The sequence below is a fragment of the Saccopteryx bilineata genome, chromosome 3 (genome assembly GCF_036850765.1).
Source record: "Saccopteryx bilineata isolate mSacBil1 chromosome 3, mSacBil1_pri_phased_curated, whole genome shotgun sequence".
Taxonomy (NCBI): domain Eukaryota; kingdom Metazoa; phylum Chordata; class Mammalia; order Chiroptera; family Emballonuridae; genus Saccopteryx; species Saccopteryx bilineata.
The window spans coordinates 245,614,661-245,741,745 of NC_089492.1; the positions used below are offsets into that span (position 1 = coordinate 245,614,661).

General features: G+C 43.3%; 1 protein-coding gene across 1 annotated transcript; it reads left to right on the forward strand.

Moving 5' to 3' along the window:
• The first annotated feature begins 20,555 nt into the window (after positions 1 to 20,555).
• On the forward strand, positions 20,556 to 105,363 carry PLPP3 (phospholipid phosphatase 3). Its single transcript, XM_066269087.1, has 6 exons — positions 20,556 to 21,262; positions 63,138 to 63,295; positions 80,899 to 81,179; positions 81,595 to 81,652; positions 90,010 to 90,186; positions 103,436 to 105,363. Exons 1-6 carry the CDS (start codon positions 21,124 to 21,126, stop codon positions 103,556 to 103,558), a joined length of 936 nt encoding a protein of 311 aa, XP_066125184.1. The 5' UTR covers positions 20,556 to 21,123; the 3' UTR covers positions 103,559 to 105,363.
• Positions 105,364 to 127,085: the final 21,722 nt, after the last annotated feature.

Sequence of the window (127,085 nt, forward strand, 5' to 3'; positions counted from 1 at the left end):
GCAAAGGATCATATGAGGCTTTTCTCCTACCCCCTTGTTCCTTCTCTGAGGGGGTCTACCACAGGACTAGTGATATGAAAGATCAGAGGGTCTAAACCACATGACCAGTGACATGACAGGGGAGGAGAAATTACCCTGGCGGCAAGGTCCCACCCTACAATTGGCCATTGCTAGGCACCCCGGGACTTTCTGCCCTGGTGACCTTTGGTACCTTGGCTATCATTCCTATTCTGCTCATGCCTAACTGCCTACTGCAATATGACTGTAAAGGCTCTTTCCCCTAATTCTTTGATGAAACATAATCCTTCACATAATGACCCTTCCTGGTTAGCTCAGTTCGTTAAGAGCATAGTCCTGAAACAACAGGGTTGCTGGTTCAATCCCTGGTCGAAGCAACCAATGAATGTACAACTAAGTGGAACAACAAATTAAGCAAGCTCTGGCCAGATAGCTCAGTTGATTGGAGCATTATCCCTCCCTTAGCACGGAGATTTGATTCCCTGGTCAGGGCACATAGAGGAGCAGCTCCATATTCCTGTCTCTCTCTCCCTGCCTCTCCTCCCATGCCCCCAAAAGAAACAATACAATACGGTGTTGTAGAAAGTGATAGGGTGAGGGCCAGAAGATTTGGGATCTTGTTATTATTATTTTTTTCTGTTTTAAGCAAGCCCCTTAGTCTAAGATAATTTTTAGGATAAAATGAGGTCCAATCTATAATTGAGTCCTTTTGGCTCTAAGGGTTAAAGATTTTAATGTATTCAAATAATAATTCTGCTGAGGTGGCTTCTTTCCGTAGCAAAGATGGACACAGACCAGTTTAGCAACTTGTAAATTACAGAGTGCAGGGGTTTAGATTCTATCACCATTCTTCTCATGTAGATATAAGCAAGTAATCTAAAGGTCAGGTAACAAAGTTTAGGCATAATGCAAAGAGCCTCCTAAGCTTTTTCAGATGAAGACTTGTATTGGCCGGCCTGAGAGTGAGCTCTCAGCCTTGTGTTTTGTTTTGTTTTGTTTTTTGTTTTTGTATTTTTCTGAAGTTAGAAACGGGGAGGCAGTCAGACAGACTCCCGCATGTGCCTGACCGGGATCCACCCGGCATGCCCACCAGGGGGCGATGCTCTGCCCATCCGGGGCGTTGCTCTGTTGTGACCAGACCCATTGTAGCCCCTGAGGCAGAGGCCATAGAGCCATCCTCAGCACCAGCGACAACTTTGCTCCAATGGAGCCTTGCCTGCGGGAGGGGAAGAGACAGACAGAGAGGAAGGAGAGGGGGAGGGGTGGAGAAGCAGATAGATGCTTCTCCTGTGTGCCCTGGCTGGGAATCGAACCCAGGACCCCTGCACGCCAGGCCGACGCTCTACCACTGAGCCAACCGGCCAGGGCCTCAGCCTTGTCTTTTTGTCTTTAGCTGTTTCTGTTTGGATGCATCTCTTTGTCTGAAATAGAATACTAACTTTACTTTCTCATTTGTTTATACATTTTAGAAATTTGTGCATTTTAATTAGTTACCAAAGCTGACGCGTTAATCTTTAATAAAACAATGTATTTTCCAAGTAGTCCCATTATGTGACTGAATTATAAAACATTACCATGAATCGAGCATTTTATTTAACACTTCATGTACATTCTTTTTTTTTTCTTTTTTGCAAAAGAGACAGACAGACAGGAAGGGAGAGAGATGAGAAGTATCAACTCAGTTGTAGCACTCTAGTTGTTCATTGATTGCTTCCCAGATATATCTTGACTAGGGGGTGGTGGTGGGTCTCCAGCTGAGCCTGTGAACTTGGGGTCATGTCTATGATCCCATGCTCAAGCCGGCGACTCTGCGCTCAAGCTGGTGAGCCCACACTCAAGCTGGCAGCCTCGGGGTTTCAAGCCTGGGTCCTCAGGGTCCCAGGTCAATGCTCCATCCACTGCGCCACCGCCTGGTCAGGCATGTAAATTCTTTGCTTAGTCTGCACAGGAGCCCTGTAATGCAGGTGCAGCTTATTTTCTGTATCAGAAAACTCGAGAAATAGCTTGCCCATGGCCACACATGCTCGTTAGTAGTACAGCCTATCTGACTGCACACTATCACGATATCAAGATTAAACAACTGGCCTGACTAGGGTGATGCAGTGGATAGAGAGCATCGACCCAGAACGGTGAGGTAGTCGGTTGAAAACCCAAGGTTGCCAACTTGAGTGTGAGATCATTGACAGGATCCCAAAGTCACTGGCTTGAGCACAAGGTTGTTGGCTTGAGCCCAGAGTTGCCAGCTTGAGCAAGGGGTCCCTGGCTCGACTTGAATCTTGGATGAAGGTTTCTTTCTGGTGCTACTGCTGGGCCAGGTGTCCCCTGCTGCTTTGGCACTCTTGGGGCTCATTTGCACGCCGCTCTTTCTGCCCTGACTGGTAGAATTGTCATGCCTGGGAATGGAAGAAGTTTTTTCTCTTCCAGCATTTGCATTTGGCTCACAAAGAGCTTTATAAATTATTCCCTGTTGGCTGGGATGACACATTTGCTAGTGACTCACTGTTCTACTTGACACAATTTTTCTGTCAAAAGATCAGCTTGAGCTCCAAGCTGACTAACTTCTTTCCTACCAGGGTGATTTTACCCCATGGTAATTAGGGATGATCTTTATCTCCCTCACGCCCCCCTTTTTTTGTGTGAGGCTTAACCTCATGCTGGGTTCCACACAAATCACAGCTTAAGTATACTGTATGGTTTTTCAGGAGCCCTAGGACCCACAATGCATATCTGTGAACATCTTGAAGACAATTATTTGTTCTAGGACTTAACAAGAATCAGTGTTCAATTATATTTATTAAATAAATGGATAAATTGATGAAACATAGCTAAGTAAGCATACAGTTATATTGCATAAGAAAACTTGTACATAGCCTGACTGGTGGTGGCACAGTGGCTTGAGTGTCAGCCCAGGATGCTGAGGGTCCTGGTTCGAAACCCTGAGGTTACTGGCTGGAGCACAGGCCCATCAGTTTGAGCAGTCTCACTAGCTTGAGCGCAGGGTTGCAATTTGAGCGCAGCCCAAAGTCCCTGACTTGAGCCCAAAAGTTGCTGGCTTGAAGTCCAAACTTGCAGCCTTAAACCCAACACTGTTGGCTTGAGCAAGAGGTCACTGGCTTGGCTTGAGCTCCCCCTCCCCAGTTAAGGCACATATGAGAAGCAATCAATAAAAAACTAAAGTGAAGCAACTACGAGTTGATTTCTCTCTCTCTTTCTCTTTCCTCACTCTCTCTCCTTTCCTGTCTCTCTCTCTAAAAAAATAAATAAAGGAAGAATGGAAAAATGTTATACTGTAACATTCATGTATTTAAATATACCTATATAATATGTTTTTATGTATTTTTTAGACATTATGATTTATTTATAAGGCTATATAATTTTTCAGAAAGTATGACTGTACCTTTGTATGGAAACACTTCTTATTAAAGAATGATTTCCAGCCTGACCTGTGGTGGCGCAAAAGCGTCAACCTGGAAGTGCTGAGGTCGCCGGTTCGAAACCCTGGGCTTGCCTGGTCAAGGCACATGTGGGGGTTGATGCTTCTGGCTCCTCCCCCCTCCTATCTATCTGTCTCTCTCTCTCCTCTCTAAAAATGAATAAATAAAATTAAAAAAAAAAAAAAATAAAGAATGATTTCCAGACTACATTAGTAACATAATGGGAAGCACTTAGGACAAAGATGAATTTATACCTATATCTCTATCTAGTTAGCTATACCATTTCACCTCACTTTTAATATTTGTCTCAATACTTTTTCTTCATGTTTTTAGTACTAGTAGTAATAAAGCAGTTTTGAGAATTCATTATAAATATGTCTCCTAAAACACAGAATTTATTAGGTGTTTATACTAAGTCTTTCCACTCTTTGCTAACTAAATGGCTGACTATGAGGACCCCTCTACTGTGCAAAGTGGGGGGCTTCCTGGACGTCTATGTGACTGGAAATCCCAGAACCACATGTGGTGGCTCTAGCTTACATAAATTTCCAAAATTTTTATAAACAGAATTCTGTCCATAAATAACATATAATCATATATAATGTATATAAACATATCAATGTTTATATGAATGGTAAATATGATCTGAAATTAAAGAGCATGCCTCAGAAGTCAAATCACTGCCAAATCTTAGCATTAAACTAGGAATTTACTAAACTATCCCACTGAAGAATTTTGATCATTTTAATGGTAAAAATATGTAATAATGGTATATCTTCTCAGAAATTTTTTTTAATTTATTCATTTTAGAAAGGAGAGAGAGAGAGAAGAAGCAGGAAGTATCAACTCCCATACGTGCCTTGACCAGGCAAGCCCAGTGTTTCGAACTGGCGACCTCAGTGTTCCAGGGCAACACCCCATCTACTGCACCACCACAGGTCAGGCAGAAATTATTTTTTAAATAACTCTTGAATACAGTCATTTTTGTCTACCAAGGATTTCCACATTCATTATCTCATAGTATTCTTATGTCAGTCCAGTATATAAGGTCTGTTTCTCATTATCAAGTTGGGAGCTGAGGTTTAGGAAGCAATAGCAACTTGCTTGAAGTCACACAGCTACTTAGTGACAGATTTGGGATTCAAATTGCTAATTTTATTTGCAGTAATATTTCACTGTGCCACTTTTTAAAAAAATCAGAAATATCTTGCATGTGCCAGACAGAATTCCATGACCTCATAGGTGGATATAAAATCAAAGAAGGTATAATGATATTACCAAAAAGTTCAAAAAGAGCGGAAAAACCACCCACAGACATTAGAAGGGATCCTTCTGGACATTTTTATTTTATTGTGTATTAGAGTTTTCTAAATATATTTTATTATACATGGTTTATTGACTCACTTATTAATTCAGTATACATTTTGGGGGTTATTTGTTATTGACAAGGCACTGAGCTGAACACTATGAGAACTGTAAAAACGAGTACAATACAGTGACAGGTCTCATGACACGTGTAATCTCCAAGCACACACATAACTATAATAGCAGGCAGAATGTTATAAACGCCACACCAGATGTGTGAGTGCAGCATTACGAGAAATTAGTATAGAAAAGGGGGAGAACATAACTTTTATTTTTATATATTGATATGGTATTACTCTTGTAATGATAATATAAAAAGGGTTCATTTGTTTGTTTATTTTTTAAAGAATAGAGATTGTCAGGTTCATGGAAGAGAAGCAGAGGTATGAAAGTGGCCATGGAAAGTCAGGAGAATACAGGCTGACTTCTTTTCCTCTGCCCGGTGAATCAACAGGAGAAGGAAAAGTATCTGGCTTCCCCAGCAAAGTTCCAAGGAAATTATGTTACCTGGGAAAGCTAGGTTTCAATTACGATATGCAAGTGGAAGAATTTTTAGGGCTATGGAGGGGGGTCAGTGATTCTGGCTATCATCTTGTACAACCCCCCCATTTTAAAGTGGAAGAAACTGAAGCACATATCACTGGAGATAGTTGCCCAAGATCACAAAATCAATTTGGAATAGAAACAACTCATATTCATGTTTCCTGACTCCACACTGTGCTGATTATTGGCAACATGTAGAATACTGTCTGAGTCATAACCAGAGTTAGATTATCTTTATGGGATATCTACAGTTACACCTTATACATAATAGGTATTCACAATTCTTTACCAGGTGAATAAAAAATTAAATTGGTATACAAGTTATTTGATGTTATAAGGACAAATAAAATTATATCTATATTATATAGCTATCTGTCTCCTGGACACCCTGAATAACTCATAGACATTTCAAATTTTACATGTCCAAACCTGAATTCCTCTCTTCCCTCCCCAGACCTCCTTTGCTCTCAGTCTTTCTCATCTTCTATGGAAGGCAACGCCATTCTTCTAATCACTCGGGTTAAAAATCTGAGAGTTATGTTTGATGTCTCTCTTTTTCTTCTACCACTTTTCCATTTTGTCAACAAATTCTGTTAGTTCTACCTTTAAAATATCTTCAGAATCTGAACTCTCTCTCCACCTTCTCGGCTACTACCACCTTAAATCCATCCACAACATCTCTCACCTGGATTTCTACAGTAGTCTCTAAACTAAACTCCCTGCTTCTACATTTGCCTACCCTCAGTCTATTCTCAAAACAGCCAGAGTCAGTCTTTTAACACTTAAGTCATCACTCCTCTGACCCCAGCTCTAAAATAGAATTTTATTTCACTCTGAATAAAAGCTAAATTCCCTTCAAGGGCGCAAATGTTTATAGCAGCATTATTCATAACAGCCAAGAGGTAGAAACAACCCAAATGTCACCAAATGGATAAACAAAAAGGTAATATAGCCATACAATGGAATAATACTTCGGAAAAAAAAAAAAAGTTAAATACTAATATATGTTACAACTTGAATTAACATTGAAAATATTATCCTAGGCCCTGGCCGGTTGGCTCAGTGATAGAGTGTCGGCCTGGCGTGCGCAAGTCCTGGGTTCGATTCCCGGCCAGGGCACACAGGAGAAGCACCCATCTGCTTCTCCACCCCTCCTCCTCTCCTTCCTCTCTGTCTTTCTCTTCCCCTCCCTCAGCCGAGGCTCCATTGGAGCAAAGATGGCCCGGGCACTGGGGATGGCTCCTTGGCCTCTGCCCCAGGCACTAGAGTGGCTCTGGTCGCAACAGAGTGACGCCCCGGAGGGGCAGAGCATCGCCCCCTGGTGGGCATGCCGGGTGGATCCCGGTCGGGTGCATGCGGGAGTCTGTCTGTCTCTCCTCGTTTCCAGCTTCAGAAAAATACAAAAAAAAAAAAAAAAAAGAAAGAAAGAAAATATTATCCTAAATGAAAGAAACCAATCACAAAAAAATAATATAGTGCATGACTCCATTTATATGAAATGTCAAGAATAAGTGAATCCATAGAGACAGAAAATAGATTAGTGACTACCTAGAGCTGGAGGAATTGAAGGAAATAGGTAGTGATTGAAAATGGGTCAAGTTTTATTTTGGAAGTGATAAAAATGTTCTAAAATTGATTTTGGATTTGATTGCACATCTTGGTGGATATATTTAAACCACTTTAAATGCATTTTATGGCATGTGAATTACATCTCTATAAAGCTGTTTTATAAAATTGAAGGTAATACAAGGGAGGGAAAGAACATAACAAAAGGGAAAATATATGTAAAGACCACATATTGGGAAGGAATTTAATGTCTATAAAGAACAGAGGGAAAGCCAGTGTCCCTAGAGTGTATGGTCAAGATGAGAAATTAGCTGGAGAGTTAGATAATGACCACAGTATGAATGATTTTTAATTTTATAGTAAGCCTTAAAGAAATTTTCTAAAGGAATTAATCAGGTACCTATAGCCAAAGCAAATTTCCATTTAAAAAATCATCCTGGGTGGTCTGTAGAGAATTAGAAGCGAACAAATGTAGAACTAGAGATATCAAATAAAAAGTTATTACAGTAGATGAGGAAAAAAGAACGGTTAGATTGAACACAGAGATAGATGGATTAGAGGGTATACTTTGGAGGAAGAATCAATGAAAATTAGTGACTGGATGTAGGGCATGAAGAATGGAGTAGATGAGTAGATGGAGATTCCATTTACTTAGATGGGGACACCATGGGGAAGAGTAGTTTTTTGTGATGTAGTTGTAGATATGCTAAATTTGAGATGCATTTGACAATAACCAAGTAGACATACATAGGTAGTATGATAAATAATTTAGATTGGGTTCAGATATTGGTTCTGCCATTTACTACCTATGTGACATTGAGAAAAGTTATTTTTTTTCCTGATTCCCTTATTTCTTAATGAAGCTAATAATAACTTTTAATAGGCAAATAATAGCCTATTGGGTTATTACAGCTTGTTGGTTAAGAGCATAGATTTTGGACCCCTACTGACTCATATGGATCCTGGCTCTACCATGACTACAATTGTGTGACTTTGAGAAAGTTACTTAATCTCTTTGAATCTCATTTGCTTAACTCCCAAATGGGGATAATAGTAGCACCTAGGTCATTTGGTTGTTAAATAGTATATGCATTAAATAATACATGCTAAGTGCTTTGGGCTTGGCATAGAGTAAGTTCAACATAAGCAGTTAGCTATTACTATTACCTCACAGGGTTAACACGAAGAGATGATATAATGCATATGAACAAAAGCAGTGTTTAGTAGACTCAAAAATTCTTACTGAAGTTTCCTTTCTTATTTCTTCACCTGAATTCTGTACTAATGGAACTTTTAAGTTTTATCCAAGTTAGATGAATCTGAGACACTCTCTCAACATAGGGAACGCCACTAAATTGCTCAACAGTTTAAGGTGGGAGATAAAGGCCAGTTAATATTGCCAGATGAGAAGAAAATGGAGACAGGATTGTCTAAGAGGAGAGGGACAAGCCAGACTGGGGGGAGGGGATAGAATGCAATCAGCAAATATGAAATTCAACTTAGACAGTAAAATACCTGAGAAAAGTGAATTTGGTGTGGGACTTTGGCCGCTAAGGGACGAAACCCCAGAGCTGTGTCTTTTACCTAATGAATAATAACAAAGTAGTCTTCCTCAAGTGAGAACTGATTCAACAGTATTTAAAATTATCATTACCTCTCCCTGAGGCCTTGGTCTCTGCCTTCCCAGCTAGTCGTTCACTCTCTCACTCTCTCATTCATTCACTCATTTACTCAAGAAATATCTGCTAAGTGCCAAGCATTTGGAAGGCTAATGGGCAAAAAAGACAAAAGTTCTTATTCTACTGGAGTTTGAAGTCTGGTGAGGAAGACGGGAAAGAAACAAACAAGCCAGGGCACCGGGAGAGATGTGGCCATGGTGAAAAAAAACAAAGGCCTAAAGAACATTCCAGCAGAAGGAACATTTAGTGCACAGGTCTGTGTCTTCCTGTCCCTGCCTGGCTGTATCACATTTCCCCATCCTCTAACACAGGGGTCCCCAAACTACGGCCCCGTGGGCCACATGCGGCCCCCTGAGGCCATTTATCCGGCCCCCGCCGCACTTCCGGAAGGGGCACCTCTTTCATTGGTGGTCAGTGAGAGGAGCACATTGACCATCCCATTAGCCAAAAGCAGGCCCATAGTTCCCATTGAAATACTAGTCAGTTTCTTGATTTAAATTTACTTGTTTTTTATTTTAAATATTGTATTTGTTCCCATTTTGTTTTTTTACTTTAAAATAAGATATGTGCAGTGTGCATAGGGATTTGTTCATAGTTTTTTTTTATAGTCTGGCCCTCCAACGGTCTGAGGGACAGTGAACTGGCCCCCTGTGTAAAAAGTTTGGGGACCCCTGCTCTAACATTTAAAGAAAGAAAAGGTTTCTGTGGAACTGAAGAAAATAATGCACTCAGGAACTCAATGTATTAGTTTCTTAGGGCTGCTTTAACAGATTAGTACAAACTGAGTGTCTTCATACAATAAAAATTTGTTCTCTCACAGTTCTGGAGGCTGAAGTTCCAAAGTCCAAACTCTGGCAGGAGCACTCTGCCCCCAGGGCTGTAAGAGAGAGCCCATTCCTCCCCTCTTCGGCCTTCCGCCTTCCGCCTTCCGTACACCCCAGCATTTCTGGGCCCATCACTGCAATCTCCACCTCCATCTTCACATGGTCTTCTCTTGTGTTTGCACGACTTTCCTTCTGTCTCTTACCAGGACATTTTAAAATTAAATTTAGGTCCCACCTTGGAAATTCAAGATGATATCATCTCAAGATCCTTAACAATTATATATGCAAAGATCTTTGTTCAAAATGAGGTTATATTTAATTTTTGGTGCTTAGGACATAAACATATCTTATTTGGAGGGGGGGAGAGTTACTATTCAGTCCACTACATTCAGTAAAGGTGTTTTAGTTCTCCATTGCTTTGACATAGAATTCCTCACATTCCCCATCTTTTCTTTTCCAAGATAAAATGTTGTCTTTTAGAAGTGTTTTTTTTTTTTTGGGGGGGGGGGTTAGGGTACAGGAGGATGGCATTGTCTATGCAGAGGTAAGGTAGATAACTAAGAATTATCTGAGGTATGCCTGACCAGGTGGTAGCGCAGTGGATAGAGCATTGGCTTGGGATGCTGAGGACTCAGGTTCAAAACTCTGAATTGACTAGCTTGAGCACAGGGTTGCCAGCTTGAGCATGGGATCATAGACATGACCCCGTGATCACTGGTTTGATCCCAAAGGTCGCTGGCTTGGAGCCCAAGGTCACTGGCTTGAGCAAGGGGTCACTGGCTCAGCTGAATCCCCCCAGTCAAGGCACATATGAGAAATCAATCAATGAGCAACTAAAGTGCCACAACTATGAGTTGATAGTTCTTATCTCTCTCCCTTCCTGTCTGTCCCTATCTGTCTCTCTCTCTTTTTCACACACACACATACAAAAAAATATCTGAGTTAGAGATGTTTGTATGACCATAGCCATTAATGTGATCCAACAACAAGATTGGGCTGGTATTTGTTTCAGAGTTGGGACAACAAAGTGTGTTAAATTTCCAGAATGATTATTATTTTTAAATTATTTTTTACTTATTAATTTTTTTTGAGAGAGAGAGAAACATTGATCTGTTGTTCCACTTTATTTATGTATTCATTGGTTGATTCTTTTATTTGTTGTGCCTGGGAATTGAACCTGCAACCTTGGCGTATTGGGATGATGCTCTAACCAACCATGCTACCCAGCCAGGACTACAGAATAATTACTAACTCTGTTGACTAACATCAAATAGATAATTTAATCAATGTTAACAATCTGGAAAATTGAAAAAATTCACTCATTTTTCTCTTTTCCCATTCATACCATACATAACTATTTTCTTTCTCATTCATACTTTTGCTACCTTATTATGGCTTAAGTCTATATAAAATACATGCAGTAAAGTGCAAAACCTTTATGTTCACATATTAATTTCACACAATTACACTTTACATAAGTATGATATATACCCATGTAAGCACCATTCAAATCAAGCACTCAGAAGGCTTCCTCTTGCCTATGCCCAGTTAATAACCCCCTCCCCATAGGTGACCACTATTCTGAATTCTATCACTATTGACTATTTATTTTTCAATTTCTTAAAAAGTAATATAGTATGCACTCTAGTGTTAACTTCTTTATTTAAAATTATGTCTACAATTATGTCATCCATGTTCTTCTGTGTAAGTATAGTGCATTCTTTTTCATTGTTGCATAGCATTCCACTATATGAGCTATCATAATGTATTTAACCATTCTCCTTTTGAATGGTTAAACTTGTGTTGCTTCCATTTGTGAGCTACCATGAATAAAGTCACTATAAAGCTTCTTGTACTTGTCTTTTTGTTGAACATATGTCTTCATCTTTGTTGGGCATAGCCCTAAGAGTAGAATGGTTAGGACTTGGATATGAATGTGTTTAGTTTTAGTAGATATTGCCAAATAATTTTTTAAAGTAGCTATACCAATTTTCATTCCAGTTGGTCCATATCTTTACCAACACTTGATAATGTCAAGATTTTTAATTGTAGCCATCTTGATAGGTCTATAGTAGGATTTTATTGTGGTTTTAATTTATATTTTTCTAATGACTATAATTTTGAGCACCATGTCCTATGTTTATTGGCCATTTGTATATCCTAACTTGTAAAGTACTTATTCAAGTTTCTCTCTTTTAAAGTTTTGGAGGATTGTTTATATTTTTATAATTGATTTGTACTTCTTTATATATTCTAAATATAAGTCCTCTTTGTGGATATATGTATTTTTCTAATCTGAACTAACTGCCTTTTCACTTACTTGTGAATTTTAGCAGTAAGAAAACTTCTGTAAATATTTTAGAGTTTGTAGGCCATGTGATCTCTGTTGTAACTACTCAACTCTGCCATTGTAAGTACACAAGCAGCTGCAGACAGACATATGTTAAATGAATAAACATGGCTGTGTTCCAGTAAAAATTTATCTATGGACAATAAAAATTTGAATTTCATATACATTTCACACATCACAAAATATTCTTCTTTTGATTTTTTTTCAACCATGTTAAAATGTAAAAACCATTTTGAGCCCACAGGCTGTACAAAGACAAGTACTGGGCTGAACTTAGACAACAGGCCAGAGTTTGTTACCTTGAATGTGTTTATAAATATAAGTTTTTTGTTTCTTTTCATTTTGTTTTGTTTTGTTTTAGAGAGAGAGAAAAAAAAGGAGAGAAAGAAAGGGAAAGACTGATTTGCTCTTTCTCCTATTTATGTGTTTATTGGTGATTCTTATATGTACCCTGAACAGGGATCGAACCTGCCACCTTGGCATATTGGGTTGATACTCTAAGCAAATGAGCTATCCAACCAGGGCTAAATATAACTTCTTAATTTTAATGAATTCCAATTTACATCTCTTTTTTGTCATTAATATTTTCTATTCCTGTATAAGAAATCTTTGTCTACCCAAAGGTCATAACTGTGTTCTCCTGTTTTCATTCTAAAAGCTATATTTTATCATTCACATTTATGTCAATAATCTATATGGGATTAAGTTTTGTGTACAGTGTGAAGTAGAGGTTTTACACTTTTGTTTGTATGTATTCAAGTTATTATACTATATACCTGTTTCAACTATATTATGCAGCTATGACTTAACTGCTCTGTAAATCTTTCCCTGATGGCCCTATGTGGAACTTATAACTCTCTGTTCATCATTCATTTAACAATTACTTTTGGAAGACTTATTACATACCATGCTAGGCACAAAGGTTTCTCTTTTGTTTGAAGGACATAGTCTTTTGAAGAAAACAAGTTTTTACAGTAAAATGTAATACGTGCCACAAAAACATGGCAAGTGATTTGTTTACACTTTTTTCCTAAAAATGAGTCATTTGAAGAAAGGAATCATAAGCTTTAATTTGATTATCTCTCGCAGCTAGCATGAATTCTAGTATGGACTAGGTGTTCATGAAAATTTGATGAATGGTTAAATGAGTGAATAAACACACACACATATTCAGTGAATAAACACACATAGTGAATATTTATACAGAGAGGTATATATAAAGGAGTTATGTGTGAATAACACACATAAATGTATATATATGCATGTATGCACACACATGTGTACGCATGCGTGCGCTCGCGCACACACACACACACACACACACAGTCACCTTTTAGCCTTCCTCCCAGACACGCACAGCTAAAGTACCACTTGGGGAAACCACTAATCTTTCCCTTGTGTCAGAGGACAAAGTTTATTCAGTCTAGATCAGTGATTTTCAACCTTTTCCATTGTATAGCACACATAAACTAATTACCGAAATTCTGCTGCACACCAAAATATATATATATTTGCAAATATATCATAGGTATAATTTTGATTCATTCAAATCAGATGACTATTGTTGTGTTGACTATTGTCATTCTTTTTATTTGACAATCTAAGTGAAAAGAGGTCATTGCCCCTGACTAAATAGTCAGTTATTGAATGTTTTAAAAATTCTTGCAGCGGCCCTGGCCAGTTGGCTCAGCGGTAGAGCGTCGGCCTGGCGTGCTGGGGACCCGGGTTCGATTCCCGGCCAGGGCACATAGGAGAAGTGCCCATTTGCTTCTCCACCCCCCCTCCTTCCTCTCTGTCTCTCTCATCCCCTCCCGCAGCCAAGGCTCCATTGGAGCAGAGATGGCCCGGGCGCTGGGGATGGCTCCTTGGCCTCTGCCCCAGGCGCTAGAGTGGCTCTGGTCATGGCAGAGCGATGCCCAGGAGGGGCAGAGCATCACTCCCTGGTGGGCAGAGCGTCACCCCTGGTGGGCGTGCCGGGTGGATCCCGGTCGGGCGCATGCGGGAGTCTGTCTGACTGTCTCTCCCCGTTTCCAGCTTCAGAAAAATAAAAAAAAAAAAAAAAAAAAAAAAATCTTGCAGCACACCTGGGTGCCATGGCACACCAGTTGAAAATTGCTGGTCTAGACAAATGATTAAAGTCTTGGTGGTTCTTATATCACATTCAAAAAAGGCTCTATCATTAAGAAGCCACATAATCTTAGACTGGTTACTTAACCAAAAGTTGTCCCAGTAACCTCATTTATAAAATAGGAAAGCCTTCCTCATAGAGTTGTTTAGAATATTAAATGAATTCACACACATATAGTAATTAGAGCCCTAAATGCTCAATGAGGACAGCGTTTTTGTCTGCTTTGTTCATTGCCATATTCCTAGTTTTTAGAAGAGTGCTTGGTACATAGTAGGTGCTCAGTAAATATCTGTTGCAAGGATGAAAAATACATGGATCAGGAAATTTTCAATAACTGTTGTATTATTATTTCATATATGATATAAAAGTTGTGAATTCTTATCCCAACTATTCTGCATACTCAAATTATGACTTTTCACTTTGGGAGTCATTTTTTTTACAAGGACACAAGGTGGCAGCATCCGTCTCCTTTTGAATTATCAGCCCCGCTCTTGTTTGACCCATTCTAGAGACAAACTGCAACATCTCTATTTGCAAATTCATCTATTCCAGATTCTGTTTTTTATTTAAACGAACCACATTCATTGTTTGAATTCTTATAAGGTTATTCTTAACTACCCTAATTTCTAACGAAAGAAATGATTACCGGCTTGCAGAAAAGTAAAAACATTCACATGAATGGAGGCTGTTCTACACTAACACTACTTTTTTTGTGTTCTTCAAGCTCCCTTTTGGTAAAAAATAAAGGCTTGGCAAATAATGAACTCAAAATTTCTGTTTCAGTGACACAAGATGTTGTTTCTTTCCAAGTCTACAGACAAGATAAAACAAAATAAAACTTATCCTCTGTCTTTTAAATAGACTTGAGGCTAATTCTGTAGTCCCTCTAAATTACTCTGAAACTACTGTTGAGAAGCTGAAATTTCTGAGCACCTTTGAGGGTGAGACCAACCTTGTGGTGTACAGAAAAGAATTTGGGTTTAGAAATTGAGAGACTTGTATTCTACTGGTGCTTCAGGAATCTCTACAAACTTCTCTTCTTCACAGCATTCTGTATATTTATTTCTAAAACATGGATGAACAACACAGAAACTGTAAAGGGCTCTAGTTTATACCGAGTGACTAAGGTTAGAATCATTTCCATTTTATCTATGGGGAAAACCAGTTCTAGCCAGTACCATGGGCTTACCTCAGTTTTCTCATCTATAAAACAGGCTAATGATAGCAACCCCACCTACTTCAGTGAGGTGTAAGGATAAAATAAGATAATAGGAATGAAATGCCTTTAAAATGAAAGTGCTCTCACTTGCATAAGGTTATTAGTTTAAGTAAATGGCTATTCTTGAGTTTCACAAACAATCCTGAAGAAAACAGTATGTAACTAAATTGTCTAAAAAACAAAGCACGTTTGATGTACTACCTTCAGAAATCTCAAGAAATTGCACATTTAAAAGAAGATAGGAATAAAGATACTAAAAGTGTTATTGCATTTGGTGAAGAATGAATAAAATTAAATGATGAGCATTATGTGGAGTATGTAGTCAGTAATTGATAAATGCTTTTTGTAGGTTTGTATTTAAATTAGGGGTTCTGTGTTCTTCTGCAGCACATATATGAAATTTGGTCTACTGAGAGACAAAGTGTTCAGTCAAATATAGTAACATTCAGCTAACATTTGTTAACTGCTCTGTTATGTACCAGCCATTTTCAAATGTATTATTTCATTTTCAATATTATAGTTCCCTGCACCAGAGAAAAACAGCCCCATTTAAAAGATAAGGAAACTGAGGTTCAGAGAAGTTGCTCAGCTTGCTTCAGGTCAAATAGCAGATCTGAGGTAGACCTCACACCCTCTGCTCTTTCCTGTCTTTTATCGAGAGTATGACTGTGGAGGCCTCTATTCAGTCCTCTGAGAGCCCTCATGATGGATTCCAACAACAGCAGCAAGCCAGCAATTTTTGTCTAGTAAAAAACAGAGGTGGAATGTAAATGTAAAACCAGAGGTTTTAAAGAACATGGATAAATGAGTAATTAGTAGCTCAAACTCATTTGTCTTCTTAGAATTTCAGTGGCTTGGGAAACTAGGGCTTTGACCTTTGGACTATACAACTTTATGTACAGAGAACTCAGTTATATCTCCCTTAAGTAGTTTCAGAGCCAATTCATGCCTTTCAAAATTAAAAAAAAAAATTAGTTATTGAATGATAGTGGTCAAAAAGAAAGAAATAAAATTATGAGGAAACAAAAGAGCTCTGACATAAAGGCCATTTACCTGACCTGTGGTGGCATAGTGAATAAAGCATTGACTTAGAATGCTGAAGTCGCCAGTTCAAAACCCTGGGCTTGCCTGGTCAAGGCACATATGGGAATTGGTGCTTCTTGCTTCTCCCCTCTTCTCTCTCTCTCTCTCCTCCCCCCTCTCTAAAATGAATAAATAAAACATTTTAAAAAATGAAAAGGAAATAAAGGCCATTTATATCTGATGGGAGGTGTTAGTATTTAAGAATGATGGCTGTTGCTACCACAGAACAATATTTTTAATTTAATTTTTAATATTAAGGCATTTAAATGCCTTAATATGAAAAAGGTATTTATCCCCACTGATGCTATAGTTTTTATACAGACTAGTTTAATGATCTGGATGCCATTTTAGTTGTAAATTTTGGTAGGCTCTGTTTACTGGGAGGAATTTTAATTAGTAAATTACTTTGAAATGACACCATTCTAAAATATCAAGTCTGTTCTGTGGCATTTTACTTGCTCGTTTGATTGTTCAATTTTAGGTTTTATAGCAGAGAAGCCTTCATATTTATGTATCTGGTAGGCTATTTTATTTCCTGTTATTGAAAGAATGGTATTGACACTATATTTATGGCTTGTTCAAGTCAGTTTCAATGAGTCTTTGCAGTGTTCTCTTCCCTCAAAGAGTTATCCAAATATACGCGTTTGCATACAACTCTGTGCACCAATTAACACTATGATCTTTTTGTTATGAAAAAAAAAATAATGACCCATACATAGACCCTTTTAAATGGAAATATAACTCTCTTTTAAACAGCCAATAATTTTCTCTTTCATTTGCTCATGGAATAGCAGGTTTTTATCCTTCTTAATAATTAGCTGAGTTTAATTTAGAGCACCTTAAAGCAAAATGAGTTCCCAATGTGGTAAGCAGTTAGAGACACATGAGCAGAGCAAGGACAATGGGCTAGATACATGCGGTCACAAGGACAGAAAGCCCCAGGTGCTTAGCTTAGCAATGGGCAAAAACTGGAAGACAGGCACCTCATCCCTAGGGTGACCTTTCCTCCCCCAGCATATCGCTGGTCATGTGGTTTAAATCCCCTGACCTTTCATATCGCTATCTTAGATCCCCTCAGTGGAGAAACAAGGGGCCGGAAAAATAGCCTCGTATGACTCCCATACAAGCCCTTGCAAGATTATTCCCTTAAGCATTGGAACCTCAGGACAATGAAGCTCTGACCCGCATCAAATAACCTTAGGAACAAAGGCTCTGGTCTGTTGACCCTGGAGACAGAGTTTGGTCAAACTAGAGATGACATTTAGGCTACAGTTGTGTTTCAGCTCCAGGCCCAGAAAAGCAGCAAAACCAGACAAAGTGACACCATGGCAGACATCAGGACCAGATTGGATAACTAACAGCCCCCTGCCCAATCAGTGGAGACCACAACTCTGAAAGGACACACCTGAAGAGTTGATGGATATTCTATTGAGATCCTTCCCTGGGACCTCCCCTAAATTCCTCGCCTTAAAAACACTGAGAACCAGGGACCCAGAACAGCTTTCTCTATGGTACACAATCGCACCTTTCCCACCACCTTCCTAGGAATGTTTTCCTTGCCTCACTCTTTCTCCTAAGCTCCAAGGGCTCTTCTTTTGCCTTTGTAGCTTATTTCTTGAGCCATTTCTTCTACAGCTCACTTCTTTTACATCTGTGACTTTGTAAATAAGTTTTTCCTTATATTTGAGTCTTGGCTCTGAATTCTTTCTTAGCCAGAACTCAGGTACCGAGGTTGCTGAACTGAGGTCCGATCTGACTTCGTTGGTCTAACATCTGGTGCCATTTTGCTATCAGCATAGTATTCAATCCAGTGCCAGCTAAGTTAACAATCTTGCCCTGTAACTTGAAAGAAACCAACAAGGATTGCTGAGTTATAATACATTTAACGATAGTAAAAGTCTGGCTTTTAGTTTTAAATTAATAAATGTCATTTTACAGATAATGAAAAGAGAGGTAACTATAAAATTCAAATAATAGAACAGAGTTGTGCCCTGGCTGGTTGACTCAGTGATAGAGCATCAGCCTGGTGTGTGGAAGCCCGGGATTCAATTTCCGGTCAGGGCACATAAGAGAAGTGACTATCTGCTTCTCCACCCCTCCCTCTCCCCTTCTCTGTCTCTCTGTCTCTCTCTTTCCCTCCCGGAGCCATGGCTCAACTGGCTGGAGTGAGTTAGCTTCCGGTGCTGAGGATGGCTCCCTCAGGCACTAAAAAAATATATGGCTCTGTTGCCAAGCAATGAAGCACTGATCCCAGATGGGCAGAGCATTGTTCCCTAGTGGGCTTGCTGGGTGGATCCTGGTAAAGGCACATGCAGGAGTCTGTCTCTGCCTCCCTCCTCTCACTAAAAAAAAAAAAAAAAAAAAAAAAAAAAAAAGAAGAATGGAGTTGTACACAGTAGAATATAAGTGGCCTTCCGAGTAGTACAGATGCCATAAGGACTTTTCGGGCTCTAAGAAGGCATAGAGCAGAGTGGGGTGTAGTTTCAGGGAGGCCATCACTTTTAGATGGAAATTCCCAAGGTATGGTTTGATAACTTAGAACTTGAAGAATGATTATAATCGCAAAGAAAGTTAGACAGGCAAGGGAGAGACACTGGAGTCCCTAAATTCTTTTTAACAATGTCGATAATGGTAAAAAATCAGCCTTGTATTTTTTCTGTTACTTCAATATTTCAAGAGAAGGAATTTCTCACTGAAAAGCTATCTAAGGAATCTGTTCCGTCCGTTACCCTGGCTTTTACTTGCTGCTATTTTTCTTTCTTTCTTATGTGCAGTGTCCCAGCTTTAGCACTGTCTTGGAGAGTCACTTACTCTAACTCCCAGAGGACAGCACTTTGGCCTTTCTTTATCAGCCCCACTTATTGTTATTCAGTCTGGACTTGAGTTTAATCCAGCAGCCACTAAGCCGCGTGCCAGGTAGGGGGATATGCTGTGAAACTGATAATTTATAGAGTGGACTAGTCTTTACTAACTACAACACCAATCAGACTGTGATAAGCGTTACCAGAGTGCTATAAACAAAGTGTCGAAGATGAAGTTAAATTCTGTCCAGGGGTCAAGAAAGGGCTGAGAGAGGAGGTGGCATTTCCGAGGACCGTAAAGCAAGAGCACTATTTGGGGAGCAAGAGAAGGGATGGACGTGCTTTAGAGGCAGAGGGAGTAGGAAGGCAAGGGTGTGGAATATAAAAAGACTGTTTGAAAATGGGCAAGTGGCTGATGGTGTCTGGATATAAGGTTATGGAACCCCATAACAAGTCAGTGTAAATGTATTATGAAGCTACAGGATGCATTAAAAGAGACATCTGGAAGAAATGTTCATTTATTGTCCACTGTGTGCTTAGCTCTCTTCTAGGCACTATAGAAAATATAAAGGAAGGTCCTTGCCCTTGCCTGGGGAATGTTTTACCTGGAAAAAATATTAAGTGATTATGTCACACAAAATAATTTAAAAATAAAATGACAATCTAAGGTAAAGCTTAGACTGCCCCAAAACTCAAGTTAAACCTGATACCTCCTGCTCCACTCCCCCCTCCCCCCCCACTGTACAGGTGGCACTGAGGCCTGCTGAACTAGCACAGGGGCTTGAGGGCTCCGGCCTCCTTCAGTCCAGAAGCAGGAGTAAAGCTCAGGGAACCCATACATGGCACCTCCTGTGTACCCGGCACTGTTCTAGGGCTTACATGGATTAACTAACTAAATCTACACAATTACTCTATTTGGGAGAGTTATCATCTCCAGTTTACATGTGGGGAAACTGAGGCACAGCCAGGAATAAAATCTATGAAGTCCAGCTCCTGAGTTCTGCAGTCTTTTTCATATTACTGTCCCCAGAATCTGGAACAGTGTATAGTGCTGGGTGTTAAGATCTTCAAGAAACCAAAGACAGTTTTTCCCTGAATATTTTCAGGATAATGCAATTCAAATAGAAATAAAGACTTGGGGGTGCGGGGTGAGGGGAGGCCCAAAATCTTCAAATTTGTGAGGAGAAGTACATTTCAGCTGTGAAGACTTAACTTTTGCCTGACCCCAGGCCAGCGAGAAAATGTTCCATATATATGAAAACGTGAATATATTCCCCCCCTCCCCTTTTGTGACAATCTGATGTTTCTGAACGCTAGGGGCTCCCTGATTCTCTGGTTTGAAAGTAACTTTTCCTTTTAGTTTTTTTTTTTTTTTTTTTTTGGAAGGGGGTGGGGGAAATGTGGCCTTAATTATCCTACGTCTTAGGCAGTTTAAGGAAGGGGCTGTGCTTTCTGAATCCCTTCAGAGCCAAGTGAGGAGGTACCTCTCGTTCTCTCTCTCTCTCTTTTTAAAGGACCTCGTGAAATAAAAGTGCAGAAAACAAACCCAAGGCGATCACAACAGCAGCCGCGGCGGCGGCGGCAGCAGCAGCAGCAGCAGCAACAGCAGCGGCAGCAGGAGGAGGAGGAGGAGGAGGAGGAGGAGGAGAAGGAGGAGGAGGAAAAGTTGGAGTTGGGGCAGGCGCTCCGGAGTGGCTGGGCTGCGCGCAGCTCCCATTCATTAAGTCACCAGCTGCGGAGGAAGGTGGCCCAGTGCCCGCGCTCCCCACTCGCTCTCTTGCGCTCGCAGACACACGCCACCCCGGCTCGTCCCGAGCAGGGCAGCTCTGCAAAAGTTTCTGCTCTGGATTTGGCTCCCTTCCCCTTGGACTTTCGAACAATTTGGGGCTGATAGAGCAAAGAAGGCAGAGGCACCCAGAAGGGAGCAGAAAACACCACCGTCTGTGTTGGAAGCAGGCAGCGAAGCCGCACTCGCGCTGTGGCTTCCCAAACCTGGGCCGACCCGCCACTCTCCCGAGCAGCCTCGGCCAGTTAGCGACCCCGGCGTCCGGGTGTTTGGCTGCTATTGCGGGGCGTCTTCGCGGGGCGGGAGGCTCGCGCCGCAGCCAGCGCCATGCAAAACTACAAGTACGACAAGGCGATCGTCCCGGAGAGCAAGAACGGCGGCAGCCCGGCGCTCAACAACAACCCAAGGAAGGGCGGCAGCAAGCGGGTGCTGCTCATCTGCCTCGACCTCTTTTGCCTCTTTTTGGGTGAGCCCAGCCCCGCTGTCCCCCGGCCCCTGACCCCTCCTCGCTCGGCGCGGGTCCCAGCCCGGAGGGGTGCCTGCGCGCGGGGCTCCGCACTTCCTCGCTGGCGCGGGGCCGCCAGCTCGCTGCGTCTCCGGGCACCGCCGCGCTGTCAGCCCCGGGAGGCCCCCACAGCCTTCTCAGGGGAGATTTCGCTTCCCTCTGGCCCCCTGGCCCGAGCCCTCCCCGATCCCATCGACTTCCCGGCCTGCACGTGAATATTTGGGCGTGCTTAGGCTTTCGCGGGCAACTGTAAACCAGCTCTTTAAAAGCCGTCTCCACTTGGAAGCCCAGGTGGAATCCCACGGAAGATGTGGGTTCATCCTCTTAGAATAGGGGAAGCTGGCTGAACCATGCTTTAGACCCAGCACGTTGCTTGTTGCTCTCCATCCAAATAAAATGGATGTGCTTGGAGCGCCGGCTCCTGCCTGGAGCCGAGCTGCCTTCCCCTGACTGTATGTAAACAACCAACCCCTTCCGCCGTTGCTGCCCCGGCCGGGCTGGACTTGCAGGCTGGCCTTTCCACTCGCTCCTCTCCTCAACGCCTCCTAGGGGTTTGGAAGGTGCTCTAGGGGCTTGATGCAGGTACCCATTCTATAGTCATTGTTTAGGCGCCTGCTGTGTGCCAGGTGGTCGTTTAAAGTAGCCCTTTTCTTGACTCCTGCAGCTCGCGTGAGTAGCCCCATCACACCGGTGAGGACTCTGAGACAGTGAGAAAGAGCAAACCGCCGTCAAGTTTTGGGACCACAATTAATGCACCCCAGAAGGTTGAGGCCATAGTCCACTTCTGTTTATCAAAGTAGTTGGAGGATCTGTGGGAGTGAAAGGAATTGGAGTGGGAGAGGATTTATGAACTCGGTGCAGGGAGGGAAAACGCTACTGACACGAACCTACAGGAGTTCCAAGGTTGAAGTCAGCCTAGAATTTTTTTTTTTTTAAACGAATCATGGTGTAATGGAAAGCGCACAGGACTTGTCATCAGAACACTGCCCCTCTGCCAGTTGTTGGGTGTGCCACCCAACTGCCTCATTGGCCTCAGTTTCCTCATCAATTGAGGGAGTGGGTTGCACTAGATGCTCTCCAAGGCCCCTTCCTGCATTAAGAACTCGGATTTGGTCCAGAGCTGCTCTGCCAACTCCGCTAAACTGAGAAACATCTGTGTTCCCTATTCAGCTCCCTTAAAATAGAACTCCTGCACAGAGACTTAAGCCCCCTTTGAAATGGATTTGTCCAGACCCATTGTGCACACCAGAGACTTCTTGGGCTGGACTTACGCTACCTCTGCTCCTGACTTGCTGTAGCTGGGTCCTTGCTGAAATCCATTCCTCCTTGGCTTTCCTGTCCATAGTAAATTTTGAGAGTCAAGAAATAGATGGGTCTCTTAGAGTTTAAAAATTAGAATGACCCCCTTTAGATATGGGGAGATAGTTTAGGGTAAAATTGTGCTCTGCAAAAGAAGAAAAGTAACTGCAAATCCCTCTTCATGGAAATTCAACATTAAGATGCTATGTAAAGGAATTGTCACTGGAGGGCCTACCTTCCTGAACGCAGCTGGTTTATTATCATGCACAGTGGGAATATTAATACTTTCTTTGCCAAGCTATTGAATTTTTAAAAGACCCTCCCGGGTGCTGGAGGAGAATCAGGAAACGCTAAACACATTGAAGCTGTTTGCTATAAACTCGCCTGGAGCTTCCAGTGGTTTACTGGTGTGTTTGGTTGGTGGTAGGGAGATCTCTTTCTTGCCACCTGGTCCAGTGTACCCTTTTACCTCCTACTTGGTGACTAGGAAGCCCAGCTAGAACATGCTTGACAGCCTTTGTACAGCATCATTGCTCTCCTTCTCCAGTCCCAAGAAATGGTGTATTATTATTAAAAGAGAAACAGGTGTGAAAGAATTTGCAAAAAAGACACACCTATCAGCTGTTTTGTAGGCAGGGACACAAAAACCCCAAGCTGCTCCGTTGTGCATGAAAAGTATAAGGAAGGTGTATGTTTCACCTGCCTCAACTCTCCCAGTACCCCCACCCCAATCTAATGTTCTAAACCGGGTTGTTTATTACGTTTACTCACTACTGATCTGTTTGAATAAGTGATTTTGTTTACCTTGAAAACTAATGATAATAGCACCTTGTATTTTATTATAAGATGCACATTGCTATCCGTCTAAAGTATGTGCCTTGCCATTAAAGCCATATCAACTAAGTCATTTTCAAAGTGACCTATTATCAGTGTCTCCCCTAAGCATGGGGCTAATTACAATACCACTAATATAGTGCTTTAAACAACTTTAATGGGAAAAACTGTAAGGTAAATATTTACTTGAGAAATTTATGCAGGAGAACTCTTATTAGGCTTCCAAAAGAAAATTAATAACACAGCATGTGATTTTAATATTCCACACACCACAGTCCTAAAAAAACTGTTTTTACTTATTTTACTTTTTGCCTAAGACTGTCAGTATGGTTTAATTTTTTATATAGTTTATTGATTATATGGTTCAGATTACAGGGCACTAATATATTAAAAAGAGAGACAGAGTTTTCTGTTTATTCTATTGCAGGAATATATACCAAACTTCATCTCCTTTATCTGGGGTGGAAAAAAAAGCTCCTGTGCTATAGAAGTGTTATGTAAGTGGAAATATGCAAGCAGTGTAACTTGTTCCACATAGCTTTTAGAATGTTAACCTCTTCATGAAAAAACACAAGTCTGCTCTTGTTTGATGGTCAAAAAATCCTGTGTTGAGAGCACCAGGGAGAGTTTACCTTCCATGGGACAGCTATCTTCACCTTTTCAGTTGTGAATCTTGGCATGGTAGTTTTTCTGAAATTGATTTTGTTTTCCTTGCCATTAAGTAATATATATATCTCCCTGTTTTCTGTGCATTGGTTCTGGTGTATGAGGTTACTTACATGAGAGCAGTAGAGAATATTCTCAGGCAAGAAGGGAGGGGTGCCTCTATTATCGCTAGCCTCTTTTTGATATCAATTACCTTATGTACTCTTCACTGAAACCCTCATGAAAAGATTATCCCCATTTTATAGATGAGAAAACCAAGTGTCTGAGAGGGGAAGGGCAGATTTATATTGAAGTTGATCCCTAACTCTCAGTGAACGTGACTGGAGTCCATCCCCCTCTCCTGTCATATCTGAAGAATCCTGAAACTCAGATTCTCATCGGAAAAATCCTGCCTCTCCACATTTCCCAGTTACCCATTTGCTCCTAAGCAGATGGATAAGGCAGTTCAATAAGTGATGTGGCCTTGTTGCTTCATGACATTGTTTTGATTGGGAGCTAGTTCTAGTAATAAGTAATTCCCAGATTTTGAGGGCACTTTTTACCCCATGAGACAGTAGTTCCAAAGAAAGAACACGAAGCAGTACGTGGTTGTAGCACAGTGCAAAGACGTGATAAATCCATGTTGAGCTGCCGTTTATGTGCCAGGCCTTTCCTCTTCCCTGTGTCCCTCTCTAGATCCGAATGGAGTGCCACCTTCCAACCCATGCACTTTCCTGGGTAGGCAGTTTTAGACAGGTCCCGCTTTCTGGCCTGTGGGCCTGTTCAGGGCCCTTCATCCTCTTAGTTCAGCTAGCACATCTGCAAAATGGTGATCAGAACGACCACTAACCACGTTGCTGTGAGGATCAGAAGACATACTGGATGTCAAACTTATTTTGTCATCTCTTAGGACTTGGACAAATGCAAGGGATTTGTAATCTGGAGCTCTGGATGAAGGTTTTGTGATTATTTTTATATATTATGTCCCATTGGTAGATGAGACCATGAAATAAATACTCAGTAATGATGTCATAGTGAAGACCATAAACCATTCCCTTCAAAGAAAAGAACGGAACATTTGCCCAATACGTTGAGGACAGATGATTTCCATTCATTGTTGATCTAAACTTTAGCAGCATTCTTGAGCCCTAGATTATCATCTCATCCTCTTTAGAGAATGTGTTTTTGTTCAGAAAGACTGCTCTTCATGTGGTATTTGATACTAGGAGGTAGGTTAACTGAGGTTATGGAAGAGACAGGAGATGTTTAAGGAAGCAGGTGGTGGTCTGGATGGTCTGAAGGTCCTGACTCCTGTTCCATTCTCCAACAGAAAACAAAGTCAATGGATGGGGTGCCATGAGGCAGAAAGAGAGGTTCAAACAGGTAGAAATGTTGAATTTGGATAGTCAGCAACCCTGCTAGATAATTTATTGGTTCCAGGATGTTTTTGGATGTTTTCAATTTGCAATTAAATGGTTAAATATAATTCTAGCACTGTTTTCCTATATGGGATACATAAAATCATCATGTATCATTAAACTATTCATTTTTGATAGTGAGAGGGAGACAGTGTTGTGTAGTGAAGAGAATGGGTGATTTGAAACCAGAGACTTCGGATTCCAGGCCATCTAATGGCACCATCTGGGTGTGTGGTTGTGGCTTTCTCTCGATCTCAGTTTTTATTTTGTTTTGTTTTGTTTCCATTGGTAGAATGGCTGGTTGGGTGAGATTATGTCTGATGCCCAAGGCTGCCATACAACATTCTGTGACCAATTTTAAGAAGAGAGGAATGACACTCACATGTGCTGACTGCCTACTTCTTGCATGCTGTCTGTTTAGCTCTTCATCATACATTACCACATTGAGTCCTCACAGCAATGAGTAGTCTAGAAAAATAAGTTCTGGCCTTGTACTGCCACTACATGACTATATGACTGGGAAAATTCAGTTGACTTTTCTGGGGCTTTGTTTCTTTATAATTGCAACAAAGGGAAGAGACTGGATAATCTCTGACCTTTTCTAATTCTAACAATATTATTTGTCTGGTAGGTCTTGTGATGTAGAAACCCAGTAATAACTTTTCTTGTGACAAGTTGTTACATTTTTTTTTACCCAAGAACTGCTGCTGACAATTTGCTTACATTGTGTTCATTCTGGAGAAATGGTAAGCACTTTCACTGAAGTTCATCCAATCTGCTGAGATACTGGCTAAGATTTCTCTTGGCTGGACGTTTTACCTGCCTCTTGAAATTTATAGTCATCACAAGTAAACAAGATGACTTGCCTTCTTTCTGTTGTTCAGTTACTGTGGTCACGGAGTATGTGTCTTTAATAACTCGATAGGTTTTGCTAACTTAATCTACCATGTGAACCACAGAATATAGAAACAGGTTTTCTTTAATCAACTGGTGAACTATCTAGCTGAGCATCCTGCAATGACTTCAATAAATAAGGGAACCTCCATTTAGTAGGTAATCCCAGCTGATTTTCCTAGGATGGTTGAAAACCTCTATTTTCTCATTGTCCAGAATGGCTAGTCTTGTTTTTTTTTTTTTTTTTTTTAATTTGCTTCTTCTTCCCTAATGTTCTAATATACTTAAGAGATATACCATGAGGGTGTAGTTGCCTTTGGGGAAGATGGCTAAAGTCAGTCTGTGGCCTTCTCTACTTTTAGCCCAATGAATTTCCTGTTAATTTTGACTCTTTCTTCCCCCCTTCCTGTGCAGCTGTTTGGGCTGGCAAGCCCAGTTGGTCATAGCATGATACTAACGGGACCATCCTCAAGGACTTCTTCCCTGTGTAGGCAGTCAGATTGAGAAACCCTACCCTGTGTGTCAGTTCAGTTCAGTCACATTATTTGAGGAGTAATAATCTATTTTGGGGATGCCTACTAAGTCAATATTACCCATATTCACCTAATAAGGAGACCCATCTGGTGTGAAATACATGTTCTCAGACCCATTCCTCGGAGAGTCAAAATCAGTAGTAGGCTTTCGGCTAGTGCTTGGGATTCTGTATTTTATCAAAGCTTCTGGTGGTTCTGATTAGGCCAATTTGAGAATCACTATGCTGTTTAACAACTGATGTCTTAAGGGCAATTAACATATGTGGAGGGCTTTTGTCCCTGCACTGAATGTTCTGGCACTTTACACATTGTTAGCTTGTCTGTACTTTTTTTTCCATTGTGGCCAGTGCACCTGTCATTCTCAGTAAAGACAAACAAGCTTGTTACAGTTCTTTCAAAAGGAAAAATTACCTCTGCGTGCCACCCTCAGGTCTGCTGTGATCTTTAGTGCAAGGACTTGGTGGGGTCTCCTAATTGCTGAGAGGCTGAGATTTGTTTTTACTTCTGGGTTCTAAACTGAGTTCTAGATAGTTCAAGTTGCCAGCTAACTGATCACTTTGGATAAATGATGTGTTAACTAAGTATTTTCTTTTGAGATACTGAAGTTTGTAAATGAGTAAAAAGTGAATGGAATAAATTAGACTCCCCAACAGAGCCTTTAATAGATCAAAGTTAGCAAAGTTATGTAGAAATAATACAAGCTTTGGATTCACGCACAGATGAGTTTGAATCTTGACATAAAACTAAGATCGGTGTGACAGAGGCAAAAATTATTTACCCTGTCCAGGCTTCAGTTTCCTGACCTGTAAAAGAAATAAGCAAACCCAGTGAACCTACCTGCGATAACACTCAGATGAGACCATGGATCTGAAAGCACTTTGAAAAGTTAAAAAACACTATCATTGCCTGACCAGGCAGTGGCGCAGTGGATAGAGCGTCAGACTGGGATGCCGAGGACCCAGGTTCGAGACCCCGAGGTCTCCAGCTTGAGCACGGGCTCATCTGGTTTGAGCAAAAGCTCACCAGCTTGAACCCAAGGTCGCTGGCTCCAGCAAGGGGTTACTCGGTCTGCTGAAGGCCGGCGGTCAAGGCACATATGAGAAAGCAATCGATGAACAACTAAGGTGTCGCAACTAAAAAACTAATGATTGATGCTTCTCATCTCTCCGTTCCTGCCTGTCTGTCCCTGTCTATCCCTCTCTCTGACTCTCTCTCTGTTAAAAAAAAAACAAACCCAAACAAACAAACAAAAAAACCCACTGTATCATCATCAGGTATTATGTTGCTAATATTATTCATAGTCATAATAGTAACTTCCTTTTCTTCCCCCAGCCCTCACTCCTCAGTGGTTCTAAGGAATCCTTTCATTGTTTGGCAATAGAGTTGCCTGAAATACCTGAGGAGAAAAAAATTGTAAGGAGACTCCTAAGCTAGAACCGGGCAGAAGAAATACAAATGTTTCCCATTAGCTGAAGAAGAGCAGTGGCAGGTTTTCTGGTCGGAGAGAGTTACGGTGTAGGAACTTCAATAGCCTTTGGGGGCTGCCTCCTCCTTCTTTGAAAGAAAGATGCCATACCATCTTAAGAGAACCACAAATACACCTTAGAAGGGTGGGAAGAGGTTTGTACAAATGGTCTGTTTTAGCATCAGTTCTTCTCTGTATCTTTTGACAGCCTAGAAAAAAACCTAATTAAATAAAACATCTGTGATTGAAAATGATCAAAAAGCTTGTTCTCCAGGGCACTCCACATATTTGTTGATAAAGGGAATAACTGTTCTGGTTATCATATTTATTATTCATGCTAACCATGTGGTATAGATATTAGATCCCTTTTATAGATGAGGCAGCCGCAGCTCAGAGAAGTTAGTAAGCTTGCACAAGGGCATCGGCTTCACTAGATAGACACCAGTGTTCTGGCTGCCCACTTTTCAATGCAGTTAATGCCAAGAAGACCCACTCTTTTCTCTTTCATCTCATTTTATTTATTTTAATTTGATTGAGTCTGAATATGTACAGTATGTTCTGTAGGGCTCAGTAGAGGACACAGATATGAGTCTTAACTTGAAGATCACTTCAGGCAGTGGAGAAGACAGAGCTTCACCTAAATAAATGAACCTGTCTGTGGACGTAATCAAGAAAGTGCCATCGGAGCAGTTTTTCATTGCCTAAATTCATGGAATTTGAAAGTCCCTCGGAGACATCATTATCAACAATACCAAGGTCATTTTGTTTATCTCAGTCAAAAAAACAGGCCTCTTTGAACAGGGGAAGGTTGGGAGGTCTGAGGGGTAAAGCACTGGTTTTGGAGTCAGACACATGGGAGTTTACTTACTATTATTAGCTATATATATAAGCTTCGGCAATTACCGAATGTCTCCCAAGCCTCAATTTTCTCATTTGTAAAATGGAATAATGTCTGCGTGTGAGGTTGTGAGGATCTGTGTGGCAGAGAGCAGTGCACACACTCAGCAGGGGGTAGCTGCTGTCATCACTGTTGTGGGGTCCTACTCACTCCCGGGATTCACAATTCCAGGCCTGGAAAGGTCCAGTGACCCTGGAATTGTCCAGTGACAGTGAAAGAGCAAGGCCTAGAACCAAGGTCTTGGCATTCTACATTTTGCTGTTCAGGTGTTTACTTGTCAGTTTGAAATTTGATACCATCTCTGCGGCAGAGCTCTCCAGAGAGCTCTGGAGGCTACTCTTTCTCTTGCTGGTGTCTATTAAAAGAGGAACAAGACAACAGGTTTAACTTTTAATCCAGATCAGTGGGGGGGGGGGGGGAGTTGAGAGAGGTCAGAGATACATGAGACGAATTTGAAGGACTAGGCCATCTGTGATATGGAACTTTTCAAACTGACGCACGTTTTAGAAAGTGCTTCTTAACCAAAGATAGCCGCTGACTGATTTGAGCTCAGGCAGGCACCATCTTTTTCAAATGATGTATTGAAGGAGAGAAAAAAGAGAGCCCATGTTTTCGGAGTTTTTGCTCTTTAAAAGCTATTCCACCACCTCTTGAGATAGAAATTACTCTAATTTGACAGAGGAGGAAACTCAGCCTCAGATTAAATAATTTTCTCAAGGTCATGCCTCAATTGGCAGCCATCCAAAGAAGTCTTGGTAGGTTCTGGAACATCACTGTGAAACTATTCTCCTGTTAGGTCCAGATTAAATTATAAATTATGATTTGCTTTAAAATTTCCAAATTAAAAACAAACCGAACAAAATAACACACATAAGACCCAGTTGGAAACTTTTGAAAGGAACTTGGTGATTTCTGTGCGCTTTGAAAGTATATATTGCAATCAGTATTGGTGGTAAGTGTGTTTTTGAGGTTTGTCACAAATTAACAAAATTATATGCCTAGAGAGCTATGTAGAGAAATGCAAATGAGTATAAGCGCCTTGTTATAATAAGCAGTATGCTTTGGTTCCTGTTTATGTATCTCTAAAACACATAATACACATGATTATATTGACATGAAGGAAGCCATTCTCATTGATGGTTTCTTTACATCTGGCCCCTAAATTAGTTTGCAGCAACAAGCATATAATTTCTAGAGAGTCGATTTAAATCTGTGTTTGTATCTGTCTTTTCAAGTATACATTTTTTGCAGATGTTCCTTGAGCACCTACTATATGCTATCCTGGAGGTTCCTTGCTCTGTAAGAATTCCCAGGCTGGCCTTGGCCTGGTAGCTCTGTTGGTTGGAGTGTCACCACAGTGTGCAAGGATTGTGGGTTTGATGCCCGGTTGGACAGGTGAGGGGGTCAACCAATGAATGCATGGACGGATGGAGCAACAAATCAATGGTTCTCTCTTTCTCTCTCTCCCTGTCTCTAAGATTAATAAATTAAAAAAAAAATCAGCAAAAAAGAATTCCCAGGTTGGTGAATGGGGGAGAGTTTTGCATAATTACACACACACACACACACACACACTCCATACTTTGTAGTGGTAAGGAAGGGGTTTGGCAGCTTTGTCAAGAGTGATGCAGTTTGCTTATGGGTATGGACCTGGGTCTTGCAAGAGAAACAATAACTCATAAGCTATGAAAAGGGATTGGGTATTTGTAGCCAAGGGAAAACAGGTGCTGAGACATGGAAACATACTTGGGAAGGGTGAGTTTTTGGAATGTGAGTACGGTTTGTTTGCATCGAGTATCGAGTCGGGCAAGGAGGATCTGGGAGGCTAGGCTGGAGAAATCGGTTGGAGCCATTATCATAAAGACAGGCTGGATGGCGGCTTCTAAGGAACTTGGAACTTTTTTTTGGAGGACCAACACAGCAAATAAAGCTTTATTTTTGTTTTTGCTTTCCTTTTTCTTTTATTGTAGAAATTTTAATATAGAAAACAAACACAAAATATAGTGATGCATGGAATTATTGGGTGTAGGATTAACTTGATGTTTAGCTTTCTGAGGAACTGCCAAACTTTTTCCATTGTGGCTGCACCACACCATTTTAGAAGTAACTTAAGGTTAGTTAAAATGTGTAAGAACAAAATATAAACGTCTTACAGACAACGTTTAGATGAACATATTCGTGAAGAAAAATTTAAAATGAGATTAGTCTAAGCTGATTCATGTTGCGATTGCTAGGCTTGAGGGGAGGGAAATTGGAGGTGGAGAGGGGAGACCATTTGGGAGCTGGTGAGAGCTAAGCCTAAGGCACTAGGGGGCAGGGAGGACGGGCAAGAAGGAGGTTATAGGTAGTTCCTGATCTCCTGGTTGGGAACTTCAACTATGGTGAAGCCACTCCCTCCAAAAACGCTTCAAATGCAATGTTTATAGAAGACTTACAAAATTCATATTATAGGGTTAGTAAATGCTTTTTCATGTTCGTAGTCTTATTAGAAAGATGACGCTGAAGTTAACTTGCTTTTTTTTTTTGCTTTGGAATTTTTAAATTTCTCAAATGCCCCTTACAATACATGGATCATTAGAAATCTTCTTGGTTTACAGAGATGGTTTTTCGTGGGTAGTAATGGTATTTTAAAAACAATTTTATTGAGATATAATTCATCATACCATAAGTTTATCCAATTAACATGTACAGTTTACTGACTTTTAGTGGATTCACAGAGTTGGGCACCCATCACCACTATCAATTTTAGAATATTGTTATCAATACAGTAAGAAACTTGTACTCACATTACTCACTTTCTGACCTACTCTCCTCATCCCTCTGTCCCATGGAAGCCACCAATCAACTTTCTGTTCCTATCGATTTGCCTATTCTGAACATTGCATGTATAAGTGGAATTATATATTGTGATCTATTGTGACTGGCGTAATGTTCAGCATGTATCAGCACTACATTTACTTTTATTGCCAAGTTATATTTCATTGTATAGACATACCACATTTAGTTTATATATTTATCAGTTTATGTGTTTATCAGGCTTCTGGGTTATTTCCATTTGGGGGCTATAATGAATAGTGCTGCTAGGACCATTCATGTACAGATGTTTGTGTGGATATGTGTTTTTAATTCTCTTGGGTGTATATTCTCAGGAGTAGAGTTGCTGGATCGTATGGTAACTCTATGTTTAACTTTTTGAGGAACTGCCAAAGGGCAGCACCATCTTAGAAACATATTAGGACTAATCAAAATGGGTAAGAAAAAAATGCAAAAGTTTTACCAAAGACCTTTGGAATTCACATATTCATGAAGCCACTATGGGGGCATTTGTTCTTAGGAGCAGTAGTCACACAAAGAAACAACATTTTTAATCAACTTAGTAATATCATTGGATTTAAGATGAGTGAGCAGAGAACAATAAGGCTGACTGGGGACAGGTGCTGGGTGGTCAGCCAGACCCGCTCACCCACTGAGTAACATTCTTCCACAAACCAGGCTGTGACAGCAGATTCCTACCTCAGCAAATGAAAAAAGCCTTGGAGCTTCAGAGTTCTTGAAAACAGTTAAAAGTACAAATATTAATATTAAAACCTATGTATTCCTAGTATCTGATTTATAAGATTTTTAAGCCATGAACTAGAACTATAGTTCCTGATAAGGTCTATTATTCACACATTCCCTCTTGTATATGTAATTATCATCTCAGAAATTAAATTACCATGTATTTTTTAGACTCATGTGTTGGATGTTTGGAGATATTAAAGAATACAAGTACATGCCTGACCAGGCGGTGGCACAGTGGATAGAGCATCGGACTGGGATGCAGAGGACCCAGGTTCGAGACCCTGAGGTCGCCAGCTTGAGTGGGCTCATCTGGTTTGAGCAAAAGCCCACCAACTTGAACCCAAGGTCGCTGGCTCAGCAAGGGGTTACTCGGTCTGCTGAAGGCCCGCGGTCAAGGCACGTATGAGAGGGCAATCAATGAACAACTAAGGTGTTGCAATGCGCAATGAAAAACTAATGATTGATGCTTCTCATCTCTGTCTGTTCCTGTCTGTCTGTCCCTGTCTATCCCTCTCTCTGACTCACACTCTGTCTCTGTAAAAAAAAAAAAAATAATAATAATAATAATAATAAAAATTTTAAAAAAAGAATACAAGTACAAATGTTTAGGGATTAGTTGGAGCATCAAGTTGTAAATTTCACTTACAAGTGTATGAAAAATTAAACTACAACTGTTACAAGAGGTGAGGAAAAGGCACTTTTATTATTAGGAGCTTTAAATGATGTTTCACTTTATCTTTTCAATACCAGAAGAAGGAAGATGTCAATAACCTGGTTTTGCAACTCGGAAAGGTAAATGATTTGCCCAGGTTCACACAGCTCATGTGTGTTGGGGCTGGTGTTTGGTTGGACTCAAGGCTGACTAAATAATGACAATCGCTAACATTTACCTAGTGCTAGCTTTGCACCTCTCACTGGCTTAACCAGTGTGCGTGCATTCTCTTGTTTAATCCTCCTGTGAAGTCCTTATCACTGCCTGTCTTCATTTTACAGAACTGAAAAGTTCAGAGAGGTTAAAAATAGCTTACCAAAGGCAATGGGCGAGTGAGGCAGAGAGTCGGGGCCAGATCTAAGAAGCCTGTCTTGTGAGGCCAATCCTAACCACTGGGACCTATACTTACTCTGCTTATGTTCTTCAGGTGTCTCTGAAGGCCACTTTGCCACAACTCTGGTGGCTTTAACATCGGCAACACTTCATGCGTTGTCCAAAATGGGGGAGACCTGCGATTCTGACCCTGGGTTCTTTGGACCTAGAGAAAGATCAATTAGGGCAATCAGGAGGTATCTTACACTCTTTTCAGTACTTCAAAAGTACCTCCTGTGTATCGTGGGTTTCTCTACGAGTAACTTGCTCTGACTACCTCAGAGCATGAGCCTCTGTCTAGACTCGTCAAAGCATCTGCATTCTGCTTTTCATTTGAATTTAGAATGATACCTGTCAGCTCTCGCTGGGCTTGCTAGTCATTTTCCTGAACTAGGAGATGGGATTGGCACTTCATGTACTTTGATTAACAAAAGGGGAGAAACGATTTTAAGCAGTTTATTGGTAGATAAAGATGTCTTCCAGAAATCACAGAGGCTCGAGATGGGAGCTGCAGGGGGTCTTTGGTGGTGAAAAGTTGGGATATCCTAGAATGGACAAGCAGCTCTGTGAACATAGAAGAGAGAAAGACCACTGGATCCTTGGGATGTTTCCCTAAAGCGAGAAGGATCCTGAACTAGGCCTTTGTCCCTCATATCGGGCAGTGGTAATGGGTCGTCATAGGCTCAATCTGCTGTCCTTGTGGTTTGGTTTAACCTTTGGGTCACACTGAGAAATTTTGAACTTCTCTGGTAAAGAGCTGCGGATGCTGCACCTTCATTAAATGCAGTAAATAGACCTTCCACCAGTAGCCTCTTCCCCACAAATGACCCACATTGTTAAAAAGTTAGCAACCACGGACAGGAAGTGGCAGAAATGCTCAGCCACGGGGTGGATTTCATTAGACACTTGCCCATAGAGCTGTCTCAGTCAATTCAGCCTGTGTTGGTTTCTAGGGACGGATGGCCTAGGATACCATTTCTCATCATTGCATTTGTCTTGCTGTCATCTTGGCCTTAAAGATATTTGGACCAAGTGTATAGTTTCTTTTGATGCAGCTGCACGCGCCGTGATCATAGGGAGGAACTCTTGGCAGGCCGAGGTTTTAGACATATTTTTGAGGTGTTACCAGTTTACTTGAGGCTTTGGTTTAGTGGGCTTCTCCCCTGAACTCTGGAAAGTGGGGTCCCAATGATATGGCAGGAGGGAGGATGGGCTTTACTCGTCCTTGTAAACCATTGCTGAGGATCGGTACCTTGGGCATTATGTAGAATTCCGAGGGGCTGGCTGGAAAATTAAAAGATACTAATCAGGTCAAAACATTCATAATGCAGGGGGAAATAAGCCATCCTTTCCTAAAGCCATTGGCATGGTTGAAGAATGTATAATTATAATTTTGCCTTAAACTGGTTATTTATGGTTGTGCTGGCCTCAGCTGAAAATTCAACCATTTTTATTATCATTAATTAATCATCTCTTTCACTGAACAGCTCTACCAAACAATAATGGCTGCAGCTGAGATTTGAATGTAAATATCCTTTCTTGCCTCATCTGATTTTTCTCATTCTAGATCTCCAGCTCTCCAGCCCCGAAAAGCCAGCAAAACAAAAACGTCAGCACCACCACACCCAGCATATCATTATTTCCAAATGTCCACTGGGAAAAGAACATTTTTGGACTTTTATAGTTAGGCATATTTGTGCGTCTCATAACATTGTACCGTCCTGAAGGGGCGACACTGCTCTAATTGATTTTGCAGATGAAGCAGTTGCCTGTAGGAGCAGCTGAGGGGTTTGCTGGGGATCCTGAAGGGAAAACGGTAGCGCGTCTGGGGCGAGAACCACCCAGCACCTATGCTCTTTCTTCCAACAGTGAAGACTCGCATTGGAATTTGCACTGGCTACTATTTTCAATAATAAGCATGTAAAGAAAGAAAGCTTTAAAATGAAATTATCTGGTCTAGTTACATGTTCAGCTGTGATGTGGGGTTTCCAGCCATTTGCTCATTTGAGTGTTGCCTGTTTCATTGTCAGTTTCTAGAGGATAAAGATTAGACTCAAAATCAATCTATAGACTGGGCAGGGGAAGGGCATGAACTTTACTCAATACTTCTCTGGCAAGCAGCAGTGTGAAGGGCTTCACATGCATTATTAATCTACTTGAATTTCACAACAACTTTAGGGAGGATGTTGGAGGGCGTTTCAGTTTTCCATAACCGGGTCAGCAATGCCCATCTCAGCTCTTCTGGGTGGCTAGCTGGTGACACACTGTATTAATAATTCTACTAGTTAATCACTAGCAGAGATGGTTTACTAAGATTCCCGGGGAAGTGCTTTGCCAGAACCTGCTTTGAGCTAGTCACTCAGACCATGAATCCACTTTTATTGAAAGTTATGTCAAAGTCAATTTTGGCTCCATTCTGCAGAGCCTTAGAAGGCAAGGGTAGAAGTCATGGCTGGAGAATACTTTGCCAATTTCATACAGAAACGTAATGACTTTTTTGCAGAGTGATAGAACTGCAATTGCGTTCATTCTTTTTATGAGTCTCTCCAAAGGAGTTAAAAAGCCAGAGAAATGCAACAGTTTGAGTGAAGTAGCCTACACTTTGGTTAAAGGCTCTGTGTATTTCCCAGGCTATTGTAAGGGCTTCTATTCAGCTGGGATTTGAATGGTGGCGGCGTGATTAGCATGAGAGCAAGGGTATGAAGTAGGTCCTTTTTTCCCTTTCCTAAAAGAAGTTTTGTGGCATTTCTTTTTCTGACAGAGTTGGCATGAGCTTTGACAAACACGGACCCTCCACATTTAGAATGTGGAGCAGCAGAGCAGCTGGCAAGAGACACCTCAGATCGGAGGAGTCGTAGCAAGGCCTGTTCCTCCACTTGGACCAGTGCTGAATGGGAAATATAAGACCAATGGGAAAGTGGACCCTTGGCTCTTGACTAGTAGTCTCTGTTGTAGGAAAAGTATAGAGAACATTCCTAGGATGCAGTTGTCTGTCTTATCTGCCCCTCGGTTATTTATTGAGATAAATACAAAGCCCCAAGGCGGGGACAAGAAATAGAAGAGGTGGATCCCACCCTCAAGGGGCAGGTGAGAGGATGAGAAGATAAGCACACCAACAACACGCAGATGATGAAAACTTGGCCATTGCTGATCATTAAATGACATTTTTAAAAATTAAAAAAAAAAAAATCTAGCTGAGCGCTGAGCTGGGCCCTGTTTTCAGTTTTGTTCCATCAGCTGGATGACCCCTGACAAATTCCTGCCACGTTAGGCATGATAAAATGAGGGTGGTGGTTTACTCCTTGCCTGCCTCATATAGCTGTTGAGGCCAAAGGGTAGGGGATCAGGGACGTACATAGGAAAATGCTTTGAAGCTTATGAGTGTAAAGTCATATTTGTACAATGAATATCATTTTCTCTTGTCTTCTGAATCCCGCGATTCTGGTCAGGTAGGTCCTTCTCTTCAGAACAGGACTTTTGTGACCCCTCATTAACTGCAGAATAAGCTTCTTAGCATATTTGAGACCCTTCAGAATCTGACCCCCAACAGTCCTTTCTACTCCATTTATTCCCTTGTTTTCCATCCCTTCATATCCCTTGTCCCAGACAGCTCTGGCCTGTGACTAGCCCAGACACTTTCCTGCTCTGTCTGTCATTCTTTTCTGCTTGGTATATGCCACTCACCTCTTGATACTCAATTCAAGTTCCACCTCCTCTGGGAAGCCTTTCCTGACTTCTTCCAGGCAGAATTAAGTCTTCTTTGGGCTTCCATAGCACTGACCTTCTGATACAAAAATTTTTAGTTTGTTGCAAAATTTTGTAAGGTTCCATTTTAGTACATTATAACTTTCTTGTATGTAATAGATTAAAAAATTTTTTTTTAATTAAAGAAAAATGCTAATATAAAGTTACTTTAAAAAACAGATAAGCAAAAAGAAAAAATTGTGTTGCCGATACTACCTTAAGGTAGTCACTGGCATAGTATCTCTTTCTATAAATAGCAGAATTATTATTAAGTATAATTATAAAGCTAAACACGGGGTGCTTAATACATACCTCCTGCAAGTCCATGTGATGAAATGGAAAAGCCTTCACTTGCTAGAATTTGTAACAGCCCCTAATGAAGTATTAACTAACCTGGGAGAATTGGGAGTATGAACTTAAGAGCAACTAGGTATTTTAAGTTCAATTTTGCATTCACAGTGTTTTGAACTTGGTCAACAGACTGAATTTGTACTAACCACGATGGCTTCTGTTTTATAAAAAGTCCTAAAACTTTTTTTAAAAGCCAGGGCTGTAGTTAGAATGCATGATTTTTTCTTATCCTTGTCTTGCCTTAAGGAGGCCTTTGAATGGGAGAGTAGACACGTCCTCCTACAGAGCAAAAAACTGCCCAAGCTGGGAGTCAAGAAATCTGGGTTACATCCTGCCTTTGTTGCTAACTTACTGGGTCTCATTGGCCAACCAACCTTCCCTCTCTGTGACTCTGTTGACTCACGTGTGACAGGGGACAATGAAATCTTCCAGCATGAAAGATTCTCTAATTCTTCTGCTGAACTGGGTACTTACTTCCTCTGAAGTCTCTATTTCTTAAAGTAAGATGAGGTTCTCACTTCGAAGAAGGAAGGTAAACGATTTTCTTCCATAACCTTTTCCTGTTGGATCATATTGCCATACTTGTTCTTCTAGCATTTCAAAAGTGTTTTTGGATCTTTGCTTTTACTTATGGAAAAACCTTTTAGAACCACCCCCTGCGTGTTTGTTTGTTTGCCTTGTTAGATATTTATTTGGGGGTTTCTCACTTCTCCATTCTGAGAGGGCTGAGATTGAAATACCACAGTGTCTGGTTCAGAAGAGAAAGGAACTGAGAGTAGAGAGCACCTACTGTGTTCCTGATGTTTCACGTGCTTTATTTAGTCCCTGCAATATCCTCGTTTAATGAGTATATCAGTCCAGTGTCACAGATGATAAAACTGAGGTACAGAGACAATAGGTATTAGGAATTAGCCCCATAGCTGTGTATCTTATTTCAAAACTCAGCCTTCAAGACTGTTGAACCAATCTTCCCACTGTCACCCTCATCCGTGGATTAACCCCTCTAAATCACCTATTAGGCCTCAGCTTAATACTTGTGGGGATGGCAAGTTTGTTCCTTGGAAGCACTTCTAATGGTTCAAAAGGTTATATTAATATACAATCTACCTTCCTATAATTTTAGCCCAGCATCAAGTATGCTTGGTTCCATGTTGATAAGTAATTATTAGCATTAATAATAATATTAATTAGTTTTATAATTAAAAGCCACTGAATAAATGGTAGTGGTGTGTCTTTTCAACAAACATTCATTGGGCACCTTTAATGTACTCCATACCTAATGATGGATCAGTGTGGTTCCTGCCCACTCTCATTTTATAGATGGAAAAATGGGCTCAGAGAAGTTAGAAAATGGATTGTAAAATCCAGAGGAAACAAAACTCTTACCTTGTGCAGATTCAAGTTTAAATCTAGTAAATACCGTATTTTAAAGCAACCCTTTATACTCTGGACTTGGTTATTTTGTGAAATCAGATATTGGCCCTGGTGTCAGTAATCGACAAGCCTTTTAAACTTTTAACATAACCTCACAAAGCACAGTAATACAGGGCTGGAGGTTTTCAGTTGTTCGTGTGGAAAATAACACAATAATACAATAATTAATAATAATATAAGAATAAACTCTGTTTCGTGTACTCGGAACTGAAAGCCTACTTTTGCCCACTCTGTCTATTCTTATTGTAAAAATATTCCAGAAATATGATTACTGTAAAAAGGAGTAACCCTCTCATCATTCTTCCAAGTTCCTGCCAGCCTGGTTTTGAGTGCAGGGGTATTCTCCTTGACATCGACCTTCACCCATATTGGTCTCGTTTCATAGACTCACCCCACAGGGGTCTGCCTTCTGGTCTTTTGAGCATGTCTTTTCCCTTCAAAGAAATCTCCCCTTTTTCTCTGCCTATGGGGAAGAGTGTCTATTTTTTAAAAATATATATTTTATTTATTGGTTTGAGAGAGAGAGAGAGAGAAGGGTGGGGGAGAGAAGCGGAAAGCATCAACTCATAGAAATTGCTTCTTGTATGTGCCTTTACCAGGTAAGTCCCCTGGGGCTTTGAACGGCCAAGCTCAGCACTCCAGATCAACATTTCATCCACTGCAACACCATGGGTCAGGCAAGAGTGTTCATTCTTAAAGCTGGATTCTGCTCACCCTACTTCCTCAACCAATCCAACTTTGGAGAACTTCCACCGCATTTCAAGTCATTTCCAGCTCTGGTACTAGTTAGTGACCTTAAACAAATGACACTCTGCTCATCTAACTATCCTTACTTAAATAATAAGGCAGATAGGATGGTCTTTAAGATCTGCTGAGGTCATCAAATAAAGAAGGACTCTGCACCTAGGACAGTGGGAGGTCTTGACCCTGTTGAATTGTTGAATCCTGCCACATGGTTGCAAATTAAGGGAAGATATGAAGAGATTCACCGTCACGAGGTTTCACAGTTTTAGCTTAGCGTCATCAAGTTTTGAACTCATTTAAGAGGCAGCGTGGCACAAGAGAAAAAGGATTTTGTCATGGGGTCAGACAGTTCCTGGGCTCAAATCTTGGCCCCACTATTTACTAGTTTATCGCTTGAGGCAAAGGTTATAACCTCCCTGAACCTCAGTTTTCTTATTTGTAAAATAGGGACAAGATTCCTGTCCTACTGGTTGTTCTAAGACTAGAGTATGTCTGATAGGGATCCAGTTCTTCAACATTCATCTACCCTGCATCCCAGAAACCTTTGGTTTGGAAACTTGTATCTGTCATAGCAAGCTTCAGAACCAATGAGCAGATAAGAGCGTGCTACCTGGATTTGTGGCACGTGTGATATACAAAGTGTGGATTAGGTGCAATTTATCTGATCTTTGTAAAGTAGCACTGGAGCCCTTCCAGAGACTCACGGCACCTGCAGGAGGGAGCTACTTTTGCATCTGCACTTGCTTCAGGGAGGTGTTTTCTAATTGGGAGAGAACGTGTTGAATATTTGTCTTTAATGAATTCCAGTGTTCTGAGGCAAAACTTGCCAGAGATTGAGCAGAACATATTAACCAATATCATTTAAAGTTGATTAAAACTATCATCTTAATTAAATACAAGAGAACAAGAAGTTCTCAGTCTTCTGGTAGCAATTAACGACTAAAGAGTCAATTTGAAGTTGTTTTTGCAACTCTTAAAATAATACTCCTTCTCCCCCTCCCATGAAAAGAGTTTCTTAGCTAGAGACATGCCCTCACATTGAGGTTTTTGAAAGCTGTTAGGACCACAAACCTTCTGGCAAAGCCTTCTGCTGCCAAAGCATCAGAGTTCCCAAAAGCAAGAGGGTTCAAGCTCAGGATACGCTGATTTGGAGAGAGAGCCCAAACAAAGGGCCTTTTGAGGCAGGAAACTGGGCTTTGGCTTCAGCACAGAGCAATGTGGGATTGGAAAAGCGCCCTGGGACTGGCTGGGTTGAAGAGGGACTATGAGATCGATCGATGGAGGAAATATAAAGTTTCTCCATACAGCGCGAGTTTATTTCTAGACCCTCGAAAGTTGGTGTTAGACGCGTTATCTTACTACCCCTGTCAGCTTAATCAACATGCCTATACAGTGTGGACTTAACAACATTATATGTTTTTGTGCACAAAAGGAAAATGCTCAAGGTACACATAGACGTTACCATTCCAGCAAGGATGTCTGACCTGAAGACCAGTGTTTTTCTTTGAAGACCCAAAGCCACTTCACTCGTGAATTCATTCATTTGCCCACTTTTTTTTTTTTAGTAATATATTTTTTTCTTTATTAATTTTTAGAGAGGAGAGAGAGTGAGAGAGAGAGAGAGAGAGAGAGAGAGAGAGAAGGGGGAGGGAGGAGCAGGAAGCATCAACTCCCATATGTGCCTTGACCAGGCAAGCCCAGGATTTTGAACCGGCGACCTCAGCATTCCAGGTCGACGCTTTATCCACTGCGCCACCACAGGTCAGGCTCATTCGCCCACTTTAATCATGCAATATTTATTCATCACTTGCATGTACTGGATTGATTGATGTAGCTATGAAGTTAAAAAGATACAGTTCCTATTCAAGGAGCTCAAAAGCTAGTTGACCAAAACTTGAAGATTTGAAGTAAAGGAGACAGTCTTTCCCAATAAATATGTTTTAGCTGTGTTCACATACATACAACCCTCTTCCCCCACCACCCAAACAGGTATTTTAAATTTGACTTTCCCTGAAGTGAAACTGCTAGTACTCCTCTTCAGAGATGTTCTAAATAGCAGCAAACTGACCAACAGAAGGAGCCCAGCAGGGACAGTTTAGTTAGACAGGAGTTATAAAGATGGGAGAAGACCCAATAATGTAACTCAAGGGAGAGAAAACTATTTAAATTCCAGTGGATTCTGTTCCTCATGCCCCACCCACTTTTTTTTTTTTTTTTTTTTTTTTGTCCCTCGAAACTTTATTGGTTAAGCAAAAAATGTACATGACTAGAAAAGACCCGCTTTCTGTCAACTGCTTGGTAAGATTGAAGGGGGGGATAAAGAACAATAGGAACAACAGAAGGAAATGAACCATTGACCAGAGAACTGAACTTTCGCTGTGAGGACCTGGGTTGACTGAGCCCTGTCACCACAGGGATGAGCGGTGACTTTGGCTCACATATTTGGAAGACTGATTCTTCTGCAAACAGATAAGGCTCAGAGATGCGAGATAAGAAAGGACATCTCATGAATCTGATATTAAATGTTTACTTTATGTCCCAAATGCGCATCAGTTGTGTAGCCTGAGGTGTGTGTCTTCCAAGTGTCAAGACTCTAAGTGTATTCAGCCTCTGTCTTGTAGTGTCCTTTACGTGGCCCTTAACGATATGGTTCCTATATATATAGTAGTTGTACAGAGATAAGCTGGGTCAGCAAATGAATTCACAGGTGCCAGGGTCTTGAATCAGCAAATAGCTACCTTAACATAAGTCAGATTTCATCATGAGATGTAAGGATGGCTCTTCCCTCGCTTTGGATTTGCACTGCTAATGCAGTCTTTGATAGCTGGGCCTAATCAGAGAAATTACAGTGGTTGATTGATCTGTTGAATAAGAACATTGAGAAGAAAAGTTTCTGATGTGTTTATAGATACTTAGGCCACACACACAACTTTTCTCTCCCTCTTTGGATTAATGTATTTGTATGGTAGATTAAAAATTCACAGAAAATACTATGTTTCTTTGCATATTTGGAGAGGTAAGAGATAATAAGCATGAGTTTATGAATAACCGACAATGAAGTCTGAGGCAGGGACCTCATCTTACTACTTTTGCGTTCCTAGTGCCTTATTTGGAGCCTGGTACATACAAGTTCAGTGAACACCGAACAGAACAGAAACACCCAAGTCGTTTCTGACGCGAGCGTAACATGCTGAGTCTTTTTTCTAAAAGGTAAATTTGCTTTTTATTATTGCTCTCTTAAACGGCATCCCTGCAAATTTGAGAAAAGGGGGAAAGCAGCCATAATCCACTGCTTAACACAAACACCATTTGGGCCGATTTCCTTTTAGTCATTTTTATTTTATTTCCTGTTGGTTATTTAGGTACATCTGCATATGATTTTCTCTGTTGCTAACAGTTATTTTATCTTTATTTGGCCACATGGCCCCTGACTGTCGTTCAGAAGTCAGCATCACTTACTCTTTTTGCTTTCCTTGGCCGCACCCCCCCAGCTCAGAGCCCTCTGGGGGCGGCACGGTTGCCCCCTGGTACTTGGGCTGCTGTAACAAAGCACCACACGCTTGGTGGCTTCAACAGCAGAATTGTCTCCGGGCTCTGGGGGACCTGCGCCAGGCCTCTCTCCTTGGCTTGTGGATGGCTGTCTTCATGTCCGCATGGCACTCTCCTGTCTGCACGTCTCTGTCCCGATGCCTCCTTTTCATTGGGTCACCCGTCACAGTGGATAGGGACCCACCTGAATGACATCCATGTCACCTGATTACCTCTGTAAAGGCCCTATCTCCAAATAAGGTCACATTCTGAGGTCCTAAGGTTTGAACTTCAACATAAGAATTGCTTTTGGAGAGGGGGACACAATTAGACCCACAACTGCTGTCTCCCCCCTCCCCATGTATACGTGAGGAAAACGAGGACTAAGCCAAATTGTTTGAGATCTTGAATTTAGGCCCACATGGCTCTGAAATGGTGTACTTTCATCATATCCTGTTTTCTACGTTGACTTAAAAATACCCAAAACAAAGAAGTTTTCCTTGATCTGAATTTGATTAGTGTGAGACAATGTCTGATGGTTGTTAACTGCTAAATTTAACTGAGTTTGACCAATTGAAACCTTATAATCATGTTAGGTAAAAATGAGGTTAAGTACAGCACACTGTGCTTAGTTAAAGTTTTTAATTGTTCTAGAGCATTTGCTAAGGCTGTTGCATAGATTGTTTTTGTTCTTATTTGGCGTCAAAGCCTGTGCTTTTTTCCTGATCATTTGTATTGTCAGTCACCCACAAAGTCAAAAGGTGGTGACTGTCACAATGCATATTTAGTCACTCTATGTGAAGTAAACAATGAATTTCTTTAGGACCAAAATCACCCTGACCTGCTTATAGGAGATGCACCAATCCATATTCATAAGGTAACATTTTTGAGCATCATGGTGCTCCGGGCATTATATGATGCATCTTTGCACACAATATTATTCCTCTCACATGACTGAGAGGTGAACTGCAGTCAGGACCCAGGGGTCTCTGCCCTAACATCCACGTGCTTAGAGCTACACCACACTACTCTTTGCCATTGTTCTCCAGTTTCCCACAAATGATTGCCCTCATTACCCCTTTTGTTCTTATCTGCACTTAAGTGTGTTCCTAAATAGTGCTATGTGTTAAGATAACCTGAGCAAGTCTAAAGAGGGAGACTCCAGCTATCAATTTCAGTGAGGCCTTGGAAGCAAAGAGGGAGCAGCTCCAGACGCTCTTGGGGAGAAGACAGGGTTTAGTTGAGTTGTATTGCCCAGGCCCTGGCATGGCCTCCTGGTTGAGGAAGGTGGTTGGTCACACTTCAGATAGCAGGGAGCTTTAGTTATAAAGGTCCCATGCTCTAGTCCAGGGGTCCCCAAACTACGGCCCATGGGCCGCATGTGGCCCCCTGAGGCCATTTATCCGGCCCCCGCTGCACTTCCAGAAGGGGCATCTCTATCATTGGTGGTCAGTGAGAGGAGCATAGTTCCCATTGAAATACTGGTCAGTTTGTTGATTTACATTTACTTGTTCTTGATTTTAAATATTGTATTTGTTCCCGTTTTGTTTTTTTACTTTAAAATAAGGTATGTGCAATGTGCATAGGGGTTTGTTCATAGTTTTTTTTATAGTCCGGCCCTCCAACAGTCTGAGGGACAGTGAACTGGCCCCCTGTGTAAAAGGTTTGGGGACCCCTGCTCTAGTCCCTCTTCTATGTGTCACCACAGTGATCTTTCTAAAACACAGCCTGGCAAGCCACTGTCTACTTCACATGTATTTCTTTGAGTCTCTGTTGTGTATCTAGCTGTAAAGGATAAATAGAAAATATTGCCCCTGCTGGCTAGAAAAATCAGTCCTGTTTGGAGATCATACTCACAAAACGTACTTTTAGAGCTCGTAGGACATCTAAAGGTTACCGTTTAGGCTCCATTTTCTTAGGGCATATTCTGGACAGCTCTGGTTCTTAGGTTATACATCACCCTGTTGAAGCTCAACAGTGAGTGAACTTGGATGAAGGTTCCAGGAAGAAACATGCACTCCAGATATGCTTTGGTATATGACCAAGTGATCCCAACCTCCTTTCTTTAGATAGGGAGGCTCGGCGAGGAAACGGGACTTAAATCACAAGAATCTAATTTGGGGCTCAAGACCCAGCCCAGGGCTGTTTCCGCTCCAGAGGGGTTTCGGCATTTTTTACGCCCCACTCCATTTCTGTCTTCTAGCTAAGGCACCTTTTTTTCGTCCTATATCTTGAAACCATATGCTTCTCAAGCTTTTTCTCCCCATCTAAGGCTGGCTTCTGCTGTTTGGTGGTGGCCACAATCATCCTGTTTCTTTTCCGAGACAGCCTGATGAAGCTGTTAGAAAAGCTCGGTTCACAGGGAGGCAGGGAAGAGGTGGGAGGAGAATTTCATGTTTGAGTTCTTACCAGATCTAGGAGGCCAGACAGGTCTCTCAATTAAGGTATTCCTGGTCCCCTGGCCACAGAGCTTTTTGAGGGCAGAAACCCTGTCTACTCATCTCAATATTTCTCATCCCTAGCAAACAGTAGGTAAACATTTGACACTCTGTGGTTTAAAATTGTGTTTATGTGGTGTATGCATATATAATTTACATTTTCTGTGTATTATACATTGTTGTTGTTTTTTAAGTCCTAAAATGCAGAAATGAAATTGTTTTCCTTTTTTGAGCAGTGACTACCAAATCATCTTGGGATAGAATCATCTCAAAATCTTGTTAACAATGAGGATTCTCAGGCCCTTGCCCCAGAAGTTCTGATCGAATAATTGAGTAGGGCTGGGCAGTGCCTGGCTGTGTTTTGTAGTCAGTGACCCTGATGGTTGTGATGATTGGCCAAACCTGAGAATCACTGTCTAGGTTGTTTAATTGTTCAAATTGTGTTCAATCCCCAATTTTACCCTTAAAGACAGATGGGAAAGTAGTCACTAGGCTTCAGGACTAGAACCTTCAAAGAAACGAACAAACAAACACACGTGTGCATGGGAATACAGACAGGATCTGTGTGGAACAAATGGCCAGTGTGCCTAGAGTGAGCGGGCGATGGAGAGAAATGATTTGCAAGCCTAATTAGACCTGCTCCCGATTCTCAAACCTGCAGCTCTAAGCCTCCTGCTAATTGGCAGTCCCTTAATAGATTAGGACTTGGCATTGGGTTTGCATGTTATTATAAACCACACACAGAAAAACCCAGTGGCTGAGGAACTCCTGCCAAACCCAGGCCTGGGTTTTTGTGAGGCTTTTGAAGTGCACTGGTCTTTCAGTATTTTCTATAGTCAGTGTGCTGAAAGGCATCAAACCATTCCCTTGGAGGGGATTTGTGAAGGGAGAGCCTGTTGAATAATTAATTCCCCCAAACTCATTCTGTCAGCTTGACCGACACGCAGGAGCCCACACGGCAGTTGCGCTCTCTGCGGTACTTGGAGCGCGTTAGGAGAGATTATTTCTCACAGATCCTGTCGGATTTGGGGGAATCCGGCCCCCTTCCGTTTGTGTGTTTGGGGGTGGGCAGCAGGGTGAGAGAGCTCCGCTAAGTGCGGGTCGTGTGACACACCCACCTCCGGAAACCCTTGTAGCAGCCCTTGCACAGTGCATGCCCTGCTTTGCCGGTGAGGACGCTGAGGTCCTGAGAACTCACTAGTCCAGGGTCACGCTGCCACAACCTGGCAGAGAGGGAGGGACTCGTCCCTAGGTCTACTGGTTACAAACTGTCACCAAACCAAACTCAGAAAACCCTTCTTTATTTTTCCGGCTGCTTGGTGAATTAATACGGGCGGTGGAACAGTGTTCTGCCATTTCCACCACGCACAAGCATTCCGGTTTGCATTGTGTGTGACGGGTGCTGTAAATGCGCCCTCCCTCCTCACACCATGGAATAGGGTCCCTGCTCTGAGGTGAGGCTCCCCGTTACAGAGAGCCACCTCGTGCAGAAGAATGAACCGGACTGGAGAAAGTGGCTTTGCAAAGGGGCACAAGGGCCTGCTGCCTGCTCCAACAGGGCAGCAGTGTTCCTTAGGTGTTTGAGCAGGTAGGTCCAGGGGCCCTGCTCTCCACTGTTGTCCACCCAGTTAGGTTTCAGTTGGGGATCCTTCCATTTCTTTGCAAATCCATTTCCACAAAGGGAGAGCTGTACTGGAGGCCGCGATTTCCTTAATAACCTTCCATTTTTCAGGCAAACATACCAGGCAGTTCTCGTGGCGATACCATGGTGAAGGGGAATAATGTTATTTGGCATTTTGCCCTTTAAAAAAGTGCACGTGGGTGGGGGATAGGTGGGTGGGTAGGAGGATGGGCAGAGCAACAGTGGGGGCTTTGTAATTTACTGCAATAGAGAGGTCAGGTGGGCAGGGTCATGAGGGTTGGGCCTCCAGACCCTCCTTTCCCCCTCGGCCTGATTCACACATCTTGGGCCTTTGTAAAGGGGTAGTTGGGGAGTTTTTCTGTTTTTATTTGGAGGAAGGACTCTAGACATTCTGTCCCTGTGAGAAAAGCTGGCTCCTAGCTGCTTTGCAAGGATTAAGGGCCTGGCTTCCAGAACCATTGAAGAAACATCCCAGGAACTACCCTTTTCTCTCAACAGCTGAAAAATGCATCACAGAGCAGTGGCTTCCTGGAGAGTTTTGGCAAAAGAGCTTCCCCCTGGAACAATAGAGTTCCTATAGCCAACCACCTAGGAGTTCTTACTGCAGCCGATTCTCCCACGAGGATCTGGATGCCCGTGTTGTCCCCATTCTGACATGAGGGGGGGGGGGCGGGGGGAAGGGCGGGGCTGCCAAAGCAACTGAGGGTGGCCCCTGAGCGCAGGGATTTCTGTCTGCAGAGGGCTGGCCCATTTGAAATGCATCCCTTCTCCAGACAGGTGATGTGATGGCTGCACAGAGCTGTGGGGAGCCAGCCTGACCCAGCGAGTGCCTGCTGGGCTGCTCTGAGACCCCGTTTCTGATCATCAGTCTGGCCTGTCCAAGATCGAACTGCTAATTTGCCTACCTAGAAAGGATTACTGATGTGGGGAATAAATGAGGCCCGGCTATAAAGCACCTACAGTAGAATCCGGTTCGCAGCTGTATATAGCGAATGCTAATTCCCACCGCCTCCAACCCACACCACATTATTATTAGTATTATTATTATTATTATTATTATTTTCTGATACCTACTTCTTTGACCAAGCCAAGAACTGCCAGTCATTAATTTAGTTTGTATCTGAAGATTTGCAGGTTTGGGAAATGTTTTCTGGAGTTGTTCTTTATAAATGAGCATCCTTGAACTCCGGAGGGCTCTGCTTGGCCAGTGGAGCTTTACAAACTTCAAGTAGCGTGCTCCTCAGTTATGCCAGCCAGGATATAGTGGGCAGGGTAATGCGCATCTGCTCTGTATAGATGCCATGGAAACAAAGCCTTCAGTTTGTTTATAAAGTGCCATGCACTCCTTGGATAAAGGTGGGACCTCCTAAACTTAAAAAGGTCCACAAGATGCCTGGTAACACAACCCCTTGCCCTTGTACGTGAAGAAACAGAGCCTGAGAGAGCAGCATTGTGGTTATACAGTTAGCCCTGGCCAAAGAAACGTAATACTCCCACCCTCACCTGTATTATCTTACTGATATCAGGCATGTCTTCACTGAACCAAAAACTGGTTTTGAAATGGTTTTCCTGTCCAGGCTACTGGCTGAGCTGACCCAGCTCAGGACCTGAGACTGTTACTTAGGTGAGAGGCTGGCTAATTTGCTAGAACAGCCACACAAAGTAGAATGATCCCAATATATTTATTTGGCATCAGCTTACTTCAATTTATAGCAATCCTAGTCATGATTAAACTAGAAATCCTTTCCCCCAATTAAAAAAATGACTTTTGGATTGAATATTATTTTTAAGTAACAGTTTTTTTCTTTTTTGCGTGTTTTCAGCATCTATGTTTTGGTCAAATAAGTTTGTAAAATAATGATTTTTATATTTGCTCGCTTATAGTTTGCATTGCAGGCTGGGCAGCACCAGGTATATGTGGTTTGTGAAATTGCAAATTACCTTCCTGCTTGGGAAGGGCCATTGTTTTGCTAATGTTTGCTGGAGGAGAGGTTTTCATGCCAGAAAGTTTTGAAAAGAGAGAGAAGAAGAGAAAGAAGCCATGTTTTGCAGAGAGAATGCAGAATGCTGAAGAAGCCATGTTGGCAAGGAAAGAGAAGGTGTGCAGATGGGGAACCAGAGGTGAGGGGCTTTGTGAGCTCCACTGAGACTGGTGAGGCCTTTGATTCTAAGAGAAACCAGAGAAGATTCTCCTGGTTGTGGAACTGGAGAATGCGTCAGTGGCTATGGGAGCCCTGTGTGTTTGCTCATCGGCCGGTGCGAGACTTTAATAAAGGAATGGCCCACCATTTTTTGGCTCCACTGTTTCTTTACCATTTGCCGGAATCCCATGAGAACCTGCATGTGAAGGGCCACGATGCTGGCAGCCTCTGGCCATATAGAACCACATGGACTTCCTCAGACTACGTTTCTCCTTTTTCGTTGGGGTTAAAAGTTGGGCAGGGAATGAGGGTGGAACACAGAAGTTATGTTAAGTTTTTGCGAGGGGGAAACTTTCCAATTCTGGATTTTGATTTTCTCTGAGCATAGCTTTAAACACATTATTGCCATTCAAAGATAGCAAGGAATGTTTGAAATGTGTTTACTGGGCTAGTCAATAAATTGGTATTGCATCCCTGCTGGCTGCCAGGTCATGTGCTAAGGGTGTCCTCTGGATCCTTGAACATTTCAGAAATGCTTCCCTGGGAGTTCCTGTCATGTTGCATCATGGGTACTTATCCCCTGAGTATGCATTCTTCGAGGGCGGGACCACATCTTATTAGTTTCTGTAGCCCATAATTCTCTCAGGGAGGAGTTTCTTCATTCAAAGCAGCCTTTTTCTCCTTCACTTTCTTGCCACCCAGGGCACAGTGTAAAACTCAGTGGGGCACAGACCCAGCCTCAGATGTCTGGAAAGGAGTTTGAGTTGTACTTTAATCAGGTGTTTTGTAATACCATTCACTCCCTGGACACTTCTAAAGTGAAAATGGAGCTTATAAGGACAGCACAGAGAGAGGAAATCAACTACAAATTAAAAAGTGATTAGTGAGTGTTTAAGCAGAAGGTCAAAGGGATTATTTTGGACTTTAAACTTTTCAGCTTTCAGGGCTTGTATTCAGTTACAAAATTACATCCCTGAATTATTTGTGCAGGTGGCAGCTGTCATGGTTGAAGAAAGTTTCAGTGTTTTACAAAAGGAACATTGACAGGGCTGGGAATGGGGAGTTTGCTCCTGGGGTGACGCTTGTCTTATCCACCGCCCACTGGAATGGCTCCAGTCTTGCTCAACTTGAGTGACAGTCCTTGTGCGAGCTGACACAGCCCTGTCCAGGTTAGTTCAGCCACCTTCTTGAAGAAACCAGTCCAGCTGGTTGATTGGCATCCTGTAAACAGCAGGATGATAGATTTTCAGGACTGAGAGAGCAGAGAACTCAGCCTTAAATACCTACCATGTGATAGATCATCCTCACAGCTCTTCAGGGTGGCTGTTGGCATCTTCTCTTTACAACTGGGGTTCAGAGAAGTTAAGCAGCCTGTTGAAGATTGCATAGATTATAAGTGGCAAAACTGGTTTTCAAACCCAGATCTGAGCTGCTTTGTTGAGATTCGTGTGTGCTCTTTTATTTAGTGCTTCTTCAGGGCAGAGAGTCCCAGATGGGTTAGGAGTAGTCTAACACCGATCCCTTTGCCCCTGGGCAGCTGGGCAAGGTGGGCTGTGATTGCTGAATCACTGACCAGTGGCCTCTTCCACTTACATCTGCCCCAGAAACTGATAATTCAGGTTATCCAGCTCAACCACCCATCTGAGACTTGAAGCTGGTGAGGCTCCCCATAAATTATTTCTTATGGAAATGTCAGCTGTTCATGAGAATATGTGGTATTGTGTTGCTTTGGGGGATTGTGTTAGAAAGACAGGGTTTGGGGTATGATAGAGATTAGCCAGGGAGTTCAGGATTCAGAAGGCAGAAAAAGAATCCACAGGCCATAGAGTGTATTAGAGGTGTAGTCAGATATTCAGAATTTTAGTTTGTTTCCTATACTTTTATTCAATACATATTTGTTGAACACCCACTAGGTGCCAGGTATTATTCTCTGTGCTGCTGGGATACTGATATAAATAAAATATATATATGGACCCTTTTCTGAAGGACTCTCCACTCATGAAGGATACTTACAGGAAAAGAATAATTAGATTGCAAGAGTGTGGTGGGTCTCAGTCTTCTCATCTATTACATGGAGTCAATGGCATGAGAGCTCTTATAGTTCTAAAACTTTATCAGCATTCTACTGCAATGTGCCTAAATCTGCTTAGACTAAGATTTGTCATATCAACAAATATCTGATGGGTTTTAATTAAGTCGCTTCTCATTTTGCTTTTACTCTTTAGAATTCATGAGCTTCTATCAAAAGGAGGCTGTTTTGTTTTTATTTTAAATATCTGTTACCTTAAAAACTAGAACTCTGTGATAACCCCACCCACTGGCAGCCACATGGAGTAAACTTGCTAAGGTATGGGCTTGGTAGTTTCACAAGCCTTGGCATGTAATCTTCATTCTTTTTACTAACTGTGTGACCTTTGGCAAGTCACTTAACTTCTGCACTCAGTTTCCCCATATCTAAAATGCAAATATTATTAACTGCCTTGAGATGGTGACCTGCCACAGACCTTGGATTTAGAAGACTGAGCATAGATAGGAGGCTCAGTCTTAGGTTAAGATTAAGACATATACATAATGGGTGCTAGACTTATTGGGGTGACCACTTCACAAGTTATATAAATGTCTAATCGCTATGGTGTCCACCTATAACTAATATAATTTTGTATGTCAACTGTAAATGAAAAAATATAAGAATTTTTTTTAATTTAAAAAAGAGTCTGACCAGGCAGTGGTGCCATGGATAAAGCATTGACCTGGGATGTTAAAATCCCAGGTTCAAACCCCCAAAATTTCCAGCTTGAGCATGGGATTATAGACATGACTCCATGGTCACTGGCTTGAGCCCAGAGGTCACTGTCTTGAACCCAAGGTTGCTGGCTTGAACAAGGGGTCACTGGCTCAGCTGGAACCCCCCGGTCATGGCACATATGAGAATGTAATCAATGAACGACTAGACTAAAGTGCCACAACAAGTTGATGCTTCTCATCTCTCTCTTTTCCTGTTCCTTCTCTCTCGCTCACTAAAAATAAATAAATAAATAAATAAATCAAAAGAAACGCATATACACCAAAGAAGACATATACATAAACACATGCATATATCCACTCACATATATACATGTCTAATGTGGCCATTACCTACCATGAGGGCATTGTTGAACCAAGAGTTAGTTATTTCTATTTTCATGGGATCATGCAAGGACTTTCATATTCCCTAGGGCAAGGATAGAAAAGCCAAATGTCTATGGGGGCCAGGCAGTATAACATAAATGACTAAAGTAGACTAGGTAAAGGAAAATCTACAGTCCAAGGTCACTCAGAATGGCAACTGACACGCAGCCTTAGCATCATGGAATCAATAGGGAGTGTTGGCAGCCACGGTTACCGCAGCCTGTATGGCCACATGGTGTGAAAGCTGGTTGAAGAAGCTGGAAATCTGGATGTTATGTGAGACTTCCCATTATTAAATATTAACAAATAATTTAAAAAACTTTAAACCCTGAGTGGGCCAATCAGAACATCTCTGCAGGCCAGCTTGGGTCATGGCTGCCCACCTGTGACCTTTGGTGTAGAACTTGGACCATGCAGCTTGATGAGTTACCTTGGAGTGCCCGGTGGCCTTGGAGTGCTGACCAGAATGCTGATGTTCTCCCAGCGCCCCCAGGAGTGCGTCCACTCCTCATTTCTGGCACTGCAGCTGGCCCCAGCCTTGCCTTTTTGGACGATCTCGAACTTTGGCCTGCCCAGGTGTCTGATGTCCTGCCAGTCCACATCGTTGTTTATTTTACCTCCACGTGAACCTGGTGTTTTTGTGTACACTTGGGCAGCATGGCTTGGATGGGGGCGCGCACGCTGACGAACATATGTTTAACTGTTGGGAAAATAAAAAGAAATGTTTCTCTTCACCCTTATTATAGCTTTACCTCCCATTCAGCCTCATGTGATCTTTGAGAATGCATGGCAGAGTTCCTGTTGTGACATTTCTTCTCTGAGTCAGCGTGCTGGATCCTGCTAACCACTATCGAAGCCCCTTCTGTTTATACAATCCCCAAAAGTCCCTGGAATTATAGGATTTTATGAGCATGCTTTCCCCTGGGATCAGATTGCGTTTGAGGAGTGGCTAGCCAGCCCATGGCTACTTTAGCGAGCCTTGGCAGAACTTTGATCACATTTTATCCCTGCTTAAAAATTTTCAGTAGCTTTCTGTGTCACAGACAGAAACAAAAATGAATATATATGGAGCAAGGCGATTACTGGATATTTAGCTGTGTCTCAGACTTCATAATTAACTCTGTATGTTGAAAACTTTTTTTTTTTTGAGAGAGAAAGAGAGAGGAAAGGAGAAAGATGAGAAGCATCAACTTGTACTTACGCTACTTTAGTTGTTCACTGATTGTTTCTCATATGTGCCTTGACTGGGGGACTGAACCCAAGCCAGTGACCCCTTGCTCAAGCCAGCGACCTTGGGGTTTTGAACTTGGGACCTCAGTGTCCCAGGTTGATGCTCTATCCACTGCACACAACTGGGCAGGCATTACTTTTTTAGAGAGAGGAAACTCTTGTACTAAGTCTTATTGTGCTGTGATTAAAATCAAATTCAGGAGGTAAAGTGACTTGCCTAAGGTCATACAATAAAGCGTGACAGGTGATAGAAGTGGGAGGTAAAACCCTGTATGCTTGATTCTTAAGTTCATGAATAAAATTGAAAACAATCTTCTGAGAAGAGATATTTAAGTCATGAAAAAGGAATAGGAGTTTGCCAATGGTACTTTAATCCAGATGTTAACAACATTACTTCAGAGAGTTGTTAGGAAGATCAAATGTGATTATTTACATAAAAGCTATAAAACCCTATGCACATGTGTGGTTCTTGCTGTGTCCTCACTCTGCACAGCCATATTGCAAATGAACTCATTTAGGTCATAAGGGAAACTGAGGCAGAAGGGTGACTGGATCTGTATAAATCCATCTTAACATCTAAGGCTTGCTTTTTATATATATATATATGTTTTTCTCTCTTTTTTTCTTTTTCTTTTTTGTATTTTTCTGAAGTTGGAAACGGAGAGGCAGTCAGACAGACATGCGCCCAAACGGGATCCACCTGGCATGCCCACCAGGGGGCGATGCTCTGCCCATCTGGAGCGTCACTCTGCTGCAATCAGAGCCATTCTAGTGCCTGAGGCAGAGGCCACAGAACCATCCTCAGCGCCTGGGCCAACTTTGCTCCAATGGAGCCTCAGCTGTGGGAGGGGAAGAGAGAGACAGAGAGGAAGGAGAGGGGGAGGGGTAGAGAAGCAGATGGGCACTTCTCTTTTGTGCCCTGGCCGGGAATTGAACCTGGGACTCCCGCATGCCAGGCCGATGCTCTACCACTGAGCCAACCGGCCAGGGTCATTTTTATGTGTTTTTCTTTTGTATTTTTCAAAGTTAGAAGCGGGGAGGCAGTCAGACAAACTCCCGCATGTGGCTGACCAGCATCCACCCAGCATGCCCACCAGAGGGCGATGTTCTGCCCATCTGGGGCGTTGCACCGTTGTGGCCAGAGCCATTCTAGTGCCTGAGGTGGAGGCCGTGCAGCCGTCCTCAGCACCCAGTCCAACTTTGCTCCAATGGAGCCTTGGCTGCGGGAGGGGAAGAGAGAGATAGAGAGGAAGGGGAGGGGGAAGGATGGAGAAGCAGATGGGCGCTTCTCCTGTGTGCCATGGCCGGGAATTGAACCCAAGACTTCCACATGCTGGGCCGATGCTCTACCACTGAGCCAACCGTCCAGGGCTAAGGCTTACTTCTTATTCTTGTTCAAGGTCAACATAAACTTCCTAGAACTTTGTGGCTTTGCTAATATCTGCAGACGTAGGTCATGTGTATTTGGCAAAGAAGGCTAACCTGCCCCATCTCTGAAAAAACTTTTGAGTCACAGTGTCCTATTACATATCCTGGTTATGGCTCCCATCAGTAGAGAGGACACTGAGGTGAATTATAATCTCTCTGACTAGGTTTTTGGCTATGTACTAATTAATGCAGGGGATTATTTTGAGAGTTAAGCCAGCTATTGTATCCAAAACTCCTTGCACATAATAGATGCTCAATGAATGTAAATTTACTGTCATCCTTATTAAAAGAAGGATCAAAAAAGAAGAAGGAGGTCTTGGAAAATAACCCAGTTTTACCTGGGGTACAGGAACACTAAGTCTTGTTGGCTCTGGTAGCTGTGTATCAGTACTAGAAATAAAATGTTACATTTGTGAAATATGTCAGGGTGACAAAAGATGTCTGGGTCTCTCTCAGTGAAAGGTACGAACCATGGATTATTAGTTTGTTTTTAGTTCCTGGTGGATATGGCAACCCTTTAAAAATCCAACTAGAAAGGCCAGAACAGCTAGACTGAGGGTGTGAAGCAGACAATATTAATTATTTTAAAGGATAAAGTGTTGTCACTTTAAGCACTTTCAAGTGAGAAAGACCATCCAAAGTTCTTTCTCATGATGAGACTGAAGACAGGTATCTCTTTGCCATGGAACCTAAAACTTTCTGAAGTTAGGGAACTCAAAATCAGTGCAGTGTTTTGCTCAGTGTCGTGTCCCCAGCACCTAACACAGTTCCCAGCACTCAGCAACTGTCCATACCTATTTGTGGAATGAGACTAAACACCTTGGACTTGGGGTCAGGAAACCCAGGCACCAGGATCAGATCTGCCGTTAGTTTCTTCATTTCTACCATGTAGGTGCTTTCAGTTCTGACAATCTTCTTTTTGTGAAGAAAGGGCCTGAACTTTCCAGGACTGAAGAATCAAGCGTTTGTCAAAGAGAACCTCTAGACCCAGAAGACTGCACGCTCACACTAGCCAACAGCAAGTGTTTTTCATGGCAAACCCTTTCAAAGGTGGGAAACACCTTCACAGTACACTTAGTTTTGTCTCATCTGGATTGTGTCCAGTCTAAAAATCTGGACAAATATCGTAAACCGAAGAAAGTTTGCACACTTCTAAGACCAGTAGCAATTAATTACTTTAAATAGAAACCCTGTCACTTACAAGCAACATAAATATTTGTATTTTGAACCTCTAAGTAGTAGTTGGGTTGACCATTCTAGCCTTAAGCGATTAAAAAAAAATCAGTTGGTCATATTTTAACAGGGAATACATTTATAAAGAAGGGGAGGGTCAGGTCGTGGAATAAGAAAACATAAGCCAAAAGAGAGACAGGCCTGGGTTCAAATCCCTTCACCAATTGACTCCCTTGGTACCCACGGACAAGCTACAAAACTTCTGGCCTTAGTGTTCTGTTGGTTACAAGTGAAAACAATAACCTATGACTTTTCATCACGATGGTGGAGATGAGAATAGAATACATTAATTCTTAATTAGACTCTAAACTCCTTGAAATCAGAAGTCCAGTATCTTCCATCTATATTTCTAACATCTGGCCCAAATTGGTGCCATTTGCTAGCTCTGCACTTCAGATGATCCGTTTAAACCTTTCTGAGCCTCAATTTTTCATTTGTAAAGTGAGTAGAACTCTCATAGTGTAGGTAAGATGGATAATCCCTGTTACAAAGTCCTAATAGCCGCCTGATTTGAGTTACTTACTCTACGCTTGATACATGCATACATATTCTGTGTTTGGTGTTATTTTGTAGGTAGGTGTGTGGGCTTTCTGCAGATGTTAATTTAATCATTACTCTTATAGATCCTGGGCTTTGCTTATTTTAAGGTAACTACAGATTGGGGGAAGCGGAAAGTTGGACAGCTCTGGAAAGGGCACTCGAAGGACTTGGGATATGGGACACATGGGAAGCCCCTCCCTTATGCTTTGATTTGGGTTGTGCAAAAGTGCAAAGATTTCTCATTCACTTTCCAACCCCTTCTCTTCCCCTACCCACACCAAGGGTTTTCTAAAAAACACTCTGAGAGCAGGAGGCTGTGTTTAATTTTGTGCAGACGCAAAGCTGTGGCTGGTGGGGGTGAGGGGGTGGGGCTCTGGGGCTGGGTCACTTTGGTAACACTTTACACGTGACTTTATCAATGGGTGGGCCACAAAAACTTACCCTCTGTTTTTCTACACCCCACTCTCAACCACCCAATCTACCCAAGTGTTAGTTTTTCAAAGCCCAAGAAGTTTCAAAGGCCTGAACCCAACACAGGGGCCATTCTTCATGCTTTGATTTTCTGCCCATTAAATGTTTGTCAGTGAGTTCGTATTTCGCCTCCTCTGCAGCTTACACATCCCAAGAGGTCCCTGGAGGTATAGGAACTTAATTGATCCTTGATTAAAAGAAGGAGAAATACTTGAGTCTGGTTCTAGAATCACCAGATGGTGTGTGCGCGTGTGAATGTGCATGCGTGTGTGCTTGTGTGTGTGTGTGTGTGTACACTTTTTGACTCTGCTTTGCCAAAAGCTGGTAATCTACCTTTCATTAAAAGATGAATCTAAATTTCAGAAGATTGGCTTCAGAGTTTCAGTTAAATTGGATCTCGAGCACACGTGGTACGTGTGACTGTTCAGTGAACAATAGCCAGTGCTGTAGCCTTGGCTGTTCCAAATAAACCATTATTTTTCTTCAAAGGCTGATCTCTGTTGAATGAATGAATACTTGTAGATGCTTCCTTCTCTCTGTTTCAAGTGACCACTTTACATAGCACCTACGAGTCAGATCATTTTAACCCCATCCAGCTCCACCTCATACTTGCAGCGTGACTCTGGTAAATCCCTTTAATCCCTTTGAAACGGAAGGTGACTTAACGTGTTATTTTTTTTTTTCTTTAGAAACAACTTTTTTCTTTGAAAGCAAATGTGTATTCATTGTAAAACATTTGGAAAACACAGCCAACAGGAGGAATGACAAAAAGAACAATATCTGTAATTTACCATTTGGAGATGACTACTCACTGATGTGTTAGTTTTTATAATTGTTTCTGCCATTAGCCTGTGGGCCACCAGAGGGTTTGGGTGTGAACTCTCTCACTTCAGTAGCCCCATCAGCACCTGAAACATAACAGGCGGCCAGGCTTGTCAAACTGCCGTGGTCTGTGTGGGGATCCTCAGCACAGTCTGGGCGCGTAATAGTTGTTCAGTAAATGCTAGCTACTATTATGTTCTTCATGCTAGTTTTCCCTTCGTTGTTTACTTATGTAACTTATCTCTTTCAGCTCTGTCGCCAAATTTAAAATTGTATTTTCAACACTGTCATCGGTTTTGTCAACAGCCTTGTTGAAATCCCCAAACTGAACTGGCTTCTCATGAGTGTACTTAGCCCCTAGACCTCAGAAACCTGTCGCTCATATAAGGGTCAACTCCAGCCTCTCGTCCTCTGTAGGCCATCTTTAGTGGCCCTAGTAGAGTAGAGTAGCCTTTTATGCCCTTGCTGCACTCTACACATATATCAGTCCACACATTGGAAATACTTAAGCGCACTTGTTTTTGGGTCTTTTTACAATACCACGAACCCTTTGAGGACAGGTACTATGATGTATTTGCCTTTAGATCACCAGGGGACAGCACTGGGAATTTTTTTGAAATGAAATGATTAGGGACTGTTGCAGTTGGTAGTAAAGATGGTGCCAAAGTTGGAAATGGAGATCATGCTTTGGAAGAAGAAAAGCCTCCTCTCTGTGCCCTGGAGAGGGAAGGCATGGTGTTATATCTCTTGAGGACTAGCCACCCCATTAGGGAAAATGTTTATGCTTTTAACATTGAGTGAAGGAATCTGAGGTTACTCTCTTCCGGGAACAAAGTCAAGCTTTGACTGGCATCACCCCCAATCAGACCACAGTTGGTAGGGGAGACAAAAAATAAAGCCACTGGGATTTCTAAATGATATTTCCATGCCTTTTAAGAAAACAAATAGAACATATTCAGATCCAACTTCTCATTTGTTTGTGGTCATCATCCACATAATCAGAACCGGAAACCCGCCCCAACCCTTGAACAAGGAAGGAAGAAAAGGGGTTTGGATTGCTCCCAGATTAAGAGAGCAAAGGAACTGACCAGAGAGAAATTTTCTCCTAACTTTCTCTGTGGGACTTTTCCTCCTTCTTCCTTTTAACATTTATGGAGTGTCCATAGCATGTGCCAGACTGTACTCTTATTACCAATGGTATTGCCTAGTGTCTTCCAACTAAAGCAACACCTTGAACTGATTTTTTTTTCCTTGAACTGATTTTAATTGAGTGTCTGTGTCTTCCCCTTATAGATCGTAAGATCCCTGAGGGCCGGGCTTGTGTCGTCTTTGTATTCTTTATATTTAGTATACATATATAGTAAAGACTCGATAAATATTTGTTGAATGAATGAATGAATGAATGAATGAATGATTACATTAACCTATTACATCATCCCAGCAATCCCAAAGCTAGATTTCATTCTTCGTATTGAACAGATGACAGGGGGCTTCTGGAGATGTGAAATAGCTTGCTCAAATAGAAGGGAGCAGAGTTGAGATCATTAACCCAGCTCTGTCTCACTCCACAGCCCTTTATATGTGTTTTATTGTCCTTAGAAACATGTTTTACAGGCCTATCATGTGAACACTATTAAAAATAGAAGTTGGAGGACTGAGAGTGTAGCACAAATTGAAGGAACTCGGGGCCTGTTCCCTACCTGAGTTTATTAGCGACGTTTTGGCTCCCAGGCACCACAGAGGCTGCAGCCGGTCCGGACACCAAGCTGAATGGTTTTATCACGATGTGTGGAACTTAAAAGCGGACTATTAATATCATACTGCTGGCTTCTCAGCTACTTTTCATAGCCAACTTGGCCACATTTCAAAATGCTTAGGCAGTGGGATGAAGATGGTTCAGGCCCAAGTGATATCTACCTCCCCCAGCACCCCAGCCCCCCAAAATCAGCTAACTGCTCTTGCCACCTCCCTCTCCCCCTTCCCTCTGTTGCAGAGACGGAGTTTCAAGGGCTAATGGTTATTGCCTTCCAGGGCCCCTCTGTGTTTACTTTGAGAAGGTCAGGCACAATGCGGTGGTGTGTTGCTGCTCTTTCTTTTCAAAGCACCAGTATGAATTTGATAAAGTAAATTGTTGTTCTAGCAGGAAGCAGTTAGGGGTCACAAAATAAATAGCCGTAGAATTCAAATAAATCCAGAGAATAAAACCAAATAAATCCATGTGCGTATGCACAGTGATACATAAATACACTTTTTCAAAAGTGAGCATTTTTATTGCTGCCGGTCTGGACCAAAGTAATTGAAAAATTGTGGAGTTTGTGGTTCTTTTTTTCTTTCTTTCCTTTTTTTTTTTTTTTTAAAGAGGCAGTCTGGGCCCTTGAGCGATGTGAAATGAATTTAATATTTTTTGAAAAACATAAAAATGGAATTTTATCTTTTCAACAATGGCTTATCTTGGGATTTAAAATTTTATTTTATTATCTTATTTTATTTTTTATCTTGGTTTGTTTAAAAAAAAAATTTTTTTTTTTAGCTAATGAAATTTGCATTCGGATAAAACCAATTTAGGCCTGACCAGTGGTGGCTCAGTGGATAAAGCATCGACCTGGAACACTGAGGTTGCCAGTTTGAGACACTGGGCCTGCCTGGTCAAGGCACATATGGGAGTTGATGCTTCCTGCTCCTGCCCCCATTCTCACTCCTCTCTCTAAAATGAATTAAAAAAAAAAAGTCTGACCCTTGATGTGGGGGAAAGAATAGACTTAAAAAAAAAAAAACAATTTGCAAAGTAAAATTAGGGAGTTAGGCATTTGAGATGGACAAGCAACTCTGACTGAGCAAAAGAGTTTCTCTGAGTCTCTTTTCCATTGGAAGATGAGCAGTAGTCATGCTTAAATGATGCTTTAGAATGACCTCTCAGGGTTGTTGAAAGATTCCATACAAAAATGAATATGAAGTACTTTACACATTGTAGGGCATATCAGTGGTGCCTGCGGCTACTAACCAGATGTTTTTTGTAGTCTTCCCAATCCGAACATTCAGTGGCTCACCTTTCACTTTGTGAGGTGGCATTAAGGCTTGGTATTGGACTTGGGGACTAGAGATAAATAGGTCTTCCATTCTAAGAAAAGAGCCTGAACTAAGATAAGAGTCTCTGGGTATTGTGTTCTTGTAGTATGGGGTGGGTGGGAGGGGGGCAGAGGACTGTGAGTCTGGAGAGGGGGGTTTAAGTCATGGGGGACTCTGAAGGTCGTACTTCATCTCATCCTGTGTGCAATGGGGAATGATCGAAGAGGACTTAGCAAGGTAATGTCATGGTCCGGAAGTAGACTGGTGGGTATGGGTAAGAGGCAGTGAAGGCCAGGAGAGTGATTTGGAGGCTATTCCAGTTTCTAGGCATGAGATATTGTGACTTTCACTCCTTACTTCAGGGTTATGAGAGACTTTTTCCTGGCAGGTGATGGAATTCATTTGCCATGACCTTTAAGGGAATGGCATCTGAGTTGGCCACTGATTAAACCAGCAGCAGCTGTGTGAGCAGCTTGGTGCTCTCAGATGCCCTTGGGCTCTGCTCCAGGTCTGCAGGCAGCAGGGCCCCGCTCAGTAATACTCAGTCTTTTCAACGACACTTTGAACAGTGAAAGCATCAGACTGAAGATGGCATTAATTGAACAGCTACTGTATGCCAGGCACTGTGCTGGCAATGTTATGTGCTTTTTTTCTCCTTGGGTCCTCACCACAACTGGTTTGATGTATGGGGAAACTGAGGCCCAGGAAGATAGAGTGAGAACCAGAAGCCATGCTGCTAGAAAGGGGTGAATCTGGGATTCAAATTCAAGTTATCAGACCCTGGGCTTTCACGACTCCATGCAACATAGCCTTAGGATGAACTTCCCAAAGGGGAAATGGTTAAGACTTAAGAGAAGAATGTACTTGAAGGAATAAAGAGACATCATTAGATTTGGAGCTATATAGTAATCACAAATTGGGGTTTAATTTTTAGCAGGATGTTGTAAAGCAGTGGAAAAGCTCCTGTGCTGGCTCTTCCACTGCCTTCCTCTGTCCTCTGAGACAGGAGGGTGACAAAGGAGGAAAAGGGAAGCGTGGAGTGAAAGGAGCGACAGCTTGCATTATTAAGCTGTAGATTGCTACAAATCCAAGTACTTAATATCACTGTCAGTGTTGTTGTTTGGGGTAGTTTTTGTTGTAGTCATTTTTAGCCACCTTGCATTGATGGTTTCCCCTTGTTTTTTTGTTTCTTCCCTGGCATATGCAATGGTTCCATCTTGACCAGCGGGCCTGCCCTTCCTGATCATTGAGACAAGCACCATCAAGCCTTACCAACGAGGGTTTTATTGCAATGATGACAGCATCAAGTATCCTCTGAAAACTGGTGAGACAATAAATGATGCTGTGCTCTGCGCCGTGGGGATCGTCATCGCCATCCTTGCGGTAAGCACCCAGATTACATGCTCAACCTGTCTGATTTCCCCTGTATCATATGATAGGATATCTGAGTCAGCAGAAACCTGGCTGATCAATTAGAATTGCAGTTGACTAACCCTATTTCTTTAATGCAGTTAATACTGTTATTAAAGGTATTTAAAAATACTAAATAACAGCCTGACCAGGTGGTGGTGCAGTGGTTAAAGCATCAGACTGGGATGCGGAAGACCCAGGTTTGAGACCCCGAGGTCGCCAGCTTGAGCATGAGCTCATCTGGTTTGAGCAAAGCTGAGCTGCTTGAGCCCAAGGTCGCTGGCTCAAGCAAAGGGTTACTCGGTCTGCTGAAGGCCCGCGGTCAAGGCACATATGAGAAAGCAATCGATGAACAACTAAGGTGTTGCAGCGTGCAAGGAAAAACTAATGATTGATGCTTCTCATCTCTCTCCGTTCCTGTCTGTCTGTCCCTGTCTATCTCTTTCTCTGTCTCTATAAAAGAAAAAAAATACTAAATAACACATACATATACACAGGTCCTTGAATAATGTCATTTCATTATAACATTGATGAGATTCCATCAGAACTTAATTCTTGTTTATATCAATTAGCCTGTGGTAAAATTGGTTTTGTTATATCAGTTTGCTTAGTCACAGATCCTATCGTGAGGACTTTCTGTATACTAAAAGTATTATAAAAGCAGGCTAAGCACCCTTCTAAAATACTTTACATGCATTATCCTCAGAACAATCCAATGAAGCCCTAGATATTGTTCTTATCTTTTTTCTACTTATTAAGAAACAGAGGTCCACAGAGTAGAAGTAAGTTGCCCGAGGTCACTGGGTGAATAAGTGGTAGAGTTGGGATTTGAACCCAGTTGTTCCTTACCCCAGAGTCTGAGCTCTGAGCCTCAGAAGAGGGAAACTGCCCTGTCAGATATCACAGGCATTTTCTAGGTTCTTTCCATATCATCACTGTGCTGCCGAAACAGTGATAATGCCATTGGCATTCTCTGACACATTGCTTTGTTCTCTCTCCCAGTGGCCATGGTGTCAAAGTGAAAATATTGTAAAATGAGATTTAGAATCTAGAGACCTTGATTCTAGACCTGGCCATCCATTGATGAGCTGTATATCTTTAAACCAAGGATGACCTTCTTGCTTTATAGCGTTGCAGGGAGGAGTAAAAGAGGTCATGAATATTGAAATACTTTGCAAACTCTTAACTGCTGAGCAGGTTACTCATATGTAGGTGAAAAGTCCAGACTTACATTGAGGTCTTCCTGTAGAAGATAAAGTCCTCATTCAGATAAAAAAGTGTGTCACAGACTAGGACAAGGTCCACAATTATCTTGAGCAATGATAGCCTCATGGAAATTGAGGTATGGCCTACCTGGTTCTCCTTGGAATGTCACTACCATGTTTTAATCCAGTATTCTAATATGCGAGTCATACATTTTTCATAGCTTGTTCATTCCATACCTCCATTATTATCCTAAGTTTGTTCTTTGCTCCTGAACCTCAGCCATGTGGATGAAAGGCATAAATAATTATTATGTCCACCAAGATCATAATTCTCTCTTACAGATCCTTGAGTCAACTATGTATTAGCCATAGCCTGGAAGCTTATCTTTGGCCTGCCTTATATTAGCAAGCCAAGAATTAGGAAGCTAATAGTAAGAACACCACATGTAAAGTATGTGCTATTATCCCCATTATACAAATTGAACATCAGAAAGTTAGATGGGTTAAATTACAAGCTCAAAGTCTACAGCTCATAAAAGTTGGGGTTCAGACCTGTGCCTGGCTTATTTCATAGCCTTCTTTCCATCTTGCAGACTTGATTTTGGAATGGAGGGTGTCTATTCCAAATGAATTGCTCAAGGGGATAGGCAGTTAGCTAATCTTGCCTACTTTGGATCAAATGTAAGCTGCTGATGGTACATGAACCACATTTCATAAAGTTTCTCTTTTGACTTCCCCACTCTGGGGGTTGGCTGTAAACTTTGAGACCCCTCTTTGTTTTTTAATAACATCGTAAACCAGGCACACAATCAACAGTTTGAAATTGGGGAGGGGGAAGGGAGGCTAGTAGAATTCTTTCCAACCTTTAAAAGAAAAACAGTCCATTTGGCAATGGTAGTAGTTTCTTAAAGGTGGACTGAGGATCTTTGTATTCAGAAAATGAAGAATTCAAAATCTGATTTTTACTATTTGCTCCAAATTGACAGCGTGGGGTTGAGTTCTGGAGGAAGAACAGCTTTTCCTGGAAAAGATGTTTGTAACAGAAGGCAGATTTTTGTATAAAGGTTTGAACAGGTGTCTTTGACCCTTGGAGGGTCAGTTAATTGAATGTTTTCAGCAGGCCGACTGTATCCCAGGTACACTCCTTACATGTGATTATTACCATTTGCCTACTGAGATGCTCCCAGGCACAGTGGGGTGGAAAGAAACACTCTTCGGAGGCCTAGAGACCCACAAACCATGTGAATGAGGCGAATCTCTGGTTTTCTTCTCCTGTAAAATGGGAATGGTGTTTGAATTCACTCTTGGGGATTTCTGGAAGAAGCAAATGTCGCAGCAGCAGACTAGATGAGCACAAGGGTGCTAACGTAGCTTCTTCAGGATCCACACTTCTGCAAGCGAAACTCCTGCTCAGCGGCTCTGCTCCTGCCGTTTGCCAAGACCATCACTTCTGCCTTACAGATGCTAGCATTTCCATGAAAAATCTGCTTTGAAGTGCTTCATTGTGACGTGCCTGTCTCCTCGTGTCATGGTGGTGTTTTAATGAGAATGTTCCCTGACCTCCCAGGTTTCCATGAAATCATCTGTGTGGCCTTGGGTACAGGATAAGACACAACCTTGCTTCCCCGTCCCACAGAAGGGCAGTTTCCATAGTGTGTTCCTGTTGCCCTGAGAAAGGCCAGGCACCAGAGACTGCAATAATGGTCTTTTATCAGGTGCTGTTGTGTGCCGTAGAAACCTGTGGGCCACGCGTAAGCATTTTATCCTGGCGAAACCCTAAGAGCTAGGGATTCTTGTGGGTCTTAGCAGGCATCTCCAAACTATGGCCTGCGGGCCGCATGCGGCCCCCTGAGGCCATTTATCCGGCCCCCTGCTGCACCGGAAGGGGCACCTCTTTCATTGGTGGTCAGTGAGAGGAGCACTTATGTGGCGGCCCTGAGGGACAGTGAACTGGCCCCTGTGTAAAAAGTTTGGGGACCCCTGGTTTAGGATATGGTGTAAGGTGTGAGCTCTGGAATTTGTGTGAACTCCTCTGCTGTGGAACATGTAACGTGTTGAGCCTCATTGAGCCTCAGTCGGCTCATCTCTTAAACGGAGATAATATGTCTACTTATTAAGGTTTTCAGGATTAAATGAGCACATATAGAAAATAACTCAGTGCCTGGCTCCTACTGTATACTCAGTAAATTTAGCTATTTTTATTATAAATAAGTGAACAGATTTTTTTTTAAATGGTGAACTTGTTAGGGTCCAGCCACGACAAGTCTATTATGGGGTCTTCGAACGGAAAAAGGTATGGAATTGAAATAAATGATAGACAGGGACTTAAGATACACACACACACACACACACACACACACACAGATGGGTTTAGGAGGATGTCATAGCAAACAGTCTCTACTGTTCCTTAACTGTAACATCTGTGCTCCTAGAAGCACATCCACTTTTATTCATAGAAAAAAATGTGGTCTATCAGCAATTCAATTACGTTTCCAAGGCAACTCAAAGACAACCCCCACTGTACCATCCAAATCTACTTTACACCAATAAGAAACTAGCCCCCAGTCTCCTTCGGAGAACATGGGTGAGACAAATGAGAGTCAGGTGTAGCTCTTTGTTAACTAGGCAAATGAGGTGGGGTTTGGGCCCAGCACCTCTGTCCAGATTGCAAAAATACCCTGTTTGTTTATTTGGTCACCAACATGAACTGACTTAGCTAAGACCCTATCTCTGGTAAAAATAGAACCAGGAAAGGAACTGCATGCAGCTTTTGGACTGCTGTTTCCTGCTCTTTCCTTGTAGTTACTGAACTGGAACCCAGGTGTCGTGACTGTCGCTCCCGTGCTCTCTGCAGGAGCACCTTTACCTCCTGACCCAGCCCTTACATTTCAGCTGGAGGCATGTGTGAGACGTGGGCTCTGAATGCGATCTGCTCGCCTGCTTGCCTGCCGTTCAGTGCCAGAGTCCTCATGGGAAAGGGAATCGTTCACTTTAGGAGACTCGTTTCTGGCAAAGCTTTACAGCTTAAATTCAACAACAACAAGCACCTGTTTTCACCTTTCCCATTGTGGCTAGTCATAGACCGTGGTGGGATTCAAATAATTTAATAACCAGTTCTCTACCCTAATGACTGTTTTAAGCATAAAAAAAACTATATACCAAAGGGTAGTTTATAATTTTATGTATTTAATACTTTCACAGCTTCCGAAATGGGCGATAAGATAACCCTTGAAATCGATATTTCTGTTGGTTCATTGTGTCCTAGCTTCCTATTGGTTTCACCATTTGGGGAACACCTGCATACTCATAATATCTTGGGGGAATTTTGGGCGTACACAAAGCTGAAACAAAGGACAGCTTGTCACCCTCTGGCTGTTTGGCACTTTTTCCTCTTTACGTTATATGTTTGTTTACTGAAGTAACAAATGCAGGGGAATTAAAATGTAGTATTTCATCAAAGGTATAATGAGTTCTATGAAACGAATAAATAAATATTACAAGCATAGTTTCGTCAAATTTTTTTCACCTATGGACTGAGTGAACATTACCTCGGGCACTTAGAATACGCATTGCGCAGACGAACATTAAGAAAGAGTAAAGAATGTAAATTTGTGATTTCCACATTGGGCAGCTGCCCAGGTGCCCACCTTCGAGAGAACCCTGATTACAAGTGCCATTTTAACAACCAGTTCACCAAACTCAACAAAAAAACTAGGTATCGGTTCTGCAGACCCAGTGTGAACTGGCTGAATCCCACCACCAGTCATAGAGCCTGGTTGGCTCCTTCCAGAATCTGCTTCTTCTGATCAGAAGGCATGGGTGACACTCAGAGGTGGGCACTCGGAGCTGGGGATTGAGTCGTCCTGTGCTGCTACATGCAGGTTTGTTTCAAATAAATAACAAGGGAAGCCTTGACTGATTGGGTGCCCTTGCTTCTGTTTGAATGTCCCCATAACAAAGGAATGGAATGGCGCTGGTGGAGAAAGTCAGAAGTTGTAGAAAGCAGACACCCTTCTATGGCAGGAGATGGGGAAAAATCTGGTCATGTTGACCTCTTTTTCAGATGTACCTCAGATTCTGGAATTAGCATAAGAATTCCTTCCAAATCCACAAAGCAATGGATCCTGTCCCTGCCTTATAAAGGCTTAATGACTCTAGCAGCCATGAGATTAGGAGCAAATAGTAAAATATCATCTCCTATCTAGCCTCCTGTCATGTTGCGTGGTGCTGTGCTGTGAAGAGTATTATGGGCAATGGTTTTAATATTGAAAAAATTCTCAGAATTCTTTTTAAATAAATATGGGATCAGTGATTGCCGTGGTCAAGCCCTGAAAGGGGTTTATATAGATTCTTAATATCTAGCAGTTGATCCATGGGTGAATTCTCTCCTCTCTCCAGCCATAAAAGGCTACTTTAACTCTTGGATCCCATTGAATCTAATCCTCTTAATAATACTCCTAGCTGGAGAAAAACAGATTTTGGCATCATCTAACTTAGGTTCTGTGCTTATTTGTTCTGTTACTTGTGCTTCAACCTCAGGCAAAGCCATTGTCTCCCTTGGAAAACAGCTGTACCTTCCTTTTCTGTAAGGTGTTGACAATAGTTCACCAACTCCATGGGCTCTTTCTGAGGTCACATCAAATGGCCTTATGTTCATCATCAGTGAGAATCGTTCTTGTCATTTCTGTAGTGTCACACAGCTTATAAAGTGGCCTTCAGGTGCACATCTTCTCTTTTGCACCTGGCAGGTAGTCGCCTTGGGAGTTTGATTCTTACAGGTTAGGTTACTGGGGCTCCAGGATAGTGTGGCTTTCCCAAAACTAATTAGTAGCAGGGTCAGAACAGGAGTCCTCTGAGCCTAAGGCCAAAACTTGAAAAAATAACGGACACCACGGCTGCCTTCTAAAGCCTGCCTCCCTTCCACGATTATTTACCAAACAGCCATAGCGTAGCAGGTGCTGGGGACACAGCGGTGAACCTTAGCCCAGCTGGCTGCATGTTTTTCCTCATCACTGAGCTGCTAGAAGCAGCCCCATCTCCAGCAGACAACTAGCACCTTCAATACACATTGCCTTGTGATGTGATTTGTGTCCCCGTCTTGTCTCCCCAGCTAGATAATAGGTTCCTGGAAGGCAGAGAGCAGGCCTTTCCCTCTTGCCCATGGTAGTGACTAGATAAGCACCAAGCAGACGTTTCCTTCTACAGCAACCGTTCCTTGGCTGCCTTTTCCCCTACCTTCCAAAGGTCCCCGAAATCCCTGAGCCCACCTCTAGCTTTGCGGTTACTGTGTTGAGTGCCATGTCTATTTACTTGTCTGTATCCTGCTTACCCTGTTAGGTACATCAGGATATGGACCGATTTGATTTGATTATAGACTGCTAGTATAAGGCACAGACTTTGGTACTCAATATATATTTGTAAAAAAATCACATTTTTACATACCTTATGGGAAGAAAATCAAAAGGTCTTGGGTCCAAAGTTGTCAGAGGATGTCCAGAGCAGGAAGGAGTGTCTTATTTGCTTCCCTAAACATCTTAAATATGTTCCGTGATGCCCACGGAACGTGCTCTGTACCACATGAAAATTTTTTGCTGGAGAGACATGAAGAAGAGCTTAATGCATCCAAGACTTGTTTATTCAGGATCAGGCTCAGTTTGCCTACATCTGGACTTCATTACCCCACCACCACCACCCCGTCTCCCTTTATCTGAGAAAGCACTGCCAAGGAAACGAGGTTCCCCAGGACTGCCTCCTCATTAAAGGTTAGTCAAGTTTTCAACTCTGAAAAAAGTGAAGTCATGCTGGCCTGGCGGTGCCTTAGTGAGAGACCCCGTCCCCTAGTTTACAATCCACTACATCTGTGCAATTACCAAGGCCACCAACAGAGAGGGGGCCCATTAATCCTTCAACTGTGTCATCCCCTCTGATCAGATGGCTATGGAGTTTTTCTTGAGACCTACTTATCCCTGGAGAGGTGGTGGGAGGGGCATCTCTTTGCAATTTAACAAAACACAGGCATTGCGATTAGGATTTGCTGTCATTTGTTCCTTTGCCCACCACCCCGCTCATACCCTTGAAGAAATGAGAGCCCCCACAATTCTTCCTTAGGCAGAGCGCTGAGGGGTTAATGACTATTTGAATAATGTCTCTAATATGAAGTTGACAATTTTCTCCATTTTAAATGATAATGTTTAAGAGGCTGAGAAATCTGTCCTGTGAGTCAGACTGTATTAGAGAGTGGGTAAAGGGTTGGATAACATTTGTGAGCTATCTAATGGGCCAGAAACTAAGATGCTTTATCTTAAATCCTCTTCAACAGCTGCGAGAGATAGGTATTGTTTACCTCATTTACAATGAGGGAGGGAGGGAGGGTACTGAGGCTTACGAGGAGGATGGCGTGACCAGTGTAAGGTTACTCTGCTTAGTGAATGGGGGAGTGGGAATTAAAATCCAGGTCTGTCTGGCTTCAAAGCCCAGCACTTGAACTGACATTTATTGAAGTGCTATGCAGAGTGCTCTTTATTAGTGAGCTATCAGAGCTTTTAGATCTTGGACTTGGAGAGCTCAGTGTATGGAGGAAGACAGAACGTTGAGACCCCTGGGCAGGTGGTCGCGTGCCTGCGAGTGACTGATGGTATGTATTAGTGACTTGTATGAAGTGGTTTGTGCAGAAGGTGATACCCTGGTATAAGTAGATGGCTTGTTGAGTTCCCTGTAACAAGCAGGCATGTGGTAAACAGCTTGGTCTAGAAGCTGATGTTTGAGGCACATCCTGTTCTCGGAGCTTATGGTCTAAAAAGGAAGCAGGGCAAGTATAAGACTGACTCTCCTGTTAGACCCTCAAGAAGACTAAAGCATTGGTCAAAGAATAAAGAGAGAGTCAGAGCAGTGCAGGGTGCTGGACCCCAGAGGGAGCAGCAAAAACTTCAAAGGCAAAACAGTCCAAATGCTCTGAGAGAGAAATACAGTACTATGAGTGTTCATAGGAAGACTACCGAAGGTTATTTTCATTGACAAAGGCTTCATCATTCCCTGAGCCCTTCATCCATTTAATTATCACAACAGGTCTTGAGCTGTTGGTACCTCAGTGTCCCTGTTTTTACACACAAGGAAACTGAGTTCTCAGCTCAATCTTGGAAGACCCTTACGTGGAAGACCTAACCTTGTATGCCAGTTGGCACTTGTGCTCTACTTTGAAAGATATTTGGGATTCAGCAGAGATCCTGACATTCCAGGCAGAAGAGATTGCTTTGAGGATAGTAGGGGCTAAACAATAGACTCGCTTGCCTGGAGAAATAGAGAGTCTAAAGGAGTAAGACAAAGATAAGATAGGAAAAGATTACAGCAAGATTGTGAAATTCCTTGAATGTTGAGGAGTTTTTCCTGCAATTAATTGCCAAAAGATTGATGAAAGTATTTTAAGCTAGTTTGGTCAATTTTCCAGCCCACATAAAGATAAGACCTGAACCACAGCGGTGGCAATGCCAAGGGGAAGACAGAGAAAAAGATGACGTGTGAGAGGCCTTGCAAAAGCAGGGTGAGCAACATTGGATGACAGTGGGATAAGGGAGATGGAGGAGTCTACAATCTCGTGTCTTTGAAGTTGTATGTTTCATGGCACCTGGAGCAGAAATGGAAGGAATGAAAGTGAGGTTTGGGGCAGCAATTGGAATGAGTAGAATGGTTAGGAAGGCATGCTAATCCCGTTGATTTGATAGCCATTTGGGACATTTGACTGAAGATTGGAATAGGGCTGATAGAGGGTAAGGTGTAAGCTAAAACTAGAGAGGGAGAGAGGGAAAGAAGGAGAGAGAGATAAAAAGAGAGAGAAAGAGAGATGCCCTCTGGAGAGCATTTTCACCAAAGTATAATTGGAAGTATTGAAGCAGCTGAGATTACAGCAGACAGGCAGGAATACAACCTTAGGAAGACCTACCTTTGTCTGGTGGAAGCCAGAAGTAGAGCCACTGGAAGAAGGAAAAGCTGACTGAGAAAGAGGAAGAAAAGCAGGGTGGTGCTATCTTAAGGAAGTTTAGGAATATCCATGTCAAAAGGAGTGAGAGATGTGCGGTAGGCAATGCTAAGGAAGAACAGCCAGGAGACGCTTGCATGGACAAGGCAGAGCTAGTCATCTGGGAGGTACATGGCTTTGAGTTCTTCACTTTGGGGAAAAGAATGAAGCTTCATGCTTCAGACTGCCTTCTTCATAAGACACGTGGGCATAGGGTGGCCTCTGTGTTGTCCATATTCGAGATGATGGATTTTTTTTTTTTGTATTTTTCTGAAGCTAGAAACGGGGAGAGACAGACAGACTCCCGCATGCGCCCGACCAGGATCCACCCGGCACGCCCTCCAGGGGGCGACGCTCTGCCCACCAGGGGGCGATGCTCTGCCCCTCCGGGGCGTCACTCTGTTGCGACCAGAGCCACTCTAGCGCCTGGGGCAGAGGCCGAGGAGCCATCCTCAGTGCCCGGGCCATCTTTGCTGTGGGAGGGGAAGAGAGAGACAGAGAGGAAGGAGAGGGGGAGGGGTGGAGAAGCAGATGGGCACTTCTTCTGTGTGCCCTGGCCGGGAATCGAACCCAGGACTTCTGCACACCAGGCCAACACTCTACCACTGAGCCAACCGGCCAGGGCAGAGATGATGGATTTTTGACTTACCCATAAAGCCCACTGGTGGCCTGGGGAAGATCTGTGTCCTCATTAGCTTTCACAATCTATGAAGCACTGATCTTCTGCCAAAGAGGTTGAGGACAACCAAATGAGAGAATAAAAAATGAAATGTTTCATCAGTTATTGTAGTCACAAAGATACTGCATTTTCTTGCAGTAGATAGAGCCTGCAGCGTCAGAGAAAATACAGCTATGCTGTGTCTCCATTCTTAGAAGCAGGACCTAGACATGTTACATTTCCTTTCCCTTAGGACCGAGAAATACACTGAGAAATATGATTCTCCCTTTATTATTCTTCATCATCACATGTTTGTTGAATGAATCTCTTCTTGACTGAAAGCAGTTCATTAATCTGCACAGCGGAGATGTGAAAGAACAACTCAGTGCTCTGTGGCTAGCAGGGGCCTGGGTGTCCAAGTGCCTACGATGACATGTCCTTACCAGGGGCAGCATTCATTTCACTGGGGTCATAAGCCCTGCTGCCTGCTAGGACTTCTAAGAAAGCCAGCTTGATGCCATTGAACAGAGCTTAAAAACTAGAATGAGGAAGTCCAGGCTGCAGTGACTGCCCTGCCACAGCCTTATTTTTTGACTGAGAGTGTTTCACTGGCCTCTTTGCCCTTCACCAAACTCACTTATAACTTAGTAATTCACAGGCTGTTGTGAGAAGCAATGACACAGTAGATGTGAAAATGCTTTGTAAGCTGTAAAGTGCTATGCAAATATCATTATTCAAGCAGATCTGAATATAGGGAAGTTGGTCCTTCAAACTCAGTAGGGGAAAAGGATGAATTCTGCCTCTCTAAAAAGAGGGATCTTTGAGACACTGTGCAAAAACCTTAGTTTTCTTGAGATAATTCAAAATAGAGGGAAATGTTAAAAAATAACAAACAGCCTGATCTGTGGTGGTGCAGTAAAGAAAGCATCGACCTGTAATGCTGAGGTCACCAGTTCAAAACCTGGGGCTTACCTGGTCAAGGTCCATGTGGGAGTTGATGCTTCCTGCTCCTGCTCCTACTCCTCCCCCTCTTCTCTCTCTCTCTTTCTCTCTCATTCTCTTTCTCTCCTATCTCTCTAAAAATGAATAAATAATAAAAAAATAAAAATGACACTAACAATACAGTATGCCCTCTCTGCCTTGGGTGTAGACTTTCCTTCCACTTTGTACCCTCAAGAAAGCCATCTTAGCCTGACCTGGCGGTGGCGCAGTGGATACAGCATCAGACTGGGATGCGGAAGACCCAGGTTTGAGACCCCGAGGTCGCCAGCTTGAGCAAGAGCTCATCTGGTTTGAGCAAAAAGCTCACCAGCTTGAGCCCAAGGTCGCTGGCTCGAGCAAGGCGTAACTTGGTCTGCTGAAGGCCCACGTTCAAGGCACGTCTGAGAAAGCAATCAATGAACAATTAAGGTGTTGCAATGTGCAACGAAAAACTAATGATTGATGCTTCTCATCTCTCCGTTCCGGTCTGTCCCTATCTATCCCTCTCTCTGACTCTCTCTCTTGTCTCTGTAAAAAAAAAAAGAAAGCTATCTTAGCCTGATCAGGCAGTGGCACAGTGGACTGGGATGCGGAGGACCCAGGTTCGAAACCCCGAGGTCGCCAGCATAAGCACAGGCTAATCTGGTTCGAGCAAAAAGCTCACTAGCTTGGACCCAAGGTCGCTGGCTTGAGCAAGGCTTGAGCAAGGGGTTATTTGGTCTGCTGAAGGTCCACAGTCAAGGCACATATGAGAAAGCAATCAATGAACAACTAAAGTGCCACAACGAAAAACTAATGATTGATGCTTCTCATCTCTCTCTGTTCCTGTCTGTCTGTTCCTATCTATCCCTCTCTCTCTGTAAAAAAAAAAAAAAAAAAAAAAAAGTCATCTTAGATAAAATAGTCAAAGCCCATGTCACCTGTACACGTGTTTCCTGGTTCTACCCTGGAGGAGTGACACTTCTAAACTTCAGCTTGGAATGTTGTCTTCCAAGGAGCTCTGTGGAAGTATCTTGGAAAAGATGTTCTCTACAAGTATTTGTTAATTTTTTTGTTTCTCTTTCCCAATGGAAGAAGAAAATTAACTTTCAGAGGGCTCCTCTGCCCAGTGCTGGGCATTTGACATATCACGTTGAGTCCCCCTTGGCGATCCTGCCAAGTAGATGTTCTCAGTCTTCTTTCATAGACCAGGAGAACTAAACCAGAGCAGTGAAGTCACTTGCTTAAGGGAAGAGATGGCTCAGACCAAGGTTTCACTGGCTCCAAAGTCAGTGTCTCTTTCACCACCCTCTGCTCTCTTCCATCCAAATAGCCTGTCCTAATGTTTCTCCACACTTCCTCTCCCGAACAGTTCAATAGTTGTGAATATGTGGGCAGTGGAGCTCTTTACACCCAAAAAGACAGGAAGAGCGGCCCTCTTAGAATTGGAGACAAACTCACCCCGAACTGCAGCCGATTCTGTCCCCTCATAGCTTAATTGCAATGCTTTCCCAGTTTATTAGTTTCCAGATTCTGTGCCAAGAGCTTTAAGAGGCAGGTAGGGGAGAGTTCTCCTCTGTTCACCTGGCAGCCTGCCATCCCCTCCCAGAATCTGTTGCTTGCTGTTTCAGAAAGGGATCAACATTGAAGGCATTTTCCTCAGTAGTGAAATTTACATATCACAACCTTGCTGACTGAAGCAGAAATGAGGGCTCCAGGGGCAGGAGTCTGGGGGTGGAGACAGAGCTTTAGTAGGAGGAGAGAGAGGGGAGAGAGAAGAGCTTATTTTATTACCCAGAAATAAAAACATTGTGAGTAATGAATAAAGTCCGAAAGCAGTAAATCTGGGACTCCAGAGTTAGGTGTGTAACATGTCAGAGAACAATTTAAGCCCTCGCCTCTTCTGCAGAGGTGAGGTATGCGGGCCGTCATTCACAGCCCAAATTTCATTAAATGGTCTTTTAAAGGTTAGGATTACAAGAAGCCAAGTCCGGCTGGTTCATAATGATGATTTATGGCTGTGTTGTCGACTCCCCGACCCTTCTGTACGAGGGGATAGAGAAAATACATAATTTGTTGCTCATTAACTCCAAGATCTGTCAGGGCTGCCCCAGAAGCCATGTGGTCCTGGAGTCATGTGTCTGCTAAATGGCTTCAGCCTGGCTGAATCCTTGAAAATATACAACTGCTCTACTACAGAGGAAACTTTTTAATAACAATAGAAATAATAAAATTATCTCCATGTAGTCTGCCATGGGTCTTGGGATTTCAGAGTCAGAATATCTGGGTTATGCTTTTAATCCTATAGATCTGTGGTAGTCAACCTGGTCCCTACCGCTCACTAGTGGGCGTTCCAGCTTTCATGGTGGGCAGTAGCGGAGCAACCAAAGTATAAATAAAAAGATAGATTTAACTATAGTAAGTTGTTTTATAAAGATTTATTCTGCCAAACAGCGCAAATCCGACAAAGTACTTGGTAAGTAATTATTATTATATGCTTTAACTTGCTGTAACTCTGCTTTATAATTTTTATTTATTTATTTTTTACAGAGACGGAGTGAGTCAGAGAGAGGGATAGACAGGGACAGACAGACAGGAACAGAGAGATGAGAAGCATCAATCATTAGTTTTTCATTGCATGTTGCAACACCGTAGTTGTTCATTGATTGCTTTCTCATATGTGCCTTGACCGCGGGCCTTCAGCAGACTGAGTAAACCCTTGCTGGAGCCAGTGACCTTGGGTTCAAGCTGGTGGGCTTTTTGCTCAAACCAGATGAGTCCGCACTCAAGCTGGCGACCTCGGGGTCTCGAACCCGGGTTCCTCTGCATCCCAGTCCGATGCTCTATCCACTGCGCTACCGCCTGGTCAGGCTGTAACTCTTGCTTTATAAATTTTATAAAGTAAAGTTACTTCCCTACTTTATAAATCACCATTACTGTGGAACTGGTGGGCAGTTAAGAAAATTTTACTACTAACAGAGATACAAAAGTGGGTGGTAGGTATAAAAAGGTTGACTACCCCTGCTGTAGATAAATCAGGATCTCTCTGAGCCTCAGTATTACCATCTGTATAAAATGGGTATATCTTCTCTATATATAGAGTTGCAGATTACATGATACTGTAAAGTACAAAAGAAATGAGAATGATTGCTGCTGTGATTAGCATTGTTATTAGGGATTTGAAGTATCATAAAATGTTCTCCTTACCTCTTTATCTCCCCATGATGGGAGGAAGCATTTTAGCTTAGTTGTTTGCAAAACTGGGGCACAGAAAGCTGAAGTTTGAGGGACATTAGACCTGAAAGAAATCTGAGTTATAATCAAACCCTTTCTCTGTAAACTAATTGAATCAGAGAAGTGACTCACATGAGATTCATTAGTAAATTCACGTAAAAGATGCTAATTTGTGGTGGAAACCCACGTGTTCTTTCTCAGCATCAAACAGGAAATCACGCTCAAGCTGAGTCAGTTTAGAAACAGTTTCTTCATCTGTGACAGTGGTGTGTGACTCAAGGACCTCAGGAGCAATCCAAGTGCAGGCACTGCACGGGGCTTCGGTTCTGCTCATTGCCTGTGGTCATCTCCGAGGAAGTTACTTGCTTTCCTTCTGCTTATTACCTTTGGGTTGGGAGGTTAGTGGTGGAGGTAGCAGAGGAAAGTTGAGAATAAATGTCATTGCAATCATGAGGTAATAAATCACAGAGCCTAGCGCCCTCATTTTGCAAATGGAGAGCCTAACATCCAAAATTCCCTCAGTAAAAAGGGACTTGATTCCTAGTTTGGTGTTCTTCTCCTTGTGTCCAAAGTCACATGGGCATGACATAAATAAAGAAGAATAAGGAGTTAGAGAACACGATGGCATCAATAAACATCTGGAACTTGTTAGTCTGTCAGGTTACATAGGGTAAAAGTGTAAACAGGTTCAAAAGGGGAATTAGACCATGAATGGGGAAAGAATGCTGGGTGGGGACTTGGAACACCTGGGTCTAATCTTTAGATGTGAGTTTACTTGGAACTCTTCTGTGTATAATGGATCCTTTCATTTCTGACTCGCTGTGCTTCTCAGATTTTAATCTTTGCAACATGTTATCAAAGGACTTTTGGTAATGTTTAGAGGATATTTCCAATTTTGTAACAAGGCAATTGTGAGGACCACTGTCCTGCTCCCATTCATTCATTCATTCATTCATTCAACTGATAGTCTCTGAGCACCTCTGTGGGATCAGGTGTTGGTCCTGCTCACCCAGGGAAAGGGTAAGCCTGGGTTCTGGGCTGAACTTGCCTTTGCCTGTCTCCCTCTAATATAGGATCACACTCAGTATGATCTGGGAAACTGAAGTGTAGCACTTAGAAATAGCTAGCACTTAGAAATACAGACTTGCTGTGTGAATGGTAGCAGTGGAGGTAGCTGTTTTCCCTGTTGCATGCCCCTCCTTTCATGGCCATCTTATCCTCATACTTTGGAGCCTTTGAGGACTTGGATCAGACCCCTCGCCTTGATGCCTTCGCCTACTATGAAAGAAAAACAGGAGACTTTGGAAAGGAGTGTCCTGTGTGTCAGTCTACTGCTTCCCTTGTGGTTGAGATGTGCTCCCAGAAAGGGCAAGTGTAGCTCATTATCCAGCCCTGTGAGGCAGAGTGAAAGGGACTTTGTGGTGAGTGATGAGTTGAATATCGCTTGGCCTGGACTGTGGTTGCAACCAGGAAGTGGCCGGGGCTGTGCTGTGGAGTTAAGGGCAGCAGGCTGTGTGCTTTGGTGCATCACCAAACAGAACAGATCCTCTGTTGCGTAGGCAGCATAGGCATTTATCTCACAGGGAAGCAGCTGGCTCCACATTCTTCTCTTTCTTTTTTTTTTTTTTTTAAGAATTGCAAACCTAATAGCTGCCATTTAAAAAACCTTTTTATTTATTGATTTGAGAGAGAGAGGAAGGGAGAGAGAGAGAGAGCGAGAGCAAGACAGCAGGAGAAAAATTGAAACATCAATTTGTGATTTTACTTACTTATACATTCATTGGTTGATTCTTGTATGTGCCTTGACCAGGGATCTAACCCACACCTTTGGTGTATTGGGCCAATGCTCTAACCAACTGAGCTAACTGGCCAGGAATGGCCCCACATTCTTAAAACCAGACAGGTTTAGTTGAATGCTTCCTCTCTCCGAGCCTCCACAGTATCTATTATGGGTGTTGTGAGGATTTCACAAAATATAGAAAATCAATGCCTGGTATGAATTAGGTATTCAGTAATTGGTGGCTTTTTGTTTTGTTTGTTTTAAATAGTGATTAGTGTCCCCTGAGTGTCAGGACTCACTCGCAGTCCTGAAGGATGGGAAGGACAATGCAGGCAGACTTGAGGGAATTCCCAAACACTGACGGGCATTGTAACAAAACAGATTCCTTGGTTTGTTGACCAGTGTTCATTTCATTATATCATACTTCTAAAAAGGAAGTGTCTTGACCTGTCATGGCACAGTGTTTGGGGCTTCGACCTGGAATGCTGGGGTTCAGAGCTCTGGGCTTGCCAGGCCAAGGCACATACATACGAGAAGCAACTACTACGAGTTGATGCTTCTTGCTTTCCCCCCTTCCTCTCTCTCTCTCTTCTTTCTTTAATAAAAGCCAATAAGTCAAATCTTAAAAAATAGATAAATAAAAAGGAAGGTGGAAGAATCACTTTCTATGACTCAGTTCACTTACCACATCTAAGCCAACAACTCTGCAGAGGTGTGTAGCCTCCTTTCACGGAGAAGGAAACTGAAGCCTGGAGAGGTTAAGTACATAACTAACTGCTGAAGGACACGGGGTAGGTGGCAGAGCCTGGACCCAAACCTAGGACTTGGTCTTGGGGCATTCACCCTTCACTATGGAAACTCCCACCATGGCTCAGTGTTCGCACAACGTTGAGGCCCTTTGTAGAGTTAGAATGTTATTGGTGCCTGACCAAGCGGTGGCGCAGTGGATAGAGTGTCCGACCGGGATGTGGAGGACCCAGGTTTGAGACCCCGAGGTCGCCAGCTTGAGCGCGGGCTATTCTGGTTTGAGCAAAGCTCACCAGCTTGGACCCAAGGTCGCTGGCTCCAGCAAAGGGTTGCTCGGTCTGCTGTAGCCCCACGGTCAAGGCACATGTGAGAAAGCAATCAATGAACAACTAAGGTTTTACAACGAAAAACTGATGATTGATGCTTCATGCTTCTCATCTTTCTCTGTTCCTGTCTGTCTGCCCCTACCTATCCCTCTCTCTGACTCTGTTTCTGTAAAAAAAAAAAAAAAAGAAAAGAAAAAAGAAAAGAATGTTATTGGTGATCCTTTACCCCAAATCCCAGAATCCTCCCATTTGCTTAGATCCTCTGCCATCCTGACCACTCTTACTGTGTCTTTGATTCTTTATCTAACTGTAGTTTATATAGCTAAGTTCTTATTTATCTCTTTCTTCTGTTAAATATATATATATATTTACATAACAATATAGTTGGTTGTATGTTTTTCTTATTATGAGGGTACTACATGGCCAGGTGGGACTTTCTTGAAAAAGGGAAGTAATGACCATGTTAGTTAGCACTTGGAACTTTTCTCCTGTGCATGTTTGTAACTTTATACTTCTCAAATAGAAAATTGGGGTTTCCTAGGTAATAAGTTGCATTATATACTGAACATTCTCTTACATCATTAAATATTCTTTACAGCAGCAGTTTTGATGATGGTCCTGATACTGCCTGATTCCTCTGTTGGTTTCCTTTTAGATCATCACTGGAGAATTCTATCGGATCTATTACCTGAAGGAGAAGTCCCGATCGACGATCCAGAATCCCTACGTGGCAGCCCTCTATAAGCAAGTGGGATGCTTCCTCTTTGGCTGTGCCATCAGCCAGTCCTTCACAGACATTGCCAAAGTCTCCATAGGACGCCTGCGTCCTCATTTCTTGAGTGTCTGCAACCCTGATTTCAATCTGATCAACTGTTCTGAAGGCTATGTTCAAAACTACAAATGCAGAGGCGATGACAGCAAAGTCCAGGAAGCCAGGTGGGACCCCACCTCCTGTGTGCACTGTGTGTGTGCACCCCTTTGATGACAGAAGTCCAGGGAGCATGTGCTGAGCCTCTACGAGGTGCCAGCCCTGCGTGGGGCTCTGGGTTTGATGAGTGGGTATGGCGGAGTCCCTGTTCTTGAGGAACTCGTAACCAAATGATTGAGGTAGATTTGTAAATAAACCATTATGATACAGCAAGGATAAGTTCATTCATTTGTGCTCTTGTTTATTCATGCATTCACGGGTGCCTATGGAGTTTCAGGCAACTTGTCCAAAGCATCATCAAGGATGCAAGAACAAATGAGACAGTGCTGCTTTCAGCGTCACAATCTGGCGGGAAGATAGGCAGACAAACGTAACTCAGGAATGTGAATATGGCCCTTTCATGGCCCTCTCTTGTTCTTGCAGAAAGTCCTTCTTCTCTGGCCACGCCTCCTTCTCCATGTATACTATGCTGTATTTGGTGGTAAGTACCTACCATCTGATTCCCATGTCCAGCATCCAGCCCCAGCTTAAATCCCTTCTGTACATAAAACCCCCAGATTGATTAGGGACACATTTACTGTGAAACCCTTGATAAAAAGGTTAGCTAGAAAAATTAAGTTCTATTCTGAGCTCTGCCACTTCCTGAGGGCCGTGGCTAAAATGCCAACACTAGGGCAGGCACCAATTCGTGTAGCATGCCTGGTGTCTTCTCTGTTGTGCCTGTCACTTTGCCACCTTCTGTGGCTACTGAGAGGAATCAGAGACCTGGGCCTTGTCCTTCAGGGACTCAGCTATGCATTCTGTATTCAGCATTCAACCCATATTTGGTGACCAAACATTATGCACCAAGCACCCTGCTGGGAGTGGGAACACAAAGATTAGTAAGGCACCGACAGAGTCCTGGGGGAATTCAGCCTAGAGAAGCAGGCAGACTGTGACAACAGGCTGTTTCACTGTGCAAGAGGGGCTAGGGCTGTGTCGGTTGTCATAGATGCACAGAATTGTGGCAGCTCACCTGAGTGGGGGGTGGCAGAAGCCAGGGAAAGCTTCTGAGAGGTGAAGATGGGAGGACTGGAAGGGCTGCCTGTGTGTAGGTGAGAAGGAAGGAGGGCGGTGTTTTGGGAACGGTAGGTATTCAGTTCAGTAAGCGTTCATGGCCATTAGGAAGCAGGGAGTGGAGGGCACGCTGGGAGCTGAGAGGATCTGTGGGATCATGGGCCCAGCTCCTCCTGGTGCAGCTCAAATTAGGCAGCAGGTACCTGTAAAGGTCTTGTCCTTGGTTCTGCTCTGCTCGTCTCTCGGGAGTCAGCACTTTGCCCCCTCACCTTCTTCAGGCCAGAGTAGCCTTCCCTGGCCACCCTGTTCAACATGACAGACACCAACAGACACTTTGTTTGCAAGGGGAATCCACTATGATGCCAAATGTGTTTTCTCTTCTCCCTTTCTACCTCATCCTTCCATCCATCCATGTGTATCCTTCCTCCCTCCCTCCCTCCCTCCCTCCCTCCCTCCCTCCCTCCCTCTCTCCCTCCCTCCCTTCCTCCTGTTCTCCCAGTGTTAGTGGCCTGTAACTAGACCTTGGGTGAGCACCTGTGGACACTGAAAGAGCTCCACAAGTCATTTGTGTTTCATTACATGAAACCACTATGTGGAAAGCCTGAAAAGTACATTGCTACCAAACAACGGGACCCGTTCTCTGATGAAGGGTGGATGGAAGTGGGAGCACAGAGAAGGGGCTAGTAACGCTGCTGGGAGGGGCCTAAGTTCGTCCACAGGCTTTCCTTAATTAAGATCAGGCCAGAGGTTCTACTCAGACTCTTACAGAAGCTGTACACTTGTGTTTCAGACATGGGTGTTATAAAAATGTGTGACAGGTAACAGAGAGGAGCCTGAAGTTCATATGTCCCATGCAGATTGTCCTTCAGTTGTGACAGCTGTGTCATCCTGTCTCCTACTTTCTCCAAAGACAGAAGTCCAATACAAAAGACCGCAATGCTTTGTGTGCAAAGCACTAATTACCTAAGGAAGCCAGGTGGTTCTGTGGTTAGAGCTATGGACTTAGAACAAGGCAGATCTTAAACCATATAAATTATGCCTCTTTGAGCAAGTGACATGACCCCTTTTGGCCTTGTCCTTTTTATCTGCAAAATAAGCACAATGGTGTGTCCACCTGACAGAATGATGCGACCGTGCAAGCTACGTCCTTTAAGCACCTAGCACAGGGTCTAAAACAGTGCTCTGCAAAATGGTAGTTTCTTTTTGGACCCCTGATAGTGACAGCAAACAAGATCTATTTCCTTTTAGAGGAGGAGAAAAGTCAAATGAAAGTTTCTCTTTTGTTCTGGAAGCAGTTGAATGACTTCCCAGAGAGCAATTCCAGTTCTGCACCATGTAGACGAGTCACCAGGCACATGAAGCAGAGCCAAGCGTGAGCCACTGAGGAGATGAGAGAAGGGGGAGAGAGCTTTTCCCTGTGGGTGTCAGTGATCTGGACACACTTTCAGGAAGAGAGCAGGCAGGGATAGAAGGAAGGACAAAAGCCTCCTTTTCGCTCTCAGCAGAGTCCCCAGAGTGATGGAAATGAAGTGAGAGGACAGCACCGACCTGTTTCACCAGTATGCAAATCATGTAATGAAACACAAATGACTTAGCAAAAGCGGAGCGTGACTCACGCCGCGTCTGACTCTGCTTGTTCAGACCAGAGGAGCCAGACTGAATGCAGCCAGAGCTTTCTAAGGAGGTTTTGTTAGAATTCCACAGGACCCCGATTTTGGAGCTAGGACCAGGAAGAAGAGAACTCCATTCACGGAATGAGTTTTCTGTGCCAGGGACTTCCACACGCCCTCAGTAGCGGTGGGGGGTGGGGGGGTGGGGGGGTGGACAGCAAACACCTTTCTATTGTAATCTTCATTGTATCTACAATCAGCAGTTTTAGCAATTGGAAGAAAAAAGTACAAGAAAAGGACTTTAAGTTTAGATTCTTTTTTCATGAAGGAACGTATTTTATTCATGTCTGTGTCTTTCAAAGTTAAGAATATAATAGATGCTCACAACATGTGGGGGATTTTTGTTTGTTTTGTTTTGTTTTTTTAATGAACAAATCCCCTTCTGTTATATATGAGAAAGCAGAAATTCAGAGAAGTAGCATGACTTGTCCAGAGTCATACAGACCTCACGCAGCAGAGGAAAGATTCAAATCTAGTTATTCAGACTGCAAGTCAAACACGATCTACCTTCTGCAATGTCACAGGATGGTTAGGAAGTGGATTCTTCCAGCCCAGAAATCTTCTCACAGATGGGGAAGTGAAGACGGATCAGACAGGACCTCAGAGCTGCTGACCAATAGGAGAGGTCAGGGTGATGGAGGCTTTCTGGTTTTCTCTCCAGCTCTGCTCACCCCATGCCTAAAACCACTGTTTTTCGGGGTGCCTAGGACTTAGAAAGCTCCTGTAGGAATTCAGATTCTGGGAAAGTTGCCTTGGTTCAGGACAGGGACATTATATCCTTGTGGTCCAAAGGTTTCACTTTTTCTCCTGAATTAGGGCTTCCTGCCCTGTGGAGTGAAAGTGAATGGAGCCTCCTGACCCACATGGTGTCCCCAGGCTCAGATTTCCAAGGGAGCAGGGCACTCCAGAAAGTCCTCACAGATTGTGGGGAGGCCTAAGCCTCTGGCCTGGAATGGCTCCTGCGAACTGGGCTGTGAACCAGCAAAATTCAAGTTGATTGACTTTTGATTCATGTGGGATGGAGGAAGTTATCAGGTGCTCTCATCAGCCTGAAAGTCTTTTGCTGCCAGCTTACTTTTCAAATCAGAAGTAGCCCCTGGGTGGAAGGTCATTGTGTAATCTTTTTTTTTTTGGCAATTTACTTGTTTTGGTGAAATCAAGCCCAGTCATTGAGTAAAGCTCGTTTACCAAAGCAAAGGGGTGGCCTGGATTTCTGGAAGAGTGCTTTGCGCAACCCTGAGATGGAGATGCTGTCCTACCTGTTTCAAAAATGAGGAACGCTTAGAGAATTTAAATTCTCTAAGCAGTCAGTGGTAGAGCCTGGACTGCAATCAGGGCTATCACCCCCAAAATTCACTTTACTGCCACTCTGCTTTCCCCTGAAGCCCCAGCTGCAGACACCAGGGTCAGTACCGAGAGCTCAGGATGTTTCTCCATAAATGTGTTTGTTCCTGATGGATATGGGCGTGGGAGATGGGGGACAAGCTTCCCCCCACCCACTGTAATTTCAGGTCTGACTGCTTTCCAAAGAGATTCTTTCCCCATGGCCCCTGACTTCTTGCTTCTTCATGAACAAACACTCTCTTCCTGAAGCTATTCTGACGGCTGGTCTCTCTTCCTCTCTCCTCAAATTCCTCTCCTGTTGTTGTTGTTGTTGTTATTATTATTATTATTATGCTCCAGCCTTAAGTATCTGAGTCAATGGAAGGGGTGGGGGAAGATACGTGCCTTCTCTGGTTGGGAAACCCACCCTTCCTCAGCCCCACCCTGATTTCCAAAGCCTGTGACCTTAAGTCTACATGGAGGGGGGCAGGGAGAAGTTTTGGAGGATTTTGAACAAGCATTTTCAGTTGAGGGAAATTACAAAATCTAGGGGCTCACAGGTCCAAATTAAGAAAAAATGGTTAAGCCTGACCTATGGTGGCGCAGTGGATAAAGTGTCAATCTGGAAACGCTGAGGTTGCCAGTTCAAAACCCTGGGTTTGCCTGATCAAGGCACATATGGGAGTTGATACTTCCTGCTCCTCCCCCCTTCTCTCTCTCTCTCTCTCTCTCTCTCTCTCTCTCTCTCTCTCTCTCTCTCTCTCTCCCCTCTCTATAATGAATAAATAAAATCTTTAAAAAAATGGTTAAGCCCTGGCTGGTTTGCTCAGTGGGTAGAGCATAGACCTGGCATATGAACATCCAGGTTGGATCCCTGGTCAGGGCACACAGGAGAAGTGACCATCTACTTCTCTCTCCCTTCTTCCCCTCCTTCTCTCTCTCTTCCTCTCCCACAGCCAGTGGTGTGATTGGTTCGAGTGTGGCCCTGGGTGCTGAGGATAGTGTTGGATCAGGTGCTAAAAATTAGCTTCCTTGATTTGAGCATTGACCCCAGAGGGAGGTTGCCTGGTGGATCCTGGTTGGGGTGCATGTAGGAGTCTGTCTTTCTATCTCCTCTCCTCTCACTTTAAAACAAAGAAAAATGGTTAGAGAGTAAGATTATCTGTTGATTGAGCAGCATATGGTGCCAGGCACTTGATCTTTGTTACCACCAACCTGTATTACCATCTGTAAGGTAGTGGTTGTTACACTTATTTCCTATGTGAGAAAACTGAGGTTCAGTGAGGCTTTTCTGATAAAAACCTGTGCTCTTTCTGTTACTCACCCCACCCCATCCACTGAAAACACTTGCTGGAGGGAGATCAGCCCATAATGGGTACAATACAAATAGACTCTTCCTTGTTCCCTGAACTGGCCATTGACCTAAAGATTTGTGTTAAGTGGGAGCTACAACATCATCCCCATCCCAACTCCCCAAAGGAAGGGAGCTTTTGATTCATCCTGGTAGAATTTGCCTTTAGGTCATTTCAGCGGAAATGAGGGCTCCACCTTTTATGGTGCTGCGTGCCTTGCTTAAAACCTTTGAATTTTCCACCATTGCTTCCAGCAGCATCTCTCGATGGGGACTCAATAGGTAGATGTTCTATAAAAATAATTATTATAAGTGACGAAAGTAAGGATTTAGTATACCAATCTTTTCTTTTAATCTTTTTTCTTTTGAAGCTGGAAACGGGGAGAGACAGTCAGACAGACTCCCGCATGCGCCCAACTGGGATCCACCTGGCACGCCCACCAGGGGTGATGCTCTGCCCACCAGGGGGCGATGCTCTGCCCACCAGGGGCAATGCTCTGCCCACCAGGGGGCGATGCTCTGCCCCTCCGGGGCGTCGCTCTGCCGCGACCAGAGCCACTCTAGCGCCTGGGGCAGAGGCCAAGGAGCCATCCCCAGCGCCCGGGCCATCTTTGCTCCAATGGAGCCTTGGCTGCGGGAGGGGAAGGGAGAGACAGAGAGGAAGAAGGGGAGGGGGGTGGAGAAGCAAATGGGTGCTTCTCCTATGTGCCCTGGCCGGGAATCAAACCCGGGTCCCCCGCACGCCAGGCTGATGCTCTACCGCTGAGCCAACCAGCCAGGGCCTAGTATACCAATCTTTATTTTAAAAGATCCTTAATATTCCATGTAGTATAAATCCGAAAAGACTGACCTACTAAATAAAGACCGAGTCCCAGCCTCTGCTTACCCCTAGCCTGTTTCTCCTCACCCCTGTCCACCCTCTCCGGCTGCGTGACCGATGTGCAGTGCTGGGCGGCTCTGGTGGCTGGCTTGGAAGTCACCACTGCGCTGGGATGCAGCCCTCACTACTGTCCCCTGACTCCTAGCATACACCTATTCGTCTTCAGGATTCAAGTCAACTATCTCTTCCACTTAGTAATTGACCCTGGCTCCCCAACTCCTTTTTAAGACCCCTGAGTATACTTATTTTTGTTTTCATGTATTCCACCCTCCTCCCGAGTTATGATCCATAGGAAGATGGTCTGGCACTGAAACCTCAAATACTTGGAAGACTATTGCAAAAACCCAATGATAATTTATCATGTCTGTGGCCTCAGCATGTGTCAGAGTGCCTGGTATGTTTATTTATAATTTTTATTTTATTTTACTTCTCCCTAGTTCCACAGATTTGGCCTTCTGGATTATTTTTAGAATATTTTTTTTCAAGTTTTTTTTTTCCTCCAAATTTTTATAGGATATTTCATGGAAATCTGAGTGAAGTTACATGCCAATATAAGAGTTTATAAGTGAAGTGTTTTTAAAAATGAATGTTCTTATAAATAAAAGGTCCCTTATTTTATAAAGACTATGTGGTTCTTTGTAAGCTAATTATGATTTATTTAATCATCTTTGCTATTCTGATGATTTTACTTCTTTAACTTTTTTTTTTTATTATTTTTCTAAAGTAAGAAGTGGGGAGGCAGAGAGATGGACTCCCTCATGTGCTTGACCAGGATCCACCTGGCATACCCACCAGGGGCGATGCTTGGCTCATCTGGGGCGTTGTTCCCCAGCAACGGGAGCCATTATAGCGCTTGAGGTGGAGGCTATGGAGCCATCCTCAGCGCCCAGGCCAACTTTGCTCCAATGGAGCCTTGGCTGTGGGAGGGGAAGAGAGAGAGAGAGAGAGAAAGCAGAAGGGGTGGGGGGAGAAGCAGATGGGCACTTCTCCTGTGTGCCCTGGCTGGAAATTGAACCTGGGACTTCCACACACTGAGCCAATGCTCTACCACTGAGCCAGCCGGCCAGGGCCTGGTTATTTTTTATATATGAAAAACCATTGCTTTTTATCACTTGTTTAACAGCCAACAATATTAATGCATTCCCTTAATTATGTTTTTGTTATTTTTAGTTTTCCAGTAATACATTCATATAATTTCCTAATGATTGTGACGTTGCCTGCTATTTTCCAGGCCTGGATTTTTGAAATAGTCTTCCAAGTAGATGAGGTTTCAGTGCCAGACAGTCTTCCTACCCGGGCAAGAGTGACTCCGGAATCTTCCACTCTTCCGTCTCCTCCAGATCTGCCTCTGGCGTGTTCACTCCTGATCACCGAAGGAAAGTGTCCCTTAGTCTCAGGAAGGGCAGAGGTCTATCTTTAGGCCATCAGCCCCTCCCCTCGGTTCTCTTTCCCTTTCTCCTGGTCTCTCCGAGCGCTTTGCTTTGATTTGTAGTCGGAAGTTCTTCTTGTCCCCTTGCCTCTTCCCCCCTCATTTCCCAAGTTCCCACAGAAACCTGGGAAGTAGGTTGTGCCCAGAGGTTAGAACGGAAACTGCAGCAAGATAACTCTGGGGGACAATGCCCAGTTGACGTCATTTCAGCTTCTTTGCTTTGGCCAGAGGTGTTTTTTTTTTTTCTTCTTCTTCTTTCATTTTTTCTTCAGGTTACTTTCCTGCCCCACCCAGCCCAGTGTCTGTCAAGCTCTGAAAGTTCTTTAGCATTGTCTGGTTGGTTTATGTGTTTCCTTGTTTTCTAATTCAAAATCCATAGTCCCAAGGAGTGACTTAGAAACTTGCCCTTTGATAGCCTTGCTTTCTTCCGAAGCGGCAGCATCTCCTTGTGACTATTAAAATAACGTCTGCTTATCATCATGCCTCTTTATTTCCATCACAATCCTGAGAGGCAGGCAGTGTGTAGGGATTGCTAGCCCTACTCTCCAAGAAACACTCAAAGGTGTTAAATGAGTTATCATTTGTAAAAACAAACAAACAGAACCTCTCGCCCTGGCTGGTCGCTTGGCTGGTTAGAGTGTTGTCTTGATATGACAAGGCCGAGGGTTCAATCCCTGGAAGACTCAACCAATACGCACATAGGATGCTTCTCTCTCTCTTTCTCTCTCTAAAATCACTCCATTAAAATTTATAAAAAGAAAGAAATCTCTAGTAACCCTGGTTACTGTTCTTTAATTAGGTTTAATCCAGAAGTAAAGAAAAGGAAGCTAAGCGTTTATTCCGTGTCTCATATGTGCCAGGAAATGTGCTAAGCCCTTGTCATGTATTCTCTTCCTTAGCTCTTTCTAGCCGGATTCCCTAGAAAAAGTTCATTTTTCTTATTTTTTTTTAGTACAGGAACTAAGGATGAAGGTTTAAATAGCTGGCTTGAGGTCGTGTCCAAGGTGAATGCTCTTTCTACAGCACGCCAAACTGAAGGGGGGGGGGGGTAGCGTGCGCCAACCTGGAGCTAGAACGCGGGCCCACGGTGAGTTACTCAGTGTCTGTTCATTCTGTCTCCTGCCTGCAGCTGTACCTTCAGGCCCGCTTCACTTGGCGAGGTGCACGTCTGCTTCGGCCCCTCCTGCAGTTCACTCTGATCATGATGGCCTTTTACACGGGACTGTCCCGCGTTTCTGACCACAAGCACCATCCCAGCGACGTGCTGGCAGGATTTGCTCAAGGAGCCCTGGTCGCCTGCTGCATAGTAAGTAGCATCGTGTCATCAGGGTACAAGCTGAGCCCTGGACTGCTGCTTGGTAAATGTTTCCAGCTCAGTGACCAAAGCCAGGGCCAACCCTCTTCTCTGCTTGGTATCTGAAGAGTCGCCCTACCCCGGCGCCCTTCCGGTAAAATGGGAATAATGACTGCTTCTTTCAAGCCCGTGCGTTTTCATGCAACAGGGTCTGAAAATCCTCTGTGGCAGGCTCGGGCTCGTAGAACGTGGCAGTTGGAAGAGATCTTAGATATTGTCTAACTCACTTTATCTTTGAGGACATGTAGGGTTTGAGGGAGGAAGAAACTTGTAGCGGGTCACATGTCACGTCTAAGTCCCTGACTCATAGTGCTCAAATGCTGCTTTGGTGGACACTTACTATTTTTTTTAAAAGATTTTTTTGTTTATTCATTATAGAGAGGAGAGAGAGAAAGAGAGAAAGAGAAGGTGGGGAGGAGCAGGAAGCATCAACTCCCATATGTGCCTTGACCAGGCAAGCCCAGGGTTTTGAACCGGCAACCTCAGCATTTCCAGGTTGACACTTTTATTCACTGCGCCACCACAGGTCAGGCGGACACTTACTATTTAGTAGGACTCAGCTTCTTGGAAAACATCTCTGTCCCACTGTGACCTTTGGTCAAACCCTACCCTCAATGTTGGCTGGATAAGAGGAAGTTTGGTGAAGGCGAGGGCCTCGCCCAGCCCTCAGGCCTTACCCGGCAAGTCTCAGGCCTCCCTAGAAAATCAGGCCACAGTTCTGATTTGCTCCAAATGTATGGGCTACACTTTTCACATACTGATCCCAGCAAGCATGGGAGAAGGTATTTTACCTCTTTGAGCCTCTGTCTCCTCCAGAATCTTTGCTTTTCCGGCCTGCTAAGAGTTTTGAAGGGCTTATTCGGCAAACACGAAGGAGTACCTATTCCGATATTATGCCTTCCCAGTCCGGCAGGAATCCCAGAATACAGCAATGTCTGGGTGTCTAAGCACCATGCTTACAGGTTGTGTTGTTGTTGGTATGACCCTTGCGCATTCACAGTAAGAAGCATGAACACTGGAGAGATATAAACCACCCCTGTCCTTTCCTATTCCTCAGCCTGGCTGCAACCCCATCTCCTCTTATGACAACCTCTCTCCCTCGCCTATGAGAATGTTTTCTGTGTTAAAATTGTTGATGCGTGACTCGTTTTCAAATGTGGGTGCCTTAGGGCCAGGGACCATATGTAACGTATATGTTGTTCTCTCTGTCTCACCAAGGCCTCTTGGGGATCCTGGCTCAGAATAAGTAAGTGCATGCTTAATCAGAAAGAAGCTAGAACCAGTGAGTTGATGTGCCCTTTCTTGAGAACACTGTAAGGGACATTTTCTTGAAGGCAGAGTGATGGCTGCGGCACAGCCCTTGCTCCCGAGAAGATGCCAGGCCAGCTGCTCCCCCAGTCAGGCCAAGCACAGGGGCTCCAGTGGAGTGCAGGGCTGCGGTGGGGACAGGGATGGCCCGTCAGCCACTGGCGAGGGCCTGACTCCATGCCGTGGGCCAGAAGAAGCATGGGGAGTTGGCGATCAGAGTGGGCACCACAGAGGAAGCAGCATCTGAGCTGTTTGCCAGGCTGGCATGGGAGCCCTAACCCAAGGGACTGGCTGTTCTGATGGCTTCATTCATTACTTTCTTTTTTCAGTCCGGGCCAGAAGGGAGAGGAATTGAGGGAGCAGCCGATAATGAGAGCCGCTGTCACTGACCAGTTTGTTCTCTGATGCTGGGTCCTTTCATGTGAAGTGACAGTGGGGGATGGGAGTGCGCACGAACCGCTAACCCTTTGCTGGCTGTGCCCTTCTCAGCGGGAGGAGGCCCGCAAGGCCTGCTGCTGTGTTTTCTTTCTTGGCGCCACTGCCCTAATTAGAGTCTCCTGCACCCCAATTAAAAAACTAAAAGATTGGGGATCCTTCATAGCCTTCCTCTCTTTTATATCCTGGAGCACTGGCCGTGCACAATTAGACCAAGTGTCTGGGACAACCAGGGTTTATTTTTAAGAAGGGAAATGATTACCTGACCTGTAGTGACACAGTGGATAAAGCATCGACCTGGAATGCTGAGGTCGCCGGTTTGAAACCCCGGGCCTGCCTGGTCAAGGCACGTAAGAGAAGCAACAATGAGTTGATGCTTTCTGCTCCTTATCCCACCCACCAACTTTCTCTCTCTCTGAAATCAATAAATAAAATCTTAAAAAGAAAAAAAAGAAAAAAAGAGGAAACTGAAAGCTTCTGACTTTTATCCTGTTTGGCTCTGGCCTACTGAAGCCTAAGATAGGAATTTAGTCCTAGCAGTTGTAAAGTACCTACTCTGTGCTGGCACTGTTCTAGATCCTTTACCATCATTTCCTTTTGGGTCCACGAAGCCCCATTTTACAGATGAGGTCACTGAGGCTCAGAGAGATGACCCTAGTCATCCAAGGTTTAGAACTAGTTGACAGATGCTCCCTGACTCCAAAGTGTTGCCCTGTGCACCTGGCAGGAGAGATGGCGAGGGGAGCTGAGGTCAGCCAGAGTTAACCCGACGCATAAGCAGCAGAGATAGCTGCTTCGAAGGGCATATGAGGGTGTCCAGGGCCTCCCTATGGGCTGATCCAGCCATTGCTCTGCATCCGAAAACCTGTTTTACAGTGCAAAGGTGATGTGGAAAGGGGTGTCTTATAGAACTTCCCCCCAGAATCAAGGCTGGCTATCCTGGTGAAACCCAGGAAAAGCCACGTTCTCTTATCACCCATGAATGTGGCTGTGTGGAATGTGTCTTGAAGCACAGAGGCGTCATCTGAGGTTGCTTAGGAGGACCAAGAAAGAGGTGGTACAATGTGGCACAAGGCCACAGCATGGGGTGCCAAGAACCCAGAGTCCATTTCCCACTCTGCCTGATACCCTCCTCAGCCAGGCTTTGATGGGCCCCTATTAACGTAACACAGAAATAATATTTCCCACCGTTTAGTGGAGGCTCAGTATGCCAGCCGCTGTGTTAAGTACTTTACTTATATCCACTGAGGAGATGGGAAAATAGAGACTCGGAAGGTTTAAGATACATGGAGAAAAAGTAGAGAAGCCAGGATGTGATTCCACATAGAGGCAGTGTTGCCAGATCCAAGCTTCCTTTAAGGGCCCCACATCTCCTCCCCTCAGCAGGCACACCGAACCTATGCGTATTCGCCAACACCCTGAGCTCGTACCTTCCACAGTGGTCCCCCTGATGTAGAGCAGTTCCAGCTTCCTCATCTCTGATGAATTCTTCTCTTAGTTTCCCATGTTTCTGCTGTAACAAAACACCACAAACTTAGTGGTATAAAACAGTATAAATTCATTTTCTTACCGTTCTTGAGTTCAGAATTCCAAAATGGGTCTCACTGGGCTAAATAAAATCCATGTGTTGGCAGGGCTGTGTTCCTCTTGGAGGCACTAAGGAGAATCCATTTTCTTGACTTTTCCACTTTTAGAGGTTGCCTGCATGCTTTGGCTTGTGGCCCCTTCCCCTATCTTCAAAACCAGTAGCATAGCATTATTAAATTTCTTTTTTGCTCTCTCTGGTCCCTGCTTCCATAGTCAAATCTCCTTCTGTGATTCTGACTCTTGCTTTTCTACTTATGAGGACTCTTAGGATTACATGGGGCCTACCTCGGTAATCCAGGCTAATCTCAAGATCTTTAACTTAATCACATTTGTAAAGTCTGTTTTGCCATGTCAGGTAACATGCTTGCTGGTTCTGGGGATTAGGACAGGACGTCTTTGGTGGCCATCGTTTAGTCCACCACACCTTCCCTCATTCTTCTTTGAAGACAGAATTGTCTGACTTTCTTACACCCTCTCTCCTTTTTAAGAATTTTTGTAAGAGTTTATTTGAGCCAAACTGATGACATGTGCCGGAGAGCAAGCTCTCAAATGCTGTCCCCATGGTCCTTTGCACGCTTTCCCTGGAATGGTGTTCAGCCTGGTTCTATCATGTCTGCTCATATCTCTGTCTCCCCAACTAGATGGCAGATGCCTTAATAGCAGGCTCCATGGCTTAACTATCTGGTTATTCATTCTCAGCACCTCGAACAGTGGCTGACACACTAGGTGCTTGATAAGCACTCCTTAAAGAATGAGTGATGAATTAGCTTGTGACCTCAGGCAAGACACTTCCCCTCTGAGCCAAATGTCCTCAACTGTGAACTGATCTTGGAGGCCCTGTAGCTCTGTGACCTTTACCCAGAGACTCCATGGCGTGGCTGACTTGTAGTAACTGAGCTGCCTTGCTTTCCCAGATGTTGCCATCTCCCTGAAGTGCCCATGGAGATGGTCTCTATTTGGAGGTCATGACATATCTTTAAGCCCTCCTGGAGTATAGTGCATCACCCTAGAATGTTAGCTTTGTCACCATAGAGCCGAGGCGACAGGCTGACAGCCAAGCACTTTTACATGGGTCTGAGAGTAAGTCCTGTCACAGCGAGCTGGTGATGTGTCTAGACGAAAATCACATGCCATACAGGAGTGGGTTCAGTGTCCTTCCCCACTGCTCACTAGATGAACCCTTTTCAGAGAGAGAAGACACTGACATTTGACACAGACAGATAACATCCATGGCATCATGAACTTAATATGAAGACACGGGCACACAGGATCAGATAGGCGTGCACAATGTTGTATGCATTCACACATGTGGACAGAGGTACCCAGGACAAAAGTAGAGAGCCAGCGCCCCGAGACCCAGAGGTATGTGGGCAGATCCAGTCATGCCCAGACACACAGGCATGTCCTCTCCGCCTCTCACCTGCCCTCAGAACCACAGGCACACACAGGCAGCTCAGGGTGAACACGGGCACATAGTGATCTCCCCAGTTCCTCTCCCGCCTGCACACACACACGCACACATGCACACGGTCACTCCTATCAAGATGTGAACTCTTCAGCTGGACTCATTATACCCACTCCCTGGGGTAACTCAGGGACTGGGATGAGGGGACAGACATCAGTTCATTTCCTGTCTGGTGACAACTTGCCTATCTGGTCACCTCTTCCTTTGACCTGCTAACAGATGGCAAATTATGGGGCCCTGGGAGGGGTCAGGGCAGGGCCAGGCCTCCATTGCTGTGGGTTCAGCAGAGGAAGCAGCTGCTGGTGAATTTCATAAACACACAGCGGAGTCTTTCCTGGTTTTCCTCTGCCCCGGGGGTGGGGCCCTGCTAGCAGCAGCTCTTTTGTGTGCTGCTGTCTTCCTCCAGGATGCGGGGAAGGGTGAGGGTACGCTTTGTCTTTGCCCCAATGAAGTAAAGAGACAAGCGAGAATGTGAGCGTGAAGAAGGGTTCGGTGGTGACAACTCCCTCAAGAGGAAAGCGGGGTCCAGACGGAGAATGTGTGACATGCCCCGAACACACAGCGGCAGAGTAGAAACCAGATCCCAGGGGTCTCAATTCTTTATCAAAGGACTACAGTAGTAACCTCCAGAAACATACCTGGTTTATGCCATGAATGTATGAGATGTCTTTCTTCTCCAGTGGGACAGACGGCCATCTATTCTCATTGGACTTGTTCTACTCTGCGTGGGCACAGGGGAGTGGATGAAACGACCTCCCAAATCTCTTCTGGCCCTGCAAACCCCTAGCTCTTTGCCCTCCCCCCCCCCCAGGTCCCCACTCTCAGGTGGGCAGAGGTGCCAGGAATGTGAATGTGGGGGAGAGAGGGAAGCAAGGGTAGAGATAAACTTTTGCCCGCAGCAGAGGATGACAGTATCCTGGCAGTATTCTGTAGTTTATAGTCCTTCTAAAACCTCCTCTGACGTTCCCCTGCTGGGGTGGATAAGGTGGATGCCAAAGCAGACTCTGAAGGGGTGTGTTCCTGCCACTTCACTTCTTCTCATCCGCCTTTTCCCACTCTGTGATGTACTGATGGTAATGACCTTACGCAAACTTTGGATTAGGGATTCAGTGAATAAAAAATGTATTGTGCTTGGTACATGCGACATTGATTGAACGTATATTATGTGTTAAGTACTAGGCTTTGTGTAAAGATTTAGCACTAAAAAGAGTCTGCCCTTGAAGAGCTTAGAGTGTAGTAGCTTTCCGAGACTTGACCACAATCCATAATAAATACATTTTCCATCGTAACCCAATGGAGGCACCCACACATAACTCAAATATTTTATAAGCTAAGATTTACCCTTCCTGTGTGTGATACACTGATATTTTTAATTTAATCTTTAAAAATGCTTGTGGTGACCACTCAGTATATTGGTTTTGTAACTTACAAATGACATATTACATAGTTTGAAAACCACTGATCTAGAACAGGAAGACATGAATAAACATGCAGTTGAAGGGCACAGCTGCTAGGACAGGACCTTCTACTGGGGATATTGGGGCTCAAGAGGAGGATGGTTCATTCTTCTTGAGGCTGTTACAAAGCTGGAAAAAAATTTCTAGAGGAGGTGATTTCTGAAAATATGAGTGGACATTTTCTATGAGATACAAAAGATAAGGAAGAACATTTCATGCTCAAAGAATAGCACAGGCTTGGAGAGGGATGAAAGTATGGTATGTCTTGTGACCCTCGGAATGAAAAATGGTGGAACTTGTGGGATAATGGGAGAGGAGGGCTCAGGACATCGTGGTCCCCTTCACACTTTCAGCATTAAAATGTCCAGTTTCTGGGAGTGGAGGTCCGTGCCAGCCCCTGGCATCCATGGGTACCACTCTTCTGAACTCCTGATCCTGCTGAATCTAGCACCCCAGTGGCAGAGCTGTCAGCCTCCTGGGTCCTCCTTACAGAGACTTCTTCGTGACAGCCTAAAAGTGCCTTTCTGCAAGGCTTCTCAGCGGGACACAGATCCCTATCGTCTAGAATCGCCCACAGCTTTCTCTCCTCTGCTGCTCAGACTCCTTCTTTTTAAGGGACCAACTTCCTTTGTGCCCCTCAGTAGCAAGATAATCGTGAACGATGGTAACTGCGGGAGGATTTGAATAGACCTTTATAAGTGTTTTCACATAAATTATTCTATTTCAGCCTTACAGTAACTATGGAAAGGTAGATTTTTAAGTAACATTTGCGCTAAGTACAGCACAGATTCACCATCTGACGTCATAAACCTCTTCACTTTGCAAAAATTCAAGCCTAGACAAGAGTGTGACTTGGTCTGGGTCACAGAGCTGTAGCAATTTTGGGACTAGATCCTGACTCCTAGTGTGACACTCTTTCCGCCCCATCATGTTTCCTCTCAGGTATGTTAGGAAATCACACAAACCCCCGGTACACAAAGCCACTGACAGCACTTGATTGAGGTAAAAAAGTAAGGATTGCTTTTAACTCTCATTTAGTCAAAAAAATAAGGCTGCCAAAGATGGCTTATCTTTAGACATTTACTATACTTAGGGCAAGAGGGTGAGCCAGGTCCCAAGGCTTCCCCTGCATAGACAATCATTCTTTAATCTGTAGATTGCTTATTCTGTTAGAGCGGGATGCCAAAAGGAAATTCCAGGGCCGAGGTGCACGCAAAAGAAGCAGCACGTGGTGTCGATCCTCGCGTAGGGGGACACGCTAGATTTATTGAGGGCGACCATTGCTGGGCTCTGAGCACAGTTAATTCCCTTGAGTAGCTCACAGTCTAGAGGGGAAACATAATGTAGTATTTAAAGCATTCTGCATTAGAGCCTATGCCTAATGCTAAGACAAAAGGTCATTAGAAGTTTGGTGTGGGTACCAAAGACAGAAGCTAAGGGTGGCTCGAGAAAGGTATCAATGAAGCTCGGGGTACAGATGAAAGAGCTGCTCTCAGAAAGATACAAGCTATCTAAAACACATGGCCATTGAATGGCAGAGCTAGGATTTGAGCCCATCTATTCAATTTTATAAACTGCCCACTAATGGTTTGCCAGGCTCTAGCCCATATAACAAACTCTGGTAGTGTTTGTTAAAATCTGCTTTCAGGCCACCTTCCAGGAGGCCTTGGGTGGGCCCAGGAATCTGCTTTTTCAAGAAGCATCCAGTTGATTCTGAAATTGATGATCTGAGGACAACACTTTGAGAAGTACCAAGATGGACAGCTTTCTGTTGTCTTCTGGTTCTAAGATCCCAGAGTTCTGCTTTTACGTTTCCCTGCTCTGTGCTGGCATCTGAGCTCCACAGGGGCTTACAAACACCCTGATGAATGGAGATACAATTCCTGTCTTCAGAGAGTGCACTTACACACTCTCAGAAGTTGAAACACTCAGAGACTACAGAAACGTTTAAAGGACAATTTTGTCATGATCTGCCATGAAAATGGCCCTCAGAATTTGTCAACTTGGCCACCACCAGACTTCTTGTTATTTGCCAGCTTGGTTGCTGGTGAGTCCCTCCAGGCGGCCCCCACAGCAGGGCTGGGCTGCACGTGCCCCGGGAGGCTGGCATCTCCCACATTGGTGAATGCCAGCAACAAGACATTGGAGCTTCTTCCTTTTTGATCGTTCTGACTCATTCTCCAAAATAGCCCCAGAAATATCAGGACATTGAGAGCAAGTCCTCTGTCCAGTGGATGCTCCCATCTGCACGTGTTCTTCATGTCCTTGAATCCTACAGCATCCCCATGTTCATTCACAGTCTCAGTCATTTCTAGTTCTTCCTCTCTCCTTTTTTCTAGTTCTTTCTCCTCTTTCTTCTCTTTCCACGCAAGGGGAAGAAAAGAGAAGTGACTTTATGTAGATAGGTACTGACCATACAAGCCAGTGAAATGCCTCCTGTTTATCAGCCTTTTACGGGGCACCAGGCAATACACCCCACCTGTACCTTTTGTTATGTCATAGAACCTTAGAGTAACCCTATGAGGTAGGTCATGTATCCTCCACTTTGGTGTTTTGCTGGAAATGGCAAAATATGGATTTTGAAGACAGGTCTGTCCCTCTCCACAGAGCGAAGCTTTGAACAGTGCTGTGCATGTTGGGTGGGGAGTGGGAGAGAGACAGGAACCCAGTGGAGTAACAACAGTCGGTCATCATTTGCCAGGGGACTCCTTGTACATTTCTCAGCTCCTCATCATAGTGAATGGGGCCCCTCCGGCCTACAGTGGCCTTGTTTGTGTGTCGGCTTGCTCTTGTTGGCAGGGCTACATTGTCCTGACTGCTGGAGTAAACTGGGTCCAGAATAGCCTGCCCTTTGGACCCAGGAAGAGGGAAGAACCACTTCCTCAAGACAATTATCACAGGGAGCCAGAGGAAAACAGAGCTATGCTTTTTTTTTCACTAGCAGAGTTACCTAAACTTCGAGATGGGAACAAATGCAAAGATTTCTAGAGGTGAAAACAGAACCGGAGAGAAAAGCATTACCTCCCCCTACACACATGCGCAACACCTCTGCCCACTACAGTCCTGCATTCCTGTCCGCATTGCAGAAACCGTCTCTTCTTCTCTGTCGGCACTGCATGGCTGTCGCTCAGGACTCGTCCTCTCCTGGATTCTGCAGTAGTGTCCTGACTGGTTCCCCTGCCTTCGGGCTCTCTGCGCCCTTTCTAACTCCTCCTTCTTGGATACCATCGTGATGTCAGTACAAGCCTCCCAACGTGCTGCTCTCCTGATTCAGCCTTGACAAGGGCTCTGAAGGCCAAGAGGATAAGGTCCAAGTTCCTTAACGTGTCCTAGGAGGCTTCTGAAGATGGGGCTGTCTCCTCTCCGGCCTCATTGACTGCTTGGCCCCAGCCGTGCTGAGCTTCCTGCAGCTCCTGCGCGTGCGGCGCTCTCGCCGCTGTGCCTCTGTGCACGCTGCTCCCTTTTGCCTAGAATAACATTCCTGGCATTCACCACCTGGCTAACTCCCACTTATCCTTCAAAGCCAAGCTCAAATATACCTCCTCTAGGGAAAGCCTTCGAAGGCCTTCTCTCCTCCCCTTCAGCTTAGGTTAGATGCCACATTCTCCATGCTTCTTTAACACCCTGGCTTCTCCCTTATCATAATCCTTAAAACACAGCAATTGTAGTGGTATGTTTTCCCAGATCTCTCCCTCGTGGCCTTGTGAGCTCTTGGAGGCCAAAGGATACTGTCTTTTGTATATTTATTTTTATAATCTCGGGATGTGGCACAGAGCAATCGTTCAGTAAGTGTTTACTGATTGCATTTCTCAAGAAAGCAATTTATAAAATGCAAACAAAAGGAGAGATGGGATTGAAAGCCTAGATCAGGGTGGTTGGACTTCCAGCTCTGCTCGGTGCTTCGGATGCAGAGTTTGTGCTTGAGGAGGCAGGCTGTGTATTGTCTGTTGTGTTCTTTCTTCTAGGAGAGATCTGTGGAGCGGGGCTGGGGCTGAGGGTGCATTTGTTCCCTGGACCTAAGGTAGCTACCTAACTTATACAGACCCTCCCCAGCCTGGGCCTCTGGGTTTTCTTTCTGGGTGGAGACAATCTTCTGCAGGAAATGGAACTGCTGCTCCAAGCCAAGACATTTTCGCTCTTATTGGTCCTTTCTGTGTTCTGCTGTCCAAGCCTTAGGAAGACCAAGCCCCATTTGAGTCTTGACAGGATCGTGTTTCATGATTCCCACAAAAGTGTTTGTGTAACCTCAAGCCACGCTGAAAGTGAAATACAGCTTTGAGGGGGATTCTGCTGGACTTGACTCAAGTTTTCATCTTGCCGCTGGGCCGCATGCAAGTGGTGTGACAACGTGGTTTCCCCTGAAGTCCATAGGCGTTTCATGTGCTGATAGGATCCAAGGCCAGAGTGCTTGCTTCCAGTAGGGAGGAGTTTAGAAATTTAACAACAAACATTTGTGCAGTCCCTGGTGTGTGCAGGGCTTAGTGCTGAGTGCTGTAGGCGCATGATACAGGGTGATTAGGTCCAAGGCTCCATCCTCGAGAAGCCTCCCATCTAGAAAGGAAGGCTGATCAGCAAAGTTTGGGAGATGTGGCTCTATCTAGGTTCAGTTATTACTTTGGTGCCCAGGGAATTACAGAAAGGAGTGCCTTTTATTAAACTATGTACTAGACATAGCTTTAGGTTTTCTCAAGTACAGCATTGTCTTTACCCTTCATATGATTCCTATCTTGCGGTTAGGAACCGGAAGTCCCAGTATGTAGTGGGTATGTGCTCAGAAAATTAAATTGGGAAATAAGCCACTAGGGCGTGGAAATCTAGCAATAGAGGGATTGATCGAAACCTTCCTCTGTACACAGTGGAGGAGGTAGGGGTCGGTAATTTCCAGGTAGAGATGATGGCATTGGCTCTGTACCGATCCAAGGAGAGTTGGAAAGTGTATTTATCTCCACATTTAACTTGAATCATATTCGGTAGTATTTCTTTATATGAGCACATGAAAACCTCTTCTCTGTGTGCTTAGAAAGGTTCCCGAACAGAGGAGTGCCTCCTGGCAGGGCTGAAGACAGCTTTTTTCATTCCTGGTTCTGAAGTTTATCTCTAGCTTAGGAGACAGAGCTTCTTGGGCCAAGTTCTTACTGGTCATACCTCCTTAGAAACGGCAGGAACACAAAGCTAAATTCTTTTCTTTGCGAAGTAGTATATTCAAGAGCACTCGGACTATAAATGTACATATTCAAATCTTACATTTCTTAGCTAATATTTCACTTTCTTAGGGTAGCATAGGAATAGCCTGGCCTTCTTTTTTTTTCTCCATAAAAAAAATAATAATTAAAAGTTTCAGTAGGTAATGCATGGGAACAATTCATGTAATGGACACAAAATTCAAAGGGTGCCAAGGGTTTTCTGTTGACCAGTAAGTCTCGGCTCTGCTTGTGTCTCCCAGTCACCCAGCTTTCCTGGGGTAATCCGCATCACCAGTTTCTTGCTGTGATTTTTATAGCACTTTGTTGATGGTTGCATCACCACAGAAAGGACATTATGGCAGCTGGTTCAACAAATGACCCAAGTCCTTAGTGTGGCCAGTCCCTGGCTGCTAGAACCATGACATTGGCAAACTTTTATTAAGAACGTCATTTTTTGCCTGACCAGGCAGTGGTGCAGTGGATAGAGCGTCAGACTGGGAGGCAGAGGACCCAGGTTCGAGACCCGAGGTCGCCAGCTTGAGTGCAGGCTCATCTGGTTTGAGCAAAAGCTTACCAGCTTGGACCCAAGGTCACTGGCTCAAACAAGGTGTTACTCGATCTGCTGAAGGCCCACAGTCAAGGCACATATGAGAAAGCAATTGATGAACAACTAAGGTGTTGCAAAGAAAAACTGATGATTGATGCTTCTCATCTCTCTGTGTTCCTGTCTGTCTGCCCCTATCTCTGACTCTCTCTGTAAAAAAAAAAAAAGGTCTTTTTTTTTTTTTTTTGCCTAGACTGTATCCAGAATGAGTTACCAATGCCATCATTAAAAGTGAGAACATTACCCTTTGCAGGACAAAGACTTTTCCATCCAGAAAGCTGTTAGACAGAGGAACTTTGAAAGTGTTTTATTCCCTAGTTTGAAACCCCACCATGTGTTTCCTATTAAATTACATGACTGATAGGTGCCACTATGGTTACTTAATACAAACTCCTGTTCCTAAATGGCTCAAACTGATGTCTGTATTTACTTTGCCAGCTAATATAAAGCATAAATTTTTCTTGCTCCAGTAACTCACCAAGTTCTTGAATCTTTCATCAGAAGTTAATATGAGACAGGAACTACGCCTGAGCCATCCTTGTACCCTTGCAAGTGGGTGTTTAGTAACTGTTTCTCAGTGAATCAAGAGAGACTCTGTGAGGTGGCATGCTCAGAGGAAGGACTTGGGAGGAGCGATAGGCGGGTTTTCATTGACCTTCCCTCCGGGTGAGTTGCTGACTCCCTCAGCAATGAGACCCTGGCTTCTTGACCCTCATCAAATTGTTGATATCATTGGCTTTTCAGGAAAAGTGGTCACAACTGCTTCCTACTCCAACTCCTGCTGATAGGAATTCATAGTGACTGATCTCTTTTGGTTACACCCTAGAGTCATTTGTGAGGCAAGGGAAATTATCACGGATTAATGACGGACCAATTAGGACTTGCTTCCTTTGTTTAGGAAATTATCTTTCATTGCTGTTCGTTTGCCTGGAGAAATAGGGAAGTGGGGGGTTGAAGACATGGAGCCCTGGGCTGGCAATCCACAGAACTGAATTCTATTTCTACCGCGGCAGCCTGGGGCATGTCTCGGCCCTTCTCTAGTCAAAAATCTATGCTTTAGGACCCCCTTTTTCCTAAAGTCCATACTCCTGTCACCTTCCCTTTGTCGTCCCCAGACCCCAGATGTCAGTTTCTGATTTGGATATCTGATTTGTCCTTCTAGGTTTTCTTCGTGTCGGACCTCTTCAAGACCAAGACGGCGCTCTCCCTGTCTCCCCCTATCAGGAAGGAAATCCTTTCACCTGTGGACATTATTGACAGGAACAATCACCACAACATGGTGTAGGTGCAGCTCACCTCCTGAGCTGTTCTTGTAGAATGACTGCTACAGCAAGGTCTTGCTGCTCTCCAATCTCATCAGACAGTAGAATGTAGGGGAAAACTTTTTACCCAACTGATTTTAAAAAGAAAAAAAATATATATTATGTGTCTTACTTTGTGGCCTTCCAAAATAGGTAGTGTTCACCTATGTGGAAACAACAGCAAACTCACACCAAGTGCCGGAATCCTGGATGTGCAATTGGTTTAAGTGTTCATGTTCTAGTGAACACGGGCTTGTTCTGGAACAAACACTAAAATGTTTTGCGTAGAGTCTGCTGGTCGCCTTTGTGACCTGAGGCATCCCAGGCCTATGAGAAAAGCTCGAATTCACATTGTAGCACCTGGTGCCAGAAATAGCACTGAAGCAAGAAAATAGCCATTGGAGGGCTCCCCTCTTGTGTCCCTCTGTCCACACCACTCTATCTTCTACTGTGACCTTGGTTCAGGAAGTTTATTTTGTTTGTTTGTTTTTTTAAATATAAAGAATGAGCAAATGCTCAGTCAAATGATCAGATCCTGAATCCAGATTCCTAAACCTAAAGCCTTATCACTCACTTTCTGGCCTATAGGCCAGCACCACAGTCCCTCACGTTAGTGATTAGGAGACTCTTTGTGGATGAGGGAATTTCACAAATAGCACAATTTCAGAAGAGATCGAGGGGACAGGGCCTCGTTTGTCTTCTTCTGACTCATCATCCTGCAACGTCGAAACATTGGTCGCAGGATGCTGGTGTGTGTACATCAGTCACCCGGGCACTTGCACACTCTTAGTCATGGTTAGCTTTGGTTACTGCTTTTCCCTTGAAATCCTTGCTTTGTGACCACCGAGTTTCCTGTGAGGGTCCAGAGACGAGCAAAGGGGTGGCCTGCCACTGGCTGATGGAAAGCAGCCTTCCGTACAAAGGATGGGGGAATGAAGGGGCAAGAGTGAAAAAGGAAGCAGCCTTTGGCTACTCAAAGTCAGAATGAGCCAGAGTAGCAGACCGTCTTGTGCCCAAGGGGCTGCCCTTGCAGACAGCGGAGCTGACGAGAGTCTCTGTGGGAGTCCCTCTTGCTAAGCTGGGTAAAGCACTATTGTCTTGGGGTTGATCTCCAGGGCAGTTCTTGGTAGGTTCTGCTGGGCAGAACACGTGGGTTAAATCTCCGCAGGGAGTTTTCATCCTCTATCCATAAGGGTCCTCCCATGGAAGGTTTACTCTAGGCAGTAGATGGGACTCCTACTGAACCTTTGAGGAAAGGAGGAAGGAAGAAATGCTTTCAGACCTTGGATGCAAACCTTTCAAAGGGCTAAATGTAACCACACGGATCAACCACAAGCACATCTTTACCACAGAAGCCGTCCTGTCATTTCAACTTATAGCAAGCTATGATTTTTATATATAAATATTATATAAATAATGTATAAAACATTAAAAGTTAACTATGTAAAATATTATTTCTGAAACAGTTTTAGCTATATCCACTATGATTATAAACTGTGTCTCGACCTGTGTTATTTCATTAGCTGCTTAAAAAAGCATTGAGTTAATTTTTTTTAATATCAACTAAAATATTGTAGTTCTGTGGTAGACATTGTTTTACAATAAAAGAAATAACGGCAACTAGAGAAAACTGTATAAAAACATTAAATTGTCAGTATTTTTGTAAGGCTCCATTTTGTAAAGAGAATAATATTCAAAGACTTTTGTAGAATACAAAGTGAAAACTTGTATCTGCGAAACTATACTTGTATTAAATATGCTTTTTAAATAAAAGCCATAACACAACTAATTAAGGAGTTGGAAGCCTGGAATGTTTGAGGGAAGTCTGTCATGGGTGTTTGGGTAAGAGGGGCAGTAGTGGGCCCATCTCTGTGAATGCGCTTGCTTCAGCTCAGGGCACTACTTCCTGATTCTCTCAGTGGGAAATATGGCGGCCATTTTATGCGTACAGATGGTCTGAGTTGTTCTTTATTTCTGAGATCCTGTTTGCCAAGTGAGGCTCTGGTTCTGCTCTCATCTCAGATCCTTCCCTTCTTGTTTTTTCCCAGTTACAGTTGACATTCACTATTATACCCTGTCCTCGTAATCACCTGAGCCAGGTGCTTCAGGGGTGGCCCTCGCGTGGGTTATGCGAGCCCTTCCGTTGTAGTTGCCGTGCTTGCCGCTGGCCCGTTTGTGGGTGGGACCGACCCTCAGGCTGTGAAGACTGGCCGCAACCGCAGTGTATGAGCCGCTGTGTGGGGGCTGACCCCATGGATTCCATCTGGTGCCTGTCAAGACCTCCCCTTGGGTGTGCTGCTTGTGGAGCTAATTAGGTGGTGCTCTGTCTGAAGCTGGTTCTGGGACCTCTTAGGAAGGACTCTGGTGCAGATCAATGTCAGACCTGCCTGTGACCAGCCCAGAGCTACCTGTTAGGACCTTTAGAACAATCCATGGTTGGTAGCAGCCTGCACTGGGCCTGAAAACAGATGGTAGGGGCCATGCTTCAAATCCAGGCTGATGGCGCCGCAAGTATGCGAAAGGCCCAAGACACGCAGAGGCCTGCAGCTGCCAGCCTGCTGCCTATAAGGCTCAGCCCCTGAAAGAGCCTCTGGAAGTACATGAGTTGGAGAGGGCTCCGTCTCAGAGTCGTCAGGGTGGAGCTGGTATAGGGCTGAGACCCCTTGCTGCTTGGGGACCTCAGGAAACCTGAGATATCCCTCCTAATTCTCAACTGCCACACATGGGTATGGGGTCAGCCTGTTCACATCTGTGCTCCTACCAGTCTCAATGTGGCTTGCAGCTTCTTTATATCCTTAGTTATAATACTTCTGTTCAGCTGGTCTTAAGATGGTTATTGAACTTGATTGTTCCATATTTCTACATTATCCCATGATGTGGACATGGGAGGAAGTGAGTGCAGCTTCCATCTCCACTGGAACTGAGAAGATTAGACCTCAAGAGCTTTTAAAGCAGCTTTGTGTTCTAAAAGAGGTTTCTCCAGGAAGGGAGGAGCTGTGGGCGCCCCAAAGGCAGATATGGTGCGTTCCTATAGATAAGTGTGGGGAGCTCACTGCGGGAGACTTTCACACAACCAATGTCAAGGAAAGGAGGGTACACTGCTCAGAATGGCATTTGGACCCTCATTTCCTTTTCTGTCTTTCCTGGAAGGAGAGGGAAAGTTGGAAACTCACATTTATAGAGCCACCTGTTTGCCTGGCACTTCGACACTTTTGATCCTTATAACAGTCATTTTTTTATTTATTTTGAGAAATAAGGAATACTAGGGAATGAAAACAACTTGTCTAAGGTACTGGAAGAGTAGGCCTGACCAGGCAGTGGCGCAGTGGATAGAGCATCAGACTGGGATGTGGAGGACCCAGATTCGAGACCCCGAGGTTGCCAGCTTGAGTGCAGGCTCAACTGGTTTGAGCAAAGCTCACCAGCTTGGACCCAAGGTCACTGGCTTAAGCAAGGGGTTACTCGGTCTGCTGTAGCCCCACAGTCAAGGCACATATGAGAAAGCAATCAATGAAGAACTAAGGTGTTGCAACGAAAAACTGATGATTGATGCTTCTCATCTCTCTGCATTCCTGTCTGTCTGTCCCTAGCTATTCCTCTCTCTGACTCTCTCAGTCTCTGTAAAAAAGAATAAGAAATAAGAGACTGGAAGAGTAAACAGCAGCCCAGAACTTGTATTCAATATTTACTGCTGCTTTAACAAATTACCACAAATTTGATGGGTTAAAACAATTCAAATTTACTGTCTTAACGGATCTGGAGGCTCTAGGGCAGGGGCAGTCAACCTTTTTATACCTACCGCTCACTTTGTATCTCTGTTAGTAAAATTTTCTAACCGCCCACTGGTTCCACAGTAATGGTGATTTATAAAGTAGGGAAGTAACTTTACTTTATAAAATGTATAAAGCAGAGTTATAGCAAGTTAAAGCATATAATAATAATTAATTACCAAGTACTTTATGTTGGATTTTTGCTGTTTGGCAGAATAAATCTTTATAAAACAACTTACTATAGTTAAATCTTTTTTTTTTCTTTTTACAGGGACAGAGAGAGGGATAGATAGGTACAGGCAGACAGGAACTGAGAGAGATGAGAAGCATCAATCATCAGTTTTTTGTTGTGAGACCTTAGTTGTTCATTGATTGCTTTCTCATATGTGCCTTGACCACGGGCCTTCAGCAGACCGAGTAACCCCTTGCTTGAGCCAGCGACCTTGGGTCCAAGCTGGTGAGCTTTTGCTCAAACCAGATGAGCCCACGCTCAAGCTGGTGACCTTGGGTTCTTGAACCTGGCTCCTCTGCCTCCCAGTCTGACGCTCTATCCTCTGTGCCACCGCCTGGTCAGGCTAAATCTATCTTTTTATTCATACTTTGGTTGCTCCGCTACTGCCCACCATGAAAGCTGGAACGCCCACTAGTGGGCGGTAGGGACCAGGTTGACCAGCCCTGCTCTAGGGGGAGAGCTGCTTCCTGGTCTTTCCTAGCTTCTAGAGGCCATCAGCATTTTTTGGTTTCTGGCCCCCTTCCTCTGTCTTCAAAGCCAAGCAACACTGGGCCCAGTTTTTTTACTCTGCCATTTCTCTGGTTTCCCTCTTCCGCTCCTTACACATTGAAGGCCCTGGTGATTACACTGGGCGCTCCATCCAGAGTGATCTACCTATGCAGAGGTAAACTGATGAGCGACCTGAATTCCATCTGCCACCTTAATTCTCCTTTGCTGTATCACATAATACATTAATGGGTGCCAGGGATTAGGACAGGCACATCTTTGGGGCGGCCATTATTCTGCCTACCCCAGTTCAGCCTCTGGCCCCCAAAATTCGCATACATCCCACGTGCAAAATATGGCAACATTCCCCCAAATCTCAACACTTTATAGCATCAACCCTAAATCCAAACTGTCATCTAAATCTTACCAACTCAAAAGTCTCAAATCTCATAATCTAAACTACATTACCTGAATCAGGTAAAGATAAAGTTCTGGGTTTAATCTATCCAAGGCACGAATGTTCTCCATCTGTTAACCTGTGAAACTCAAGGAACAAGTTGTCTGCTCCCATAATTCAATGATAGGACAGGCATAGAATAACAGTTACAGAAATTATTGTTCAAAAGAAAAAATGGATGCCTGACCTGTGGTGGCGCAGAGGATAAAGCGTCGACCTGGAAACACTGAGGTCGCCAGTTCAAAACCCTGGACCTGCCTGGTTAAGGCACATGTGGGAGTTGGTGCTTCCTGCTCCTCCCCCCTTCTCTCTCTCTCTTTCTCTCTCTCTCCTCTCTAAAATGAATGAATAAATAAATAAATAAGAGAAAATGGAAGGAAAAAAGGAGTCATTGGTTCCAAGCAATTTCAAAGTCCACAGGCAAAGTCCACTTGGTATCAGGGCCTGGGAATAAACCCATGTGGCTTATGGCTTTCATTTCTGCCACCGAGGTCAGCCTGATTATTGCTGTGTAGACACGCCCCATTTAGGCCCCTGCCCTAGCTCAGCACTTTCTCAGGATCTTGCTGTGAGTAGAAATGTAACGTTGGGCCCCAAGATGCAGCTAGGGAGACACTTAAGGCCAGAGTCTAAAATTTTCCCTTCAAATCTAGGGGATCATAGATAGGTCCAGGTAGACAAAATAACTTGCTGGCAGGAAAAGAGGTACACATAGCAAGTTAATGGAAAAACTATTGAGACCAGAGCCAAGTCTCCCTTTACTACTAGTCTTCCAGCCTTTTTATTATATCTTTCCAATAGTACTTGATGGACTAAACTGGTCTCAAGAAGAAAATAACCCCATTTTGTGGGAGCTTCGGGTAAAATGAAGCCATGCCATATGATGGGTTAACTCTGGGATTCAGATCCAAACCACTTGAGTTATTTGTTAACTAATATTAACTACTTCCTATGTACTATGCACTGGTAAACACATGAGATAGGATAATGGCTAAAATGGATGGGCTGTCAGCTTCCAGGGGCTTATATAAGCTCAGTGAGAAGGCAAAAACTCCAATAATCACACAAATATGTAAGTAAGAACTAACATGACGGTCATGAAGAAAGAATATAGGAAGTTATGGAGATTTCGGCAGGAAGACCTGTCCTATCGGCAAGTGGTTTCCCTGAGATCTACCTAGGGCCCCATGCCTGTTTACGCCACGCCTCTGAACCAAAATGAATGGAAAAAGGCCTGCCCCAGGTAGGACTAGGTCGGAGAAGGGACAAGTGATTAAACAAATGATTTTGGTATTGTGATAAGGGGAGGAGGGACCTACCTCTGTGGGAGCGAAAATGAAATGAGTCAGAAAGACTTGGATGTCTTTTATACGGACCCTCTCCCCTTCTTCTGTAACCTTCTAGAGCAGGGGTCCCCAAACTACGGCCCGTGGGCCGCATGCGGCCCCCTGAGGCCATTTATCCGGCCCCCGCTGCACTTCTGGAAGGGGCACCTCTTTCATTGGTGGTCAGTGAGAGGAGCATAGTTCCCATTGAAATACTGGTCAGTTTGTTGATTTAAATTTACTTGTTCTTTATTTTAAATATTGTATTTGTTCCCGTTTTGTTTTTTTACTTTAAAATAAGATATGTGCAGTGTGCATAGGGATTTGTTCATAGTTTTTTTTATAGTACGGCCCTCCAACAGTCTGAGGGACAGTGAACTGGCCTCCTGTGTAAAAAGTTTGGGGACCCTGTTCTAGAGCATCCAACTCTGAAAAAACCTGCCAGCTTCTGCAAGAATCCTTCCAACGATGCCAATCAGCCTTGAACAGCCCTTTGAACTTTTTAAACACACCTATGTGCACATAAGCACATTCGGCTTCCCCACTCCTGCTAAACAATAATGTGGAATGAATGGCTTCAGGTATCAGAGATGAATGTTAAGTATCAAGGATGCTTTGGTAATTTTTGTTGTTGTTGAATACCAAGCAGTTTGTAAATAATGATGAATAAGAAAAAGAGAAACAACCCATTTTTTAAAAACTTTCTAACAGGGGATACACAAATGAGAGATAAACATACAGGGTGGGGTGAAAGTACATTTACAGTTGTAAATACATGAAACCCAGTTTATTCTTGTACTATTATGTATTAATTATTGTATTATTTCTTTTTCATACAAACAGCTGGAAACCTACTTTTGCCACACCCTGTATAAAAGCACATTCAACTTTATTAGTCATGGGAAATTTCAAATTAAAACCACAATGAGGTACACTACTTACATTTACATTAAAAATAATAATAACCTGATAGTACCAAATGTTGGTGAAGATGTGAAACAACTGAAACTCTGGCTCACTGCTGGTGGGGATGTAAAACAGCCATCTTGGAAAACTTCGGCAATATCTCCTAAAGCCAATCATACATATACCCTCTCCTCAAGAAATTTCACTCCTAAAAATACACCTAACAGAAGGATGCATATATCTCACCAAAAGACATGCACAAGAATGCTCATAGCAGCACTACCCAAAACCAGAAACAACCCAAATCCCCAGCCACAAATGAGTGGATAACTAACGGTAGAATTAAATACTCACATGAGGTACACAGTTAGCAATGAACGTGTTCAAACTTCTGTTATGCACAACAATATGAGTGAATTTCACAGAAATGATATTGAGTGAATAAAACTAGATACAAAACACATACTGGATGAATTCACTTTTATGATATTCAAAACAGGTGAAGGTCATCTACAATCATGAAAGTCCTATTTGTAATTACCTTTGAGGGGCAAACTGACCAGGAGAGAACTTAATCTGAGTGGTGGTGGTCACTTCATGAAAATTTATGAAGCAGTACAGTTATGATTTATACTAGAAAGCACGGCGGTCATACGAAATGACCGCTGTTCTAGATATTATAAATTGTAATTAAAATGATTTGTGCAAAGGTGTCTGCTAATTCAAACTGAATTACCCAGGGCAGGCGGTGAGGACGCCCCTTTGCTTAGTGCCCCATGGGGTTTCCCCCTTCTACTTGCTTAATTGCTTAAAGTAGAGTGCAGTGAAGGAAACCACTGGTGGTACATTTCTTAAGAGCCACCGCTAGCTCAATAAATAAAGGTGTTGCGTTTCAGTCAGCATTACTCCGTCGTTTTTTTGCATTTCTCTCCTGCCTTTGTTCAAGGGACTCATTTTGTCGAGACAGGCTTTTTTGTCTTGCATCTGAGGCAAGCCTTGTTTCTCTATGCTCATCAGTCTCATTTTGCCGAGAAAGACGCATTTGCTCTGCGACTGAAGAAAGCCTTGTCTTTCTCTGCTCAGTGGTTTCTTTTTGTCGAGAAAGCCGTTTTTGTGCAGCTTTAGCTCTTTTTCTCTCCTCTTCAGTGCTGTATTTTCTAGGAGGCATTCTTAAAAGAAATTACGTTAAGACGTAGTTTTTATGTAAAACAGATGATTGCCAATGCAAACAAATGTTCACCTTCCCCCTGACCCGCTCAATTTGCCTTCAGCCGTGGCAACATCACCCCTTTGGCTAGTACAGTTACGCAAGCAACCAATAAGCTATCGGCGACAAACAGACACTTAAGCCGCATATAATAAAGATACTTATCTATTGTTATGTCACAGTTCAATTAAAAAGTGGAAGAGAGGGACTTAAAAAAAAGAACCAAGAGAAAAAGAAAAAGATGACCGTATATCACCAATTTTACCTCCTAAATAGCTTTCAAACCCATCTCTCCCTTTTACTCCCTGGCCACTAACTTTTACCGGGCCTCATCCACTCTTTCTCAGCCTATGGTAATAGTGTCTTTCCTGGGTATCCCTGCCCTCATCAACCTCCTGATAAGGAGTCCTCACAGCCAAAGGGAACTTTCCAAGCACAACTCTAACCACTTGATGACCTGCTTAGCAAATAAAATCCTATTTTTTTCCTATTTTTAAAATTTCAATTTATTTAAAAATTATACTACAGAGAATAACATGAGAACCATGTGCTTACCACTCAGCTATCACAGATGAGCATTTTTCCCTGTTTGTTCCAGATCAAACATTGTTGTTAAGACATAAACTGTTAAGATATCAATACAATTTGTGACCAGTCCCTCCACTCCACAGAGTCCCACCCAAGGCAACCATTATCCTGAATGTCGGTGTGCATCCTTTCATATCAGGTTTACTTTCTTGACCCAACATATATATGCATCCATGAGCTAAATAATAGAAAGGTTCTGTGGGTTTACATATGTATATATGTAAATATGCATTATCAAAGTAGTTATATGCAAATCTAATCATGGTATTCTCTATTTAAACTCTAAAAAAGAGGATTTCAGAAAATAGTTTGGACTTCTTAGATAGATATGCAAGACCTTGATTTTCCCTCTATATACATCTCTAACTACAGCTTCAGCTTGAAGGTATTAACTTGCTTTTATACTTTCCTTTCATTTCTGATACATGTAACTATTTTTTATCTGGACCATGTATTAATGGGGAAAGAAAACTGACCCGGACTGGTTGGCTCAGCAGTAGACTGTTGGTCTGGTATGTGGATGTCCCAGGTTTGATTTCCGGTCAGGCCACCCATCTGTTTTTCCACACCTCTTCCTCTCCCTTCTCTCTATCTTTCTCTTCTCCTCCTGCAGCCATGGAGCCATGGCTCCAGGCACTGAGGATGGCTCCATGGCCTCATCTCAGGTGCTAAGATAGCTCAGTTGCCCAGCAATGGAGCAATGGCCCCAGATGAGCAGAACATTGCCCCATAGGGGGCTTGCCAGGTGGATCCCGTTGCATGTGAGAGTCTTGTCTCTCTGCCTCCTGGCTTCTCACTTAAGAAAAAAAAAAGGAAGAAAACTGTTACACTTTATTCAGTGGCAGGAGCTGTTATATTTTATGCAGTGCTTCTGTGTTTTTGTGGGGGAGGTAATGTTACAGTAGGTAAGTCAATCATGTTGCTAGATTTGGAATTTCAACATGGAATTCCTTTTGTGATTTGGGACTTGCCTATCTCTCTACTCCTATTTCTTTTTTCTTTCTTTCTTTTTTTTTTGAATTTTTATTTATTGATTGTTAGTGAGAAAGGAAGGAGGAGAGGTGGAGAGAGAGAGAAACATGGATTTATTACTCCACTCATTCATGCCATCATTGTTTGATTCTTGTATGTGTCCTGACCAGGGATCAAACTTGCAACATCAGCATGTCAGGACGACTCTCTAACCAACTGAGCTATGGAGCCAAGACCACTATGCCTATATCTTTTGACACACCTTCCCTTTTTCTTATCCCCTGAAATCCAGTCATGCTGAGCTGCTTTCAATTCTCCCAAACTCATACCACTGTGCTATTGCATATGTAACTACTTCTTCCTAGTCATCTTCAAAGATCAGGCCAGCTTCCGCCCTCACTGGGAAAACTCTGGGCCCAGAGGTTAGAGTGGATGGTATTGTTGGCCTTCCATGGTCTTCTTCTTCTTTTTTTAAAGAAATGAGGTCACAGGCACCTTGGTGATTTTTTTTTTAAGATTTTATTTATTGATTTTACAGAGAGAAGAGGAGGATAGTGAGATGTATAAATACATAGTTGCTTTACTTAGTTGTTCATTGCTCACCTGTATGTGCCTTGACTGGGCAAGCACAGGGTTTCCGACCAGTGACCTCAGTGTTCCAGGTCGACGCTCTAGCCACTGCGCCACCACAGGCCAGGCTTTCTACTGTCTTCTTGCTCTTTGATTGACTATATGTCTATATATCTCAGCTAATGACTGTGAACTTGTCTTCTGCTTCATTTTTCTTTACTTTTCTTCTTTTTTAGTATGGAACCAAGTGATTGAATAAATGCCTAGAGAGTACATCCTTTAGTTTACATATGTGGATGTGTGAAAGTGTGTGTGTAAGTATATACATGTATGTATGTATTTGCAAATACATGATTGTGTATCTCTGGATATGCATGAAAGTTTGTGTCCATATGCATGTATGTGCATTTGTGCTGCATAATCTGAGTGGGTGACACAAACCTTTAGGTAGCATTTGTGGAGATGCTATAATGTTTGCGGTGACAGTGGAGAGGAGAAATAAAGGATAATTGCCACTTTGGTGACCAAACTGTGGAATATGTGGTCTTAGCAGCTCTCAGAATCTCTCCCTATAGAAGGGGCCTGTCGTGGGGTGAGGCACCCATTGTACCTAAGCAAACCGCACACTGCTCCTAGGTTCAAGGTGTTGGGAGGAGGGGGCAGAATGAGGTCTGTTATCAATGGGACAGCCTTGGTGGACAAAAATGGCTCCTGTGGACTTGATCTCTTTGATTTCAACTGAAGCTTATGTGCCAAGGTTTTAATTTTCATTTTTATTTTGACCTGTTGAAGCCAGTTCCAGCCTCACACAGAGGCCTCTTTCCATCCCATTAAGCCTCTGTTTTCTATTACTGTGTTTCCTTTCCCCTCATTACTCTGGCGCATGTTGGCAAACAAACTTTCTACCAGTGCTCTATCTTGACATCTTGCTCCTCTGCTTGACTCACCTTGATTGGCAGAGGAGTTCTCTGACCATGATGTCACCACGGCTCAGGTGGAGGACCCCAGCATGAATCAAGACATCAGAGGAAATGAGTGGTGATCCCCCAAGGCAACAAGCTCATAAAGTCATTATTAGTGACAGCAAAGGAAATTAAGAAAAACCAAGGTCAGTGCTACCAAACTATAACCAGTGTTTGTTTATTGAATTTCTCATTTATTCAATGAATATTCACTGAACTCTGACACTGAATTAGACACAGTTTCTGTCTTTAAGACATTTACAGTCTAACAAAGGAGACTGATATATAGACAAACAGAAAGACAAAAGTGAGCCCGGCATAGTAGGAAACACAAAGAAGAGGAATCTAAGCGACAGGAAGATCAGAGGAAAAGCAAATCATATACATACCGATAAAGAACACTGGCTTAGAATCAGATAGAAAGGGTTTAAATCTCCACTCTGCCACTTAACTACAGAAGCCACACCCTACATGAGACTATTTCTTCAGCTGGACATTGGAGATAACATAGCTATGCAAAATGGCTGCAAAGATGAAATGAAATAAGCTTTTTTTTCAACATAGAGTCTCACTTACTGCAAGCATTTAAATGGAAAATATTTTATTTTATCTTTATATAGATGATACTTTATGCTATATTCTGAAGCAACAACTAGGAGCTGGATAAATGGGAAAAAAAGGATTATGATTTCTGGGCAAAGAACATGACCATGTCCAAAGACCTGACATATTTAATGAGCTGACACTAGCATGATACGATTTGCATTCTTTAAATTACTCCAATACACCTTGACAAAACTGTCAAGAGCCATTTGATCTAATAATTTTACTTTTAGAAATTTATTGTAAGAAAAAAAATCAGAGATAAAGACAAAAATTTACGGTAGGTACAAAAATGCACATTGAATGCTGTTTTATAATAATGAAATTGGAAACAGTGTAAATGTTAAGTAATTGGAAAATGATTAAATTATGATACATCCAATTGATGTAATGTTTGAAAGCATTCAAATATATTTAACAATATTACAGGGGTCCTCAAACTTTTTACATAGGGGGCCAGTTCACTGTCCCTCAGTCTGTTGGAGGGCTGCCATATACAGTGTTCCTCTCACTGACCACCAATGAAAGAGGTGCCCCTTCTGGAAGTGTGGTGGGGGGCCGGATAAATGGCCTCAGGGGGCCGCATGCGACCCATGGACCAGGCCGTAGTTTGGGGACGCCTGGTAGGAAGTCATTTATAATAAAATGTCAACCCTCTAAAAAATTCAAAGCTTAAATACAATGATTCTGATTTTGGTTTTAAACAAACAAACAAGCAAAGCAAAACATTACAGTTTTTTTTGTATAGTGGGATTATTGATGGTTTCTGTTTTCTTAAGTTTTTCTACACTTACTATACCTTTAGAATAAATATGTAGATTATACAATTTAAAAACATTTTAAAAATTAGCACTCTTATAGGCATTGTACAGAATAGAGGTTTGTCTAAGGCAAACAGGAAGAAATGAGACAATTAGTTGATTATTATAATAATCCAGGAAAGAAGTGGTAAGATGTTTAGACAAAGCATACCCAGAAGGGATATAGCTATAGAAACGAATTCTAGAAATAGAGAATTGAGAAGACTTCATGACCTATCAGATATGGGTGAATACGGAGAAGAAACTAAATGTGATGCCCAGGGTTCTGGCTTGGGCAACTGGGTAGAGTATGTACTGATCTCAGAAAAAGAAAATAAGAAAAAGGCAGTTTAGAGGAGAGAGCTGAAGAGATGCAAAGTTCTGTTTTGGATATGTTGAACTTCTGGTGCTTGTAGGATGTTGAGGTAAATACATACAGTTGGATAAGTAGTTGGATAAATAGGCCAGCAGTTCGTTCGTCCATCCATCCATCCATCCATCCATCCATCCATCCATCCATCCATCCATCCATCCTCCAGCCATCTATCAATCCATCCATCCAACAAATATGTACTGAGTATCTACTATGTGCCAGACAATACTTTGTTTTTGGATATATCGTAATGTATAAAACTTGTATTTCCAGTTGTGGGGTAGAATTTCTAGCTCAAAATAGACATCTGGGCTGAAGAAGGACTTAGGAGTCAACCACCTGGACACAGTAAAGGTAAAGAAAGCCATGAGAAGTAGATGAGATAGACGGCCCGGTGGGGGGAGTGTATTGGATCAAATTCAGTCAGGCTATTCTTTTTCTTTTTCTTGTTTTTTTTTTTTTTTTTCCAAATGAGAGGAGGGAAGATAGAGAGACAGACTCCCACATGCGCCCTGACTGGGATTCACCTGGCAACCCCTGTCTGGGGCAGAAGCTCTGTCCATTTGGGCCCATGCTCACAACCAAGCTATTTTTAATGCCTGAGACAGAGGCTCCACAGAGCCATCCTCAGCACCCAGGGCCAATGTGCTTGAACCAATCAAGCCATAGCTTCAGAAAAGGAAGAGAGAGAGAGAGAAAGAGAGAGAGAGAGAGAGAGAGAGAGAAAGAGAAGGGGGAGAGAGAGAGGTGGAGAAGCAGATGGTTGCTTCTCCTGTGTGCCCTAACTTGGCAGCGAATCCAGGATGTCCACACACCAGACTGACATTCTACCACTGAGCCAACTGGCCAGAACCATTATTCTTTTTCTATTTAGAAGATTAAATTGCTTTGATAAATGTTTGCAAACCCTGTAAATATTATTACTCTCTATATGCAACTATGCATATAGACTATATGCAACCCCTGACCTAGCTACCACTTCTGTGAGAGGTGGAAAAATCACTGCCTCTCTCTTCAGTTCGGTTGTCTGATTTCTAAAACAGGTATAGTGTGATTTTAACTTGCATCAATATAACTTTCCTGCTTCAGGACCTCTGCACTCTGCTTGTCCTCCCTCAAACGCCCTTTCCTATAACTTTCCCCTGCTTGGTTCCTTCTTGTTTTTCAGATCGCTGCTCAGCTATCACTTCTGCAGAAAGGACTTTCCTGACCCTCTAGTAGAAACTGGCATAAACGCAGGCCCTTGCTACTCTCACACTCTATTCTATTCACTGCCTAGTATTTTACTCATTGTTGATTCCCACCCCCCAACCTCCACCCCCCACCCAGAATGTGTCATGAGAATACGAATGAAGCTTGTCTGTTCTTCGTAATATAGTTCCATCCCCTAAAATAGAGCCTGGCACAAGTAGGCAAGCAGTATTTTCAAAATTATTTTGAATATATAAATAATGGATTAAAAAAAACAGCTTTTGAATATTTTTATGTGCCCAATATCTTCTTAAAGTGCTGGGAATACAGTATTCAATCTTATAGCTTCTTCTTTGCCAATAGTTATACAATCCCATGAGAGGTACAGGCACTGCGAAGCTATTATAAGGGAGTGAATGTAGGTGGGGCAGAGGTTTGGGTGGGTGTGAGGAAGAATCTGGAGATACATTGTCTCTGTGGAGGAGGAAATTAGCAGTGTCAGGTTCCAAGTTGAAATATTGAGATTGTGGTGCCAACTTGATAGTCTGACTTAGAGGCTTGGTTGATTGATGAAAAGATAGGACAAGACAAGGGGTCTACTTTAAATCTCCACTAGACTCTGAACTTTATATTTGTTTGGCATAGATAGTACAGCATATACAGATGTATGTACACAAACATAGTATGGGCTCAATAAACATTTCTTAAATAAACAAAAATCTCATTTCGGTGTGGGATAACATTTTGAGTTGGTACATCCTTACAATGGAATATTACTCAGCCTTAACATGAAGGATATTCTGACACATACCACAACACGATGAACCTTGAGGATATCACGCTAAATGAAATAAGCTGGTCACAAAAAGACGTGTTGTTTAATTTTACTTACATGAGGTATCTAGAGTAGTCAGAGTAATAGCAACAAAAAGTAGAATGGAGGTTGTCAGGGGCAGAGGGGAGGAGGGAATGGAAAGTTGTTATTTAATGGGTATAGGTTTCAGTTTTGCAAGATGACAACATTCGGGCAATTGGTTGTACAACCATGTGAGTATACTTAACACTCACTGAACTGTACATTTTAAAATGGTTTAAGATAGTAATTTATGTTACATGTATTTTACATTTAAAAGTTAAAATAATAATAATAATAAAAGTCAGAGTGCAGGACTGGTTAATCAGGAGCACTTGTGTTATTTTGTTACCTTAGAAGTTACCGAACTCAAAAAGTTTGGGTCCCAGTAGAGTTCCTCCTGCCTCCAGATTCTGTGGATCTGCATGAAAGGAAAAAAGGAAACTGAGGCCCAGAGAGGTTTTATAACTTATCCAAGGTCACACTGCCAGCAGGGTTGGTTCTGTGTTTAGAAGCCAAGTCTTTTGACTCCATTGCAGCATTCTCCCGATTCCACTGGCGGTCAGGGTCAGGGTCACGGTCAGGGTCAGCCTCTGCTGCCACCTCTCACATCCCGATTCTGCCAGGGCACCACCATTCTTGCCATAGGAGATGGTAGATACAGCCCCTTGATATCTCTGCTTGAATGACTAAGGGGTACCCTGTGCTGAGCTCCTGATTTATTAACTATCAGATGATATATTCTTCAAAATAATTTTTGATGATAGTTCACTATGTGGTTTTCGGAATATAGCTTAGATGAAGTTCAAAGAATGAGCCACATTCCTCTAACAAAACTCTTCCCCACACTTATTTTTGAGAATAAGGTCTCTCAGTGCTGACATCTGTAAATATGAAAAAAAAAAAAAAAGAACAGAACAGAATTGATGTTTAACTCCGTGTCACTCTAGCAATAAATATTTTTTTTAATTATTATTATTTTTTACAGGGACAGAGAGTCAGAGAGAGGGATAGATAGGGACAGACAGACAGGAACAGAGAGAGATGAGAAGCATCAATTATCAGTTTTTTTCGTTGAAACACCTTAGTTGTTCATTGATTGCTTTCTCATATGTGCCTTGACCCTGGGCCTTCAGCAGACCAAGTAACCCCTTGCTGGAGCCAGCGACCTTGGGCTCAAGCTGGTGAGCTTTTTGCTCAAGCCAAATGAGTCTGGGCTCAAGCTGGCGACCTCGGGGTCTCGAACCTGGGTCTTCCGCATCCCAGTCTGATGCTCCATCCACTGCGCCACCGCCTGGTCAGGCTCTAGCAATAAATATTACATGTCAAGGGATATATGAACTAATATTAAAATCCTTATATATCTTATTAAGAGATGAATTTTCTGTAAAATCATACTTTATAGGTTTAAGAATTATTTTTTAAATTTATATTTATTTTTATCAATTGTATTCTACTAATAATGATAAGTCAGTTAAGATGGAATTTTTTAGGGGGTGGAGAGAGAAAGACAGACAGGGACAGACAGGAAGGGTGAGAGATGAGAAGCATCGGCTCATAGTTGGGTCACTTCAGTTGTTCATTGATTGCTTTCTCATATGTGTCTTGAGAAGGAGGGCTCCAGCCTAGCCAGTGACCTCCTTGCTCAAGCCAGCAACTAAGCCAGCAACCTTTGGGCTCAAGCCAGAGACCATGGGGTCATCTCTATCATCCCACGCTCAAGCCAGTGACCCTGCTCTCAAGCTGGTGAGTCCTTCTCAAGCCTGATGAGCCCACACTCAACCTGAGGACTTTGAGGTTTCAAACCTGGGTTCTCAGAGTCCCAGGCCACTGTGCTACCGCCTGGTTAGGCTAGATCAGTGGTAGTCAACCTGGTCCCTACAGCCCACTAGTGGGCTTTCCAGCTTTCAAGGTGGGCAGTAGCGGAGCAACCAGAGTATAAATAAAAAGATAGATTTAACTATAGTAAGTTGTTTTATAAAGATTTATTCTGCCAAACCTAGCAAAAATCTGACATAAAGTACTTGGTAAGTAATTATTATTATATGCTTTAACTTACTGTAACTCTGCCTTATAAATTTTATAAAGTAAAGTTACTTCCCTACTTTATAAATCACAATTACTGTGGAACCGGTGGGCGGTTAGAAAATTTTACTACTAACAGAGATACAAAAGTAGGCAGTAGGTATAAAATGGTTTGACTACCCCTGGGTTAGATGGAATTTTATAATACTTAGAACAATATGTTATAAAAAAACAAAATTTTACATTTCTATTTATATACATTCTTGTTAGTGATATACTATATGATTGATTGATGATCAATAAAAGAATTTAAGTCATGTAATCTGCATTATAGGTTAAGATTCTAGAGAGGAAGTAAATGGAATGGAAATATGATAAAAGGAACTATAAAGAATCTGTTTATTTTTTATTTATTTATTTATTTTGTATTTTTCTGAAGTTGGAAACGGGGAGGCAGTCAGACAGACTTCTGCATGCGCCCGACCGGGATCCACCCGGCACGCCTACTAGGGGGCGATACTCTGCCCATCTGGGGCATCGCTCTGCTGCAACCAGAGCCATTCTAGTGCCTGAGGCAGAGGCCATCCTCAGCCCCCGGGCCAACTTTGCTCCAAGAATCTGTTTATTAAGAAGAGCTCTTTCAGGCCCTGGCTGGTTGGCTCAGTGGTAGAGCGTCGGCCTGGTGTGCAGCAGTCCCGGGTTCAATTCCCAGCCAGGGCACACAGGAGAAGCACCCATCTGCTTCTCCATCCCTCCCCCTCTCCTTCCTCTCTGTCTCTCTCTTCCCCTCCTGCAGCCAAGGCTCCATTGGAGCAGAGATGGCTCGGGCGCTGAGGATGGCTCTGTTGCCTCTGCCTCAGGCGCTAGAATGGCTCTAGATGCAACAGAGCAATGCCCCAGATGGGCAGAGCATCGCCCCCTGGTGGGCATGCCAGGTGGATCCCAGTGGGTGCATGCAGGAGTCTGACTGCCTCCCGGTTTCCAACTTCAGAAAAATACAAAAAAAAAAAAAAAAAAAAAAAAAAGAAGAGCTCTTTCATATGTTTTTAAATAAATGTAAGCATCAGAATGCTCTGATATTTAAATTCAACCAGATATTTAAAAGAGTGACTTAGTACTTTTATTTCAAGTTTTAAATAATATTTACAAATTGCCAAATATTACCTTTTGCAGCTATTTAAACTTAAAATGAACAATTTTAGATATCAGCTTAAAAACGTGTTGGAGTACATAATTTTTCAAAATTCTTTTGGGTGTAGGCGAACCAAACAAGTTTGAAAACCACTGGCACAGGCCATTCTTGCTGAGTTGTACTGTAAAGGATTACTGAGAAATGAGTAGGTAGCTGGAAGATATGGAACCAAAAGAGATTTTTGTTTCTCTTTGGCTTTAGTTTGCTGTTGCTTAAAGGTGGGAGAAATTACAGAATGTTTGGGTGCCAAGGACAATGATTTAGTTAAGAGGGGAAAGGTGATGCGTTCAGGCAATCAGTGAGGGTTGCTGGGGCAGAAAAGGGAGTGAGTGCGCATGGAATACCCCAGAGGTAAGGCCTACGAGGGCAAGTCAGAAAGAGGGCCTGTCCAAGGCAAGCGCAGATGTAGATTTGTGTGTGTGTGTGTGTGTGTGGGGGGGGGAGCACCAGGAAGTTCTGGCCCGATTGCTTCTATTTCCTCAATAAAATCCAAGCAAGATTCGCAGCTATAAGTAAGGGTGGGGGAGGAAGTGTTGAGGCTGACAAGAAAGATGAGGATGTAAAACAGATTTTTACAAGAGTGAGACAGAGTCTTCTTAGGAAACATACTAGGTTTAGGGTTGGTAGTCAGAACTGTATTGAGACCAGTCAGGAAGGCAGTGTGCTGCTTTGGTTGGGCGCAATTGCGGGTGGACAGCAGAGCAGGATTTAACCAGCTTGGGGTTTGACAAGTGTGAGTATGAATAGGCGATAGGAGAGAGTGGCTGCGGCGTTGAGATGGAGCCTGGACTTGAAGCTGGAGGCAGAGAGGGGTTAGCATGGGATGGGTGATGGGGTTGATTATTAAACCTTTATGGGTTAACCAGTTGCTGCATTGGGAGTATTGATTTTTCTTTTTAAAACTTCAGCTGTTATATACATACATATATATATATATATATATATGTTTATTTTAGAGGAAGAGCGAGAGAGAGAGAGAGAGAGAAACACTGATTAACTGTTCCACTTTTTTATGCATTCTTTAGTTGAATCTTGTATATGCTCTGACTGGGGATCGAACCCTGAACCTTGGCATATAGGAAGATACTCTATATAACCAACTGAGCTACGGGTCAGGGACAGAATATATATGTATATTCCCAAAGCACTTTCTTACTCTTTGGTCCTCCTCTTCCTTAAGAGCCTCTGCCGTCGTTTTCAAGGGTGGATTAGCTTCTCACTTTTCGTGGAAAACCAGTTGCGGTTTCTTTCAATTGTACTTCTGCTGCCCGCATGGCCGCTTTGTTTGCTTCCAGGGAAGTCGCGGTTCCATTTGTTTTGGTCCTGGGCTTTTCTCCCGCCTCTGCTGCTCGCGGATGTCCAATCGAGTGTCAGGAGAGATAAGAAAGCGTTGATTGGAGGTCCCGCGTTCGTGGGTGGGGCCTATCACCGGGCCGGGGAGGTCGGCCCAGAGGTGGGCGCACGTCCTTCATCTGGGGCTTGGCCTCTTCCCGACTCTTCTGTCACCTCCTGAGTGTCAGGCGGCTGCGAGATGGGGGTCTTGGGGAGGGCTGCAGGGGGGCGGGGAGGTTCGGCATTCCACGGGCTACTTGCACCTAATCCCCATGTTTTCATTCTCAGCTGGGACGTTTTAGAATGCAAGTGCCCCATGCTTTTGGTACCTCTGCGTTTGTCTGGGGGAGTGCGGTGAGGTCACAGCGAAAGGGTTTTCTTTGGCTTTTTTTCCCCCCAACAGAGTCCAACTCGGATGGGAGGGCGGGGTAGACTCGTGCACCAAAAGGAGCAGCCTAGGGCTTCCAGCCAGTCCCTGTTTTGAAAGGAAGGGATCAGCAGGGTGATTGAACATTAACCCTTTGTGCAGTAGTTGATCCGTGGGAAGGTCTGGCTGCTGGAGAATTGGATTTACAAGCAGCTCTATGCACAGTGTCCTTTCCACTGGCACTTTATTTCGTGCTTCCTTTGTGCCACACCCTGAGAATGTTTCCGGGAAGAATGGCAAATTCCGGCCCCTTTCCAGTGACCGCCTCTGATTCTCAGGTCCTAGCGCTTGGCTGTTTCTGCATTGAGTCCTCAGGACTCTATGGGGAATAAACATCTCCCCCCCCTTTTTTAAAGATAAGGCAGTTGTGGCTTAGAGAGGTGAAGTGACTTACCCAACATCACCTAGCTCATAGGGACAGAATTCAGTTTGGCCCCTCTGCCTTCAAAGGTCAGGCACTTTTTATTTCACTACCCCAGCCCTGCCCTCCAGGGGTACCTGGTTTGCTGGATAAGGAGAAAACGAATGAGTAAAGTAGTAGTCAGTGCTGTATCCTAAAGGCAGGGAAAATGCCCAGGTTTATTTTTGTTTGTTTGCTTGTTTCTGTGCTATTCAGGAAGGTGTCCCCAGAGGAAGTTGAATTTAACCTATCACACAGGATGAGCAGGGTACTCTGCAGGCAGAGAGGGATAACTCAGGCTCTGGGACCAGACTCTGGTACCCACAGTAAGTGGGTAAGAAACAAGAGGCCCTGAGGGAGCCTCCACCCCTTCCTTTTACTGAGGAAATAAGTGGAAGCCCAGAGAGGGTAAGTAATTATTTCAGATCACAAAACAAGAGAGTGACAAAACGGCCTGGAATCTGGGTGCTCTGCCCTGTAATCTAGTAATTTAGTAATGAGACATGATGGAAGAGGAGTTCACCCTTGTTTGGCACTTACTAAACAAGTACCCTATATACTTTCATTTCTTTTAGTCCTTGTGACAACTCCATGAGGTAGACAACATTTTACAAAGAAGGAAATTGGGCCTAAGAGAAACGACTTACCCAAGATCACATGGCAAGTGGGAGCCTGGAGTCCTTGCTCTTTCCTACCCTTGCTATACTAATAAATATAAATAAGGGAAGAAGGGTGTGAGCAATGAAATCCTTTCAATGTAGATGGTTTTATCCCTCTTATTCAGATGTGGGAACTGAGGCTCAGATATGTTCAGTGACTTGCCCAAGGTCACAGAGTGAGAATACGGTGGAGCCAGCTTTGGAGATCACGCCTGGGTTCTCTACTTGGCAGAGCACAGCCCCCGCCTTGGATAGAGAAGCATTCACAGCCCTCTTCTCTTTCTAGTCCTTCAAATCTTCCAGCCAGCTCTGCCTTGGGAATGTTGGCCTCTACAGGCAAAGTAGCTCTACTCCTGGTCCAGTTGTATTGTCAAATCTCATTTTTCTAATGAAGAATTACCTGCCCAAACAGGATAGGGACCTGAGTCTCTTGGCTGCCAATGTAGTGATTTTCTGCATTCCTCTTCACTTTCCCCTGTGCAGCACGTCAGCAGGGGATCTGGATCACATTATCCCCGAAGACCAAAGTGTGAGATGCTTTTAGCTCTGGGACCATTAGAGAAGACTCTTGGGAAAGCAACTTTGGTTTAGGTTTGCAGGATAAGAATCAAAGGGGCCAGCCCCTTCAGGACAGCCAGCACTGGAGGCCTGGGGACGGCTTGAACTTAGTTAGCACCTCTTAAATCTGGGTGAGGAGTGATGAGAAGACAGAATTATGAATTGGGGGTGGAAAAATGAGTGTCCCCAAATATTTCTGTTTGCCAGTAACCATCATTGACCGAGTGAATAAATACAATGTATGAGAGTGCTCAAAATTAATCAGGTTTATCTGGCTTGTCTTCACTGCTAACTAGGTGTCCCTGAGGGCTTGGCTTCCAGAAGGGATATTTGGAAGGAGGGTTTCCACTGTGGAGGGAAGCTCTGGACTGAGGACCTTGAGCCAACTTTGCCAATTATTGTCTGTGTGACATTGTAAAAGGCAATTCTCCCCATTAGGCCTCAGTCATCATTCATTCATTCATTCAGTTCATATATTTAATGAACATTTCCTGAGCGCAGCTCACTTGCAAGTTCACCCTGGCCACTCCGATGTGCACTCTTGCTTCTTTCACAGGGGACCCGTGAGACTTGCAGTTGGGATCAGCACGCAGCAGCAAGGCAGCCAATCCTGGATATACACCTCTATCCTGTCACCAGGAATCTGCATCCTGGCCTCTTTATTTCTCTACCTAAATAAAATTTGCTTTCCAACTCACTTGGACTAGTTCTTGGACTCTTCTCTGCCTGAGTCGGGAGCCTGGAGTTCCCAGACTGCGCCAGGTCAAAACCTTCTTTGGCTCTAAACCAGTTCCATGACAGAATCTCCTCCAAACATGACCTCAAACTGCTAACTTGTGGTGTCTTATAATTTTGCCCTATATATAATCTGTATCCTACATGCCATCACGGAGTTGGATCTTTCTGGGAACAAGCTCATATGTTCTTCAAATTGGTCAATCCTATAATAAACTACTGAGAAAAAAAAAAATCAAATTCTTGAACCCTACTGTGAGCCTGGCTCAGTCTTAATGGATGAGACAACTTCCAACTAGACAGGTCCTGTGTGGGAAAAACACATAACCTTGAGGGGGAAATAGGCAAGGACAGAAATTGTGAGTAGATTCTAAACTACCTTGGGATGTGGGCAAAGGCTCCCTGGAGTAACTGATGTCAACATTACCACCGTTAGCCCTTTTGGAATCTTCGTAAAGATTTGAAAAAAAGCACCTCTTTCTCTGGGCAGATACAGTCCCATATTAGGATGCACAACTGGCAAGTAGGTCCCAAGCAGATGTTTGTGGTCCTGGTTGCCCCTGGGCTAGTCATTCTTGCTGGGTGAATAACCTGCATATCTGGACACAGCAGCCCTGAAGGTCAAGGTTGAAATGTAAAGGTCTGGTGCAGTGGTTCTCAAATGTTTTGAAGTTGGAGCGCATTAAAAATCCTACAAATAATTGTAGGCGCACTATATACAAATTCCTGAGGAATATGTTATAATAATTAAGTCAAATATTAAAATAATATAAAGTCCAAGTGTGCTTTTATGGTAAACAAAATACATATGAGAAAATTAACTTTATTCTGACATTAAAAAACATTTTTTGCCCTGGTCGGTTGGCTCAGCGGTAGAGCGTCGGTCTG

Coding starts and splice junctions, on each gene's coding strand:
- PLPP3 (XM_066269087.1), top strand. CDS start 21,124: ATGCAAAACTACAAGTACGACAAGGCGATCGTCCCGGAGAGCAAGAAC. Junction 21,263..63,137: donor CCTCTTTTGCCTCTTTTTGG/GTGAGCCCAGCC, acceptor CATCTTGACCAG/CGGGCCTGCCCTTCCTGATC. Junction 81,653..90,009: donor ATACTATGCTGTATTTGGTG/GTAAGTACCTAC, acceptor TCCTGCCTGCAG/CTGTACCTTCAGGCCCGCTT.